Source organism: Salvelinus fontinalis, chromosome 36, assembly GCF_029448725.1.
Source record: "Salvelinus fontinalis isolate EN_2023a chromosome 36, ASM2944872v1, whole genome shotgun sequence".
Classification (NCBI taxonomy): Eukaryota; Metazoa; Chordata; class Actinopteri; order Salmoniformes; family Salmonidae; genus Salvelinus; species Salvelinus fontinalis.
The window spans coordinates 18967040-19111218 of NC_074700.1; the positions used below are offsets into that span (position 1 = coordinate 18967040).

The 144179-nt window shown below is 43.3% G+C and overlaps 3 protein-coding genes and 2 pseudogenes across 16 annotated transcripts in view; 3 read left to right on the plus strand and 2 right to left on the minus strand.

Moving 5' to 3' along the window:
- Positions 1–20140: 20140 nt before the first annotated feature.
- On the plus strand, positions 20141–20341 carry LOC129835827 (small nucleolar RNA U3; annotated as a pseudogene).
- Positions 20342–27488: 7147 nt separating this feature from the next.
- intu (inturned planar cell polarity protein) lies at positions 27489–79115 on the plus strand. 4 transcript variants are annotated; one of them, XM_055900965.1, is made up of 17 exons: positions 27489–27670; positions 33122–33705; positions 36234–36319; positions 54207–54425; positions 60358–60476; positions 60911–61000; positions 61358–61435; positions 61667–61850; positions 62505–62558; positions 62845–62907; positions 63506–63745; positions 64038–64252; positions 67571–67880; positions 72193–72287; positions 72516–72705; positions 75406–75548; positions 77978–79115. In XM_055900965.1, exons 1-17 carry the CDS (start codon positions 27576–27578, stop codon positions 78087–78089), a joined length of 2877 nt encoding a protein of 958 aa, XP_055756940.1. In that variant the 5' UTR covers positions 27489–27575; the 3' UTR covers positions 78090–79115. The 4 variants fall into 4 exon arrangements, with proteins under 4 accessions (XP_055756940.1, XP_055756942.1, XP_055756938.1 ...); XM_055900967.1 differs by having other exon boundaries at positions 75409–75548; XM_055900963.1 differs by lacking the exon at positions 27489–27670 and adding an exon at positions 28308–28596.
- LOC129835352 (INO80 complex subunit B-like) lies at positions 79108–84662 on the minus strand. Of its 2 annotated transcripts, none has more exons than XM_055900969.1 (5): positions 84105–84662; positions 82559–82832; positions 82137–82279; positions 80361–80539; positions 79108–80146 (listed from the first exon to the last, which is right to left on the minus strand). In XM_055900969.1, the coding sequence occupies exons 1-5, from the start codon at positions 84145–84147 to the stop codon at positions 79679–79681; spliced, it is 1107 nt and encodes a 368-aa protein (XP_055756944.1). In that variant the 5' UTR covers positions 84148–84662; the 3' UTR covers positions 79108–79678. The 2 variants fall into 2 exon arrangements, with proteins under 2 accessions (XP_055756944.1, XP_055756943.1); XM_055900968.1 differs by having other exon boundaries at positions 82125–82279.
- A 21218-nt stretch (positions 84663–105880) lies between these two features.
- On the plus strand, positions 105881–116346 carry LOC129835353 (microfibrillar-associated protein 3-like; annotated as a pseudogene).
- Positions 116347–119224: 2878 nt separating this feature from the next.
- The window catches only part of LOC129835354 (H(+)/Cl(-) exchange transporter 3-like), a 65688-nt gene continuing 40733 nt past the window's right edge, over positions 119225–144179 (minus strand). For 6 of the 10 annotated variants that reach the window (XM_055900970.1, XM_055900972.1, XM_055900971.1 and 3 more), the window contains 9 exons: positions 143541–143747; positions 143100–143180; positions 142250–142798; positions 141495–141681; positions 140973–141190; positions 140439–140619; positions 129954–130170; positions 123422–123497; positions 119225–121010 (listed from right to left, as the gene is read on the minus strand). In XM_055900970.1, the coding sequence (XP_055756945.1) occupies positions 120831–121010; positions 123422–123497; positions 129954–130170; positions 140439–140619; positions 140973–141190; positions 141495–141681; positions 142250–142798; positions 143100–143180; positions 143541–143747 (1896 nt within the window). In that variant the 3' untranslated portion in view covers positions 119225–120830. Of the gene's footprint in view, positions 121011–121363; positions 121475–122335; positions 122605–123421; positions 123498–129953; positions 130171–140438; positions 140620–140972; positions 141191–141494; positions 141682–142249; positions 142799–143099; positions 143181–143540; positions 143748–144179 lie in introns of those variants that run through there. The other 4 variants (XM_055900975.1, XM_055900978.1, XR_008756407.1 and 1 more) reach the window with 3 other exon arrangements.

The window sequence follows — 144179 nt, forward strand, 5'->3', positions numbered from 1 at the left end:
GGGGTGGAGGAGGATATGTTCATCGGGCTGGTGCTGGAGGGGGAGCGATGTGATGGCAAGGCTGGACAATGGTGGATGGATAACAGGGAACAAAGAGGGCCCAGACCCACAGACCACTCACAAACAAGTTGGTAGGTGTGTTCAATGTGAGATGCATCCGTGGCGGAAGTTCTCTGTACATACCTTGTGCCGTCTATGGATGGATTTCCTAGTGGGGAGGCAAACATGAACAGCCGTCTGAAGAAAGTCATTCTGTTCTGAGTGTATTGTCAAGATCATGGGTCATTGGAGAACTCCGTGTTTGATCATTCCATTGCAGAGGTGGATGAGGGCCTCTAGCGGGTTGTTTGTGTTGTGAGGGGGGACGAGGAGGGGGAGACGATTTCTTGGAAGGAATTGTGGGTTTTGGGAGTTGTAAGGTCAGGTGCAGTAAGGACCATGGGGTGACGGATCTGGGCCCGTAGGGGCTAGGCTGGGGTGATCAGAGGTGTTAAAAATAGGGGGTAATAGGGAGTGGTACGAGGAAAGGTTTTGGAGGGGATATGTTTCTTCTGAGGGAGTAGGGGAGTTCGGGGGGACTGCATGCTGGCTTTGCGGTTGTGATTCTGGGGTTGTTTTCTGGTGTGGTGTGTTTTGTCTTAATTTTCTGTTTGTTGTTTGTTGTCTGGATTTTGTTCTGGCCATTGTGGTTCTTCTTCTGCAGTGGAACTCATATACATTTAGGGAACTCATACACTTGTATAATGTCATGCTGCGAGGGTCCCCAGTCCGGGGCCGGTGGCGAGGGTCCCCGCTCCAGAGGCGCCACATAAGTGGGCCAAGCTTAAGGTGGAGCGGGGTCCACGTCCCGCACCAGAGCCGCCACCGCGGATAGATGCCCACCCAGATACTCCCCTATAGGTTTAGATTTTGGGGGGGGGGGGGGGGGGGGGGTACTGTCACGCCCTGACCTTAGAGATCCTTTTTATGTCTCTATTTTGGTTGGGGTGGGCATTCTATGTTTTTGTTCTATGTTTTCTATTTCTTTGTGTTTGGCCTGGTGTGGTTCTCAATCAGAGGCAGCTGTCTATCGTTGTCTCTGATTGAGAACCATACTTAGGTAGCCTTTTTCCACCTGTGTTTTGTGGGTGGTTATTTTCTGGTTTTGTGTCTGCACCAGACAGAACTGTTTCGCTTTCGTTCTCCTGTTTGTTGTTTTTGTTCAATTAGTTTTTTGGGATTAAATCATGAACACTTTAAACGTTGCACCTTGGTCCACTCTTCCTTCAGCCTACGAGAAGCGTTACATATAAGCATCAATGCAGCTACAAAAATGTCAACGTTAAACCACAACATGTGATAACTATGCAATAGAATGGCACCAGAATGGATGGCTGATGTTTTACATGCTCCTAACCAACTGTCCTATGTTGTTAGGTTTTTGGTGTTGTTTGTAACTTATTTTTTTACTCATTTTGTACATATTGTTGCTGCTACCGTTTCTTATTTACGAAAATAACTAATGGACATTAGAACAGCAATTACTCAACTCGAACTGGAAAAATAATTTTTCATTAACAAGTCCGACGCGAAGGATATACTGCTTTCTCAGGAACGGGCCCAAATCCCCGTCATTTGCGTGAAGAAAATATGGGGAAAAAGGGGGCGGAAGTCAGGCTGGCTTCTGAGAATTCATAGGTGAGTGAGTAAACTCCCACTGCCATCCGTTCTATTGGCCAATGTGCAATCATTGGAAAACAAAATGGATGACCTACAATCAAGATTATGCTTCCAACAGGAGAAAAAATAATAATCTTATGTTTCACCAAGTCGTGGCTGAATGACGACAAGGATAATATAGAGCTTGAGGGATTTTCCATGCCCAGCAGGACAGAGAAGCTACGTCTTACCAGGTGCGGGGGGTGGTCTATTTGTCAATAACAGCTGGTGCGCGATATCTAATATTAAAGAAGTCTCAAGGTATTGCTCGCCTGAGGTAGAGTACCTTATGATAAACTGTAGACCACACTATCTACCAAGAGAGTTCTCATCTACATTATTCGTAGCCTTCTATTTCCACACTCAACCAGCTGTATAAGACCATAAGACAACAAGAAAATGCTCATCCAGAAGCAACACTCCTAGTGGCCGGGGACTTTAATGCAGGGAAACTTAAATCCGTTTTACCTCATTTCTACCAGCATGTCACATGTGCAACCAGAGGAAAATAAACTCTAGTCCACCTTTACTCCACACACAGAGATGCATAGAAAGCTCTCCCCCGCCTTCCATTTGGCAAATCTGACCATAATTCTATCCTCCAGATTCCTGCTTACAAGCAAAAACTAAAGCAGGAAGTACCAGTGGCTCGCTCAATACGGAAGTGGTCAGATGACGCGGATGCTACGCTACAGGACTGTTTTGCTACCACAGACTGGAATATGTTACGGGATTCATCAAATGGCATTGAGGAATATATCACCTCAGTCATCAGCTTCATCAATAAGTGCATTGACGACGTCGTCCCCACAGTGACCATTCGTACATATCCCAACCAGAAGCCATGGATTACAGGCAACATCCGCATCGAGCAAAAGGCTAGAGCTGCCGCTTTCAAGGAGCGGGACACTAATCCGGACTCTTATAAGAAATCCCTCTATACCCTCAGACGAACCATCAAACAAGCAAAGCGCCAATACAGGATTAAGATTGCATCCTTCTACGCTGGCTCAGGCGCTTGTCGGATGTGGCAAGGCTTGAAAACTACAAAGTTTTCAGACTACAAAGGGAAACCCAGCCGTGAGCTGCCCAGTGGTGAACTAAATGCCTTTTATGCTTGCATGCATGAGAGCACCAGCTGTTCTGGACTGTGTGATAATGCTCTCGCAAGGCGATGTGAGCAAGACCTTTAAACAGGTCAACATTCACAAAGCCCTGGGGTCAGATGGAGTACCAGGATGTGTACTCAAAGCATGCGCAGGCCAACTGGCAAGTGTCTTCACTGACATTTTCAACCTCTCCCTGACTGAATCTGTAATACCTACATGTTTCAAGCAGACCACCATAGTCCAAGTGCCCAAGGAAGTGAAAGTAACCTGCCTAAATGATTACCGTCCCGTAGCACTCACGTTGGTAGCCATGAAGTGCTTTGAAAGGCTGGTCATGGCTCACATCAACAGCATCCTCCCTGATACCCTAGATCCAATCCAATTCGCATACCGCCCCAACAGATCCACAGATCTCAATCGCACTCCACACTGCCCTTTCCCACCTGGACAAAAGGAACACCTATGTGAGAATGCTGTTCATTGACTACAGCTCAGCGTTCAACACCATAACGCCCACAAAGCTCATCACTAAGCTAAGGACCCTGGGACTAAACACCTCCCTCTGCAACTGGATCCTGGACTTCATGATGGGCCGCGACCAGGTGTTAAGGGTAGGCAACAACACGTCTGCTACGCTGATCCTGAACACTGGGGCCCCTCAGGGGTGTGTGCTTAGTCCCCTCCTGTACTCCCTGTTCACCCACAACTGCGTAAGCAAACACAACTCCAACACCATCATTAAGTTTCCCGACGGCACAACAGGGGTAGGCCTAATCAGCGACAATGATGAGACAGCCTATCGGGAGGTCAGAGACCTGGATGTAGGGTGCCAGGACAACAACCCCTCCCTCAATGTGAGCAAGACAAAGGAGCTGATCGTAGACTACAGGAAAAGGCGGGCCGAACATGCCCCCATTATCATCGACGGGGCTGTAGTGCACCGGGTCGAGAGTTTCAAGTTCCTTGGTGTCCACATCACCAACAAACTATCATGGTCCAAACACACCAAGTCAGTCGTGAAGTGGGCACAACAACACCTCTTCCCCCTCAGGAGACTGAAAATATTTGGCATGGGTCCTAAGACCCTCAAAAGGTTCTACAGCTGCACCATCAAGAGCATCCTGACTGGTTGCATCACTGCCTGGTATGGCAACTGCTCGGCCTCTGACCGCAAGGCACTACAGAAGGTAGTCCAAACGGCCCCGTACATCACTGGGGCCAAGCTTCCTGCCATCCAGGACCTCTATACCAGGCGGTGTCAGAGGAAGGCCCAAAAGATTGTGCAAGACTCCAGCCACCCTAGTCATAGATTTTTCTCTCTGCTACCGCACGACAAGCGGTACCGGAGTGCCAAGTCTAGGATCAAGAGGCTTCTAAACAGCCTCTACCTCCAAGCCATAAGACTCCTGAACATCTAATTATTTGTATTTTGCTCCTTTCATCTTTCCCTCGATCCTGACTAGTCTCACAGTCCCTCCCGCTGAAAAACATTACCACAGCATGATGCTGCTAGCCCCACCATGCTTCACCAAAGGGATGGTGACAGGTTTCCTCCAGACGTGATGCTTGGCATTCAGGCCAAAGAGTTCAATCTTGGTTTCATCAGACCAGAGAATCTTGTTTCTCATGGTCAGAGAGTCCTTTAGGCAAACTCTTTTGGCAAACTCCAAGTGGGCTGCCATGTACCTTTTACTGAGGAGTGGCTTCTGTCTGGCCACTCCACCATAAAGGGCTGATTGGTGGAGTACTGCATAGATGGTTGTCCTCCAGGAAGGTTCTCCCATCTCCACAGCGGTACTCTGGAGCTTTCTGTCAGAGTGACCATCAGATTCTTGGTCACCTCCCTGACCAAGGTCCTTCTCCCCCAATTGCTCCGTTTGGCCGTGCTGCCAGCTCTAGGCAGAGTCTTGGTGGTTCCAAACCTCTTCCATTTAAGAATGATGGAGGCCACTATGTTCTTGGGGACCTTTAATGCTGCAGACATTTTGTTACCCTTACCCAGATTTTTTGCCGTGACACAATCCTGTATCAGAGGTTTATGGACAATTCCTTCAACCTCATGGCTTGGTCTTTGCTCTGAGATGCACTGTCAACTGTGGGACCTTATATAGAAAGGTGTGTGTCTTTCCAAATAATTTCCAATCAGTTGAATTTACCACAGGTGGACTCCAATCAAGTTGTAGAAACATCTCAAGGATGATCAATGGAAACTGGATATACCTGAGCTCAATTTCACAAGTGTGGTTTGGCGAGTAATGCTTCGGAGGACTTTCGCCTCTCCCGAGCCTGTTGGGGACTTGCAGAGATGAGACAAGATCGTAATTGAATAGCACAAATTTGGGGAGAAAAATGGGATATAAAAATAAACTGTTTTCGGTTTGTCATTATGGAGTATTATTTGTAGATTTGAAAAATGAGTATTCAATAGATTTTAGAACAAGGCTTTAATGTAACAAAATGTGGAAAAAGTTAAGCGATCTGAATACTTTCCAAATACGCCGTCTATTACTTTGTTTTTTTCTTTTGGAAAAGTTTTATGATTGCATTTCCTTTAACAGTAGCTGTCACGACTGTCTTCTTTATAGAGAGTGGACCAAGGCGCAGCGTGTGCAAAATACATCTTCTCTTTATTTTGAAGATGAACACGAAACGAAACACTTATACAAACTATACAAAACAACAAACAACCGTGAAGCTACAAACGAAAGTGCACACACAAGCTACTTACGTTCAACATAGACAATCTCCCACAATCACCTAAAGCCTATGGCTGCCTTAAATATGGCTCCCAATCAGAGACAATGAATGACATCTGTCTCTGATTGAGAACCAAACCAGGCAACCATAGACTTTCCTAGAACTCTCTCCTGAACACAACCCCATACACTATACAACACCCCCTAAACAATACACACACCCTAAACTAGACAAAACACACAAACTTCCCATGTCACACCCTGACCTAACTAAAATAATAAAGAAAACAAAGAATACTAAGGCCAGGGCGTGACAGTAGCTCATATTTTTGTACACAAAAACAGCATAAAAGCCTAAAAACAGCATTTGAATTACATTTCAATTTGTTAAAACAATAGAAACAACCATAAATAAAAGTACTTTTCCTTGTCCAAACATAAAATCTGTAAAAGCCATTTAAAATGTGTACAAATGATTGAACAAAATTAAATCATTTTTAAGACATGAAAACATGTTTTTTTTAAAACACTTTGTTATATAAAGCTGTCTTCGGTCCTTTGTACAGGAGCGGGGTGAGTCCTTATCAAACTCGCCTCCTCCTGCTCTTCCGAATCGTTCACCATCCTGTCTTTCGGGGCCCAGAGGAGATCCATCCCCTAAACGCATCGCACCAGGTACCGCAGCGCTGTCAGGCTGTGGCCGCCAGGACCTTAGGTGTTGTGGGGGACCCTACACCTGGGGTCGAGGCCCCCTTTCTTCTGTACTACCCCAGGGCTTCCGGGTGGCGCAGTGGTCTAGCTGCGCCACCAGAGTCTCTGGGTTCGCGCCCAGGCTCTGTCGCAGCCGGCCGCAACCGGGAGGTCCGTGGGGCGACGCACAATTGGCATAGCGTCGTCCGGGTTAGGGAGGGTTTGGCCGGTAGGGATATCCTTGTCTCAGTATGTAAAATGTAATGAAATGTAAAAAAATGTAATAAAATGTATGCACTCTACTGTAAGTCGCTCTGGGTAAGAGCGTCTGCTAAATGACTAAAATGTAAATGTAAATGTAAAATGCTACCATGGCCACTGTCTGGGGGGGTGGTCTCTACTCGTTTCACTACCAGCAGGTTGCGGGAGGACCACAGTGCTTCCTTCAGACACGTGAGGGTGGGCCAGAGCTTGGTGAAGGCCTTCGGCCCACCCCATACAGCACGAGCTGGGGCGTTAGGTCCTCCCCTGGTGGCAGACACGGGGCGATCAGGGGGCCTGCTTCCTTCCATAGGTCCCTGGTGGCTCTGCACTCCAAGAGCAGGTGCCTCATCGAACTCATTTTGGCCGCAGCGTGGTCGGGGTCACGCGGATGTCCTCGCCATGCCTCGGGAGTGCATACTGGCCCTGACCGGGAGGATCTCATTGGCGACCATCCAGGACAGGTCCCGGTGTCGGTTCAGCAGAGCAGGATAGGCCATGTTGCGCCAAACCGTTGTGGGCTCGCCTGTAGCAAGCCCGCGCACTGAACACACTGGTTCCTACTCCTGCACAAGAGAGAGAAGAGAGCAATGTTTAGTTAAAACCGTGACTGCCTCTTTTTCAAGTTTAAAATGTATTAAAAACTTTTGGAGCTGGACGTAGTGTGTGGGGAGCAGGAAAGAGACTGGGGCTCGCAGGTCGACCGGGATCAGCCTCAGGGTCCTGAGGTAAGATCCCAGCCAGAACTGTGTGAGGGACTGGGTCTTGTTGTTAACCGGGGAGATGACAAGAGTGAGATGTAACGCTGTGTAGCAGCTGCCCAGGAACAAGTAGAGGTCAGGCAAGCCTTTCTCCCCCTTGGACCTGGGTCTCTTGACAACCTCCCTCTTCAGCCTCTCCCACTTGCTTCCCCACAGGAAGTAAAACAGCATCCGTTCCAGAGCTAAAAGAGTTGTTCGTGGGGGGATAAAAACAGAACTGATTAATAACAGCACCGGTAAAATCACAGCTTTAATGATTAAAACATTGCCCTCACAAGTCAGCTGTCAAAGTCCCCAAAAACCCAGTCTCTGTCGTACAGTCCCCAGGATCCCACTCCAGTTGCCGCTTCCTCCTCCCTCCCTGTCAAACTTTACCCCCAGTACCCTTATGTCGGTCATTTTAACTGTCAGTAGTAGTCTGGTCAAGTATGGGTCTGCCCATGGCCCGAAAAATTGGGCTTCTGTCTTGTCTCTGTTCAGTCTCGCCCCAGAGGCTCATCCATACCAGTCAGTCCTGTCCAGGGTCCTGTCGACAGATAAAAGGTCAGTGCATAAAATCACAGCACAGATTGATGGGTACACTTCCAGCTTTTACTTACTACTTTACTCCTATGGGTGCACTCACAATGGCCGGAAGTCCACCCATTATGCCATCATTGTCTTGAATGGATACAACCATTCAATTCAATGAGGGGATTCGATTACTCTGGCCTGGGCGCAGGGGTAGGTGTGTCTCATCCAACAAGTGCTCTGCATATATGGGAACTCCTTCAAGACTGTTGGAAAAGCATTCCTCATGAAGCTGCTTGAGAGAATACCAAGAGTGTGCAAAGCTGTCATCAAGGCAAAGGGTGGCTATTTGAAGAATCTCAAATATAAAATATATTTTGATTTGTTTAACACTTCTTGGGTAACTACATGATTCCATATATGTTATTTCATAGTTTTGATGTCTTCACTATTATTCTACAATGTAGAAAATAGTAAAAAATAAATAAAAACCCTTGAATGAGTAGGTGTGTCAAAAGTTTAGACCCACCTACTCACTGTATACTGCTTATGAAACAAACAGTCCGCCTCCTGCTCATATCAACACAATGATGCTGATAAAGCGATGGTGATAGAGCACCATAAAGCGTGACACATTATAGACTATCTCTTGTTTGTCTCAGAATATGTATCAATGAAATTTATGCACTTGGATTTTGACCCATCTTTCCACTTTATTACATCCAGTGGAACTTGCAGGTTGCAATGACTCAAATGTCAATATTTTTCCTTTATCTTTCAAGAAAGAGTCAAATAATAGTAGGAGCCAGATCAGTATTTATTGACTTGGTCATTGCCGTGACTTCCAAGTGAGGCTTTCAAATTCTGAAGAATACCATTTTTATTAAAGGCAGTTCATTGTCTTTAACAGTTGATGTGTAACATGAGACTAGTGGGAAACTGGAAAGGGGGTTGTGTAATTTCTTAAGAACTGACATACTTCCAGGATTTTGACAACTCTGTGCAGTGGTGGAAATGGGGTGGAAATGGGGAGTACATGTGGGAACTGTGTTCTGGGAGCGAAATCCAAGACAGAACTTGTATAATTTTGACTTGGAAAAACGTGCACCTAACATTTTACAAGAAGTGAACGGTAAAAACATTCAATGATTTTACATTGGAGTGATCCCGGAGTCATATTTTTGGTAATTTTCCTCCAATGAATGTGTGATAAAGAATCTCAGCAGTGAGGTTCACTTTTAGAGTGAAAACAGTATGAACATCCAAAATGTTATGCAAAAAGATTATTTTCTGGTTATAACTACAGTGTTAACCAGTAATGTTATTATTAACCAGGTATTACCACTGGTTACAGTTAAGTACTATCCAATAGTAGTAGGCCTGATAACCAACAATGACAAGACAGCCTACAGGGAGAAGGTGAGGGCCCTGGCAGAGTGGTGCCAGAAAATTAAGGAGCTAATCGTGGACTTCAGGAGACAGCAGAGGTAGCACGCCCCTATCCACATCGACTGGACCGCAGTGGAGAAGGTGAAGTTCCTTGGTGTGCACATCACTGACAATCTGAAATGGTCCACCCACAAAGACAATGTGGTGAAGAAGGCGCAACAGCGCCTCTTCAACCTCAGGAGGCTGAAGAAATTTGACTTGGCCCCTAAGACCCTCATAAACTTTTAAAGATGCACAATTGAGGTCATCCTTTCGGGCTTTATCACCGCCTTGTACGGCAACTGCACCGCCCGCAACCGCAGCGCTCTTCAGAGGGTGGTGCTGTCTGCCCAACTCATCACCGGGGTCACACTGCCTGCCCTCCAGGACCTACCGTACCCGATGTCACAGGAAGGCCAAAAAGATCATCATGGACATCAACCACCCGTGCCACGGCCTTTTCTCCCTGCTATCATCCAAAAGGCGAGTTCAGTACAGGTATATCAAAGCTGGAACCGAGAGTCTGAAAAACAGCTTAAATCAAGGGCAATCAGACTGTTAAATAGCCATCACTAGCCGGCTACCACCCGATTACTCAACCATGCACCTTAGAGGCTGTTGTCCTATGTACATAGACATGGAATCACTGGTCACTTTAACAATGTAACACTAGTCACTTTAATAATGTTTACATACTGTGTTACTAATTTCATATGTGTATATACTCTATTCTACTGTATTTTGGTCAATGCCACTGACAATGCTCATCCTAATATTTAGATATTTCTTAATTCCATTTTTTTACATTTAGATCTATGTTTATTGTTGTGAATTGTTAGATACTACTGCACTGTTGGAGCGAGGAACACAAGCATTTCACTACACCTGCAATAACATCTGTTAAATATGTTTTTGTGACAAATAAAATATGATTTGATTTGAATATTCTGATAGTTACAACAGACCAAGAAGTTTGTACAACATGTCGATGAAATGGTCCTATTTCTTTGGAATGTTCATGCAAATCAGAGGTAAGTGAGGAGGGAAAGGGAGCAGCAGAGGGAGTGCTTGTTTTTGCGGTAAGTAACACATACACAGAATGTAAGGTTTCCTGGGGGAGGGAGGAACACGGGTCGCGCAGCCACTTCGTACAGGAAAATGGTTATAAGTTATAGGAGGGATCATCAACTAGATTCAGCCGCAGGACGTTTTTTTCTTGAGCGGATGGTCAGAGGGCAGGAACATAATTACTAGTAATTTATAGACTGCAAATTGACTGCGAGAAGCCCAAACTTATAATATCTGACTAAAGCAATCATTTCAAACCTTTCTTACATTTGTATACGATCACGTGACTCTATTATGTGTGGGAATACTTGGGAGCAGATTTCCAAAATTAAAATAACTTTAAAATAACAGCTGATTTCCTGGTGTTTTTACAGTCTTTTATGTCCACCAATGAAAATTATATATATAAAAAGGATATATACAGTGCCTTCAGAAAGTATTCATACCACTTTACCTATTCCACATTTTGTTGTGTTACAGTCTAAAATCAAAATGGATTAAACATTTGAGCAACATTTGCCCATTATTCTTTTCAAAATTCTTCAAGCTCTGTAACATTGGTTGTTGATTATTGCTGGACAACCATTTTCAGGTCTTGCCATAGATTTTCAAGTAGATTAAGTCAAAACTGTAAATTGACTACTGAGGAGTATTCACTGTCATCTTGGTATGCAACTCCAGTGTAGATTTGGCCTTGTGTTTTAGGTTACTGGTAGAAAGCAGACTGAACCAGGTTTCCCTCTAGGATTTTGCCTGTGCTTAGCTCCATTCCATTTATTTTTTATCCTGAAAAACTCTCCAGTCCTTAACGATTACAAGCATACCCATGACATGTTGCAGCCACCAGTTTTTTTGAAAATATGGAGAGTTGTACTCAGTAATATGTTGTACTGGATTTGCCCCAAACATAACACTTTGTATTCAGGACAAAAAGTTGATTTGCCACATTTTTGCAGTATTACTTTAGTGCCTTGTTGCAAACAGAATGCATGTTTGGACAGGCTTCCTTCTTTTCACTGTCAATTAGGTTAGTATTGTGTAACTATGTTGTTGAACCATCCTCAGTGTTCTCCTACTACAGCAATTAAACTCTGTAACTGTTTTAAAGTCACCATTGACCTCATGGTGAAATCCTTGAGTGGGTTCCTTCCTCTCCGCCTGTATTTTTGTATTGACTGGGTGTATTGATACCCCATCCAAAGTGTAATTAATAACATCACCATGCTCAAAGGGATATTCAATGTCTGTTTGTTTTTTTACCTATGTACCAATAGGTGCACTTCTTTCCAAGGCATTGAAAACCTACTTCGTCTTTATGGTTGAATCTGTGGTTGAATCTGTGTTTGAAATTCACTGCTCAACTGAGAGACCTTACAGATAATTGTATGTTTGGGGTACAGAGATAAGGTAGTCATTCAAAAATCATGTTAATCACTTTTAATGCACACAGAGTGAGTCCATGCAACTTATTATGTGACTTGTTAAGGACAATTTAACTCTTGAACTTATGTAAGCTTGTCATAATAAAGGGGTTGAATACTTATTGACATTTCAAATTTTATTTTTTATTCATTTGTAAAAATGTCAAAAAACATAATTCAACTTTGTGTGTAGGCCAGTGACCAACTATCTCAATTTATTCCATTTTAAATTCAGGCAGTAACACAACAAACATTTAGAAAACATAAACTTTCTGAAGGCACTGTATATTTTTGGGGGGCTCACCCGTGGGCCGCCAGTTGGGTAAACCTGAGTTATAGGTTTATCTTACCAGTCTCTTCAGACTATACAGGTTTGATTAATGCTGAAAGGAAGTAATAATAATACATTTTTAAATGACTGACTAGTAACAGGAACGAAGACTCCACTCATGCAACTAGACTACAGGATGATAAGTTCATGTGCAATCTAGCTGCATAAATACATGATATAATTTTTTTAAATATATATTTTTTTTAAACATTAGACACTTTCCAATGTCAAGGCTCGTATATAAAAGCACTAAGAGACTTGAAGGAATCTTAGATACTCACAAGTGTATTGCTTCAAGTATTTCACAAGGTTAACAACAAGTAAACAAAACAAGATTGACTGGGATAACAAAATAAACATAAAACTGCGTTCATCCGGCAAACCCTCTTCATTTATTTATTGAACCAAAACTTCCACTAAATAGGTCATAGTGGCTATTTAAGTAACACCACATGCTTACAGAAGAAGGCCCTGCATGTTAACCACTGATACAGGAACAGAAATACACTGAGAGTACAAAACATTAGGAACACCCCCTTTTGCCCTCAGAACAGCCTCAGTTCATTGGGGCATGGACACTACAAGGTGTCAAAAGTGTTCTGCAGGAATGCTAGCCCATGTTGACTCCAATATTTCCCACAGTTGTGTCAAGTTGTCTGAGTGTCTTTTGGGTAGGGACCAATCTTGATACACACAGAAAACTGTTGAGTGTGAATGAAACAGTTCTTGAAAGTTCTTGAAACACTCAAACCGGTGCACCTGGCACCTACAACCATACCCCGTTCAAAGGTATTTAAATATTTTGTCTTGCCTATTTACCCTCTGAATGGCACACATACACAAGCCATGTCTCAATTGTCTCTTAGGGGTATAATTTGATCCTAGACCTGTGGTTATTGGAAACTAACTCCTATACCTCAAGCATGGGACCTACTGTACTACTTACGTAAGATCACACAAATTTACTTATTTACAATGGCAGCCTAGGAACAGTGGGTTAACTGCCTTGTTCGGGTGCAGAACAATAGATTTTCACCTTGTCAGCTCAGGGATTCAATCCAGCAACCTTTCAGTTACTGGCCCAATGCTCTAACCACTAGGCTACCTGCCACCCCTAAATCCCAGAGGTTTGTTTGAGTTATCTCTCTGGGTGCATCCCCATTGGCACCCTATTCCCAATACAGTTTGTTTGGTCAAAAGTAGTGCACTATATAGGGAACAAGGTGACATTTGGGATGCAAGCTCTGTATTTCTGCATGAGGTCCTCTGCCTGTCCAGCAGGTAAACAAAAATGGACACTTCTGCCACCTTGTGAACGATTTGTGCAATGTTCCCATTAAGTACGATACCAACAACTGTCCTTCCCAATCCTACTGGTTCAGAAACCCTCTTTAGAACGGAGGTTATTGGATTGATTGTATATATTTACAGAAATAATACAAATACAAATAATCTGTTGCCTGTTTGAGTGTTTGTTTAATAGCCTACTGATTCCGTGAGCTCGAAGCCTCACACAACCACATGTTAGATAAATAATTTCCCAAATGTGGCTGTTTTTAATCTTTGTTATACTGCAATAAAGGCTTTACACATTTATTTTCGTTAGAACAGCCTCTCTGGTATTACTTATGATATATTTATTGTTGTTTACACTTTTACAAATAGTCCAAAAAATAATATTCATAATAACAATAATAATAATAACCCTCCATTTTCTTGATCTCCTTCTTATTGTTATTATTATTATTATCATCATCATTATAATGAGAAGTAATGTCATTATCATTAGTAGGCTTAGTATGGCAGCCTTGTAAAGCCACCAACGAGATGTAGGTCTAAGAGCACATCCTGTTGAGTCTTAATACCGTAACTTACTTAGGCCTTTATTTCAAAACTTTTATAGGCTACTGTATCAATCAATCATTCATTCGTCCGTGTCATCATGTTTTAGTTTTTGCTGTAATAAAGGTTTTACAAAAAAAAAAAAAATTACAACAGGTAGCCATATCATTTATTTAGTATTGTGTCTAAACGGTCAGACAAATGATATTGTAATATAACAGCGCCTGTTTAGCTCGTTACCCTCTGTTTCTTGATCTCCAGTGTTTCCTACAACTAGTCAAATGTATTACATTCACACGTTTAGATTTTATTTGTCACGTCCTCTGCATCCGTTTTGCTGTCACATGTGTTACGGTGTTCGGAGTTTGTTATAACCAATTTATTAATGTGATTATGATATGCTAGAGGTCAGGCCCTATTGGTGACGTGCATGCAATGCATATATTATGCCAGAAAAAGAGTTGAGGGAATAGGGAATGTTTTTCCTAAACAAATTAGGGATTTTGGTAAAATAACTTTTCAGTCAGAAATGGCTGTAATTATGTTGCAGCTTCAGCAACACGGTTGGTTGCTGCAGCAAGGAGGAGACCGAGACAATGGGTGCTAGTCACACAGTCACTTGCTGAGCCCGGCATGGCACAATCAAATCCATTGTGGTCGGACACTCTAATCATTTATGTGTCTTAATTATTTCATCAAACAGTGCGCTTAAAGCATCAGACAAGCTTAATGCAAATAGTTTGATTAGAACACATAGAATGTGTCTATATATGAAAAATACAAGTCTTAACATTTCGACCAATTGGTCGAAAGAACAGTCACCAACATATTTTTGGGGTCAACAATATTTTTGGGGGGTCGGGACAGCCCTATAGTGTTTTCAGTATAGTTAATGAATTTGTTTTTGCCATGTAACAGTGTAGCTAATTATTGGAACTACACAACTTTTTTTACAAATATTTGCAAATGTATTGCAAATAAAATACAGAAATATATCATTTACATAAGTTTTTACACCCCTGAGTAAATACTTTGTAGAATTAGCTTTGGCAGTGATTACAGCTGTGATTCTTTCAGTGTAAGTCTCTAAGAGCTTTCCACACCTGGATTGTGCAACATTTGGCCATTATTATTTTTTTTTATTCTTCAAGCTCTCACAAATTGGTTGTTGATCATTGCTAGACAACCATTTTCAGATCTTGTCATATATTTGCAAGTAGATTTAAGTCAACATTGTAACTCGGCCACTCATGAACATTCACTGTCATCTTGGTAAGCAACTCCAGTGTAGATTTGGCCTTGTGTTTAGGTTATTGTCCTGCTGAAAGGTGAATTCATCTCCCAGTGTCTGGTGGAAAGCAGACTGAACTAGGGATCCCTCTAGGATTTTGCCTGTGCTTAGCTCCATTACTTTTATTTTCTATCCCGAAGAACTCCCCGGTCTTTAATGATTACAAGCATACCCATAACATGATGCAGTCACCACTATGCTTGAAAATATGGAGAGTGGCACTCAGTAATGTGTTGTATTGGATTTGCTCCAAACATAGCACTTTGTATTCAGGACAAAAGTTGAATTACTTTGTCACATTTTTTTGCAGTATTACTTTATTGCCTTGTTGCAAACAGGATGTATGTTTTGGAATATTTGTATTCTGTACAAGCTTCCTTCTTTTCACTCTGGAGATGGATCAACAACATTGTAATTACTGCACAATACTAACCTAACTGACAGTTTTCTCCTATCACAGACAATAAACTTTGTAACTGTTTTATAGTCACCATTATCCTCATGGTGAAATCCCTAAGTGGTTTCCTTCCTCTCCGGCAACTGAATTAGGAAGGACACATGTACAGTTAAAGTCGAAAGTTTACATACACGTTTAATACATTTAAACTCAGTTTTTCCAAATTCCTGACATTTAATCCTAGTATAAATTATAGTCTTAGGTCAGTTAGGATCACCACTTTATTTTAAGAATATGAAATGTCAGAAAAATAGTAGAGAGAATGATTTATTTCAGCTTATACTTCTTCATCACGTTCCCAGTGGGTCAGAAGTTTACATACACTCAATTAGTATTTGCTAGCATTGCTTTTAAATTGTTTAACTTGGGTCAAACGTTTCGGGTAGCCTTCCACAAGCTTCCCACACCCACAGTTGGGTGAATTCCTCCTGACAGAGCTGGTGTAACTGAGTCAGGTTTGTAGTTCCTCCTTGACCATCCTCCAAACATAACGATGGTCATTATGGCCAAACAGTTCTATTTTTGTTTCATCAGACCAGAGGACATTTCTCCAAAAAGTACGATCTTTGTCCCCATGTGCAGTTGTAAACAGTAGTCTGGCTTTTTTCTGGCGGTTTCGGAGCAGTTGCTGAGCGGCCTTTCAGGTTAAGTTGATATAGGACTTGTTTTACTGTGGATATAGATACTTTTGTACCGGTTTCCTCCAGCATCTTCACAAGGTCCTTTGATGTTGTTCTGGGACTAATATGCACTTTTCGCACCAAAGTACGTTCATCTCTAGAAGACAGACTGCGTATGACGGCTGCGTGGTCCCATGGTGTTCATACTTGCGTACTATTAATTGTACAGATGAACGTGGTACCTTCAGGCGTTTGGAAATTGCTCCCAAGGATGAACCAGATTGTGGAGGTCTACAATTGTTTTTCTGAGGTCTTGGCTGATTTCTTTTGATTTTCCCATGATGTCAAGCAAAGAGGCACTGAGTTTGAAGGTAGGCCTTGAAATACATCCACAGGTACACCTCCAATTGATTCAAATTATGTCAATTAGCCTATCAGTAGCTTCTAAAGCCATGACATAATTTTCTGGAATTTTCCAAGCTGTTTAAAGGCACAGTCAACTTAGTGTATGTAAACTTCTGACCCACTGGAATTGTGATACAGTAAATTATACGTGAAATATTATACGTGAAATAATCTGTCTGTAAATAATTGTTGGAAAAATTACTTGTGTCATGCACAAAGTAGATGTCCTAACCAACTTGCCTAAACTATAGTTTGTTAACAAGAAATTTGTGGAATGGTTGAAAACCAAGTTTTAATGACACCAACCTAAGTGTATGTAAACTTTCGACTTCAACTGTATCTTTGTAGTGACTGGGTGTATTGATATACCATCCAAAGTGTAATTAATAACTTCACCATGCTCAAAGGGATATTCAATATGTGCTCTTTATATTTTTACCCATCTACCAACAGATGCCCTTCTTTGCGAGGCATTGGAAAACTTCCCTGTTGTTTGTGGTTGAATCTGTGTTTGGAACTCACTGCTCGACTGAGGGACCTTACAGATAATTGTATGTGTGGGGTACAGAGATGAGGTAGTCATTAAAAAAAAAAAAAAAAAGTCATTCAAAAATAATGTTATACACTATCCATGCAACTTAGTTGTTGCATAGTTGCTTATCAAAGGGGATGAATTGACTCAAGACATTTCAGATTTTCCTTTGAAATTAATTTGTAAACATTTCTAAAAACATAATTCCACTTTGACATTATGGGGTATTGTGTGTAGGGCATGGGTATTGGGGTATTGTTGCCCTCCTACGGCCTCCTCCACGTCTCCTGATGTACTGGCCTGTCTCCTGGTAGCGCCTCCATGCTCTGGACACTACGCTGACAGACACAGCAAACCTTTTTGCCACAGCTCGCATTGATGTGCCATCCCGGATGAACTGCACTACCTGAGCCACTTGTGTGGGTTGTAGACTCCGTCTCATGCTACCACTAGAGTGAAAGCACCGCCAGCATTCAAAAGTGACCAAAACATCAGCCAGGAAGCATAGGAACTGAGAAGTGGTCTGTGGTCACCACCTGCAGAACCATTCCTTTATTGGGGGTGTCTTGCTAATTGCCTATAATTTCCACCTTTTGTCTATTCCATTTGCACAACAGCATGTGAAATTTATTGTCAATCAGTGTTGCTTCCTAAGTGGACAGTTTGATTTCACAGAAGTGTGATTGACTTGGAGTTACATTGTGTTGTTTAAGTGTTCCCTTTATTTTTTTTAGCAGTGTATATAGCTAATTTTGTGACGTTTTGTTGCAGTCTGACAATTTTGACAGGAACTATCTAAAATATCACAAAATGTTGGGGACAGATTTCAATTATTTGTTTTGGTGTATATAACATTTACCAGAGAGAATGAAGAAATGGACAACTAATTCAGTCGTTTTGTTTTCATTTGAATAATAACATATTACATCTTTCACTGTAAATACAAGGGTCTTATTAATTAAATAAGAAATGTAATTACTTAACTCGCTCCAAAATAACTTCACAGAGTCACACATAAAAAATTAGTAATAAGAAGAATTTCCCTTCTTTATCACAGAAAAGGCATGTCATCCAAGACAACAAGTTATTGCAAGAGTATATTTTGTGCAAGTTAAAGTTAAAGTTCATTTATTTTATTTTATTTGATATACCAAATTTGTGAAGGAGAAACCAAGCTTTGTTCCATTCAATTTCGGTATATATGCATTCCAAGAATAATTTCCCTCTAGGAGAGATCTTGTTCTTGGAGTTAAAAATGTATCTTAAGAGTGTATTATTACATTTCTTATCCAGCAGGGAGCAACCTTCTAACATAAGTTGTGCATCTATCTTGACATGTTCTCCAAACACAAATGAGATTTTATTAATTGAGTAAATCCTGAAGGTATTGCTTTGCATGCTTAGTATTACATTCTTTCTAATGCATTGTGAAGTTCTATGTTTTTAAGAACTTTCTATAAGATAGTATTGTCCCTTCTTTATCAAATAAATCAAGCACAAATATAATATTTCTTTCATACCACTTAGAGAACAACAAAGACTTGTTTTCAACATAAATGTATTTGTTGTTCCACAGAAGGGCTTTGTGTAGGGAGAAGTTGTGGACATTACATAGTTTCCAGGCTAAAAGGGCTGTTCATTAAATTTGGACCGTTTGATTGGTAATTTTTCTGGAGAAAAGTTGCACTTCCACAAAAATTGAAGACAACACAATTTCATGGAAATGTGACAGGAAATTAAGTACCATATAGATTCAGAGCTTAAGCGTACATCTTGTTATCCAATTTCCTTTAATGGTATTGTTGATATCATTTAAATCTAGTACTTCAAACCCACCGTCAGTCTTTAGTTTGATATTACATACTTCTTAAGTTTGTGTTGTTTATTTTTCCATATAAAGTCTAGGAAAATGTTGTTGATATCTCTGAGAGAAATTGAGATGTTGACGGAGAGTATTATTTTTCGCCATTGCTGACTAGCTAATCTCGGGGATAACGTTAGTCTCGCGCTGAACTGCGCATGTGCAGGCGTCAAATCATGCGTCAAATTTCGATATAAAATAGTACTTGACAAAAATTAAAACGTATCAGTTTCTCACTTTCCCCGAGATTGGAGTAAAAATGTGTTCAACTACTTATGACATTGGCTCCAATCTAAGTTGTGACTTTAGATTTCGAAAAAAAATAACAACTAAGGAAGAATTTTTCACTTCTCTCATTGACTTCTCAAACTCTAAACCCCGGCCATTTCAGTTTGGTCAGTTCGCAAGCATTTACCAGAAGTCTTGCGATGTTGCGCCTCTGGGTTTAGAAACTCTGTGGTAACGTGATCGCCCACACACTCCCGCAAAGTACCTGGCGGCATGCACAAACAAACAAAGAAGAAAATTCTAGCCGGACACGTTTAATATAGTGTAACCACTCTGGGTTTATAAGCGCAGAAATCGACTCTTCCGCACGAGCATGATTTTGCGGTACAGTCGATAGCGCGCCGGACTTCGGGCTAGAAGATCGAGGGTTCGAGACCTGCTGTCTGTTTCATTACAATACGTACACCCGTTTCAGCTTTCTTATTTTAACTCGGCAACTATACCTCAGTGTGAGCTCATGCTTTTCGCTTACAAACTTCAAATGTAATTTCCCCATCTCTTTATGAAAAAGTACTCTGGATAAGGATATTCATTTTGAAGTATGCCGCCATCTTATGACTGAGCCATCCGAGGCACATTTTGCTTCACGCACACAAGGACCTAACTACCATGCTGACCACCAGCATTGTCAACCGTGCTCAGTAACCATTGAAAGTATTGCGCGTGTTACCAGATAGCGTTGTGGGTATTTGAAAATGTTTACTTTTATCATTAATGTAGTGAGTAATTTTGATGTTTTTTCAGAGGAAAAATAACAAAAGCGTTTTGTCAGTGTCTTACTCTATGTGTACTGCTCAGATTTGGTGTTGTCACCATGATTGAAAAGAGTATGCTCGTGGTACAAGAGCTGGTGCGAATGGTTTTTTACAGCAATACTATATTCTTAGGGAATATTTCAATAGTTTTGTTCTTGGAAATTGTGTTTCTAAAGTGATTGGTCTCGCAATCCACGATGACGAGATTTGATACTCTCTTCTGTGCGCGAAGCGGGCAGAGGTTGAAGAGTTAATTCCTCTGATCACTGCATTTGATGACCGTTCAATAACCGAAGTAAAGACAGTTTAAAGTTGGAGATTCGACGGATATTCGCGCTTTCAAACCTCAATAGCTTTCAAACCACTTGAGCCACAGACTACAAATAAGTGTCATGATGTTGGAAAAAATGCGCAAAACATTGCAGTGGTCTTATTTTCACGATTTGGACATTAATTCGATTTCCAAAGCTAATAAACATGTGGAAATGTGAGCAACATTTTGTATTCCAAATTGAATTAGTTAGGGAGCGTAAACAATGTACAAACGTTTTAAACATTCAAATTTCAATAGCTCCTTGGTCATGTGACCTACTGACTTCAAACAAGGCTCAGAATGTCCACTCAGTGGGCCTACACATTGCACACCCTTTAGTTTGTCCATTTTCATCTCACATGGTTTTACATGAATTTTTACAAATGTATAATTTCAATAGCTCCTTGGTCATGTGACCTAATGTCCACTGACTACCCTTCTATATTGCTCACTCTTGTTTGTGTACTGTAAAATCACGTGGTGTAACGTACATTTTTCATAGTTTCAAATTTGCAATAGCTCCCAGGTCATGTCAATTACACACCTAAGAAGCGTGCAGTGTATATACACCCATATTGCATAACCTCTAGTCATGTATCTTCTATATTGTTGTACATTAATATTAGTTTGACAATTAGGGGGTTCAGTCCAATGTTGTGTTTACCCTTTTCTTTAATATTTATCTACAATAATTGGTAGTTTTAAGTACTTATTTTCACTGTTTTTCACTGTTCACAATAGGAGAGAGACAGATAATATCTCCTTTCGTCGTTAATACCAACCATAAAGGAAAAGGGCAAAGTACGAGAGTCATGCTATTAATTGTCCAAAGCAGGGATGGAGAGTGAGCTAGTGAGGAAGGCTGCAGTGGGTTTGCTGGTCAATACATATACTGAACATGTAACCACAGTAATGTTGGCCAGTAAATCAATGAATAAAAATGTAATATTGACGAATTAAACAGACATTGTAGACCTTTAATCTTTTCCAACATGTCAACAGACAGTTAACTTAAATTAATTATGAAACATTTCACAGTGTTAACTTTCTCTTTATCCCTGGTTGATGTACATTTCAGAGCATATTCAGTGTGGATGGGGTATAGCATACATTTTCAACAACAAAGACTGTACTTACAGTTTGTGTTCTTTACTCTGTTGAACTCTTTTGTCTTCATTCCTAGGCACAGCACATGGAACCACCGTTGGCATGCAAAACATTCAATCAAAACAAAGCTTAACACGTTATAAATAATATCAAATATCAATGCAGTATGACGAATGACGAATTAGCCATCATTGTGTTATATCATAAATTGTCTTATATGTCGTCACTGTTGTCAAAAGATTATAAATATGTTAAATAAAGTTACTAACCCAGTCAGTCTTTGGGCCACATCCAGGTTCTTTATCAGTGGCACACATGAAGCAGTTGTTGGTTTTGTTGAACTCTGAAATCATAGGCATGAACTGAACATATGGCTGTCCCACACAACTACATAAAACGAAAGAATTTACATTTACTTTGAATTAAATGTAATTACATACCAGACATTTTTAGTATATCCTCAGCCATTTCTTTCCGCAGTTGCTCCATGTGTTTTTGAAAAATCCATATCAATTTGGGAGGGGATGTTGGGGAAGTTCTGTGCAACTTCCTTGGCCATGTCACGTTCCTGACCTGTTTTCCATTGTTTTTGTATGCGTTTAGTTGGTCAGGGCGTGAGTTGGGGTGGGCATTCCAAGTGTTGTGTTTCTATGTTGGGTTTAATGTGTTGCCTGATATGGTTCTCAATTAGAGGCAGGTGTTTGACGTTTCCTCTGATTGAGAACCATATTAAGGTACGCTGTTCTCACTGTTTGTTTGTGGGTGAATGTCTTCCGTGTCTGTGTATGTCGCACCACACGGGACTGTTTCGTTGTCGTTCGTGTATGTAGTCTGTTCCTGTTCGTGCGTTCTTCGTGTTATTATGTAAGTTCCATGTTCAAGTCTGTCTACGTCGTTTTGTTGTTTTGTAGTTATTCAAGTGTATTTCGTGTCAGTGTTCATCTTGTTTAATAAATTCATTTATGTCTTCATACAACGCTGCGTTTTGGTCCGACCCTTACTCCTTCTCCTCATCCGAGGAGGAGGAGGTAGACAGCCGTTACAGGCCATCTACACCAAACAATTAAATTGAGTTTTTGACCTAATTGTCACATAACAGCTAACCATTCATTATTGAAAATATAACTATCAAACCTGCATTAAAAAGACCCCACAGCTGAAGGTGTCCTGCTGCATAGTGTGAGTTATTTCCCCTCCTTTCCACTTTATGTCCGCCCAGTCGTCTTTTCCATGGCAGGATCTTCTCATTTTGAAGTATTCTCTTTTTTATGTAAAAATCATGGAATTATGCTTAGTTATAGGCATAGGCAAATGAATACACAAGCCAAATTTGTATGCTGTTTTCCTTATCACTATAATCTAGTAGTAATTTATTAGTAGAGGTAATTTCCTTTATGCCCAGCCTACACACAGCCTAAATTATAGGCACTGAACCATTTACAGGACAATAATAACAGTAGCATATAGGATCCAACCCTATCACAGAGTGAATAAATGTAGAGCGTTTGTAGACTTTAAGAAAAAAATATTAAATGACAGTTTCATCAGTACGTGCTTAAAGAAAGTCATATCACAAAGATCACAGATGACAGTGCCCACCAAATCTATGACAATTGTCGTAGCTGAATCAGAATTAGTTAGGTAACATAGATAAATAAGATGTTTTATTTACTTTATACTTGTCATTAGAATGTCTTCTTTTGGACTATACTGTTGGCAGTTGCATTTTCCTTTCTTCTCTAGGGCAGAGAGGGGAGAGGTCAGGCTTGTCTTTTACATGTCTGGTAATATGCAGAATATCAGAAAGGGAGAAGTCAGGTTTGAACATTGTCTTCATAATGAATATATCTGTGAAACCATGTGAAGGGCTCCACTATGTCTGTACTCCAGTCATTCCCTCCTTTTCCCATTGGGGGTAGGAGTATGGCAGTGTCTGGAACCATTGTATTACCCCTCTGATGTTGCACTTATCTTTCATAGTATATGACCTAGAAGCTCACTCCCCTCCGTGAGCTTGTCCAGGAGGGGGTGTATTTGAGATGGAAGTATCTAGAATTGACAATTGATATATGCCATTGGATGAGGTAATGTTTTGGTACTAGGAAGTACCAAGAACGAGAAGTAGAACCTCGTCTAAGAGACCAAACTGAACGATAATTTATAGCTAATGCTATCTGGCTATGGGATACTACTCTTTCAAGTAAAAGGCCCTTTGCGAAGTTTCTAAGATCTGTGGTTCGTCATGTGAGTTGAGAGGGGTGTATCTTGGCTATAAAAGATACTAAGTATTCTTTTGTAAGCACTCTCAGAGAATTCATTTATAGACACTGAATTGATCTGAGAGTCAAAGGGCTATGGTGAAGCTCATATAATTAAAGATGGAGTTTAAAATATAACTCTGACGTGTGTGGTTTGTAAACTCTCCTCATTTAGTAATACAGGAAATTACCATGACACAATAGAGAATGAATACCTCATCCCCATACTGTATTTTTTTATCTTGCTCCTTTGCACCCCTGTATTCTCTACTTGCACATTCATCTTTTGCACATCAATCACTCTAGTGTACAATTGGTATATTGTAATTACTTCGCCACCATGGCCTATTTATTGCCTTACCTCCCTTATCCTACCTCATTTGCACACACTGTATATATACTTTTTCTATTGTATTATTGATTGTATGTTTGTTTATTCCATGTGTAACTCTGTGTTGTTGTTTGTGTCGCACTGCTTTGTTTTATCTTGGCCAGGTCACAGTTGTAAATGAGAAGAATGTTCTCAACTAGCCTACCTGGTTAAATAAAGGTGAAATAAAAAAATAAAAAATGTGTACAAAGCTCTCTCTCGCCCTCCGTTTGGCAAATCTGACCATAATTCTATATTCCTGATTCCTGCTTACAAGCAAAAAGTTAAGCAGGAAGCACCAGTGACTCGATCAATAAAAAAGTGGTCAGATGAAGAAGATGCTAAGCTACAGGACTGTTTTGCTAGCACAGACTGGAATATGTTCTGGGATTCTTCCGATGACATTGAGGAATACACCACATCAGTCACTGGCTTTATCAATAAGTGCATTGAGGACGTCGTCCTCACAGTGACTGTACGTACATACCCCAACCAGAAGCCATGGATTACAGGCAACATTCGCACTGAGCTAAAGGGTAGAGCTGCCACTTTCAAGGTGCGGGACTCTAACCCGGAAGCTTACAAGAAATTCGAAACAGGCAATGTGTCAATACAGGACTAAGATTAAATTGTACTACACCAGCTCCGACACTCATCGGATGTGGCAGAGCTTGCAAACCATTACATACTACAAAGGGAAGCACAGCCGAGAGCTGCCCAGTGACACAAGCCTACTAGACAAGCTAAACTACTTCATGCTCGCTTCGAGGCAAATAACACTGAAACATGCATGAGAGGACCAGCTGTTCCGGACAACTGTGTGATCGCGCTCTTCGCAGCCGATGTGAGTAAGACCTTTAAACAGGTCAACATTCACAAGGCCGCAGGGCCAGATGGATTACCAACTGGAAAGTGTCTTCACTGACATGTTCAACCTCTCCCTGTCCGAGTCTGTAATATCAACATGTTTTAAGTAGACCATCATAGTCCCTGTGCCCAAGGACAGTAAGGTAACCTGCCTAAATGACTACCGACCCGTAGTACTCACATCTGTAGCCCTGAAGTGCTTTGAAAGGCTGGTCATGGCTCACATCAACACCATTATCCCATAAACCCTAGACGCTCTCCAATTTGCATACCACTCTAGCAAATCCACAGATGACCCAATCTCTATTGCACTCCACACTGCTCTTTCCCACCTGGACAAAAGGAACACCTATGTGAGAATGCTATTCATTGACTACAGCTCAGCGTTCAACACCATAGTACAATCAAAGCTCATCAATAAGCTAAGGACCCTGGGATTAAACACCTCCGTCTGCAACTGGATCCTGGACTTCCTGACTGGCTCCCCCCAGGTGGTAAGGGTAGGTAACAACACGTCCGCCACGCTGATCCTCAACACATGGGTGAGTGCTCAGTTCCCTCCTGTACTCCCTGTTCAATCATGACTGCACGGCCAGGCACAAATCCAACAACATCATTAAGTTTGCCGATGACATGCATTTGGTGGTTGATCTACTTCTATTCTGTGGGTGGCACTGTGTGCTCTTTTCAACGGATGGATCCCGGACTCTCCGGGGCTATGGGATCCGGGGGGTCGGGGGTGGTCTGCCGGGCATTGGGATGACAACCCAACTCGGGATGAGGAGGGCTTTTAGCGGGTGGAATAGTGGTGACCAATTGGAGGTTTACTTAGTAGCAATGCAAATATCATGGTACAGCTATATAGACACTCAATCATCATGTTACTTTTTGATGGAACGTTTACAAACATATATTTTGATAAATAGAGTTGAAACTTGTATCTCATTATGGTAAGTGGTGAAATAAGTATAGCCAGTTATAATTGTAATGGCTTAGCAGATAATAAGAAAAGACGATCAGTATTTACCTGGCTAAAAGAGACGGAATATAATATCTATTGTTTACAGGAAACTCATTCAACAACTTTAGATGAAGTTTTGTGGAAAAAGGACTGGGGGGGCAAAATATATTTCTCACATGGGCAAAGAAATTCAAAAGGGGAGATGATATTAATTAACAGTAATTTTGATCCAAATGTGCAAATTGTCCAAACAGATCATCAAGGTAGATGGATTATTTTAAATATGTTATTTGACAATAAACAGATATGGCTTATTAACCTATACGGTCCAAATAATGATGATCCAAGCTTTTTTGAAAATATATATAAGAATTTATCAACTCTACAAGCAACACTAGACTCTATTATTATGGTGGGAGATTTTAATACGGTCTTAAATACCTTTATTGGACCGGAAAGGAAATAACACTACAAACTGTAGGCACTTAATGAAATCATGAATGTCATGGATATATTGGAATTAGTAGATATATGGAGGCTTAAATACCCTAACCTAGTTAAATATACATGGCAGAGGCTTAATCATGCTAGTCGTCTTGATTACTTTCTTATGTCATTCTCTCTGGCACCAAAAATGAAAAAGAGGTTGATAGGGGACAGAATGCGGTCAAATCATCACATAATTGGTATATATATTTCTCTTAAAGAATTTCCACGTGGGCGAGGATATTGGAAATTTAATCAAAGCCTACGTGATGACAACTTGTTTATAACTAGGACAGAAGAATTTATAACAGAATTTTCCCGACATTACATAGGTACAGTAAATCCCCTTATTGTATGGGACACACTAAATGTGCCTTTAGAGGCCATGCAGTTCAGTACCCTTCTATAAAACAAAAGCAATTTAGATCAAAATAGTCCATATTAACAAAGGAAATTAATAACACTACCTACATGTACTGATTACCTCAATTACTTCCACTAACCTTCATTGACTCTGTACCGGTACCAACTGTTTGTAGTCTCGCTATTGTTATATTACTGCTGCTCTTTAATTACTTGTTCCTTTCATTTCTTATTATAATTCGTATTTTTTAAACTGCCTTGTTGGTTAGGGGCTTGTAAGTAAGCATTTCACTGTAAGGTTCTATTCGACGCATGTGACTAATACAATTGTATTTGATCTATTGAGCAAAAGAGGCAGCATTTTACGCCACCTGCCATGTACACCCGTTAGACCAGAAGCGGTTCAACTCGTGCATGTGCTGCCCTGCGCTCGCTTACCGACTGGAGTCTGGGGAAGTATTCAGGACTGCTTTCTTTTCGTTTTCAAAAGCATCGGGAGGGAACTGCGTGTCCTTGAGTCCGTGATTGACGTGAGAAATCGTGAGGATAAGTTTATAATTTTTGTTAGGATCGACAGCAGCATTTGGCTTTTCATTCAGACTAGGGCAAGGATTCTACATTCACCACCGGACCACGACAGAGGATTTAAACATGTAAAATGCATTTAAAAATGTAGAAAACGCCTGCTGGCAGACGACTGGTCCAAAACGGCACTATTCATCCCAAGCCGTGAGTCAGGACTTTTTGTCCGGAATGGAAATGTTTTATCGGAAAGCCTTGATGATCTGTGCTGAACTCACCCTATCCGTTAAAACATGAAACATAAATGATGTTTAATATTGCTACAGATAGGGGAACGTCCAGGTCATTCTCTAATAATTTAGAGGATTTTGATTCCATACGCAGGGTGCTTCTATACAGGTCAGTATATTGATACATGCTATGCTATGGCAACGACCAAGGGAGTTGATATGAACATGTTTAGGTAAACTATTTGCACTTTCTTTGTCTTTCTTCTCGCATTCATTGCACTTTTGTTTGACTGTTGTTGCTTTGTCCAAAGCACCCTTAATGCCATATGGGATTTTAAAGGGGATTTAAAGACCTCGTGCAGTTCGTGAGGATGGGGAGGGGGCGAACTAAACATAATTGGTGCTCCTGCCCATCTATTCAGAGTGAGATAGCGTGTTAAAATGTCGCAATGTTTTTGATTTAGCTGCGTTTGTGATTTTATTAGATACTTTGCACATTTGAGATACATTTGTATCTCATATTTCCAGAGCGTTTCAGACAAATGTTTCGCTTAGTTTAGGCATAGTCAATAAGAGGTACCTAACACTAGTTTAGATTTTTGTTACTATTAACGTTGTTACACTGAAACATTTATTCAATCAACCTCTTTTTATTGCACGCGTATTAGTGGCTAGACGGGGCACGGGGGATTCTGTGTCCCTACTCCCTTGTCTGTTTTCTACCCTGCTAACGGAAAGCTTCCATGTTGTCAAGGAAACATGAACATCAGCCAACCACACTGAGACAATTTGCGTCACGTGGCGTAGTTGAAGAGCCCGTATGCAGACAACATGGCGATAGACTGCCAATGCTCACAAAGTAGAAAGTAGCTCAAACGTATTAGCTTAATGTTTAGAGTTATGACCTGTATCATCTTGTCGAACACATTTAACGAATGGAATTATGACTACTAAAGATTATAGCGGGAGGCTCGAGCCCCATGCAGCTGCGCGTAAGCAACCGAGACGGGAGGGCGACGACAGGGAGGAACTGCATGACAACGGGAATGATAGTGAATCAACATCATCAAGTTACTGTCAGTCCGACTACTCGGAGTAAGATAACCCTGTACATTATTGCTTGTTGCTTCCAAAGAGAAACCCTATATTTGAGAGGGCTATGGTATTGAAGGGCTGCCTGACTGTTTGCAAAATACAAATCATATCAAATTGTATTGGTCACATACGCATGGTTAGCAGATGTTAATGCAAGTGTAGCGAAATGCTTGTGCTTCTAGTTCCGACAGTGCAGTAATATCTAACAAGTAATCTAACAATTCCCCAACAACTACCTAATACACACAAATCTAAAGGGTTGAATGAGAATATGTACATATAAATATATGGATGAGCGATGGCCGAGCAGCGTAGGCAAGGTGCAATTGATGATATAAAATACAGTAATACATATGATATGGGTAATGTAAGATATGTAAACATTATTAAAGTGGCATTGTTTAAAGTGACTAGTGATCCATTTATTCAAGTGGCCAGTGAGTGGGTCTCAATGTAGGCAGCAGCCTCTAAGAGTTGGTGATTGCTGTTTAGCAGTCTGATGGCCTTGAGATAGAAGCTGTTTTTCAATGTCAAGGTTCCAGCTTTGATGCACCTGTACTGACCTCGCCTTCTGGGTGGTAGCGGTGTGAACAGTGGCTCGGGTGGTTGTTGTCCTTGATGATCTTTTTGGCCTTCCTGTGACATCGGGTGCTGTAGATGTCATTGTGGGTAGGTAGTTTGCCCCCGGTGATGTGTTGTGGAGACCGCATCACTCTCTGGAGAGCCTTGCGGTTGAGGATGGTGCAGTTGCCGTACCAGGTTGTGATACAGCCCGACAGGATGCTCTCGATTGTGCATCTGTAAAAGTTTGTCAGGGTTTTGGGTGACAAGCCAAATTTCTTCAGCCTCCACCACACTGTCTGTGTGGGTGGACCATTTCAGTTTGTCTGTAATGTGTACGCCGAGGAACATAATTTTCCACCTTCTCCACTGCTGTACCTTCGATGTAGATAGGGGGTGCTCCCTCTGCTGTTTCCTGAAGTCGTCAATCCTCTCCTTTGTTTTGTTGACATTGAGTGAGGTGTTTTCCTGACACCACACTCCGAGTGCCCCCACCACCTCCCTGTAGGCTGTCTCGTCGTTGTTGGTAATCAAGCCCACTACTGTTGTGTTGTCTGCAAATGTAACCGATGTGAAATGGCTATCTAGTTAACAGTGGTGCATGCTAATAGCGTTTTAATCGGTGACGTCACTCGCTTTGAGACCTTGAAGTAGTGGTTCCCCTTCCTCTGCAAGGGCCGCGGCTTTTGTGGAGCGATGGGTAACGATGCTTCGTGGGTGACTGTTGTTGATGTGTGCAGAGGGTCACTGGTTCGCGCCCGGGTCGTGGTTGAGGGAACGGACTAAAGTTAAACTGTTACATTGATGCTGTTGACCCGGATCACTGGTTGCTGCGGAAAAGGAGGAGGTCGAAAGGGGGGTGAGTGTAACCGATGTGAAATGGCTATCTAGTTAGCGGTGGTGCGCGCTAATAGCCTTTCAATCGGTGACGTCACTTGCTCTGAGACCTTGAAGTAGTGGTTCCCCTTGCTCTGCAAGGGCCGCGGCTTTTGTGGAGCGATGGGTAACGATGCTTCGTGGGTGACTGTTGTTGATGTGTGCAGAGGGTCCCTGGTTTGCGCCCGGGTCGGGGCGAGGGGACGGACTAAAGTTAAACTGTTACACAAACTTGATGATTGAGTTGGAGGCGTGCAGGGAGTACAGTAGGGGGCTGAGCACGCACCCTTGTGTGGCCCCAGTGTTGAGGGACAGCGAAGTGGAGATGTTGTTTCCTACGTTCACCACCTGGGGGGCGGCCCGTCAGAATGTCCAGGACCCAATTGCACAGGGCGGGGTTGAGACCCAGGGCCTCCAGCTTGATGATGAGCTTGGAGGGTAATATGGTGTTGAATGCTGAGCTGTAGTCAATGAACAGCATTCTTACATAGGTATTCCTCTTGTCCAGATGGGATAGGGAAGGGTGCAGTGTGATGGCGATTGCATTGTCTGTGGACCTGTTGGGGCGGTATGCAAACTGAAGTGCTTCTAGTGTGGTTGGTAAGGTGGAGGTGATATGATCCTTGACTAGTCTCTCAAAGCACTTCATGATGACAGAAGTGAGTGCTATGGGGCGGTAGTCATTTAGTTCAGTTATCTTTGCCTTCTTGGGAACAGGAACAATGGTGGCCATCTCGAAGCATGTGGGGACTGCAGACTGGGATAGGGAATATGAATATGTCCGTAAACACACCAGCCAGCTGGTCTGCGCATGCTCTTAGGACACGGCTAGGAATGCCGTATGGGCCAGCAGCCCTGTGAGGGTTAACACGTTTAAATATTTTACTCATGTCGGCCACAGAGAAGGGGGGGCAGTCCTTGTTTGCAACCTCAGCTGTCTAGCTGTCTAGTCATCTTTATCAGTTGCCACCTCAATTTTATAACTTGACAACCGAGGCAGCTCACTGGAAGCGACTTGACAGGTGAAGCAGGATGCACACTGACTGTAAAGTGGTCTAGAGGTGGCTTACTGGCTACTGTTATTCTTCACCAATGTGTGGACAGTGATTGATGCATGGCTTTGCAGTATCAACATCTGTTTCATTAAGCTCATGGCATACATTCTTATTATAAAGGCAAGGTAGGCCTTTGCTATGTTCACCTAACAAAGTCTGTGTAGTGTATGGATTCTATGAGATTAGTTTAAAAGTTTATAATTATAATTTATTACATTTCTATAGCGCTTTCACAGAATCTCAATGTGCTTCAAGAGCAAAAAACAAACAAGCAATATATCATGACAGATCAACCAATAGAGGCCAAGTCTTTGAAAGCTGCATGGATGATGATGGTGATGGAGTCTGCTGTTGATCTTATAGCCACTGGACTTCTCTTCCACTCTGTGTAGCAGACACTTGATGCTTCATCAGGTCTGGGCACCAGAAAGATCACCACTCACAGTTCAGAATAGTAGCCAGTCGTCCTCACTACGTGCCCTCTGCCTCAGCACTGCTGTAGTCCTCTATCTTACGCATCAAGCGACTCTTGCAAACAAAAAGCTAGCCAAGCCAAAAAGTGCTAATTTGTCAGTCAATATGGAAATCCGGGGCTCAAAAACAGCAGATACTGTATATATACAATTAAAACTCTTATGTTATCAAAAACAAAAGAGCTGATTTTAAAATTCTATAATTAAAAACGCCTAAAAAATAACTAAATATGTAGCTACACATTTACCGGAGCTCTGTGCTGAGGCTGCTACTAGGGCTCCATGGCACCTATATGTTATTATTTGTATGTTTTTATTGTTGTCTGGCCGTCTCATTGACTTGGCCATTGTTTGCCTCTAGTCTACCAATTCCAAGCAATCCAAATACCATCAGTTTAAATGTTGAGTTCACCGTATCCAAAGAGCCTCTCAGAGTATGAGTACTGATGTAGGATCAATTTAGCCTTTTAGGTCATCATGAATAACATTATATGGACTGGTTGGGACCTGATCCTAGATTAGTACTCCTACTCTGAGATGTTTTGAGGATAATGGACCAGAGCTCTATCTGCACTGCAGCACTGGTATGGACAGATCATCAGTGTAGTTGCACTATTCTGGGCCTAGTATACTACTCTCCTCCTCTTTTCTATCAAAGTTTGGGGAAATGTATTTTTCCAGTTTGGAAACTTAACCTTCATAAATAATTATATGCTATTTACCATCCTTAGTGAATTTATGGATGTGTTTTCCAAGAGTCTACCAGAGGCAGCACAGCTTCATTTAGAGGGAGACCGACTGACAGAAAAAAATTCCTGGCAGAATTTTTTTGGTTTTCTTTTTGCTGAGTTAGGGCATTTTCTCCCTCGGGGCGGTGATGTGGGTTTCCCTTTTTCTCGTCTCTGCCTGTCTCAAAAAATGCAATTTCTAGTCTTTCTCCAGGCGTGTTGTTTTCTTTCCCCCCAAATGCCACACGATAAATTAGAACAGAAATGCACTCCACTGGGAATGAGTAAGAGAGAAGATTAGGGGATAATAAAACATCTTGTAAATGTAGTTGTTTTGAAGTATTATTAAATTAAAACAACAATGTATGTCATACAACTTTACACCTGTAGCCTACATGGTGGTTGTCCTCTTACAAATGTACCTTTCAGTCATTGCTCTCTCCTTGACTGGAGTTATTCACTGACCCAGAACACAATACAAGATGGGCTATCAGACTTTCTGTCTGTTTGACGGAGTTTCACTTGTTACACAGTAGTATAATTGTGTTACTAACCCGTTTGAATAGCATCATACAAGACTCATGTTTAGATGGGGATTGAAGTCGACAAGGGTTAATCTGACATACTGTGATGAAAGCCAATGTGCTCTAAATTGATTAGAATATATGCACTTTTAATCCTCAAGCGAGCCTTACGCCTCTACACTGTAGTTCTTGCCAAATTAACCTGACAATCCCTATCAGATGGGATCACTGGGCAGGCAAACCATCACTTTTGACTCTGCTCTCAAACAGTTTCACTCAGTCTATGCTTTTTGTCTGTTCATTCCCAGCGACCTAGAGCCAGAATGGCTGGACGATGTCCAGAAGAACGGCGAGCTCTTCTACCTGGAGCTGAGCGAGGGCGAGGAGGAGGCGGCATTAGCTCAGGCTGCCGCCAATAACGGCCTCTCCACCAATCACGTGCACTTCAGCGAGAAGGAGGTGGAGATCATCAGTGAGGAGTGCAGGAAGTGTCCTGATGGCACTCCAACCAAAGGAGAGCCCAAGCTGAAAAGACTGGCCAGGATACTACGGAGGAAGAGGCGGCCATCCCAGCGGAGTGGGCCCGACGGAGGAGCCAAAGACTCGTCATCGCTTCCGACGTCCATCTTGAAAAACCAGGCGGGGCAGAGGGCGGGGCTGGTGGTCCAGCAGCAGCAGCTGAAGGAGGTGTGTGTCTACCTGAACCCCAAACGGCTGGGCAGCTGCTCCCCTCCTCCCCCGGAGAGAGGGGGTCTACTGGAGGCTCTGCTGGGGGTGGTGCATCGCCCGTCCTGGGGCCAAGGAGACCCTGCAGGGGGGAGGGGGGAGAGGATCACTGTCCACGGCCTGGTGCCCAACAGCCCCGCCATCAAGTGTGCACAGATACTGATCGGTGAGTGTTCAAAACCTCACTGTGGGGATGTCCGAAATGGTACCCTATTCCCTTTATAGCCAACTGATTTTGACCATAATCGCCCTGGTCAAAAGTAGTGCTCTTTAAAGGGAATAAGGGTGCCATTTCAGACTCACCTAATGTGTCTGTCATATACACATTGCCAGACCTTTGGATGGGCACTGGCAGAAATCCCAGAAAGACATTTTTTATTGACATAATTGACATGATATTAAGTACTTATAAAATTGTGTTTTACAGCAAATCGTTTCTTTTGTGGAGACTGACGTCGACACAGTTGCTTTGGGCAGACCAAGGAATGCAAAGAAACTCCACATGAGTTAGTGTTTAAAGCCATGCCTTTCATGTAGCCTACCACTCCATGCTAAAACAATTAGCCTAGACTCGTTAAATCCTTGATATAATTGAGGTAAAGTCTTTGTTAGGGAGATATGAATGGATAGAGGTCTGCACAGGGGCAGGTGAAACTCCTTGATATACAAAAAGAAACAACAGCACGTTTGGCTATTTCTATATCCGTGGACTGTATCTCCAGACTGTGCTCTACTAAAACCGTACTATTTGGAAAACAGATGACACAATACTTTTTCGCCGTACCAACCAAAGTAGTTAGGAATTCGACTTAGTGCAGCTCATTTAAAACAGGGCCGAAAAGATACACGCATACATGCAGTTGAAGTGGGAAGTTTACATACACCTTAGCCAAATACATTTAAACTCAGATTTTCACAATTCTTGACATTTAATCCGAGTAAAAATTCCCTGTCTTTGGTCAGTTAGGATCACCACTTTATTTTAACAATGTGAAATGTCATAATAATAGAACAGAGAATGATTTATTTCAGCTTTTATTTTTTCCATTACATTCCCAGTTGGTCAGAAGTTTACATACACTCAATTAGTATTTGGTAGCATTGCGTTTACATTGTTTAACTTGGGTCAAACGTTTCGGGTAGCCTTCCACAAGCTTCCCACAATAAGTTGGGTGAATTTTGGCCCATTCCTCCTGACAGAGCTGATGTAACTTGAGTCAGGTTTGTAGGCCTCCTTGCTCGCTCACGCTTTTTCAGTTCTGCCCACAAATTTTCTATAGGATTGAGGTCAGGGCTTTGTGATGGCCACTCCAATACCTCGACTTTGTTGTCCTTAAGCCATTTTGCCACAACTTTGGAAGTATGCTTGGGGTCATTGTCCATTTGGAAGACACATTTGTGACCAAGCTTTAACGTCCTGACTGATGTCTTGAGATGTTGCTTCAATATGGGGCGGCAGCGTAGCCTATTGGTTAGAGCATTGGGCTAGTAACTGGAAAGGTTGCAAGTTCAAATCCCAGAGCTGACAAGGTACAAATCTGTCATTCTGCCCCTGAACAAGGCAGTTAACCCACTGTTCCTAGGCCGTCATTGAAAATAAGAATTTGTTCTTAACTGACTTGCCTAGTTGAATAAAAAGATATATAAAAAAATCCACAATTTTCCTCCCTCATGATGCTATCTATTTTGTGAAGTGCACCAGTCCCTCCTGCAGCAAAGCACCCCCACAACATGATGCTGCCACCCCAGTGCATCACAGATGGGATGGTGTTGGTCATAATGGCCAAATTGTTCTATTTTTGATTCATCAGACCAGAGGACATTTCTCCAAAAAATACGATCTTTGTCCCCATGTGCAGTTGCAAACTGGCTTTTTTTATGGTAGTTTTGGAGCAGTGGCTTCTTCCTTGCTGAGCGGCCTTTCAGGTTATGTCGATATAGGACTCGTTTTACTGTGGATATACATACTTTTGGACCTGTTTCCTCCAGAATCTTCACAAGGTCCTTTGCTGTTGTTTTGGGATTGATTTGGACTTTTCGCACCAAAGTACGTTCATCTCTAGGAGACAGAACGCGTCTCCTTTCTGAGCGGTATGACGGCTGCGTGGTCCCATGGTGTTTATACTTGCGTACTATTGTTTGTACAGATGAACGTGGTACCTTCAGGCGTTTCATAACAGAACATGGCCAAGATGTTCAAATGTTCATAAATGACCAGCATGGTCAAATAATAATAATCACAGTAGTTGTCGAGGGTGCAACAGGTCAGCACCTCAGGAGTAAATGTCAGTTGGCTTTTCATAGCCGATCATTGTGAGTATCTCTATCGCTACTGCTGTATGTGAACTTCTGACCCACTGGAATTGTGATACAGTGAATTATAAGTGAAATAATCTGTCTGTAAACAATTGTTGGAAAAATTACTTGTGTCAAGCATAAAGTAGATGTCCTAACCGACTTGCCAGAACTATAGTTTGTTAAAACAAGAAATGTGTGGAGTGGTTTGAAAACGAGTTTTAATGACTCCAACGTAAGTGTATTTAAACTTCCGACTTCAACTGTACATTCATTTGTATAGCCTACAGTACGGACTTGATAGAGTACGTTTGCAGAAATATCACTATTGACGCTTATTTTTGCTATCTATGTCAACATGCTGCTGTTATGCATTGACTTCCTCCTCCTCTTCCTCAGGTGATGACCTAGTAGCAGTGGACGATGTGGATGTTACCACAGAGAACATTGAGAGGGTTCTCTCCTGCATTCCTGGGCCTACACAGGTGTGTATGTGTGTGTGTGTGTGTTTCCAAGACCACCCACCGCACTCATTACTGCCGTATTAAAAGAACAGTAGTTAGAGGGAAGTATGCACTGTTGTGTTTGAGGTAAATTTATTATTAGCTGTAATGCTGCTTTCACAATGCAAAAATATACCAAAGACCTTCAACAGATTAGATGTTTGTTGAGCTCTATTCACATGAATTGACCCTAGTGATCATGTATCTTTCTCAGCTCTTGGTTTTCTTCATGAATACACCACATAAAACCTACACGTCTCTGTGTCCCAAATGGCACCCGGTGCCGATCAAAAGTATTGCCCTATGTAGGGATTAGGGTGCAATTTTAGGCGTAGCCTCTGCAACAGCCACCAAAGAAAGGGAAGTCCTCCACATGAACTCAATTAAAAACAAACACATTTTTTCAAACCACCACGTCTGCTCGAAAGTGTTAGAAGCTGGTTTCTACACACAAGGCAGAAACACACACACTAAGACGCAAGGTAGACACACATACAGACACGCAAGGCAGACCAAGAATGTGTGTCAGGATCATTCCACTGCCCCACACGTTAAGTGAGGGCTAGGATGTCACTGCAACATGTTGGCATAAACCCAATGGATGCTATACTGTAGCTCTGATCAAAGTCACACATTCATAAGGCTAGAATGCCTTGAGTTGGCCGAATTCAGAGCTGAGATAAGAGAGCTACATCATTAATTGACCTCAATGAGAGACGTGCTTGAAATTTCAAGATAAAGTGTGTGGATCTGAAGTACGAATACCAGATACTTATCTTGCTTTGCACAATAAATAAATGAACCAAACCCAGCTAAGTGTACAGTGCCGTCAGAAAGTATTCACACCCTTTGACTTTCTCCACATTTTGTTGTTACAGCCTGAGTTTAAAATATTGTGGTAAACCGAGGGGTGTTGGGTTGAGCGTGCAGAGATTGACACAGAGACGGGGAGGTTTTAGTCCGCAAAAACAACTTTAATAAGACAGAAAATAAACATAACAAAGAAAATCACTTAGGTTTGGCTCGGTCCTTCTCTACTGTGACTTGGTGTCGGTCTCTCCCTGGTCTCTCTCGTGGTTTGCCACCGTGCTCCTTTTATTTGGCCTCCACGGCTGGTTGGCACTTTCCTCTAATTACCTCCACTTAGAGCTGTCCGTGTCACGGTGCCCAGCTCCCGTATTCCCAGCAGAGGGAGCCAACGTCGCCTCACCAACCTCCCCTCTTACCATCCCCCGGGGTAGACCTCCTGGGATAGTCGGGCCTTTGTTAAGTCTGTGGGGAGAAGCTATTGTGGCAAAGTTAGGTACAAATCTACTGTAGTACCCTGCTAACCCCAGGAATGACTTCACCTGCCTCTTGGTTTGGGGGACCGGCTATCCCCTAATGGCAGCAATCTTTCTTTCTTTCTTAGGGTTTCACATTTTCGCTCCCGATCTGATAGCCCAGGTACTCCACCTCGATGTAGCCCAGCTTGCACTTGTGGGGGTTCGCGGTCAGACCTGCATCCCTTAGCGCATCCAGCACGGCCTGTAACCTACAAAGATGTTACTCCCAACTGTCACTGTGCACAATTATGTCTTCCAGATAAGCAGCGGCGTACTCACTGTGTGGCTGCAGGACGCGGTCCATGAGTCGCAGGAAAGTTCGCTGGTGCCCCGTGGAGCCCGGAAGGCAGAACTCGGTAGTGGTATAGCCCCCCCGGGATGAAGGCAGTCTTCTCCCGGGAGACCGCTGCCAGTGGCACCTGCCAGTACCCCTTCGTCAGGTCCAAGGTGCTGACGTATCTCGCTATCCCCAAGCGGTCGATCAGTTCGTCCATCCGGGGCATGGGGTAGGCATCAAACTTACTGACCTCGTTCAGGCTGCGGAAGTCATTACAGAAGCGGGCGGTTCCGTCCGGTTTCGGAACCAGCACTATGGGGCTAGACCACTCACTGTGTGACTCCTCCAGTACCCCCATTTCTAGCATTGTCGCCACTTCCCGCTGGACCGACACCCTCTGGGCTTCTGGTATCTGGAATGGCCGTTTACACACATTTTCTCCTGGATGGGTGTGAATATGATGTTCCACGAGATCCGTGCGCCCCGGCACCTCGGAGAACACGGCTGTATTCCGCTGGAACAACTCTCTGATCTCTTGTCGTTGGGTTGGGCTGAGGTCTTCCCCCATTGCAACTTCGACCGAGGGCGGGCCCTGCTGTGGCCGGGTCCATGTTACGCACAGCGCCTCGCGTCCGTGCCATTTCTTCAGTAAATTCAGCTGGAGGGGTTTTCTCCACCCCGGTTGGCGGAACTTATAGTTGACGTCACCTACCCGCTCAACAATGTCGTAGGGCTCATGCCACGTAGCCAGGAATTTACTCTCTGTTGTAGGGATCATCACCAAGACCTTCTCACCTGGTTGGAACTCTCGTGGTTGGGCCCCCCGGTTGTAGACACGCTCCTGGGTACGTTGCGCCTGGGCCATGTGCTCTCTCACCACTGGCCAAATCACCATCATCCTCTCTCTCATCTCCTCCACATGTTCTACTACACTGCGAAGGTGGGGTCGGCGGCTATTCCCAGATCTCCTTGGCTAGGTCCAGCAGCCTGCGGGGCAGACGGACATACAGGAGCTCAAAGGGGGAGAACCCCGTGGATGCTTGGGGTACCTCGTGCACTGAAAACATCAGGTGTGGCAGCAGCTGGTCCCAGTTCCTCCCGTCTCTCTCGGTGACCTTCAGCATCTGTTTTGGGGTCTTGTTGAAGCGTTCCACCAGCCTGGCCGTTTGTGGATGGTACACACTGGTCCTCACCTGTTTTATTCGTAACAGATTGCAGACATCTTTCATCACCCGAGACATGAACGCGGTGCCCTGGTCCATCAGGATTTCCCGCGGAATACCCACCCGACTAAATAAATGGAAGGGCTCCCGTGCGATACCTTTTGCTGCTGCCGTGCATAGCGGGATTGCCTCAGGATACCGGGTGGCGTAATCCACGATGACCAGGATGTATTGATGTCCCCTCGCGGTCTTCACTAACAGACCCACCAGATCCATTTCCACCCGCTCGAATGGCACTCCTATAATGGGCAAGGGAACCAAAGGGTTTCGATAATGCACCTTTGGAGCTGTGATCTGGCACTCCAGGCAACTATGGCAGTAGTCCTCCATGGCACGCTTGACTTCGGGCCAGTGGAACCGGTTCCCGATCCGCTCCCTGGTTTTCTCCATCCCCAGGTGTGCCCCAAGCAGGTGGGTGTAGGCAAGCTGCAACACAGTCCTAACATACTGGCTGGGTATGAGTAACAAGTCTTTTGTCTCCCCATTATGCTTTACTACCTGATACAATAAATGATGCTTGATTGCGAAGTGGGGGTAGCGCCAATCACTTACCCCAGGTAGTATGCCATCCACCGCAATCACCTGGCCCCTAGCGTTCTGGAGATTGGGGTCTTCTAACTGGGCCATCCCGAACTGACCCGTGAGGATTCCAGTGTCAGGAGGTCTATCTAGGGCCTCCACCTCCATAAAGGGAAGCCTGAGGTCTTCCTCGCATGGTGGCTCGCTTGCCGAAGCGGGGTCATCTCCCTCCTCCAGGTCCGACTCAGGCCCAGTGGACACATCTCGTGGTGGGGGTTGGGTTGCACAGTCTTTTCTTCCCACCTCCCGTGCTCGCCTCCCCTGGTCCCTCCTCCACAGGGCCTGGAAGAGAGGGCAGTCTCGACCGAGGAGAATGGACACGGGTAGGTTAGGGACAGCTCCCACGCACATCTGGCACTCCCCCGTTGTGGTGGTTATCCTCACTGGCACCGTTGGGTACCTCTGTCACCTCCTCGTCCACCGGTTCCTCCTTCCCCTCTCGTGTGAGCCACAGCGGGTGGGCCAGGGTCACCATGCTGCCGGAGTCCAGCAGAGCGCTGGTGTCGATGCCATTGATTCGTACAGGAACCATCGGAGGGGCCGTCTCGGTGTGCGCCCAACAGGAGGTGACGTAACTTGCCATCCGGGTTACCCCAGAGCTGGAGGATGCGGAGGGCATGGCCTCCTCCCGGCCGGGACAGTGCCACGCGAGGTGCCCCGGCTCAGCGCACTTATAGCAGCGTCTCTGATCTGGGTCCAGCAGCAGCAGCCGCCGCCGTCGGTTTGGGTCACCCTCCCGCTTCACAGCCTCTGCTGGTTCCGTCCGGGCCCCCTTCAGCCCCTCGCCTCTCTCTGTGTTGTTCGTCCCCCTCGCCGCATCTCCTCTCTGCTCGGGCCCCTCTCAGCAGGTCCTGGGTGTTCTGGTGAATTTCCACCGCAGTCAGCAATTCCTTCAGGCTCTGGGGGTTCTGCATGCTCACCGTCTTTTTCATCTTGTATGGCAGGGCCCAAAGTTATTTATCCAGGACGAGCTTGTCGAGCATTGGGAAGGATCGGTATTTCCGTCAGTAGCCAGCCCTTGGTCAGGTGCACCAGGTTGCTCATCTGAGCATGGGTGGAAAGGGTGGGGTCAAAGGCACAGTTGTGGACCAGTTGTGCACGGCATGGAAGATTGAACCCGTAACGGCTCAGTATCTCCCGTTTGAGTCCCTCATAATTTGAGGCCTGGTCAGTGTTCGAATCAAAGTAGGCCTTCTGGGCCTTCCCAGAGAGGTAGGGTGCCAACAGGCTAGCCCACTTGGGCTTGGGCCATCCTTCCCTCTGGGCCGTCCTCTCGAAGGTGCACAAATACGACTCCACGTCATCTTCCTCCCTTATCGGCTACCAGTCTGCGGTTTTGTTGGGGCTGCTCCTCCAGTGCTTGCTCCTGGAGAGCCTGTTGCTTCTGCTGGCTGAGGATGAACTGAGCCACCAGCTCCTCCATGGTAATCTCCGTACGCTCGACCCCACGGCACCCAAAGCTACTGAGATACCCGCATTCTCCACCATATGTGGTAAACCGTGCAGTGTTGGGTTGAGCGTGCAGAGATTGACAGAGAGACAGGGAGGTTTTAGTCGGCAAAAGCAACTTTACTAAGACAGAAAATAAACATAAAGAAAATCACTTAGGTTTGGCTCAGTCCTTCTCTACTGTGGCTTGGTGTCGGTCTCTTCCTGTTCTCTCTCGCGGTTTGCCACCGTGCTCCTTTTATTTGGCCTCCACGGCTGGTTGGCACTTTCCTCTAATTACCTCCACTTAGAGCTGTCCGTGTCACGGTGCCCAGCTCCCGTATTCCCAGCAGAGGGAGCCAACGTCGCCTCACGTACCTCCCCTCTATTACCATCTCCCGGGGTAGACCTCCTGGGATAACACAATATATTAAAACAAGATTTTGTGTCACTGGTCTACACACAATACCCAATAATGTCAAAGTGGAATTATATTTTTTGAAATGTTAACAAATTATTTAAAAATTAAAAGCTGAAATGTCTTCAGTCAATAATTATTCAACCCCTTTGTTATGGCAAGCCTAAATAAGTTCAGGAGTAAAAATGTGCTTAACAAGTCACATAATAAGTGGCATGGACTCATTCTCTGTGCAATAATAGTGTTTAACATGATTTTTGAATGACAAAAAAAGCAGACATTGAATATCCCTTTGAGCATGGTGAAGTTATTAATTCCACTTTGGATGATGTATCAATACACCTAGTCACTACAAAGATAAAGGCGTCCTTCCTAACTCAGTTGCCGGAGAGGAAGGAAACTGTTCAGGGATTTGACCATGAGGCCAATGGTGACTTTAAAACAGTTAGAGTTTAATGGGTGTGATAGGAGAATACAGAGGATGGATCAACAACATTGTAGTCAGTCCACAATATTAACTTAAATGACAGCGTGAAAAGGAAGCATGTAGAGAATATTTTTTTTTACAAAACATGAATCTTGTTTGCAATAAGGCACTAAAGTAAAACTGCAAAATATGTGTCAAAGAAATTTACTTTATGTCCTGAATACAAAGTGTTATGTCTGGGGCAAATACAACACAACACTGAGTACCACTATTCATATTTTCAAGCATGGTGGTGGCTGCATCAAGTTATGGGTATGCTTGTCATCGGCAAGGACTAGCGAGTTTTTTGGTATGAAAATAAATGGAATACAGCTAAGAACACGCAAAATCTCAGAGGAAAACCTGGTTCAGTCTGCTTTCCAACAGACACTGGGAGACAAATTCACCTTTCAGCAGGACATTAACCTGAAACACAAGGCCAAATATACACTAGAGTTGCTTACCAAGACGTCATTGAATGTACCTGGGTAGCCTAGTTACAGTTTTGACTTAAATCGGCTTGAGAATCTATGGCAAGGCTTGAAAATGGCTGTCTATTAATGGTCAACAACCAGCTTGACAGAGCTTGAAGAATACATTTATTTTTTTAGGTGAAAATATTGTACAATCCAGGTCTGCAAAGCTCTTAGAGACCTTCCCAGAAAGACTCACAGCTGTAATCGCTGCCAAAGGTGATTCTAGCATGTATTGACTCAGGTGGTTGAATACTTATCTAATCAAGCTATGTTAGTGTTTTATTTTTCATAAATTATAACATTTGTAAAGAAAATTATCTTCCACTTTGTCATTACAGAGTATTTTGTGTAGATTGTTGACAAAAAAAGGACAATTAAATCAATTTTAATCCCACCTTGTTACACAACAAAATGTGGTTAAAGTCTAGTTGTGAATACTTTCTGAAGGCGTTGTATCTACAATCTCTGTGTGTGACTGTTTTAGGAATTTTATGTTTGTCCATATTTAATTGGCTCCCTTGATCAAGAAAGATGTCTTTGTCTCTGTAAATCCATTGTAGGAGGAATGGTTGAGTAGAATGGCGCTCACCACATAGGAACGGTGGGTTAACTGCCTCGTTCAGGGGCAGAACGACAGATTTTTACCTTGTCAGCTCGGGGGATTCAATCTTGCAACCTTATAGTTAACTAGTCCAACGCTCTAACCACCTGATTACATTGCACTCCACGAGGAGCCTGCCTGTTACGCGAATGCAGTAGAAGCCAAGGTAAGTTGCTAGCTAGCATTAAACTTATCTTATAAAAAACAATCAATCGATCAATCATAATCACTAGTTAACTACACATGGTTGATGATATTACTAGTTTATCTAGCATGTCCTGCGTTGCTCGTTGCTCCAATGTGTACCTAACCATAAACATCAATGCCTTTCTTAAAATCAATACACAGAAGTATATATTTTTAAACCTGCATATTTAGCTAAAGGAAATCCAGGTTAGCAGGCAATATTAACCAGGTGAAATTGTGTCACTTCTCTTGCGTTCATTGCACGCAGAGTCAGTGTACATGCAACACTTTGGGCCGCCTAATTTGCCAGAATTTTACGTAATTATGACATAACATTGATGGTTGTGCAATGTAACAGGAATATTTAGACTCATGGATGCCACCCGTTAGATAAAATACGGAACTGTTCCGTATTTCACTGAAAGAATAAATGTCTTGTTTTCGAGATGATAGTTTCCGGATTCGACCATATTAATGACCTAAGGCTCGTATTTCTGTGTGTTATTATGTTATAACTAAGTCTATGATTTGATAGAGCAGTCTGACTGAGCGGTGGTAGGCAGCAGCAGGCTCGGAGGCATTCATTCAAACAGCACTTTCCTGCGTTTTGCCAGAGGCTCTTCGCTGTGCTTTAAGCCTATCAACTCCTGAGATTAGGCTGGTGTAACCGATGTGAAATGGCTAGCTAGTTAGTGGGGTGCGCGCTAATAGCGTTTCAAACTTCACTCGCTCTGAGACTTGGAGTAGTTATTCCCCTTGCTCTGCATGGGTAACGCTGCTTCGAGGGTGGCTGTTGTCGTTGTGTTCCTGGTTCGAGCCCAGGTAGGAGCGAGGAGAGGGATGGAAGCTATACTGTTACACTGGCAATACTAAAGTGCCTATAAGAACATCCAATAGTCAAAGGTTTATGAAATACAAATGGTATAGAGAGAAATATTCCTATAATAACTACAACCTAAAACTTCTTACCTGGGAATATTGAAGACTCATGTTAAGGAACCACCAGCTTTCATATGTTCTCATGTTCTGAGCAAGGAACTTAAACGTTAGGTTTCTTACATGATACATATTGCACTTTTACTTTCTTCTCCAACACTTTGTTTTTGCATAATTTAAACCAAATTGAGCATGTTTCATTAATTATTTGAGGCAAAATTTATTTTATTGATGTATTATATTAAATTAAAATAAGTGTTCATTCAGTATTGTTGTAATTGTCATTATTACGAATAATGACAATTATTCGAACGAATTGCAAAAATCTCTGAAGTTGGAGACTTTTATCTCCCTCAACAACTTTAAACATCTGCTATCTGAGCAGCTAACCGATCGCTGCAGCTGTACATAGTCCATCGGTATATAGCCCACCCAATTTACCTACCTCATCCCCATACTGTTTTTATTTATTTACTTTTCTGCTCTTTTGCACACCAGTATCTCTACTTGCACATGATCATCTGATGATTTATCACCCCAGTGTTAATCTGCTAAATTGTAATTATTCGTTCCTATGGCCTATTTATTGCCTACCTCCTCATGCCTTTTGCACACATTGTATATTTATTCTATTTTTCCCCCCTACTATGTTATTGACTTGTTTATTGTTTACTCCATGTGTAACTTTGTGTTGTTGTCTGTTCACACTGCTATGCTTTATCTTGGCCAGGTCGCAGTTGCAAATGAGAACTTGTTCTCAACTAGCCTACCTGGTTAAATAAAGGTGAAATAAAAAAATAAAATTACAAATACTTTTTTTTTTTAAATCGTCCGATTAATCGGTATCGACTTTTTTTGGTCATCCAATAATCGTTATCGGCATTGAAAAATCATAATCGGTCGACCTCTAATATAGTAGGTAACAATCTCCACTTTTTTTACATGAGGAAAACTGTCCAATTCTGAGAAATGGTGCTTTGATCGCCATTCAGGAAACCGCTCAAGCTTTTTGCTCATTCGTCTCCTCACACAGTCAAAACAGGGCCTCCAAGAAGTAGGAATTTGTAAATGACAGAGTGTCTGGGGAGTGATGGCGTTTGCAAAGAGAGAGGGAGACAGAGGTAGAGAGAGCGAGAGAAGCCAGACTGCGGCGGGGGTTGTTTTGGATAACCACAGGAAAACGACCATTACGCTGTGGCCACTGAGAGAACAGCTGATTAGAAGACTCGGCCAGATAGAAAATTATACTGTAGAGAAGAGAGGAAGAGAATAGATGAGAGGAGAAGAGAGGAGAAAAAACAACAAGGCCTCTCGTCGGTCCGTCGTGGCTTAGGACGGAGCTACTGTAGAACTGGCATACTCCGAGGAAACTTCAACTTTGGTGGTGGTTCTCTCTGTGTGTGTTTTGTCTGTGTGTGTGGCTACATGCGCGGCTGGCCAGCTGTATGTATGTTGGCACTTTTGCATGTGTGAACGTCTGCCCTCCCAGGTAGAGCATGGTAGACAGTAGCTATTACATGGGCGTAGCAGCAGTTTGTATAAAGGTTTGGACCACCATGCCCTCTGCCTACCCTCATAGAATAGTATAGTATCATCAGTGATACTTTACTGTCTCTCTCTATCAATTACATTCAAAGGGCTTTATTGGCATGGGAAACATACGTTTACATTGCCACAGCAAGTGAAATAGACAATAAATAAAAGGGAATTATACAATCAGAAATGAATAGTAAACATTACTCACAAAAGTTTCAAAAGAATAGAGACATTTCAAATGTTATATTATTGGCTATGTACAGTGTTGTAACAATGTGCAAATACAGTGCCTTCGGAAAGTATTCATACCCCATGACTTTTCCACATTTTGTTACGTTAGACTTATTCTAAAATTTAATAAATAAATAAAATCCTCATCAATCTACACACAATACCCCATAATGGCAAAGCAAAAACAGGTTTTTAGATTTTTTTTGCAAATGTATTAAAACTAAAAAACAGAAATACCTTATTTACATAAGTATTCAGACCCCTTGCTATAAGACTCAAATTGGAGCTCAGGAGCGTCCTGTTTCCATTGATCATCCAGATCTGGGGAAGGGTGCTCAAAAAAAACTGCAGCGTTGAAGGTTCCCAAGAACACAGTGGCCTCCATAGTTCTTAAATGGAAGAAGTTTGGAACACCAAGATTCTTCCTGGAGCTGGCCGCCCTGGCCAAACTGAGCAATCAGAAGAGCTTTGGTCAGGGAGGTGACGAAGAATCCGATGGTCACTCTTAACAGAGCTCTAGAGTTCCTCTTTGGAAATGGGAGAACCTTCCAGAAGGTCAACCATCTCTGCAGCACTCCACCAGTCAGGCCTTTATGTTAGTGGCCAGACGGAAGCCACTCCTCTGTAAAAGGCACATGACAGCCTGCTTGGAGAAATTGCCAAAAGGCACCTAAAGACTCTCAAACCATGAGAAACAAGATTCTCTGGTCTTATGAAACCAAGATTGAACTCTTTGTCCTGAATGTCATGCGTCACATCTTTTAGGAAACCTGGCACCATCCCTACGGTGAAGCATGGTGTTGGCAGCATCATGCTGTGGGGATGTTTTTCAGGGGCAGGGACTGGGGGACTAGTCAGGATCGAGGCAAAGATGAATGGAGCATAGTACAGAGATCCTTGATGAAAACCTGCTCCAGAGCGCTCGGGACCTCAGACTGAGGCAAAGGTTCACCTTTCTACAGGACAATAACCTTAAGCACACAGCCAAGACGATGCAGGAGTGGCTTCGGGACAAGTCTCTGAATGTCCTTCAGTGGCCCAGCCAGAGCCCGGACTTGAACTTGATCGAACATATCTGGAGAGACCTGGAAATAGTTGTGCAGCAATGTTCCCCAGCGAACCTGACAAAGCTTGAGAGGATCTGCAGAGAAGAATGGGAGAAACTCCCCAAATACAGGTGTGACAAGCTTGTAGCATCATACCCAAGAAGACTCAATGCTGTAATCACTGCCAAAGGTGCTTCAACAAAGTACTGAGTAAAGGGTCTGAATACTTGTGAATTGATTTTTCCGTTTTTTGTTTTAAATATTTTAGCAAAACATTTTAAAACCTGTTTTTGCTTTGTCATTAGGGGGTATTGTGTGTACAGTCATGGCCAAAAGTTTTGAGAATGACACAAATATTAATTTTCACAAAGTTTGCTGCTTCAGTGTCTTTAGATATTTTTGTCAGATGTTACTATGGAATACTGAGGCATAATTACAAGCATTTCATAAGTGTCAAAGGCTTTTATTGACAATTACATGAAATTGATGCAAAGAGTCAATATTTGCAGTGTTGACCCTTCTTTTTCAAAACCTCTGCAATCTACCCTGGCATGCTGTCAATTAACTTCTGGGCCACATCCTGACTGATGGCAGCCCATTCTTGCATAATCAATGCTTGGAGTTTGTCAGAATTTGTGTGTTTTTGTTTGTCCACCCGCCTCTTAAGGATTGACCACAAGTTCTCAATGGGATTAAGGTCTGGGGAGTTTCCTGGCCATGGACCCAAAATATTGATGTTTTGTTCCCCGAGCCACTTAGTTATCACTTTTGCCTTATGGCAAGGTGCTCCATCATGCTGGAAAATACATTGTACGTCACCAAACTGTGTTGGTACCATTCTTTATTCATGAATGTTTTCTTAGGCAAAATTTTGAGTGATCCCACTCCCTTGGCTGAGAAGCAACCCCACACATGAATGGTCTCAGAATGCTTTACTGTTGGCATGACACAGGACTGATGGTAGCGCTCACCTTGTCTTCTCCTGACAAGCTTTTTTCCGGATACACCAAACAATCAGAAAGGGGATTCATCAAAGAAAATGACTTTACCCCAGTCCTCAGCAGTCCAATCCCTGTACCTTTTGCAGAATATCAGTCTGTCCCTGATGTTTTTCCTGGAGAGAAGTGGCTTCTTTGCTGCCCTTCTTGACACCAGGCAATCCTCCAAAAGTCTTCACCTCACTGTGCGTGCAGATGCACTCACACCTGCCTGCTCTCATTTTTGAGAAAGCTCTGTACTGGTGGTGCCCCGATCCCTCAGCTGAATCAACTTTAGGAGATGCCCTGGCGCTTGCTGGACTTTCTTGGGCACCCTGAAGCCTTCTTCACAACAATTGAACCACTCTCCTTGAAGTTCTTGATGATCCAATAAATGGTTGATTTAGGTGCAATCTTACTGGCAGCAATATCCTTGCCTGTGAAGCCATTTTTGTGCAAAGCAATGATGACAGCACGTGTTTCCTTGCAGGTAACCATGGTTGACAGAGGAAGAACAAAGATTCCAAGCACCACCCTCATTTTGAAGCTTCCAGTCTAGTATTCAAACTCAATCAGCATGACCAAGTGATCTCCAGCCCTTTCCTCGTCAACACTCACACCTGTGTTAACGAGAGAATCCCTGACATGATGTCAGCTGGTCCTTTTGTGGCAGGGCTGAAATGCAGTGGAAATGTTTTTTGGGGATTCAGATCATTTGCATGGCAAAGAGGGACTTTGCAATTCATCTGATCACTCTTCATAACATTCTGGAGTATATGCAAATTGCCATCATACATACTGAGGCAGCAGACTTTGAAAATGTATATTTGTGTCATTCTCAAAACTTTTGGCCACGACTATAGATTGATGAGGGGAAAAAACTATTTAATACATTTTTCGAATAAGGCTATATCATAACAAAATGTGGAAAAAATCAAGGTGTCTGAATACTTTCTGAAGGCACTGGAGTTGAAGTATGAAAGAGAATAAATAGACAGATAAATGTAGGTTGTATTTACAATGGTGTTTGTGCTCCACTGGTTTCTTGTGGCACAGGTCACAAATCTTGCTGCTGAGGTGGCACACTGATAGTTCACCTTATAGATATGGGAGTTGATCAACATGTGATTCTTTGTGAGTGTGTGTAATCTGAGGGAAATATGTGTGTCTATTATGGTCATACATTTGGCAGGTGGTTGGAAAGTGCGGTTCGGTTTCCACCTTGTTTTGTGGGCAGTGGCCATATAGCCTGTCTTCCCTTGAAAGCCAGATCTGCCTATGGCAGCCTCTTTCAATAGCAAGGCCATGCTCACTGAGTCTGTACTAGAGGTCGACCGATTATGATTTTTCAACGTCGATACCGATTATTGGAGGACAAAAAAAGCCGATACCGATTTAATGGGCCGATTTAAAAAAATATATATATATCATACACCCACACACATTTTTGTAATAATGACAATTGCAACAATACTGAATGAACAATGAACACTTTTATTTTAACTTAATATAATACATAAATAAAGTACATTTAGTCTCAAATAACATGAGAACATATGTTAAAATGAACCACCAGCTTTCATGGGTCTTCAATATTCCCAGTTAAGAAGTTTTAGGTTGTAGTGCAGAAAGCAGAGCTTGTCTGCATGGCCCCTGTCAGTCTGCTCCTCCGCGAAACACAGACCTTATTTGAAGTAGATCAAGACATTCTCTATGGAAGACATGAACGGTAAAATAACGAAGGAACCCCTTTCAAGTGCAGCCGCAAGTTATTACAGGAATTATAACGCGTCGACTATTTCTCTCTAAACCATATACCTTTGACTAATCCGGAAACTATCACCTCGAAAACAAAACGTTTATTCCGTTCCGTATTTTATCTAACGGGTGGCATCCATGAGTCTAAATATTCCTGTTACATTGCACAACCTTCTATGTGATGTCATAATTACGTAAAATTCTGGCAAATTAGTTCGCAAAGAGCCAGGCGGCCCAAACTGTTGCATATACCCTGACTCTGCGTGCAATGAACGCCAGAGAAATGACACAATTTCACCTGGTTAATATTTCCTGCTAACCTGGATTTCTTTTAGGTAAATATGCAGTTTTAAAAATATATACTTGTGTATTGATTTTAAGAAAGGCATTGATGAAAGCTTAAATTCTTGTTAATTTAACTGCACTGTCCGATTTACAGTAGCCATTACAGCGAAAGCATGCCATGCGATTGTTTGAGGACGGCGCCCCATATCAAAATATTTTTCCACCAACACAGGTTTCATAAATTTACAAATAGCGATTAAATATTCATTTACTTTTTGAAAATCTTCCTCTGATTTTCATCCAAATGGTCCCAGCTATAACATGTAGTGTCGTTTCGTTAGATAAAATCCTTCTTTATATCCCAAAAAGTCTGTTTAGTTGGCGCCATCGATTTGAGTAATCCACTCGTTCAACATGGAGAGAAAGGAATCAGAAAATCTACCAGTAAACTTTGTTTCAACAAGTCAAACTACGTTTCTATTAACTCCTCAGATACCCTAAAATGTAATCAAACTATAATATTTCTTACGGAAAGAAGTATGTTCAATAGGAAACCGATTTTAGCAGGTGCGTCTTGTCTTCATCGCTCGTCCAAACACAAATTTCCAAGACTGTGTCTGTGTACTAAAACTCATATTTCTTTATCAATTTGGAAGTTACAAGCCTGAAACCTCGAACATAGACTGCTGACAGCCTGTGGAAGCCATAGGAATTGCATCATGGGAGCTAGAATTCATAATGTGTCATGACTTCCACCGAAGGTGGCTCCTCTTCCTGTTCGGGCGGCACTCGGCGGTCGTCGTCACCTGCCTACTAGCTGCCACCGATTCCCTTTTCTTTTTCTGTTGGTTATGTCTGTATTGGTTTCACCTGTTTCTTGTTTGGGGGTTGTTTCAGGGCTATTTAAGCCTTCTATGCCCGCCTGCTTTGTGCGGGCATGTTCTCTGTTCTGTTTGTGGATGGTTGTGTTTTTGTTCTTTTTCGAACTGTTTGGTGTCCTGTTTGGGTCGGACTTTATTGCACCTGTTGTTTTTGGCGTGACCATTACTTACCGGAATAAATACGGTTTTCCCTATACCTCTGCTCTCTGCGCCTGACTCCGCACCCACCACTCCTAGCTACGTGACAGTATGCCCCTATACTTTCCATTGTTAAGAGCATGGGCTCTCAAAATAAAAATTCTGGTTGGTTTTTCTTTGGATTTTCTCCTAGCATATCTATTGTGTTATAGTCTCCTACATTATTTGAACCTTTCTACAAACTTCAAAGTGTTTTCTTTCCAATGGTACCAATTATATGCATATCCTGGCTTCAGGGCGTGAGCAACAGGCAGTTTACTTTGGGCACGTCAGTCAGGCGGAAATTTAGGGAAAAAAGGGGCCTAGCCCTTGTTCTTAACTGACTTTCCAAGTTAAATAAAGGTTAAATAAAAAAATAGATATCCCTGTTTTTGAGAGAAATGCCTGACTTTGACAGGTGTTGCCTACGGTTTGAGCAAGAAAACAATAACTGATTCGATAAATTGAACGAAGTTGTGCATAGTGCTATCGGAAAGTATTCAGACCCCTTGACTGACTTTGACATTTTTGCAAATGTATTAAAAATAAAAAACAAATACCTTATTTAAATACAGTACCAGTCAAAAGTTTGGACACAGCTACTTATTCAAGGGTTTTTCTTGATTTTGTAGTATTTTCTATATTGTAGAATAATAGTGAAGACAACAAAACTATGAAATAACACATATGGAATCATCTAGTAACCCAACTTTTTTTTTTAACATTATTTTATATTTGAGATTCTTCATAGTAGCCCCCCTTTGCCTTGATGACAGCGTTGCACACGTGTGGCATTCTCTCAACTAGCCTCACAAGGTAGTCACCTGGAATGCATTTCAATAAACAGGTGTGTATTGTTAAAAGTTAATTTGTGGAATTTCTTTCCATCTTAATGCGTTTGAGACAATCAGTTGTGTTGTGACAAGGTAGAGTGGTACACAGAAGACAGCCCTATTTGGTAAAAGACCAAGTCCAAATTATGGCAAAAACAGCTCAAATAAGCAAAGAGAAACGACAGTCCATCATTACTTGAAGACATGGTCATTCAGTCCGGAAGATTTCAAGAACTTTGAAAGATTATTCAAGTGCAGTCACAAAAACCATCAAGCGCTATGATGAAACTGGCTCTCATGAGGACCGCCTCAGGAAAGGAAGACCCAGAGTTACCTGTACCAGCTGAGACACAGGGGTGACCTACTATGCTATACTATACTATACAATACTATGCATGCCTGTCTCTCTTGGCTAAGAGTCGAGGAAAGACTGACCGCATCGCTTCTTGTTTTCATAAGAAACATTCATGTTAGAAATTCCAAATTGTTTGCATAGTCAACTTACACACAGCACTGACACACACACACACACCCTACCAGACAGGCCACCGGGGGTCGTTTCACAGTCCCCAGGTCCAAAGCAAATTCAAGGAAACGTACAGTATTACACCGAGCCATGATTGCATGGAACTCCCTTCCATCTCATAGAGCACAAGCAAACAGCAAACCTGGTTTCAAAAAACAAATAAAGGAACACATCGCGGCACAATGCCTTTCCCCCCAATGTGGCCTACTTTTTGTGTGTACGTCCTGACATGCACGTGTAACTGCTAGATGCACGCACACACACTACATGTTCATGTTTTTAAATGTATGTAAATTGTAAAGTATTTTGTCTGTGATGTATTTTCCCATTATGTGTCGGACCCCAATAAGACTAGCTGTTGCCATTGGCGTCTGCTAAGGGGGATCCTAACAAAATGAAAAACTACGCAAATCAACAGCGTTGGATTGGTGTAAGAATGGACTTTCTACCATATTTCTGACACCAGTCCATTCATTTGTAATCCATTAGGGCAGTGAACAATTATTGTAGAGATAGACAGACCGTTGCCAGTGTCACAGTGTTGAAGACGCATCCACAAGCACACACACACACACACACACACACACACACACACACACACACACACACACACACACACACACACACACACACACACACACACACACACACACACACACACACACACACACACACACACACACACACACACACACACACACACACACACACACACACATCTGGTCTCTGGTCCTGATTTCTCTTGATTAAAGTCAACCAGAAATCCATAGCAGACCTCTCAAGTGGTGACAGGCTACTTCCCAGAGCCAGCCCGGTGCGTATGTGCATCTCGTGTGTGTGTGTGTGTGTCTACACAATTCTTTTCGGAATTTGTACAGTGTGTTTGAGTTTGAAGCTGCGCGTGTATAGGCCATAGTATTTAGGGTCTGTTTTGAAATGTGAGGATGACCGACATTAATATTCATCTATAAATTTGTCAAGCATGAATCTCTCCACCATACTGTTTCTGTATGTGTTTCCATTTGTGTGCCTGTCTGCCTGGGTTGGTTTGTAAAGTGTGTGTGTTTGTATGTGTGGAATGAGCTCTGAGAATGACAGAGGGTTGTGCAGCTCTATGTTCTTCTGTCACTATTCTGGGGCGTGCCTTGTGGTGGAATCTGTTTCTGATTCACACACACACCCATGTCGCTTCACTTTCAGTGATCAGGAGGAATATAATCTCTCTCTGACAATCAACATTTTTCTGTTTACGCTCTCCTTCCTCTTTTCCTAAGTAAATCACATCACTGATGGCTCTGTATACGTGGTTTAACTGAACCCTTTCCTGTAGTGCCAGGCCAAATCATGAAATGGGGAGCACATGAGTTAAGCTGCAGCCCTAATGGACGGGATAAAATGCTGTTTATGACCATATTATGATCACAGTGTAGTTCCCATGCTGATTCTTGCCAACAGTGATTCTTCAGACTCGTACAAACTCACTGCTGGCTTATGTTCTGTGGCCAAACCGACAAACGGGTCTTTTTTAAAGTGTTCAGAAAGGAAAAACTATGTAGAATGTGGTGGAAAGATGATGATCTCTTTGGATAGCTAACTTGCTTTGTCTCTCTCTCCCTTCCCTCTCTTTCTTTCTCCCTCTTTCTTTCTTTTCCTATTCCCCCCACCCTCTCTCTCTCTCTCTTCTCCCCCCTCCCGCCCGCCCAGGTGAAACTGACTCTGGTGACAGCCAGTCCAGGAGGACCAGGGGAGGGGGGTGTGGACGTGTCCTCTGCCCCCAGGCTCAGGCCCTCTCCCCCGGTCAGCCAGCTGGTGCGTCTGCTGTGGGGCGAGGACACGGTGGAGCTCCAGATGTCTATAGGACACATCCCTCACATCGTCATGTACCTGTCACTCAAACTGGACTCAGACTCCCCCCTGGAAGAGGTCAGTTCAGTTGGTCTCAGAAATGGCACCCTATTCCCTATATAGTGCACTGCTTTTGATCAGATCCCATAAGTAAAGTGTAGGACTGGGCGTTACGGTAATCTGATCAACGTTCTAAGGTAACCTCTACCGTGATCTTTCTTTACATTCACTAACACAAATCTACATTTACAGATGCAATTTGTACATTTTGTCACCCAATCTGCAAGTCGAGATAGTAGAGATAGTACATTCGACCAAGAAGCAAAACCTGAAATGAAATAAAACGTATTGTGCCTCTAACTCAGTACTGCTCTAACTGCAGTTCAATGTTAGCTAAGTGCTTCCTTCAGACCCAGTGAAAAGCACCTTATGGATGCAGTTAATTTTTATACAGTCAATGAATGAGTACTTGACTGCATTAAGAGTCATTAAATGTAAAAAAAAATACCCATGTAGGAAATTCCTTGGCGCAACACTTAAAAAGCTTGTTGGCACACAATGTTTTCTGACACAAAGCAGAAGCTTTAGAGAACAGAACTACCGCTCTGGTAGGCTTTCAGATCCAGGGCCTCTGGCTCTTTATAACAACATCCAAAATGTGACACACACACACACACAGTGGAAAAATAGAAACAGGAGAAAGGTGTGAAGAATAAAGTTAGTTCCTCTTGATAATATCTCCCCTGACGATACAAAACCATTACATCAGTAATGGGATAAATAAATGCCAATAATTGCACAAGGATTGAAGTGATTAACGTTAGTTTCACTGACTTCAATACAACAAATTAATTGGATTAAATGACGCTTTTCCAAGTGCTCAAAGTGTTTAACATTGTAAGGGGTGAACTCACACCTCATAGATACATATTAAGTATTTTATACTTTTTGGGCCAGTTTTCCCGCACACAGAACAAGACTTCTCAAGACATAAAAAGCATGCTCAATTGACAAAGTCTAGCACTAAGCCTAAACCTAAACTGTGTCCGGGAAACTACCCTTTAGCTTTGCGGAAGGCAGCCATGCTGGAGCAGACTCAGCAGAGGTCAGAGGACCTGTAGTGAAGGGCTATGTTTTCTTGCTCTGTGGGAAAGTAAAGTACACTGAACAAAAATATAAACGCAGCATGTCAAGTGTTGGTCCTATGTTTCATGAGCTGAAATAAAAGATCCCAGAAATGTTCCATATGCACAGAAAGTTTATTTCCCTCAAATGTTGTGCACAAATGTGCTTGCATCCCTGTTAGTGAGCCATTTCTCTTTTGCCAAGATAATCCACCCGCCTGACTGGTGTGGCATATCAAGAAGCTGATTAAACAGCATGGTCATTACACAGGTGCACCTTGTGCTGGGGACAATAAAAGGCCACTCTCAAATGTGCAGTTTTGTTACACAACACAATGCCACAGATGTCTCAAGTTTTCAGGGAATGTGCAATTGGCATGCTGACTGCAGGAATGTCCACCAGAGCTGTTGCCAAATAACTGAATGTTAAGCCGACTCAACGTTGTTTTCAAGAATTTGGCAGTACGTCCAACTGGCCTCACATCCACAGACAACGTGTATGGTGTTTTGTGGGCGAGCGGTTTGCAGATGTCAAGGTTGTGAACAGAGTGCCCCATGGTGGCGGTGGGGTTATGGTATGGGCAGGCATAAGCTACGGACAACTAACACGTGTATTTTATCGATGGCAATTTGAATGCACAGAAATACTGTGATGAGATCCTGAGGCCCAACATTATTTCTTTTTATAAGGTATCTGTGAGCAACAGATGCATATCTGTATCCCCAGTCATATCATTTATTTATTTAAATTGACTGATTTCCTCATACAGTGGCTTGTGAAAGTTTTCACCCCCCTTGGCATTTTTCCTATTTTGTTTGCTTAAAACCTGGAATTAAAATATATTTTTTGGGGGTTTGTATCATTTGATTTACACAACATGCCTACCACTTTGAAGATGCAAACAATTTTTTTATTGTGAAGCTAACAAGAAATAAGACAAAAAAACACAACTTGAGCGTGCATAACTATTCACCCCCAAGTCAATACTTTGTAGAGCCACCTTTTGCAGCAATTACAGCTGCAAGTCTCCTGGGGTATGTCTCTATAAGCTTGGTACATCTAACCACTGGGATTTTTGCCCATTCTTCAAGGCAAAACTGCTCCAGCTCCTTCAAGTTGGATGGGTTCCGCTGGTGAACAGCAATCTTTAAGTCATACCACCGATTCTCAATTGGATTGAGGTCTGGGCTTTGACAAGGCCATTCCAAGACATTTAAATGTTTCCCCTTAAACCGCTCGAGTGTTGCTTTAGCAGTATGTGTATGGTCATTGTCCTGTTGGAAGGTGAACTGCCGTCCCAGTCTCAAATCTCAGGAAGACAAACAGGTTTCCCTCAAGAATTTACCTGTATTTAGCGCCATCCATTATTCCTTTAATTCCAGTTTCCCAGTCCCTGCCGATGAAAAACATCCCACAGCATGATGCTGCCACCACCATGCTTCACTGTGGGATAGTGTTCTCGGGGTGATGAGAGGTGTTGGGTTTGTGCCAGACATAGCGTTTTCCTTGATGGCCAAAAAGCTCAATTTTAGTCTCATCTGACCAGAGTACGTTCTTCCATATGTTTGGGGAGTCTCCCATATGCCTTTTGGCGAACACCATATATGTTTGCTTATTTTTTCCTTGACGCAATGGTTTTTTTCTGGCCACTCTTCCGTAAAGCCCAGCTCTGTGGAGTTTACGGCTTAAATAGTGGTCCTTTGGACAGATACTCCAATCTCCGCTGTGGAGCATTGCAGCTCCATCAGGGTTATCTTTGGTCTCTTGGTTGCGCCTCTGATTAATGCCCTCCTTGCCTGGTCTGTGAGTTTTGGTGGGCGTCCCTCTCTTGGCAAGTTTGTTGTGGTGCCAAATTCTTTCCATTTTTTAATAATGGATTTAATGATGCTGCGTGGGATATTCAAAGTTTCTGATATTTTTGTATAACCCAACCTTGATTGTATTTCTCCCCAACTTTGTCCCTGACGTGTTTGGAGAGCTTCTTGGTCTTCATGGTGCCCCTTGCTTAGTGGTGTTGCAGACACTGGGGCCTTTCAGAACAGGTGTATATATACTGAGATCATGTGACAGATCATGTGACACTTACATTGCACACAGGTGTACTTTATTTAACTAATTATGTGACTTCTGAAGGTAATTGATTGCACTAGATCAGGGGTGTCAAACTCATTCCACGGAGGGCCTAGTGTCTGCAGGTTTTTGGTTTTTCCTTTCAATAAAGCCCTAGACAACCAGGTGTGGGGAGTTCCTAACTAATTAGTGATGTTAATTCATCAATCAAGTACAAGGGAGGAGCGAAAACCCGCAGACACTCGGCCCCCCGTGGAATGAGTTTGACACCTGTGCACTAGATCTTATTTAGGGACTTCATAGCAAAGGGGTGAATACATATGCACGCAACACTTTTCCGTTTTTTTATTTTTTTTATTTTTTTAAACAAGTAATTTTTTTCATTTCCCTTCACCAATTTTGACTATTTTGTGTATGTTCATTACATGAAATCCAAATAAACATCAATTTAAATTACAGGTTGTAATCCAACAAAATAGGAAAACCGCCAAGGGGGATGAATAGTTTTGCAAGGCACTGTATGAATTGTAACTCAATAATTGCATTTATATTTTTGTTCAGTATAGTAGCTGCGCTTAATTTCAGACACTTTCTCTTTTCTCTCTCTCTCTTAAAATTCTAATTCAAATTCAGATTACTGCTTTGGCAATACCTAAAAATTGCAAATAAAGCAGAGTGGTACAACATTTCAGTAATTACAGACCACTGCAATGAGGATCATGAAATTCAGTTCATTTCAGTAGTAGTAATAATAGTACAGTTGAAGTTGGAAGTTGGAAGTTTACATACACCTTAGCCAAATACATTTAAACTCAGTTTTTCACAATTCCTGACATTTATCCAGAGTAAAAAGGTCAGGTCTTAGGTCAGTTAGGATCACCACTTTATTTTAAGAATGTGAATATCAGAATAATAGTAGAGAGAATGATTTATTTCAGCTTTTATTTCTTTCATCACATTCCCAGTGGGTCAGAAGTTTACATACAAGCAATTAGTATTTGGTAGCATTGCCTTTAAATTGGGATAACTTGGGTCAAATGTTTTGGGTAGCCTTCCACAAGATTCCCACAGTTGGGTGAATTTTGGCCCATTCCTCCTGACAGAGCTGGTGTAACTGAGTCAGGTTTGTAAGCCCCCTTGCTCGCACACGCTTTATCAGTTCTGCCCACACATTTTCTATAGGATTGAGGTCAGGGCTTTGTGATGACCACCCCAATACCTTGACTTTGTTGTCCTTAAGCCATTTTGCCACAACTTTGGAAGTATGCTTGGGATCATTGTCCATTTGGAAGACCCATTTGTGACCAAGCTTTAACTTCCTAACTAATGTCTTGAGATGTTGCTTCTATATATCCACATAATTTTCCTCCCTCATGATGCCATCTATTTCGTGAAGTGCACCAGTCCCTCTTGCAGCAAAGCACCCACACAACATGATGCTGCCATCCCCATGCTGGGTTGGGATGGTGTTCTTCGGCTTGCAAGCGTCCCCATTTTCCTCCAAACATAGGAGGGTCATTATAGCCAAACAGTTCTATTTTTGTTTCATCAGACCAGAGGACATTTCTCCAAAAAGTACGATCTTTGTCCCCATGTGCAGTTGCAAACCGTAGTCTGGCTTTTTTATGGCGGTTTTGGATCAGCGGCTTCTTCCTTGCTGAGCGGCCTTTCAGGTTATGTCGATATAGGACCCGTTTTGCTGATTTCTTTTGATTGTCCCATAATGTCAAGCATAGAGGCACTGAGTTTGAAGGTAGGCCTTGAAATACATCCAGAGGTACACCTCAAATTGACTCAAATGATGTCAATTAGCCTATCAGAAGCTTCTAAAGCCATGACATCATTTTCTGGAATTTTCCAAGCTGTTTAAAGGCACAGTCAACTTAGTGTATGTGAACTTCTGACTCACTGGAATTGTGATACAGTGAGGTAAAAGTGAAATAATCTGTCTGTAAACAATTGTTGGAAAAATGACTTGTGTCATGCACAAAGTGGATGTCCTAACAGACTTGCCAAAACTATAGTTTTTTATCAAGAAATTTGTGGAGTGGTTGAAAAACGTGTTTTAATAACTCCAACCTAAGTGTATGTAAACTTCCGACTTCAACTGTACATACTGTGTAATCATATATACAGGTACAACACTACTGTTGTTGTATGGTGGAATCTTCGGTGGATACATTTAATTAAAAAATAATAATAATTTAAAGGCTAGTAAATCAACAACAATGAAACATTTTGAAATCTGTGTTTTTGTGGGTACACACACAGTGTGAGTGTTTCTAGATTTATTTTCATGGAAAAGGAGGACTTGACAGACTTGACAGGTGAAAGTGATATGGCGGAAGCTGATTGTTAGGTCAGAACATTAAGATGCATCTTGAAGACTGTGCTGGACAGAAATGTTTATTACTAGGAAACCAATCATAGTTTCAGTGCCTGAAGTGTATACTACAAAGCAGGATCAAGGAGTTAGCCAGCTAACTTGCCTGAATATAACTTTGTCTGTGGTACGAGTGTTGGTGTTGTTGACCGAGAGGTGAATGTATGGCATTTTAAGGATTCTCCCAGCTTTTGTCCTTGTTTCCAGGGCTATGAGGCCCTACTCCTCATTCACCCCCCCCCCCTCCCCTCAGCCCCTGTCCAAAGTGGTCAGCCCAAACTCACCCCGGCCCTCTCCTGAAGAGGTCGGCTCCACACCCTTCATAACAGACAGCATGTTGTGGAGAATACTAATATAACAGACAATACAGGGAACCTGCCCTGTGCTCTGTCTTCTCTAACAGACTGTCTGTCTGTCTGTGTACCTTCTCAGCAAGAGATCCTGTACCAGTACCCTGTTTCTGAGGCATCCAGCCAGCTGAAGGGAGTCAGAGGGATCTTCCTCACGCTGTGTGACATGCTGGAGAATGTCACCGGGGGACAGATAGTCAGGTAAACAAAGTCTGTACAATCATATACATATTGTGGGAGCTCAGTAAGTTTTCCAAGGAAATAAGAAAATGTCCACTTCCTGTTTGCCGTGGCCTCCAGAAGTAGTGAAGAAGTTTATTGGGAACAGCAAATAGAGGGTTAGGTTAGTCATGTAAGACTGCCACGGAGGTAGTGAATATACAAAGCCCCAATTAAATATAAAAACTACTAAAAATGGAAATTCCTGCCATGGTTATATTTCTTCACTATCTTTTCTCCTGCACCGGTTCTTCCTCCCGCTTTCCTCTCCTCCTCTCCCCCTCTTTTTTTCTGTGCTCTAACCTTCTGCCTTCTCCCCCTCCTCTCCTCTTCTGTCTTATTCCCCCTCTTTTTTTGTCTGCACTCTACCCGTCTTCTCTTCTTCTTTCTCCTCACCTCCATCCCCCTCTCATCAGCTCGTCTCTCCTGCTCGGTAAACAGCTGGTCCATGTGGGCTACTGGAAGGAGAGCAACAACCTGCTGGTGATCGGCCTGCCTGCTGAGAGGTACCGACCAGTGGAGGCTGCAGAGGGGAGGACGGCTCATAATAATGTCTGGAATGGAGTAAATGGAATGGCATCAAACACATGGAAACCATGTTGTATTTGATACCATTCCACTTATTCAGCTCCAGCCATTACCAAGAGCCCGTTCTCCCCAATTAAGGTGCCGCCAACCTCCTGTGGTACCAACACATCCAATGTCAATCATAGCATCAAATACATACTTCAATATTCAATACACTGTCTCACTCAATCACATGTTAGCTAAATGTTATAGCTTTTCTTGACCATGTACTCTAATCATTTGTTTGATGTCCTCCTCCTCGTTGACTGTGTGTTATGTTCTCTTGTTTCCTTCAGGGTTCCTCTGCTCTCTCTGCAGACGGTAGTGGGAGGTGTGGTCAGGACTCTCAACGTGATGTATGGCTCTCTGGGCAGGTCTGTTGACAGTCTCCAGTCCTAGTCATGGACTAGGGATGCATCCTAAATTTGACCAAAAGTAGTGCACTATGTTAGGAATAGGGTGCCATTTTGGACGCTGGTTTGATTTCCTGGTTCAAGCGGTTCCAGTCTTTATATAATATTACATCAAACCTAAATAGGCTTCTTTCCCTCCACCTCTTCCCTTCCTCCATCTCTCCCTCCATCCCTTCTTCCTCTCCTCCTCAGTGCGTTCTGCCAGGTGGACCACGCCCCCAGACTGGACCATTTCTTCTGCCTGTTCTTCCAGCAGCTGATCCACCCCTCCAGGTTGAGTGACAGCTCTGTGGCCACGCCCCCTGACATCTCGGAGACTCTCTTCCTGGACGGACTGCCGGCGGTCCGGTGGCTCACCCTGCCTCCTGAGATAAAGGTCTGCATGGGTCACAGCTTCAGGCCATGGATGTGATGAAGCACTTTTAGGAACTCCAGTTCATTTGTGTCTTCACCATTTGGTGTTTGTGCTTTCTCATGCTTTAACTACCTTTCTTGTCCTATGAAAAGTGTTTTAGACTCAGGTCAGTGATACATTTAGGAATTTGCTCTTGCTATAATATGAATGGTTTTTTTTAAATCTTGATCAGGGATTGGCAACTCCAGTCCTCTGGGGCTGGAGTGGTGTCACTCTTTCCCCCCATCCCTAGCAAAACACAGCTGATTTAAACTATTTGCATTCTAAACTGAAGATAATGATTAGTTGATTATTGGAGTCAGGTGTGTTAGCTGGGACTGGGGCAAAAGTGTGACACCAATCAGGCCCTGAGGACTGAAGTTGCCCATCCATGATCTTGGATGTCTTTATTGATTTATGTCTCGTCTTTGCTGCCCTCTGCTGTCTGGCGGTAAAAATGACAAGTGATCCTGCCAACCAGTATACTGCTCAGACTGTTCCATGTCGAGATGCTCCAGACCATGGTTGACTCTGCAGCCATTGTTAGTGCAGAAATAAGTACTACGTCTGTGATGTAGAATTACAATTGTATGTCAGAATTCTACTGATCGTCTCTGATCATCTGTCTATCCACAGATGGAGGTTGACACTGTTCTCTCAGACTTTGAATCATCAGATTTTGGAGAAATGGTAAGTCAAATCGTTACATAGGACTCTGGTCAAATCAGTGCACTTTATAGGGAGTAGGGTGCCATTTCAGACGCACAGAAGGTCCAGTCCCCATCCCCATTAAACAGAGCCACCAGCTGTCTCCTTCCCTCTGTTGGGCCTTGTAGTGAGGAGAAGGTGAGTCTATTTCTGGACCTGCCTGTGGATATTTAATGAGCCAGTGAGTGAGTGAGAGAGCAGCAGGCTACTGAATCTTTCATGTCTGACCTTCTGAAACTGATAATGAAGATAGTCTTCTCTCTCTCAGTCAGAGGACTTCTATGGCATGAGGCGTCTCTACGTGACGCTGGGCTCCTGTCTGTTCTACAAGGTGGGTGTCACACACACACCTGTCTGCTGGAGTGCTGTCCTTTCTACACACACTTGACACCTGGGCTCACGGTGAAGCCCAACACCTCACAGACACCCTTGGATGGATAGGAAGAAAGAGCCAGTTAAATGTGATTATATAGATAGTGATTATATAGATAGTGATTATATAGATAGTGATTATATAGATAGTGATTATATAGATAGTGATTATATAGATAGTGATTATATAGATAGTGATTATATAGATAGCATATCATCACCCAGGATAACACGCTGTACTTCTTCATTCCCTGGATGTCACACCATCAGCCTAACAACTAATGCTGACATATGAATGATGTGTAGAAGTAGGTCGTTCAGTAGACTCCAGTCTCCATCCCCATCACCTTAAGTGTAGAGAATGTGTGGCTCTTTAATAAGATCAGGCAACCTGTGTTACTAAAAATATGAACACTATTTTATATTTATTGGGTTATCTGTGTGTGTGCGCGTGTGTGCGTTCTTTCGTTCCTGTGTGTGTGTGTTCTCTGTTTGACTACGTGTGTGTGTGTGTGTGTGTTTGTTTCTATGGGTGTGTGTTCTCTGTGTCTCTACAGGGCTACCTGATAGCCAACCACCTCCCCAAGGAGGACCTGCTGGATGTTTGTCTGTACTGCCAGCACTACTGTCTCCTCCCCCTGGCAGCAGAGCAGCGCGTGGGCCAGCTGGTCATCTGGAGAGAGGTGTTCCCACGACATCGCACCCAGAACCCACAGACACAGACCAATAACAACCACTGTACCAGGCCAGGCTACTGCCAGCCACAGGGACGCTACTTCCTGCTCATAGTGGGACTGGTAAGATCGTAGTATTAAATAGAACACTACGAATGGACATTGGTATCCCGGCAACACTATTAAAAGGACAGCCATCTTGGTCTGGAAAGCTTTCATTCTAGAAACACATTATTTTCTTCTGCATTACTAAAAATAAGAAATGCATCTTAATCCAGTTAGACTTGACCCCTGACCAAAATGGCTGCCATTATACACTTAGACTCCTATCAATCTTTTCCATCTGTGAGTGAGTTGACCCTTTTCCTCCCAGACACTTCTGTGAACCCACACATTCTTTCTCCTTCTCCCCCAGAGGCACTTCATGCAGTGCGTCCTCCTGGAGGCGGGGGGCTGTGCGTCCCCTGCCCTGGGGGCCCCGGGACCAGACTGTGTGTACGTGGACCAGGTCAAGGCCACCCTCCTGCAGCTGGAGGGGCTGGAAGTAGGGATGGAGGAGCGCCTGGCCGCCCCGCCCACACCCTGCCTGTCTTGTGCTGACTGGTTCCTCCCCTCCTCTGCCCGTGACAGGTTAGTTTTAGTTTAATAGTTAAGTTTAGTTTGTTTAATACTTTACAACAAATTAAACTTAGTTTAGTAGTAAAACACACATACACATTTAGGATCTTAATTTGAGCCAGTTTGCTACACCTGGAAAATAAGTTTGCAGCAACAGGAAATGTGAATTATAATTAATTGACATTTTTGTAGGGTTGATACCTTTTTGTAAGGGAAAATCAAGTCTGAAATTTCAAAGTGGAAATTACAAACTTCAGAAGCCTTTTTTAACCTCAAATACAGTGCTTTCGGAAAGTATTCAGACCCCTTCACTTTTTCTACTTAGTTACATTAGAGCCTTATTCTAAAATTGATTAAATACTTTTTTTCCCTCATCAATCTACACACAATACCCCATAATGACAAAGTGAAAACTTGTTTTTAGACATTTTTGCAAATGTATTAAACTTTAAAAAAACAGAATTAACATAGCTATTCAGACCCTTTGCTATGAGACTCAAAATGTGAGCACAGGTGCATCCTGTTTCCATTGATCATCCATGAGATGTTTCTCCAACTTGATTGGAGTCCACCTGTGGTAAACCCACAGTTGACAGTGCATGTCAGAGCAAAACCAAGCCATGAGGTCGAAATAGATCTGGGGAAGGGTACCAGAAAACACAGTGGCCTCCATCATTCTTAAATGGTAGAAGTTTGGAACCACCAAGAAACTGAGCCATCGGGGGAGAATGGCCTTGGTCAGGGAGGTGACCAAGAACCCGATGGTCACTCTGACAGCTCCAGAGTTCCTCTGAGGAGATGGGAGAATCTTCTAGAAGGACAACCATCTCTGCAGTACTCCACCAATCAGGCCTTAAAACCTCTTATGGCTGAGACGGGCTAAGATCCCGTTAACGGGATCGATTTGACAGCAAGCCAGTGAAAGTGCAGGGTACCAAATTCAAACAACAGGAATCTCATAATTAAAATTCCTCAAACATACAAGTATTTCACACCATTTTAAAGATAAACTTGTTGTTAATCCCACCACAATGTCCGATTTCAAAAAGGCTTTACGACGAAAGCACACCAAACGATTATGTTAGGTCAGTACATAGTCACAGAAAAACACAGCCATTTTTCCAGCCAAAGAGAGGAGTCACAAAAAGCAGAAATAGAGATAAAATTAATCACTAACTGTTTGTGATCTTCATCAGATGACACTCATAGGACTTCATGTTACACAATACATGTATGTTTTGTTCCATAAAGTTCATATTTATATCCAAAAATCTCTGTTTACATTGGCGCGTTATGTTCAGTAGTTCCAAAACATCCGGTGATTTTGCAGAGAGCCACATCAATTTACAGAAATACTCATAATAAACAAAAATAAAAGATACAACTGTAATGCATGGAATTTTAGATCCACTTCTCCTTAATGCAACTGCTGTGTCAGATTTTAAAAAAACCTTACGGAAAAAGCACACCATGCAATAATCTGAGTACAGCGCTCAGAAAACAAAACAAGCCATACAGATATCCGCCATGTTGTGGAGTCAACAGAAGTCAGAAACAGCATTATAAATATTCACTTACCTCTGATGATCTTCATCAGAATGCACTCCCAGGAATCCCAGTTCCCCAATAATTGTTTGATTTGTTCGATAAAGTCCATCATTTATGTCCAAATACCTCCTTTTTGTTTGCGCGTTTAGTACACAATCCAAACTCACGACGCGCGGGCAAGTCCAGGTGAAAGTTCAGACGAGAAGTCATATTACAGTTTGTAAAAACATGTCAAACGAAGTATAGAATCAATCTTTAGGATGTTTTTATCATAAATCTTCAATAATGTTTCAACAGGAGAATTCCTTTGTCTGTAGGAATACAATGGAACAGAGCTAACTCTCACGTGAGCGCGCGTGATCAGCTCATGCCACTCTGGCAGACCCATGACTCATTCAGCTCTCATTCCCCCCTCCTTCACAGTAGAAGCGTCAAACAAGGTTCTAAAGACTGTTGACATCTAGTGGACGCCTTAGGAAGTGCAATATGACCCCATAGACACTGTATATTGGAAAGGCAAACCTACAAACCTCAGATTTCCCACTTCCTGGTTGGATTTTTTCTCAGGTTTTTTGCCTGCCATATGAGTTCTGTTATACTCACAGACATCATTCAAACAGTTTTAGAAACTTCAGAGTGTTTTCTATCCAGCTCTACTAATAATATGCATATATTAGCAACTGGGTCTGAGTAGCAGGCAGTCTACTCTGGGCACCTTATTCATCCAAGCTACTCAATACTGCCCCCAGACATAAGAAGTTAATGGTAGAGTGGCCAGACAGTAGCCACTCTGCAGTGAAAGGTACATGACAGCCTGCTTGGAGTTTGCCAGAAGGCACCTAAAGGACTCTGATCATGAGAAAAAATATTATCTGGTTGATGAAACCACGATTGAACTCTTTGGCCTGAATTCCAAGTGTCATGTCTGGAAGAAAACCGGTACCACTCATCACCTGGCCAATACCACCCCTATGGTGAAACATTGTGGTGGCAGCATCATACTGTGGGAATGTTTTTCAGCATCAGGGACTGGGAGACTAGTCAGGAATGAGGGAAAGATGAATGTAGCAAATTACAGAGAGATCCTTGAATAAACCCTGCTCCAAAGCGCTCAGGACCTCAGACTGGGGCGGAGGTTCACCTTCCAACAGGACAACGACCCTAAGCACACAGCCAAGCCAACGCAGGAGTGGCTTCGGGACAAAGCTGAATGTCCTTGAGTGGCCCAGCCAGAGCTTGGACTTAAACCCGATCGAACATCTCTGGAGAGACCTGAAAATAGCTGTGCAGCGACGCTCCCCATCCAACCTGACAGAGCTTGAGAGGATCTGCAGAGAGGAATGGGAGAAACTCCCCAAATACAGGTGTGCCAAGCTTGTAGCATCATACCCAAGAAGATTCGAGGCTGTAATCGCTGCCATAGGTGCTTCAACAAAGTACTGAGTAAAGGGTCTGAATACTTATGTAAATGTGATATTTCAGTTTTTTTTGCAAAACAAAATCAAAAAAACTTTTTTTTGATTTGTCATTATCGAGTATTGTTTTTAGGAAAAAAAAACTATTTAATACATTTTAGAATAAGGCTGTAACGTAACAAAATGTGAAAAAAGTGAATGGGTCCGAATACTTTCCAAATGCACTGTACACTACAAGTTTTACATTTCCTGCATTGTAAGGAAGTTATCCTGCGAAAGGGTGATCAAATTAAGATCCGACATTGGTATAAAATCCTCCAGGATGAGACAAAAAGGTCAGAATACTTACTTCCATTGTGGTCCTCAGGTTGGACACCATGGCTGCATCGTCCCCTGTCCTCAGTAAGCTGGCTGGGGCTGTGAAGCCACCGTCCTCCACCCAAGGAGGGGGGAAGGGAGTGGGCAGGAGCCTCTTCGGAGGGGGTGCCCGGAGACCTAGCCCCCAGAGGAGTCAGTCGGACAGTGGGAGCGAGGGACAGACGGAGGGGGGTGTAGGAGGGCAGACAGGGCTCAGTCCACACTCCACCCCGGACTCAGCCCGGAAGCTGGACGGGCGGAGAGACTCGCTGGGTTCTGGTGGATCTGATGGGAGTGGAGCCAGTGGAGGTATATTCAAGGTATCGTCATAACCTTCCCCCTTGCTAAGGTTCCATCAGCTGTATTTACATTTACATTTAAGTCATTTAGCAGACGCTCTTATCCAGAGCGACTTACAAATTGGTGCATTCACCTAATGACATCCAGTGGAGCAGCCACTTTACAATAGTGCATCTAAATCTTTTAAGGGGGGGGGGGGGGGGGCAGAAGGATTGCTTTATCCTATCCTAGGTATTCCTTGAAGAGGTGGGGTTTCAGGTGTCTCCGGAAGGTGGTGATTGACTCCGCTGTCCTGGCGTCGTGAGGGAGTTTGTTCCACCATTGGGGTGCCAGAGCAGCGAACAGTTTTGACTGGGCTGAGCGGGAACTGTACTTCCTCAGTGGTAGGGAGGCGAGCAGGCCAGAGGTGGATGAACGCAGTGCCCTTGTTTGGGTGTAGGGCCTGATCAGAGCCTGAAGGTACTGAGGTGCCGTTCCCCTCACAGCTCCGTAGGCAAGCACCATGGTCTTGTAGCGGATGCGAGCTTCAACTGGAAGCCAGTGGAGAGAGCGGAGGAGCGGGGTGACGTGAGAGAACTTGGGAAGGTTGAACACCAGACGGGCTGCGGCGTTCTGGATGAGTTGTAGGGGTTTGATGGCACAGGCAGGGAGCCCAGCCAACAGCGAGTTGCAGTAATCCAGACGGGAGATGACAAGTGCCTGGATTAGGACCTGCGCCGCTTCCTGTGTGAGGCAGGGTCGTACTCTGCGGATGTTGTAGAGCATGAACCTACAGGAACGGGCCACCGCCTTGATGTTAGTTGAGAACGACAGGGTGTTGTCCAGGATCACGCCAAGGTTCTTAGCGCTCTGGGAGGAGGACACAATGGAGTTGTCAACCGTGATGGCGAGATCATGGAACGGGCAGTCCTTCCCCGGGAGGAAGAGCAGCTCCGTCTTGCCGAGGTTCAGCTTGAGGTGGTGATCCGTCATCCACACTGATATGTCTGCCAGACATGCAGAGATGCGATTCGCCACCTGGTCATCAGAAGGGGGAAAGGAGAAGATTAGTTGTGTGTCGTCTGCATAGCAATGATAGGAGAGACCATGTGAGGTTATGACAGAGCCAAGTGACTTGGTGTATAGCGAGAATAGGAGAGGGCCTAGAACAGAGCCCTGGGGGACACCAGTGGTGAGAGCGCGTGGTGAGGAGACAGATTCTCGCCACGCCACCTGGTAGGAGCGACCTGTCAGGTAGGACGCAATCCAAGCGTGGGCCGCGCCGGAGATGCCCAACTCGGAGAGGGTGGAGAGGAGGATCTGATGGTTCACAGTATCGAAGGCAGCCGATAGGTCTAGAAGGATGAGAGCAGAGGAAAGAGAGTTAGCTTTAGCAGTGCGGAGCGCCTCCGTGATACAGAGAAGAGCAGTCTCAGTTGAGTGACTAGTCTTGAAACCTGACTGATTTGGATCAAGAAGGTCATTCTGAGAGAGATAGCAGGAGAGCTGGCCAAGGACGGCACGTTCAAGAGTTTTGGAGAGAAAAGAAAGAAGGGATACTGGTCTGTAGTTGTTGACATCGGAGGGATCGAGTGTAGGTTTTTTCAGAAGGGGTGCAACTCTCGCTCTCTTGAAGACGGAAGGGACGTAGCCAGCGGTCAGGGATGAGTTGATGAGCGAGGTGAGGTAAGGGAGAAGGTCTCCGGAAATGGTCTGGAGAAGAGAGGAGGGGATAGGGTCAAGCGGGCAGGTTGTTGGGCGGCCGGCCGTCACAAGACGCGAGATTTCATCTGGAGAGAGAGGAGAGAAAGAGGTCAAAGCACAGGGTAGGGCAGTGTGAGCAGAACCAGCGGTGTCGTTTGACTTAGCAAACGAGGATCGGATGTCGTCGACCTTCTTTTCAAAATGGTTGACGAAGTCGTCTGCAGAGAGGGAGGAGGGGGGGGGAGGGGGAGGAGGATTCAGGAGGGAGGAGAAGGTGGCAAAGAGCTTCCTAGGGTTAGAGGCAGATGCTTGGAATTTAGAGTGGTAGAAAGTGGCTTTAGCAGCAGAGACAGAAGAGGAAAATGTAGAGAGGAGGGAGTGAAAGGATGCCAGGTCCGCAGGGAGGCGAGTTTTCCTCCATTTCCGCTCGGCTGCCCGGAGCCCTGTTCTGTGAGCTCGCAATGAGTCGTCGAGCCACGGAGCGGGAGGGGAGGACCGAGCCGGCCTGGAGGATAGGGGACATAGAGAGTCAAAGGATGCAGAAAGGGAGGAGAGGAGGGTTGAGGAGGCAGAATCAGGAGATAGGTTGGAGAAGGTTTGGGCAGAGGGAAGAGATGATAGGATGGAAGAGGAGAGAGTAGCGGGGGAGAGAGAGCGAAGGTTGGGACGGCGCGATACCATCCGAGTAGGGGCAGTGTGGGAAGTGTTGGATGAGAGCGAGAGGGAAAAGGATACAAGGTAGTGGTCGGAGACTTGGAGGGGAGTTACAATGAGGTTAGTGGAAGAACAGCATCTAGTAAAGATGAGGTCAAGCGTATTGCCTGCCTTGTGAGTAGGGGGGGAAGGTGAGAGGGTGAGGTCAAAAGAGGAGAGGAGTGGAAAGAAGGAGGCGGAGAGGAATGAGTCAAAGGTAGACATGGGGAGGTTAAAGTCACCCAGAACTGTGAGAGGTGAGCCGTCCTCAGGAAAGGAGCTTATCAAGGCATCAAGCTCATTGATGAACTCTCCAAGGGAACCTGGAGGGCGATAAATGATAAGGATGTTAAGCTTGAAAGGGCTGGTAACTGTGACAGCATGGAATTCAAAGGAGGCGATAGACAGATGGGTAAGGGGAGAAAGAGAGAATGACCACTTGGGAGAGATGAGGATCCCGGTGCCACCACCCCGCTGACCAGAAGCTCTCGGGGTGTGCGAGAACACGTGGGCAGACGAAGAGAGAGCAGTAGGAGTAGCAGTGTTATCTGTGGTGAGCCATGTTTCCGTCAGTGCCAAGAAGTCGAGGGACTGGAGGGACGCATAGGCTGAGATGAGCTCTGCCTTGTTGGCCGCGGATCGGCAGTTCCAGAGGCTACCGGAGACCTGGAACTCCACGTGGGTCGTGCGGGCTGGGACCACCAGGTTAGGGTGGGCGCGGCCACGCGGTGTGAGGCGTTTGTATGGTCTGTGCAGAGAGGAGAGAACAGGGATAGACAGACACATATTTGACAGGCTACAGAAGAGGCTACGCTAAAGCAAAGGGGATTAGAATGACAAGTGGGCTACACGTCTCGAATGTTCAGAAAGTTAAGCTTACGTAGCAAAAAATCAATAAAATTAAAAATCTTATTGACTAAAATGATATAGTACTGCTGGCTGGTGAAGTAGCCTGGCTAGCAGTAGCTGCGTTGTTGAAAGTGAAGCTGGCTAGGTGACCTCGACAGTTTCTCTAAGTTTCTCTAAACTACACAATTATCATGGATACAAGGACAGCAAAGACAACTAGCTAACACTACGCTAATCAAGTCGTTCCGTTGTAATGTAAGTTTCTACAGTGCTGCTATTCGGTAGAAGTTGGCTAGCTAGCAGTGTTAGCTAGCAGTGTTGGCTAGGTAGGAGGACGGCAGCGCGGCAGGCGAAACTAGCTGGCTAGCTAACCGATAATTACTCAGAGTTACACAATTATCTTAGATACAAAGCTAGCAAAGAAAACTATGTAGTTAGCTAACACTACACAAAACAAGTCGTTCCGTTGTATTGTAATCGTTTCTACAATGCTCTTCGGTGGCAAGCTGGCTAGCTAGCAGTGTTGGCTACGTTGCGTTAATTTCGAACGAAAATAGCTCGCTAGCGAACCTCAATAACGACGCAATTATGTTTGATAAAAGACGGCTATGTAGCTAGCTAAGATCAAACAAATCAAACCGTTGTACTGTAATGAAAATGAAAATCAGACCGTTGTACTATAATGAAATGTAATGAAAAGTTATACTACTATTCGGTAGACGGTGGACGTTTGCTAGCTGCTGGGCAGATAGCAGTGGACAACGAGACGACGAAATACGATAATTACGCAGTTATCTTTGATACACAGACGGCTATGTAGCTAGTTAAGAAGAAATTGCTAAGGTTGGACAAATTAAATCGTTGTACTATAATGAAATGTAATGAAAAGTTATAAAAGTTATACTACCTGCAGAGCGAATGCAGAGCGAATGCAAATGCGACCGCTCGCCCCAAACCGGATGTATGTATGACTTTGATACATTACATTGGGTAGACACGCATACACAACTAGGAGAAAGGATAGTTTTTAGTGAGCACAGTATGCGTGGGAATCTATGGCTTTTGTCATTTACCAATGGATTTTTTGTTGTATATTTGTCCCCCTAGATTCCCAAGATGAAGCACCCTAACCCATTCTACCTGGGCACCCTGAAGAAGAGTCTGACAGAGAGAGAGACAGAGGAGATGTACCACACCATTAAGTGAGTGAAACAGGCCAACAATGTTATAAGTTAGTTTATCCTTATTGTAATAATGGTCTAACGTCCCATTCCATCTCATTCCATCATTTTTTTATTACATTCCATCCATTCTCTATCATTCCATTCCATTATTTTCTATTCCATCCATTCTATTCCATCCGTTTCTATTCCATCCATTCTCTACTATTCTATCCCATTCCACACTCTCTCTCTGTGCTGTGTTCCCAGGTTGACATCTGGGGCAGAGAACACTCTGTTCCACTATGTGCTGATGGAGACAGTACAGGGTATCTTCATAGCTCCGACACACAGGGAGCTGGCCAAGCTCAGCGGCTCCATCCACCCTCAGCTCATACGTAACTTCCACCACTGCTGCCTCTCCATACGGGCCACCTTCCAGCAGAGTCTACCGTCCAGGGTGAGATACAAAACACACACACGGGTGTGTATATGCACATGCACGCACATACCCAGACACACTCGTGCGCATGCTCTCTCACACACACACACACACACACACACACACACACACACACACACACACACACACACACACATACACACACTCTTTCTCTCTCACACACACACACACACACACACACACACAACACATCCTCATATGTAACAATGTGTCTGAGTTGTAATAGCCTCGTCGCGAACGAGGCATCCCTAAAATGGGAAGCCTGGGGAAGTTCCATGACAGAAATCATCTAGAGAGGGGTCGGAACCGTTGTAAATCAGTGACGCCTCGCAACACATCAAACCAATCAAATTAGTGACGTAGGGACAACATTTCTCTGTTATTTCGAGATGAGCTAAAGCTGCTGCAAGAGGGGAGAAATGGCCTACAATGCTGACCATATCAATATTTTAAATGTTGATGTATTTGGCTGGAAAGCATGAGGGACAATAAATAGCTAGCCACAATGCGGTTCGTGTTAATAAGTCAGCTAACCATGTAAGCTACCTAGGTATAACTAACTAGCTAGTTACATTTCTCTCACGATTATAAAGCCTACACATTTTTTATAAAAACAGCATATTATTGACCTAAAAGGTTAGCTGTGTTAGCCCAGTCGCTAGCCTATACAGGGTCAGTGATACATAGAGCTACCATGTGCTGTCTATCTATGGGAACAACTGCAATCATTTTGCATGTAACATTGCTAAAATGAATGAATGACCACAGTGCTGAGGCGCCACTACAGCCTGGTGTTTGATCCCAGGCTGTTTCACAACCGGCTGTGACCAGGAGCCCCATAGGATGGCCCAGCGCAGTCCGGGGCAGGGGAGGGTTTCGCCGGTGGGGCTTTTCTTGGCACATCGTGCTCTAGCGACTCCTTGTGACTGGGCCGGGCGCCTGCAAGCTGACCCCAGACGTCAGTCGAACGGTGTTTCCTCCGACACATTGTTGCGGCTGTAGGCTAACTCAACTGAGCTGCTATCTAGTTAACTTTTCACACTGTTAAACTATATTCATTCAATGTCATCAGCTAGCTAACTTTCTATTAGATCGCTGCGGGTTAACCGAGCAGTGTGATAAGAAGTAGCGGAACACACCTGTTCAGGGCCTGATTAGTACTGGGATGGGAGACCGCCTGGGAATACCAGGTGCCGTAAGCTAAAAATATATATTCAAATGTTTTAAATACAATGTTACCTGTAATGCTCATCCCCTATACCAGCGGTGGCCAATCTTGCTCCACTGATCCCTGATCTATTGGGTGAGCAGACTTCTATTCGAACCCAGCAATAGCACACTTGATTATCAACTCATTAGATTTGATATGTAGAATCAGGTGTGTTATTGCTGGGCTGAAACAGAACCCTGCACACCCAGAGACCTCTAGCAGGATTGGCCTGCTCCAATTCTAATAGGTTTATACATTGTGTGTGTTTTCTTACTGTATTTTTGTATACAACATTTGCTAACATATAGGATATACCCTTAGTCTCTTGGGATATTCATTGGAACTCTATTCATCTGCAAACATGCTTTCACAGCTTTCCATATCTGTGGACAGAAAACATCACAAAGAAACAGGCTTCAGAATACTCATATTAGACAATACTGAATATTATGTTGCTATTATCTCTCTCTCCTCAAAGTTGTCCTCTCTAGGGACTGGAACAGGATAATATTTTCCTGCCACAAAATTACCTGCCCTATCCAGTAGCCTTTACTGACAGCTGGAGCTGCAATTTCACCCTCTCCCATGGCTGTTATCTACAAATGCATTTGGAGACTGTTTTTAATTTACAATGATTACATCAAGATAGCGATCTAATAGGAATTTAGCTAGCTGATGACATTTAATTAACTTAGCTAAACAGTGTGAAAGTTAGCTAGATAGCAGCTCAGTCGAGTTAGCCTGCAAAGTGGCCTACTGTAGCCAGCTAGCTAGCTAATAATACATTGTTTTTAACATTTAAAAAATGTATTTACTTACTTGAATAGGTTCTCCCATTGCATCTGTTTTTTTGGTCCTTACAAAAACAAAATAATGGACAATCTTTACAATATATTTGGTGGTAGCACGCTGCGGTCTAAGCCACTGCATCTCAGTGCTAGAGGCGTCACTACAGACCCTGGTTCGATCCCGGTTTAGAACGTGCTAGGACGTTTGACTTTACCAGCGTAATCCACTCTCAATTTCAATATATATAAATCACAGACTGTCGGCCACACTTGATAACTTAAAAAATAGCACTTGAAACTAGCATAGGGAACAACTACCCAGACGGGAAACAGTGACACACAGAACACACCCTTCTATGGGTGTGTGGGGGAGGGTTCTTGAAATCTAACATCCTATCAAAATCTTGCAGTTGAGGAATAACGGGGCATTGTCTGTGTCATATTTTGATGATTGTTAAATTGTAAAAAAAAAAAGAAATGCCAATAAATATATTCTACCAAAAAAATATTATCTTGCAGTTGGGAGCCAGCAAACAATTCAAACTGTTTTTGCAATACAAAATTCTCCTTGGAGGTATGATAACGATGATTTTTGGGATGTATGGCAATGCGAGACTAGAGTTGTAATAACAAAGGTAGTGTTTATGTATAAAATCATAGACTTCTCTCTCTATATAAATGTGTGTTTATCTCTGTTAGCAGGGTAGGCGGGGTAATGACAGACCCCAGAGGACCCATGGGCTGGGCCCAGTGAAGGAACACGGGGTTCTGTTCCAGTGTAAACCTGAGAACTGGACCGACCAGAGGAAGCCTGCTCCCACCATGACCTACTGGGTGATAGGGTATATGACAGTAAAAAATACTAAATGGTACCCTGTTCCCTATGTAGTGCACTATTTAAAATGTGTGAGGAGTCAATACTGCCATCTCAAATGGCTTCCTATTCTATATAGTGCACACTAGGGCGCTCCGCTCATATGTAGTGTACAGTAAATGGTGAATAGTGTACGTGAGAGAACAAAGTGTTTCTAGTCAGATCTTAAATGGCACCCTATTCCCTATGTAGTGCACAATTTAGAGATCTAGCCAATATACTATATGAGGAAACACTTTATCTTCTCACGTACACTATTCTCCATATGCTGTAGACTAGATTTGACCAGAGCAGCTCAGTGTACTGAGGAATAGGGTGCCAATTAAGACAAAGCCAACTGTGTCTGTGCTTACATAGTGTGACAGCCCACCCAACGCCACTGTATATGATTGAGTCTCCCATTATGATATTTATTTAGCCTCTGTTGCTATACAGGGTCAGTGTTATGGATTTGTGTGTGTTGGCAGCATTATGAGTGATGTCTTTATGAATGAATGTAGGGTTTGTAGTGTAGGGATGGTGGTCTGTCCTTGTAGAAATGACTGATAGCACTTTGGTTCTGTCTCGGGCTGTTGATTTTGGACGTGCTGTTGATTTTGGACGTGCTCCTGGGTTTGGGAGGGCTGTGTGTGTGTGTGTGTGTGTGTGTGTGTGTGTGTGTGTGTGTGTGTGTGTGTGTGTGTGTGTGTGTGTGTGTGAGAGAGAGACTACAGGTGGCCCTCAGGGAGAGAGGTCTATCTGAGTGGTAAAGAAGGGAAGTAAAACTGTCTGGGTGGTAGAGTAAAGAAGGGAAGTAAAACTGTCTGGGTGGTAGAGTAAAGAAGGGAAGTAAAACTGTCTGGGTGGTAGAGTAAAGAAGGGAAGTAAAACTGTCTGGGTGGTAGAGTAAAGAAGGGAAGTAAAACTGTCTGGGTGGTAGAGTAAAGAAGGGAAGTAAAACTGTCTGGGTGGTAGAGTAAAGAAGGGAAGTAAAACTGTCTGGGTGGTAGAGTAAAGAAGGGAAGTAAAACTGTCTGGGTGGTAGAGTAAAGAAGGGAAGTAAAACTGTCTGGGTGGTAGAGTAAAGAAGGGAAGTAAAACTGTCTGGGTGGTAGAGTAAAGAAGGGAAGTAAAACTGTCTGGGTGGTAGAGTAAAAAAGGGAAGTAAAACTGTCTGGGTGGTAGAGTAAAGAAGGGAAGTAAAACTGTCTGGGTGGTAGAGTAAAGAAGGGAAGTAAAACTGTCTGGGTGGTAGAGTAAAGAAGGGAAGTAAAACTGTCTGGGTGGTAGAGTAAAAAAGGGAAGTAAAACTGTCTGGGTGGTAGAGTAAAGAAGGGAAGTAAAACTGTCTGGGTGGTAGAGTAAAGAAGGGAAGTAAAACTGTCTGGGTGGTAGAGTAAAGAAGGGAGGTAAAACTGTCTGGGTGGTGGAGTAAAGAAGGGAAGTAAAACTGTCTGGGTGGTAGAGTAAAGAAGGGAAGTAAAACTGTCTGGGTGGTGGAGTAAAGAAGGGAAGTAAAACTGTCTGGGTGGTAGAGTAAAGAAGGGAAGTAAAACTGTCTGGGTGGTGGAGTAAAGAAGGGAAGTAAAACTGTCTGGGTGGTAGAGTAAAGAAGGGAAGTAAAACTGTCTGGGTGGTAGAGTAAAGAAGGGAAGTAAAACTGTCTGGGTGGTAGAGTAAAGAAGGGAAGTAAAACTGTCTGGGTGGTAGAGTAAAGAAGGGAGGTAAAACTGTCTGGGTGGTAGAGTAAAGAAGGGAAGTAAAACTGTCTGGGTGGTAGAGTAAAGAAGGGAAGTAAAACTGTCTGGGTGGTAGAGTAAAGAAGGGAAGTAAAACTGTCTGGGTGGTAGAGTAAAGAAGGGAGGTAAAACTGTCTGGGTGGTAGAGTAAAGAAGGGAAGTAAAACTGTCTGGGTGGTAGAGTAAAGAAGGGAAGTAAAACACTGGAGTTAACTTTGAGTGAGAGGCTTGGAGTAGCAGATCACCATGTAACAGCTGGGTTCTAGGTTTCAGTGGCAGTTAGACACATACTGGGCAGAGAGATCTTCATTTATCAAGATGGTCCTGTATTGCCTACTCTCCTGACCTCTAGAGCTGTTAGATTTTTTTTAATCACTTAACAATTAAATGTCCTGCCTACCTATGCTCCTCTACCTTGGGTGCGGCTCAATAATATCTCCTTCCTCTTGAAGTGTGCACTCGTTCACTATTCCCCACAAAATGAAAAGCATTGGATTGGTGGAGGCATGGGCTAGAGGGTGTTTCCATATACCAGTCAATTCCTTTAAAATCCATGAAGGGAAGTGAACAGGTGCACACTTCAGGAGAATGTAGATATTATTAGGATGCCCCAGAAACCCACTCTGCCATTTTCCTCCTCTTTCTCACTTTAAAGCTCTGTTTTCTCTCTGTGTTCCAGCCGGATGCTTCTAGAACCCGTCCCTCAGGAATTCTATGTGTGTTTTCATGACTCCGTGGCAGAGGTTCCCGTTGAGATGGCCTTCCGCCTATCTTTCGGCCTGGCCTTGTGACGAGCCGTCTGCCAACAGTCTCTTAATGAACTCTGATAACACTACTACCTACAGACAGCGGTGCACAACCCTGGGTTCTTTTCATTAGGCATCAAATGGGAGAAAACTGATAGAAACAGGGAGGGGCTACCTGAACTCCAATAAGAACCGCTTGTTTGTTTCCCGTCACAAAATATTTTACAACAGTACACCCTAATGAACACGACCCTGGTATTCAACATTTCATAGTCGACCTCAACGCCTGCTTACTGTCTGTCTGAGATATTGCGGGAACTAAGACTTGTCTTGTTCCAAACAGACATTGATCACCTGACAGCAGATAAAAGGAAAGACCAAGGTTGTTCTCTGTTAGACTTGGACCAGCTCCAGTGGAACAGCAGGGCTGCATTCAGCAGGGCACAACGCTGTGGAACATTCAGATAGAAATATATTAAATAGAAAAAACACACCTCTGATATGTAGAATATAATTGTAAGGAATCACGTCAGCTCTATTCATGGCATTTCTATCTGTAACGTCCCACTACACTTGCCTACTGAACGAAGCCCTGGGTTTACTGGATGCAACAATTTTCTGTCCGAAATGGCACCCTACTCCGTATTGAGTGCACAGCTTTTGAATCTGGTCAAAAGTAGTGCACTTTGTAGGGAATAGTGTGCCATGAGAGTGTGGAAGGTAGGACAAGCCACTAAACTCAATAATACCTCAGAAAACAGGCTGATGTGACTGCAGCGAAAGCATTTTGCTTCTGCTCTGACCGTAGAAATAGAATCTCATTCTAGTTTAGTGATTCTGACATTGCTGTTCACTTAAAGTATGCCTGACCAAATAATGTGACTGTTCTTGCCTGCTAGCCTCTCCACGTTGGCATGGCAACAGCCTTAAGTGGAGTTAAATTCCTATATGTTGTTGATTGTGGGGAGGGTATTGTATTTAAGATGTACAGTATTTTGTATAGAAGTCAAATCATTTGTGATACAAATGCACCTTTGAGTCTGTTAATTAAAATAAAAACCTGTTTTGGTTTCCTGGTGTAATTTTCTCCATTTATCAAACAGTGTGTAACATGTTAACATGACACTATACAGTGCTTTACAGCTTCCTAAATGAATACAAAACCATTAACGATATATTTACACAAATGAAAGTCCTTCATGATCAACAGGCAAAAGAGCACTTTGTAATTTTAGGAAAAAGCTGGTTTACTTCAGCTGATTCATTTCACAGAACAAGGTTACCTTGTTAAATTCTTATACAATCTACATCACGTGGACTACCACAAACAGGATCTAGAAATGAAATACAAACTGGCTAATGGGGCTGTAGCCTCCATTATAATGATGCGTGTTATCAGGGCTACATTTGACTGATGCATTGATTTGAACAACATTCATCTCTTTTGTAAGTACACATAATTATGTCATTAGTTTGCCACCAGAAATGCAGAGGAAATGACCAATTACTGGACATGTCAACAACAAAAAAATGCATTTTTATAATCTGCTAAATAAAAAATATCCACCTTGTCCTTTGATTTATCCCTAGAGTCTGTACGGCCAGCAAGCCGAAACCTTCCAAAGAGGTCAAGTTCAAATGGCGCTCTCCACAACAAGGACCAGATTCTTCTTGTAGCACTCCAGACTACAGAGAGGGATCCCTGTCTTGGAGCACGAGTACCTCTTCAGATTACTGCACCCGTTTACTCCGCACCCTACCGGTGCCGGTGGAGGGGGGCACATGGGAGCAGGAGTGGGGGCTAGCACCCCCTTGGGAAAGGAAATCCCCATTCCCTGGGCCGAGTCGCAGTAGCGGACCATGGGACACTGGGCCTGCTTGGACTTGCGTTCCCTCATGCTCTTGATCTTGGCCTTCGAGGTTTTGGTGAGCCTCTCAATGGTCTGGTTCTTGTTCTCCTCTGCCTTCTTGGCAGCCTGCAGGCGCCTCTTGCGGGCGCGCTCCTCCCTCTTCTGCATCATCTCAGCGGTCATCTCCTTCTCCTTGTAGCCCATGGGCAGCTCCAGGAGAGGCTGGTTCTGTTGCTTGTGCAGGAGGGCTTTCTGTAAGGCAGAAGCACACACACACAAATGCACAGTCAGGTACAGTAGGATGTAGACCTAAATCTATAGGGTTAGATAATTTCTGTAACCTTCCAACTTTTTAACCACTAGCAATTTCGCAGGTCATATCGTAACCTTAAATCACATGGTGGAGGAAAAACTCAGAACTCTACATGTTAGACTAGCCTAGGCCTGTCCGGACGGACCCTGTTACCTGTCTGGCTGTGAGGAGTGACTCATCGACCTCCTTCTTCAGCTCTCCGTTGTCGTCGAGCTCTCCTTTCTCCAGGGCGTCCAGCCACTTCTCCTCCTCGTCCACCGGCCCCCCCAGTCCTCCCAGGGAGTCAGAGTCCATGTCTGGCAGAGGAGACGGGTCCAGGTTACTGTCCTCATCTAGAGACAAGAAACAGAAAGAAAAGTGCATGGTCAAGATATTAGAATGACATGACTGCGATCCAAATGTTTACACAAATAAAGCTGAAATGTCTTCAGTCAATAAGTATTCAACTCCTTTGTTAAAGCAAGCCTAAATAAGTTCAGAAGTAAAAATGTGCTTAAAAAGTATCACAATAAGTTGCATGGACTCATCACTCTGTGTGCAATAACAGTGTTTAACATGATTTTTGAATGACTACCTCATCTCTGTACCCCACACATATAATTATCTGTAAGGTCCCTCAGTCCAGCAGAGAATTTCAAACAGATTCAACGACAAAGACCAGGGAGGTTTTACAATGCCTCGCTTAGAAGGGCACCCATTGGTAGATGGGTAAAAAAATAAATAATCTAAGCAGACATTGAATATCCCTTTGAGCATAGCGAAGTTATTAATTATACTTTGGATGGTGTATCAATACACCCAGTCAATACAAATATACAGGTGTCCTTCCTAACTGAGTTGCCAGAAAGGAAGGAAACCACTCAGGGATTTCACCTTGAGGCCAATGGTTAATTTAAAACAGTTACAGAGTTTAATGGCTGTGATAGGATAAAACTGAGGCTGGATCAACAACGTTGTAATTACTCCACAATACTAACCTAATTGACAGAATGAAAAGAAGGAAGCCTGTACAGAATAAAGAATATTCCAAAACATGCATCTTGTTTGCAAAAAAGTAATACTGAAAAAAATGTGGCAAAGCAAGTAACTTTTTGTCCTGAATGCAATATTATGTTTTTGGGCAAATCCAATACAACAAATTACTGAGTACCACTCTCCATATTTACATTTACATTTAAGTCATTTAGCAGACGCTCTTATCCAGAGCGACTTATGTTATGGATATGCTAGTAATCTCTAAGTAAGGGGGAGTTTTACAGGATAAAAAAAGAAATGGAATGGAGCTAAGCACAGGCAAAATCCTAGAGGAAAACCTGGTTCAGTTTGCTTTCCATCAGACACTGGGAGATGAATTCACCTTTCAGCAGGACAATCTACACTGGAGTGCTTACCAAGTAGACAGTGAATGTTCCTGAGTGGTCGAGTTACAGTTTTGACTTAAATCTGCTGGAAAATCTATGGCAAGACCTGAAAATGGTTGTCTAGCAATGATCAACAACCAATTTGAGCTTGAAGAATTCAGAAAATAATAAATTGGCAAATGTTGCACAATCCAGGTGTAGAAAGCTCTTAGACACTTACCCAGAAAGACTCACAGCTGTAATCACTGCCAAATGTGTTTCTAATATGTATTGACTCAGGGGTGTGAATACTTATGTAAATACGATATTTCTGTATTTAATTTTCAATAAATTTGCAAACATTTCTAAAAACATGTTTTCACTTCGTCATTATTGGGTAGATGGGTGAGATTTTTTTAAATTTAATACATTTTGAATTCAGGCTGTAACACAACAAAATGTGGAATAAGTCAAGGGGTATGAATACTTTCTAACGGCACTGTGTATAGTAAATCAATCAGTTTAAACAGGAAATTACATTTATATTGATTGGACATGATGAGAGTAAGAGACAGACCTTGGCACTCACCAAGCCAGGCCCGGTACTGCTCGAGTGGGACGCCCTCAGAGGGCTCCTCATCGTCATCATCATCTGAGTCGTCATCATCGTCCACGATCATCAGAGGAGACGGGGAGCGGGCTACACCGGGGACCACACTGAATGTTGGCACACTGGTTCATTAAAAAAAAAGGAGAGATAATGAGAATGGGGTTAGAATTTCAGGTCACGTGAACGCTGGACCTATATTTTGTATCAGAAGTCAATAAGAACTGATTAGGCCCAGGGTGAGTTTCTCCAAAATATAAAGATTATCTTTAGCACTAAGACCATGTTAAAACCATTGGTAGGCAATGGGCAAACCATGATCTTTATGTTTTCTGAGAAACTCACCCTTGTTAAGCTCAGTGGTCTCTGTGTCACTCTTAAAGTAGAAGCCAGCGAGGTCTCACCTTTTGGTCCCCAGCGTTTGGCCTCCCAGTTTGATCTTGAGTCGGAGCTGCGTGGGGGGCTTGAGTCGAAGCTGCGTGGGGGGCTTGAGTCGGAGCTGCGTGGGGGGCTTGAGTCGGAGCTGTGTGGGGGGCTTGACCAGGATGCCAGAAGATGACTCCAGGGCCTCGGAGTAGGAGCTGTGCCCGTCGTCACGGTGATGCTTCTTCTTGTGCTTCTTATGCTTCTTGTGTTTCCTCCTATGTAGGCTGTGTAACCCCAGGTGGTCTCCATCACCTGTAGTCACAGATAACCAATAAAGATGTAGACAAAATAGATAGAAAGACAATCAAGCCTATTTAGAATTGTTGTTGACAGGTTGGTGGCATCTTAATTGGGGAGGACGGGCTCGAGGTAATGGCTCGAGCAGAAAAGGTGGAATGGTTTCACTCCGTTCCAGCCATTATTATGAGCCGCCCTCCCCTCAGCAGCCTCCACTGGTGTTATGGGCTAGGTTGGTGGAGCATGGCGCTTGCAACACCAAGGATCGTGGGTTTGATTTCTGCTGGGGACACCCATCAGAAAAATGTATGCATGGTTGTCCACGACTAAAAAAGAAAAGAAAAGAGTGCTCTGTTCTTTAGACCAAACTGGTCATAATTTTAAAACATGTATTTTTTTCATATATAGACACACACCATGTGTATGAATAAATCAACTATATGCACTGAGCTTGTCTGATGCTTTAAGCGCAGTGTATGATGAAATAACTAAGACACACAAATGACTCAAGGGGTAGCCCAATGGCAAAAAATACCTAATTTGTTTAGGAACATCATTCCCTATTCCCTCAACCCCTTCTCTCTTTATGTGAAACATGTATGCATTGCATGCACTTGACTAATAGGGTCTGACCTATCTAATAGGACCTATCATAATCACATCAATAAATTGGTTATAACCAACTCCAAACACGTAACACACCACGGGTACCAAACAGGTGCTTTTAGATCACAATATGATGCAGAGCTGTTGTGAAGGAAGTGAGTTTGTGTTGATACCTCCCCGCAATTGCGTCACACCATCAATATGGCGCCTCCGACCACATTTTCGGATCAAGCATACATTTTCTCTTAGAGTGATGGACTGTGCCATCCCCATGACCTCCGCAATGGATTAGTCCACTGAGACAGGCGCTAATCAGACAGGTGTTTTGTGCACCATGGATTTTTTTGCGACTGCTTGACTAAGGAAATATCGGGCGACCAACAGCCTATTGACCAGTCGACTAAACAGTGTCTGCTAAATGGCATATAATATTATTATAATGCCATGTATGACTCAAAATAATGACTAGTGGCTTCTGGACAGTTCCTAATGGCTTCTTATGGCAAGTGAATATGATGGTGTCAAATCTTCAATTCACAAACAACCAACCAGGCATTTGTATCCAGATGATTACAGGTTAGATCAGTAACAGGGAGAGGGGGTGGGGACTAAAAGAAAAGCAGCCATGCTTGCGTCATGGGAGCATAACATCAACAGTAAAAAAAAAAAAAAAAAACTTACCTAAAAGAAACCTTGGGTGGATCATGTCTTTCCTTTTCCCCATTAAAACGACTATATGTAAATCAAAACAAGCAAAGGCGTTTTGCAAGTTTACATCACAGCAAGGTCGTTGGCCTTGATCTAGCTATATGCGGAAAAGTCGTGTTATCAAACGCGATAGCTTCTCGACACACGAGCAACCTACTCGAGATTTTTCACACGATTTGATAGCCTGGTAAATTGCAAATATTCTACTTTGCTAGCTAACGCAGTTGCAAGCACATTTGATGTGACAAATAACAACTGACTAGCTAGCTGGAATGATTAGCTATCTACTGTAGCTAACATTAGCCTTTAGATAAATTAGTTGCTCACAAATCAATGATTCATGGTGCGGATGCAGCTGCTTTCCTTCGGTTAAGTTGCTAGTTATTTGTACAAACGGGACAGTAATGACTGAGTTATTATTTGAAAATACACAAGCCCGAGAAATCAAAACAAATAGCTAGCTAGCTACGTGCTAGCAGCAAGGGAATATTTCCCTCGCGGGTTTCAATACGATTATTTACGTGTATTCGGGTACGCTGCCGCCACCCACCGGTGCGGCGGTGGAAGTACTGTCTAGCCTTGACTGTTACGTTCAGTATTAAATTATCGGAGATCATTTGTTACGATTTTATTATCAGGGATTCTTTTAATTTTTTTCCCATCATGCAGTTAGTTGATTTACGTATAATTACTTGTACAGTAATCTCAAAATTATATTATTATTTTGACCCCTGGGTAATGTAGGGCTTGTAAGTAAGCATTTCACTGTAAGATCTACACCTGTTGTATTCGGGGCATGTGACAAATAACATTTGATTTGGGTTGATTTGTAGTCCAAACACTCCAGTGGACTATTGCAGTGAAAATTACATTATCCAGTGGCCACTGTACGTTTAAGTGTAAAACGATTAAGGTCAGTCATAAAACAAACGTGGTTGTATACATAAATCGGTTGTTCGTTTGCTCAAATGTATTTATATGATACGATTTTTGTGCACTGTATTTCAGGTTTAATCCGTGCATTATGTTCTTTATTTTAATTTTATTTATATATTTTTTTGTTTGTTGGGGGGGTAGTTCAGCTTTAATATTGCAGATAGATTGTGGCTTCAATCAATTTAATGGTCTGCATAATTTCCAATCCCCCATATATATTTTTTGTAAATATACAGCATATATATTTATTTATTTATATATATTTCCTTTATTATTTCCCCTAACCCTACCATCCCTCCCCTAATTGGAGTAAACTGTGAGCAACTCTTAGGCTTCTACTTCCAGTTTATACATACTATATACATTTTACGGACACAATATATTTTAAATAGATATCTTCTGTTTGTTTTTAGTCCCATCCTTCAGCTCCACTCAACCCCTTCTATCTATCTCTGAACAATATCCAGTTTATATTTCTATTTGCCATATATTTTTCAACTGTCCTGTGATGTTTCACAAAAGTGCTGAACCTTTCTATTCTCATAGTTTCTACAGATTGTAAATTAAATATACATTTTTTTAAGAGTTGTCTTATATTATTGATCGATTGACTATGACTTTTCAAAACACCCAGCAGTGCTATTTGCAGAGTTAGCTCCAAATAAATGTCGCAATTCTTCCGCCATTCCCGAACTTGTGACCAAAAACAAGCTACATATGGACAGTACCAAAACAAATTATCTAATGATTCTTTCTCTTCGCAGCAAAATCTGCAGAGCTGGGATGGTTGTATCCCCATATATATAACATTATATATATATATATATATATATATATATATAAATATATATAACATTCCTAAAACCCGGAAATAAGTTACATCTGGTTCGTTCAGCCATTCCTATGTCAAAAATGAATAGGAAAGGAAAAGGGTTTTGGGATAAATGCTGAAAATAAAGTCTGAGGTTAACACAGATTTAGGAGAATTTATATGTTTTCTTCTATGAGATAATATCAGTCAGTTAACATGACCTTTATGAATTATGAAGTCTTTGTGCTTTCTGTGTCTTTTTATTATTACATAAATTCTAGTGTTGTTTGCTGATGAAGATGATCTCATCAGTGAAGGCTCCTCAGAGGAGGAAGGGGAGGACCATCCTCCTCAGTGAATTTCATAAAAATTGAAATTGTCAAACATTTTAAAGTTATCCTTTTTTGATACAACTATACTAAATATATTCACGTCTCCAAATAACTGATTGAAACACACTATTTTGCAAAGACGGTCTACAGTAGCGTCAACAGCACTCTGTAGGGTAGCACCATGGTGTAGCCAGAGGACAGCTAGCTTCCATCCTCCTCTGGGTACATTGACTTCAATACAAAACCTAGAAGGCTCATGATTCTCACCCCCTTCCATAGACTTACATAGTAATTATGACAACTTCCAGAGGACGTCCTCCAGCCTGTCAGAGCTCTTGCAGCACGAACTGACATGTTGCCCACCCAATCAAGGGATCAGATAATTAATCTAGTACAGAAAGCATAAACTACAGCTAGCTAACACGGCGGTGTATAAAATGTGGTGAGTAGTTGACTCAAAGAGAGAGAAAGACAATTGTTCAACAGTTTTGAGCAAATTAATTTCTTCCAAAATGAAGGACAAGCAAGAGAGAAATAGATTTCGTATTTTTTTCTTCACTTTCAGTTTCACTTACTTAGCTAGCAAATGCAGCTAGCTAGTTTAGCCTGCTGAAACACCCTACTCAAACACAGGGATGGTATGTTAGCTAGCTGGCTATGACTTACCAACACAACACTGGAACTCTTCCAAGTCAAGGTAAGCTTTTGGTATTACTAATTTATTGCCACCGGGGCCAGCCGGTGTACCTGCTTATTGACAGTACACTAACATTACTGCATGATTGTAGGGGTTTACCAACGCGTTAGTTATATTAGCTATGCTGACTATGAGGTTACTTGAGCTAATATGGTGACAACATGTAAGCTGTTTGTAGAGGTTTGGCTTGGAAAGGTTCTCGCCTGGTCACTTGCAGCTGATTTGTTGTGCATTGAAGTCCACAAGCAGCATAAGATGAGGGACAGACAAACCAGCCTGCATATGTCCTCTATTATTATTGTTCAGCGTTTGGTTATTTTGACCCTTGATTATTGTTCTTACTGTTGTCCCGTTGACAACATAGATTTTTATAATGTTTATAATATTAATATTGCAAATCTCCAAAGTAAGCTTTGGCAATATGTACATTGTTACGTCATGCCAATAAAGCGAATTGAATTGAATTGAATACAACGTTGCTGTTATGAGAGTGAACTCTGTTTACCCGCGATCGGGTGTATTCATTTAGCAGATTCTGTTGAAAAACGTTTCTTAAACGGAAGCAAATGGAACAAAACGGGGATAAACATGCCTGTTTGCAACTGTTGGACTAATGATTACACCCTATATCAGCTAGATGCAGGCAAGAGTGCCTTACAGTTGTCTCTCGGCCTGTGTGCGCCTACATTGTAAACTTTCATTCATAGGCTAGGTTGCAGCAACCTCATGGTGGATATAGGGAAAATTCGAGTATCATGTAGTAGCCTAAACCTATCGCTGTTACATTGAACTGGGTGAATGGAATATGAATGAGAGTCATCCGATGTGCTGCAATATAAATAAAACCAGGCTCACGAAAAGAAAATGGTCCTCTAACTGTATCTCACAGAACAAAACGTATAAACTCTCCTAAGCCTGTGTCTGCCACAGACCTTATTTCTGGCGTTTATCAAAAACCCCTACAAAAACGCCATTCAATTTCCCATAGGCTTTGCCCAACAAACCATGGCAGAGTTAGTGCCTACAAAAGACTCCATTACTATTGAGCTCTATTCGCGCTTGCTTTATTGAGAGATAATCCACTCCAGTGTTGCTGTTTGCAGGAGCAGGACAACATAGTAACCTTACTATTTAGGAGTTTAGTTCGCAGCCTACTACTGTACTTGTCTTGCCAGTAACATAGAAGGTACTTTATCAACGTGCCAAGGATATCACACTCAAACTAAACATAGTATAATACATCTCATCATTATACCATGATCAAGTTTTTCTGAAGATGATTCACATGGGATGGGTGAACAGTATTTACATGTCTTGTTGTAACTTGACCCAACAATCAACATTAGTAGACAGAATGTAAATACCCTATCTGTCCATATGTCCCTACCTCTTCAAACAGTATCTTAGATAATTATCCTCCTCACGTCGACATGCCCCCCCCAGCTACGTTAATAAGGAAAATGTACTGTAATGACCCGGCTGGGTCATAAAGGGAAAAGAGACGGACTCTAGGTGTGCAGGTCAGAACACAGGTTTATTCATAAACTGGGCTATTGTTCCGGCCACAACCCACGCCGCTAAATGCCGAACGTACACAATGTTACCCTGTCGGGTCAAGAGTCACTCTCATAGGAACAGATCAAGGCACGAACAGAAGAGAGAGAACAATGAGACAGTAATCCCTATTTATGCATTTCCAAATCCCGCGGTATTACCCATCATACCCCCCCAACCTTTCCATCTGTCCTGACATATTCAACCCCTGCTAGTAGCCATGAGAACCATAACACACCCACAAACACAGAACACAATACCGGGTCGTTACATAGCCCCCCCCTTTCTAAACCCTAGCCCCTAGGGTTACTCAACAAAATCCTTAAAACGACCCGGAGGTCGCATCAGTCTCTTGGGCCTCCCCGTGACTCTCAGCGGTGGCCCCCCAGAACGCTCCTCTGCCCCAATGTCATTTCCAGCGCCCTCCGAAGAAGCAGCCCCCTCCCCAGGCTCAGGTTGTGCTAGAGTCTCCTCGTTAGACTGTTCCCGTGGGCTCACATCAGAGCCCTCACTCCCATTCCCTACCGTTTTCCTCCCTCTGTAGGGTGCCAATCGATCCCGGTGGACCACCACCTTCCTGCTCCGTGGGGGAACCTCCACCCGGTACGTCACCTCCCCCACTCTCTCTATCACCAGACACGGCCCCACCCATGCACTGTCCAGCTTTGGGCACCGCCCCTTCTTGCGCGTGGGGTTGTGAAGCCACACACATTCTCCCGCTCCAAAGTGCCTCCCCCTAGCGCGCGAGTCGTAGTGGCGCTTTTGGCGCACCCCTGCGTTTTCGAGTTGCTCTCTTGCGAAGGTGTGAGCCGCTTCTAACCGGTTCTGCAGACGACACACATAGTTCGGGCCAGGCAAAACCCCGTCGTCATTATCAGGAGGGTGGCCAAACGTCAGTTCGGCTGGGGTGCGCAACTCACGACCTAACATTAGTAGTGCTGGGGAGCACGCAGTCGATTCTTGAACAGCCGACCTACACGCCATAAGAATAAACGGTAAGTGGGTGTCCCAATCTCTCTGGTGTTTTGAGGTAACGATGGCCAGCTGCTGTGCTAATGTTCTGTTAAATCTTTCCACCAGCCCATCGCTCTGCGGGTGAAGCGGAGTAGTGCGCGTCTTCTCCGCGCCTAACCGTCTACACAACTCTGAGAACACCCGTGACTCGAAGTTTCTTCCCTGGTCGCTGTGAATAGACTGTGGCACCCCAAACCGACTGATTATTCCCCCCACCAACGCATCAGCTATTGTCCCCGCCTCCTGGTCTGGGAGAGCGTAAGCCTCCGGCCACTTGGTGAAGTAGTCCATGGCGGTTAGAATCCACCTGTTACCGCTGTCTGTGGTTGGAAACGGCCCTACTATGTCTACCCCCAGTCTCTCCATGGGCTCCCCTACTGGGAATTGTTGTAGGAGGGCGTGTGACTGACCTGGAGGTCCTTTTTTAGCAGCACACTCGTCGCACTGCCTACAAAAGTCCTCAACATCCCTCCTGTGCCTTGCCCAATAGAAGCCTTTACGCATGCGCTTTAACGTTTTGGAGACCCCAAAATGCCCTGCGCCTACTCCCCCATGAAGCTGCTGTAACACGCTCCCCTGCAGCCTTTTGGGCACCACTACCTGCCACGTAATTTCTCCAGTCGCTGGCTTTTTCCACCCCCTCTGGAGCACTCCCTCAGCCACTCTAAGGACTGTGAATTTAGCCCACAGTCCTTTGGTGACTGGTGATAGAGGGGCTACTTCCCCCCACGGCGGTCGTCTTCTCTCTTCCACCCACCGCAGCACAGGACGCAGCTCTGCGTCCTCCTCCTGGCGACGCCTCCACTCCCCAACGTCCACAGCCTCAAGCTCCCGGCACTCTGTCACACTCAGCTGACTCACCGTGGCGGTGACTCCCTCCTCCCTGCACAGTTCTCTCTCTCGCTCCACCCGTTTGGCGCAGTACCCACAGCCATCCTCAGCACACGGGCGGCGGGACAAGGCGTCTGCATTGCTGTGGCGAAGGCCGGCTCTGTGCTCCACCTGGAAGTCGTAGGGTTGTAGCTCCTCCAGCCAGCGGGCAATCTGACCCTCTGGCTCCTTGAAGGAGAGAAGCCACTGCAGGGCGGAGTGATCCGTCCGGACCACAAACGGCAGGCCCCCCAGGTAGTACTTGAAATGGCGTACTGCTGCCACGACAGCCAAAAGCTCTCTCCTTGTCACGCAGTAGCGTTTTTCAGCCTTATCAAAAGTCCTGCTGTAATAAGCTACTACGTGTTCCCCATCAGGACCCCGCTGAGCCAGCACAGCCCCCAACCCCTCATTGCTTGCGTCGGTGTCCAGGATGAACGGACGGTTCGGGTCTGGTGAGGCCAGGACAGGGGCCTCCATCAGGGCCCGTTTGAGGGCCTCAAACGCCCGCTGGTGCTCTTCGGTCCACTGAAAAACAGTGTCCTCCTTGAGTAGCTGGTTCAAAGGAGCCGCTACCCCCGCAAACCCCTTCACAAACCTACGATAGTAGGATGCCAGTCCCAGGAAGCTCTTAACCTCTTTTTTTCCCCCTGGAACTGGCCACCCCCTCACAGCCTCTACTTTGTCTGGCATCGTGCTGATGCCCTCACCACCCAGCTGATGCCCCAGGAACGCCACCTCCCTTTGCATGAAATGGCACTTTCCCGGATGTAATTTTAGCCCCGCCCCCGAGATTCTCTCCAACACTCGCCTAATTGCCCCCAGTGCCCCCTCAAACGATGTGCCGTGCACCAATATGTCGTCTAGGTACACAACACACTCGTCTCTCGGAACCCCCGCCAGCACTCTGTCCATGAGCCTCTCAAAGGTGGCAGGAGCATTACAGAGCCCGAAGCACAGCACCTTGAACTGCCAATGGCCCCTATCTGTGGAGAAGGCCGTTTTTTCACGTGCCCCTGGCGAGAGGGGCACCTGCCAGTAGCCACTGCGCAGATCAAGGGAGGAGAACCACGAGGACCCTCTCACGTGGTCTAGCGACTCATCAATCCTCGGTAGGGGATAAGAGTCTTTAGTGGTGACAGAATTTAGGCCCCTGTAGTCAACACAAAACCTAAGTTTACCCCCTTTCTTAGGCACCATGACGACCGGCGCGGACCATGGGCTATCTGATGGCTCAATGAAATCAGCCCGCAACATGTCAACAATAGCTGTGTCTGCTGCTTCCCTCCTGGCAAGGGGAATACGACGGGGCCGAATTTTAATGGGTCGGGCGTCCCCAGTGTCTATTTCGTGCTGAACTAGGTGCGTTTGTCCTACCTCATCTTCCCCCCAAGCGAAGCTATCTTTAAAGTCCAACAGCAGCTGCTTTAACTGTCTCTGTTGTCCCTCATCCAGACCCTGACAGTTCTTCAGCCACACAGCCTCGACGGCGTCGATAGCTTCCTCCTTCCCCCCGTCGGGCTGATGGGTTGAAGGGGCCAGTGTGTTTTGGGCTACTGGGCTGCCTGTGCTTGCACCATGATGGGGAGTGAAGGCCGTCGCCGCCGGAGACAGCTGCTGGGATGGCACAACGACCAAGGGAGCAGCCGAGATGACCGGTGGAGTTTCTGCAAGCTTGGAGGAAGACGGAGGAACAGCCCTGCCCCCTGCTGGCCCTCCCGAAGGCGACATTCCCACTGTGGGCCCCCCCGACAGCCTCAAAGTACCTGACGCTAAGTCCAACTGAGCCCCACAGTTTTTCAAAAAGTCCATTCCCAGTATACAGGGGTCCTGCACCGCTGCTACCCACACCGGACACCCCACAGTTCTCCCCCCCACAGTCACAGATAGCTGACACTTCCCTAACATGGGGGCTAGCTCCCCCGTGACAGTCCGTAGCTGGACATGGGTCGGCTCCACCCGCACCCCAACAGGTAGTATGTCTGGTCTCACCAGGGTTACTGTAGAGCCCGTGTCGACCAGGGCCAAACATTCCACCCCCTCTACCTTGACGACGACATTGCAGAAGTCCCCAACGGTGGTACGTCCCACCACAACTACCGGACTAGGAAACACGGCGGCAGCTACACCCTGGGGGAGCAGGACCCCACCCTCTTGTCTGCGCTGCTGGGTACCTCCTTTGCTTACAGTGGGTTCGGGGGCGGGGGGGTGGGCCCGCGCTGCCCCCTGCGCGAGAACCCGTTGTCGTTTCCCTGGTGACGGGGGAATCTGCCACACTCCCGCTGAATGTGGCCAGGTTGGCCACAACCCCAGCAGACAATAGGAGTTGAGCTGACACTGCGACGTTGCCTGGAGCCCCTCTCCATGACAAGCGAAGCAGTCTTGACCAGCCCGCCCAACTCGTCAACCCACTCTGGCTTTGTGACCCCTGGCACCCCAGCCACCGCTGCTCTCACCTCTGGTTGACTGGTGACTTCCACTCTCACTCCCTCACCCCAGATCAGCTCCCTCTTCCTGGCTATCTCCACTGCAGCCTGCAGAGATGGTGGGTCCGCCATCTGAACATGCTTACCCAGTTCGGTGGAAGAGAGCGCTCTAATAAAACTGTCCCGTGCCAGCTCGTCTTGCACCCCAATCGGCATAGTTGCATAAGCCCGCCTGGTCAGGCTCAGAATACCACTTGCCAACGCCTTTAATGATTCCCCCTGAAGTCTCTTTTTGTTACACAGTTCAATACGCAGCATGTTGGGCTGCGCGTCGCTGCCGAAACGGCCCCCCAATGCCTCCACTAGCGCACCGTAGTCGCCCCTATCGCCCGGGGCTAGCGTTAGCAGGCATTCCGACGCCTCCTCCGCCAGGCTCAGGGCAAGCTGTAACGCTTTCGTCTCGTCAGACCACCTCCCGGCTCTAGCCAACAACTCGAATTGAGTGAAAAAAACTTCCCATTTACCTTGTCCATTGAACTTTGGTAGTTTAGCCGCTACCGTGGCTAATGGCAATAGGTCGCCGCCATCTCTGTTTACCTTAGCAGGCCCAGCCATTTCCGCACCCGGTGACGTCGATATCCCCGTCGCCGTGACGTCAGCTCTCGAGCGATGCGAAGGAAAACCCGCCAGTTCTGCCATCTTGCTGACTGACAATTTAACTCCTGCCATGTGGCTCTCCAGCTTCCCTACGGCAGTCGCCGCCTGACCCTCCCGACCGGGTACCCCCGAGCCCACAACGGACACTTTGTCCGACTCTTCCTTAATTTTCCGCCTCGCCCCAAGCGACATGACCGTAGATGCGAGTCACGCTAAAGCCAACCCGGCCTATACTGAACAGCTAACTCGCCTAGTCACGATCCCGTAGTTCGAAAGCACTTCTGACACCAATGTAATGACCCGGCTGGGTCATAAAGGGAAAAGAGACGGACTCTAGGTGTGCAGGTCAGAACACAGGTTTATTCATAAACTGGGCTATTGTTCCGGCCACAACCCACGCCGCTAAATGCCGAACGTACACAATGTTACCCTGTCGGGTCAAGAGTCACTCTCATAGGAACAGATCAAGGCACGAACAGAAGAGAGAGAACAATGAGACAGTAATCCCTATTTATGCATTTCCAAATCCCGCGGTATTACCCATCATACCCCCCCAACCTTTCCATCTGTCCTGACATATTCAACCCCTGCTAGTAGCCATGAGAACCATAACACACCCACAAACACAGAACACAATACCGGGTCGTTACAGTACTTTATTTGCCTGTGATATGTGGTTGTCCCAGCTAGCTATCTTAAGATGAATGCACTAACTGTAAGTCGCTCTAGATAAGAGCGTCTGCTAAATTACTAAAATCTAAATGAAGTAAAATGTGTCATCATGCAGCATGATGTCATGTGTTGCTGTTAACAATCGTACACTGTCACATTGTATATCTCTATTCCTCAGGAGTATTGACATACCACAGGAAAGCCTGCTCTGTCAGTGTCAATTGTTAGAAACCTACCTGTGTTGATTTTACAGGAGCCATGAACTACACTCGGTTTTTGACAGCTGTAAGTGCAGCTCGGAAGCCCTCCTTCATCCTAATGTTGAGTAAGTCATGGTTCTTTGTCAGTTTTCAGGTTTGATCCATAGTTCAATTTATTTAATTTTATTCAGTTCCTAAAGTGTTGGGGTAAAATAATTTGGTTCAGTGTAAGCCACATTACAATTTCATTATATGAGACTTGAGAAACCAACCTGTCTTTCCCTCTTCCACCCCTAAGCTGAGCTCCAGCAGAGGTCTCTCCCTCCATGATCTCCCTGGCCGGAGGGGCTCCCAACACCTTCCCCTTCCAGTCCTGCTCCATCCAGGTGAAGAATGGGGACAGAATGGGGACACGATCACTTTCGACGAGACCATGAGGAAGAGGGCTCTACAGTACTCTGCCTCCAGCGGGTGGGAAACACTGGGTGTGTACGAAATAACACTCAATTCCCTATATGCTGCACTACTTTTGACCAGGATATTGTTTTTTATGATTTATAAACTGGGTGGTTCGAGCCTTGAATGCTGATTGGCTGAAAGCCGTGGTATATTAGACCATATACCACGGGTATGACGAAACATTTATTTTTGATGCTCTGATTACGGTGACCAGTTTATAATAGCAATAAGGCATCTCGGGGGTTTATACCTAAGAACAGCCCTTAGCCGTGGTATATTGGCCATATACCACACCCCCCTTAAGTATTTTAGCCCACGCAAGGGCTAGTCTTCTAAAAGTTCCTGGAAGCTTCTTCAGAGCATGATATTGTAACGACCTTAACCCAACACCTAGTGACCTCGTCAAGAGGTTCGGATCTCTTGGCGTAACGGCTAAGGTGTTGGGTTGACAGTTACTGGTTCGTGTCCTGGTCAGGGCTACCCTCGTATTGCTAAAATATAGGAGAGTCAACAAGATCATAGCTTCCAAAATCTCCCCTTGCCACAAACAGAGTAATATACAGTACATGGCTAGCTCTAACACACAATTCATATGGTCAGGAATTGGCTAAGTTTACAATGTAAAATCATTGGCCTGTTTAAACTTTTGACCTGTCACAGTGCTGTTCAACATTGAAAAGGTTAGGACAACATGACACCTATACTAGTCAATGGCAGTGTTAGAAGGGAGGTTATCTCTCTAATGGCTCCTTATCTAGCTTTACAACTATCTGTGTAAATAGTGTCTCATATTGGTCTATAGCTCTCTCAACCTGTGTGTGTGTGTGTGTGTGTGTGTGTGTGTGTGTGTGTGTGTGTGTGTGTGTGTGTGTGTGTGTGTGTGGTCTGCATTGGTTCAATCACAGCTGATAAGAGATGCCGGGACAATAAAGCCAAGGCTGCGTCTCAAATGGCATCCTATTACGCACCACAGTATCCAATACACACATCAAATACTGAATATGTTATTAATACTTACCATGGCTGCTATTCAAATGTAATTATTAATGATTAGGCCAATTTCTTGTTTTAAAAAAAAGATAAGAGAATTGGGTGAGGTTGGGTGAGGAACTGTAGGTTATTCTGTATGGGGCGAATCCTAACCTCCAATTTCACGTCTTTTACTTCGCCTCTCATTGACTTAAATTAAAATTCAACTAAACTTAGGATTCTCCCCTATGAATGGAAAGGTTAAAGTAACTGTCCAGTGAAAATCTGACTTTTGAAAGTTTATATTCTGTTAACTCATACCCAAGTAATGTTGTTGACTCGTCTTATACTCGCATTTGTGGCTAAAGCATAAATTGGAGAAAAAACACTTCAGACTGTTCAAAAAATGCTTGCTATTTCCTCATATGGGATGATGTCATTATCCTAATATTTTTCATGACAGATGCCCACACCATTCTTATGTTGGGGTACGTCCACACCATTCTTATGTTGGGGTACGTCCACACCATTCCAACACAGAAAAGCTGCTTTCTAACAAACTTAATTACACATTTTTTTGTAAGGAAAACTATTTCACTCATATTGCAATTAATTATTGGTCATATTTCATAGAAATCTGGAGAAACACTGGACAGTTACTTTTATCGTCTTTCTCCCATGTATAGAATCCCAGAGCTGTTGACTTGAATGAAGAACCTGCAGAAGAACCTTCACAACCCTCCTACAGCCAACTACAGTCCAGAGAAGGGTCAAATGGATATGTGTGTTATTACAGGCAGCCAGGTGGGCCTCTGCAAGGTGGGACTATCTCTAATGATCTCATGATACTGTCCTATTCTCACCCTCTCCTCTACTATATGGAACAATTTCAATGTTTTTACTGAGTTACAGTTCATATAAGGAAATCAGTCAATTGAAATAAATTCATTAGGCCCTCATCTATGGATTTCATATGACTGGGCAGGGCACAGCCATGAGTGGGCCTAGGAGGGCATAGGCCTACCCACTGGGGAGCCAGGCCCAGCCAATCAGAATTAGTTTCCCCCCACACAAGTTTAATCAGCTGTCCAGGTGGATGGTCTCAGATGATCGCAGGTGAAGAAGCCGGATCTGGAGGTCCTGGGCTGGTGTTCTTACACGTGATCTGGGGTTGTGAGGCCGGTTGGACATACTGCCAAATTCTCTAAAATGACGTTGGAAGCGGCTTATGATAGAGAAATTAACATTCAGTTTTCTGACAACGGCTCTGGTGGACATTCCTGCAGTCAGTATGCCAATTGCACGCTCCTTCAAGCCTTGAAACATTTGTGGCATTGTGTTCTGTGACAAAACAAAACATTTTAGTGGCCTTTTATTGTCCCCAGCACAAGGTGCACCTGTTTAATGATCATGCTGTTTAATCAGCTTCTTGATATGCCACACCTGTCAGATGGATGGATTATCTTGGCAAATGAGAAATGCTTACTAACAGGGATGTAAATCAATTTGTGCACAAAATTTGAACGAAATAAGCTTTTTGTGTGTATGGAACATTTCTGGGATATTTTATTTCAGCTCAGGAAACATGGGACCAACTGTCACGATCGTGTGGAGGATTGACGGACCAAAACGCAGCTTTAGGAAAATAAGCCATCTCCTTTTATTGGTGAAGAAGGCAAACGAAACAAAAACACTAAACAAAACGATCGTGAAGCTAAACAACGATGTGCACACACTGGCTACAAACGTATCACATAGACAACTACTCACAACAAATGAAAGCCTATGGCTACCCTAAATAAGGCTCCCAATCAGAGACAACCGAAATCAGCTGTCTCTAATTGGGAACTCATTCAGGTAACCATAGACTCTCCTAGACAACTAAACATACATAGACAACGCTAGACACATGTACTCAACACAAACCCATATACTATACCCAACAACCCCTTTACCATAGAAACACCCAAAACCAACAAAACACAAACATTCCCCATGTCACACCCTGACCTAACTAAAATAATAAAGAAAACAAAGAATACTAAGGCCAGGGCGTGACACCAACACTTTACATGCTGCTTTTATATTTGTGTTCAGTATACTTTTGTCTATGTTGAAGGGAATGTTTTGATTCTGGGTACGGGATAATTTTTTCCCTTCTTTTGGTAGGTTTTTGAAATGCTTGTCAATCCTGGAGACGTTTTACTCCACGCATCTACCTACTCTGGAACTCTCGCTGCAGTAAGAAGCACTTCTCTTTCTCTCACACACACTCTCTTTCTCTCTCTCTCTCTCTCTCTCTCTCTCTCTCCCTCTCTTTCACCATCCCTTCCTCCCTCCGGTGACCAGCACGGTATGATCCTGGGAGGCCTGAAGGAGGTGCTGTCCCGCTGTGACCTGGCAGACGTCCACAAGCCACACAGCACCATACCCAGGGTTCTCTACACCATCCCCAATGGAGGAAACCCCACTGAGAGGGAGGTACAAGGTACAGTCCAGTCTGCAGACCCATACCCTCTCAGAAAAATAGATGTAACACCATTTGTCCCTGTATTTAACCTTTATTTAGTTAAGCAAGTCAGTTAGGAACAAATTCTTATTTACAATGACGGCCTACACCGGCCAAACCCGGACGACGCTGGGCCAATTGTGCTCCGCCCTATGGGACTCCCAATCACTGCCGGTTGTGATACAGCCTTGATTCGAACCAGGGTGTCTGTATTGACGCCTCTAGCACTGAGATGCAGTGCCTTAGACCGCTGCGCCACTCGGGAGCCCTGTAGGTGAACCCCCTGAAAATAGGCTCCCCTTTTCAGGTCAGAGAGAACCCTTTTATGTTCTAAATAGAACCTGGGTTTCAAATAGAACCTGTTAAAGAGTGCTATTTGGAACCAGAAAGAGTTCTCTCTGATCTTAAATGGTTTTATCTGGAGCTTTTTTTCAGAGGGTTCCCCTATGAGGACAAGTGGTGCCAGACATCACTCTTTTTCTGAGAATATAGGCCTTGTTCAAATACTTGAAAATGCATCCTTCCTTTCTACCTTCCTTCCTTGAAGTCATCACAGATTTGAATTGGTTGAATTGGTTAAAGTAAGAGGTTGGTAACCTTGCTTTCACCTATTGAATCAGTTATAGATCAGTGCTTACCTCAAGGAAACAAGGAAGGAAGGATTTATAAAATATTTAAACAGAGCTATGCATTAGCCAAGGAAAGAGAGGAAACCAATCTGAATCCATTGTTCTAGTTCTCATTAATGATTTCCCTAACAGTTGATTCATGTTGACCAGCCTATGACTAGGACCTGGAGTTTGACACGGTCCTGGTCAGGTCACAGGGCCAGTAAAAACTACTGACCCTAAAACAATGACTTATGCAAATGGCAGCGAAATGATTGTGCTTGTTCTTTTCTGACCTGAGTGGAAAATTGATTTCCCTAAAGGTCTACTTCACCAGAACTAATCAGCTTTTGTTCTCGTTTTGACAGCTTGTCAGACAGAATGACCTCCTTATTATCGAGGATGACCCCTATTACTTCCTACAGTGAAAAGGTACAAATGGTGTCATTTTTTCATGTATTTTGACTTTGTGTGTTTTATTGGGACACAGCACTGGCATCACCCCTACTGTATATCATAAACGGGCTGCTCATGGGTTTCTGTCTCTCGCTCTCTGTCTGTCTGTCGCTCGCCCTGAGCTCCCACGTGTCTCTCCATGGACGTTGACGGGCGGATCATCAGGACAGACTCCTTCTCAAAGATCCTGTCATCATGGTGAGGCACACTGTCAGATCGCCAAAGCAACCATGTGGTGTTAGAGGTCAGGGAGGAAGTAGGAAGTAAACTGTTTTAATTTAACCTTTATTAATGCAGGTTAATCTCATTGAGATAATAATCTATTTGGCAAGAGAGACCTGTTCAGTAGTCTGGGGTGGTCTAGCGGTCTATGCTGCTGCCTCTGGAGCAGAGGTCGGTTGTACCACTGCCAGAATGGATTCAAATCCGTCCCACTGCTCTTTCAGCACTCTCTCTCCTACCTTTCACCTCTATCCAATAAACATACAAAGACTTCAAAATATCGTTAAAAAAAGATAACTGTTTAGTTTCAGTTGTTACACTATTACTAGTTATATCAGTGTAATGTTGTAGTAGTCTCTCTCCCTCTGTCACGTTCCTGACCTATTTATGTTAGTTTGTTATGTGTGTTAGTTGGTCAGGACGTGAGGTTGGGTGGGCATTCTATGTTTTCTGTTTCTGTGTTGGTTTTGGGTTGCCTGGTATGGCTCTTAATTAGAGGCAGGTGTTTGGCGTTCCTCTAATTAAGAGTCATATTTAGGTAGGCGTTGTCACAGTGTTCGTTGTGGGTGATTGTCTTCCGTGTCTGTGTAATTGTTTGCACCATACGGGACTGTTACGGTTTGTTCGGTTTGTGTAGTCTAATTGTCCTATTCATGCGTTCTACTTGTTTTATGTAAGTTCGTCGTTTAGGTCTGTCTTCACCGTTTGTTGTTTTGTTAGTTTAATCAAGTTCGTGTTTTCGTTTAAATAAATATGTGTTCAAACTTCGCTGCGCCTTGGTTCCCTCAATACTCCTCCTCTTCCGAAGATGAAGAGGAGGAGGAATACCGTTACACCCTCTGAGTACAGAGTGTTCAATGAGACACGTTGGCAACGTGGTTGTCTATTTACACGTCTGAACTTGTTTACAGAGAGATTAAGTCAGAATGTGTGTAAACAGCTGGTTAGTGGCACCTTGATATTCCAGTTCATGTTGGACAATTTAATTACACACACACACACACACAACACACACAGGATGCATATGCAGAGAGTATTCCCTTCATTATTAGTCAATATGGACCACAGGGACTCTTGGGGGGTGACTGTGTGTGTTTTGTTTGTTTGTTTGTTTGTAGGCTGAGAATAGGCTTTGTGGGCACAAGCCGCTGGTGGACAGAGTGGTACTACACATCCAGGCTTCTACGATGCACACCAGCACCTTCACACAGGTGAATGAACCTCTACTTCTAACCCCAACACCCCCTTTAAAATGCATCATACTCCCCTTTAAAATACATGTCATAATAAATTACCCCACTTCCCCTTTAAAAGTAGGCCTAGTAGTAAACTACCCCACCATCCCCTTTAAAATAAATGTAGAAATAAACAAGTAACTACTATTATGTACATGTAGCATGCATGTCTTAGTAAACTTTCATACCACCCCCCTTTAAAATGCATGTAGGTAGTAATAAAAACTTCAGCCATCTTTCATTTCATGTGATTGTATTTTCTACTTTGTGTCTAGTCTCTAGTCACTTTTTAAATCCCATAAGAGGCTTCTTTCCTGTGGCTGTAATAAGAGCAAAACTGGAAAGCTCCTGGGTGATATTCATTAGTGCACACCGTCGCAACATGTTTCGCAAAAGAAAACGAGAACAAGCGTTTCTTATTGGACAAGTTTAGGTAGTCCCTCACCATTTTGGTCTGTTTGCTTCCCTTTGCTTCCTAGTGAATAGCACCATGATTAAAAAACCTTTTAAAGTGCTTTTCCCAGAAGAGACAGTTGGGCTGGGTTTTATAATGAGACAAATGCAATCATCGAGAGAGAGAGATTTAAAAAGTGTTCTATTTAACTGTGTGAATGTACTGTAACATTCTCAGTATAGATTAGTGATATAATTGTCTAATTACCTCCCAAATGGCACTCTACTCCCTATATAGTGTACTACTTTTGACCAGGGTGGTCAAAAGTAGTGCACTGTGTAGGGAATAGGGTGCCAATAGGGGGACACCCCCATGTTTCCCTGTAGATGAGAGTAGACAGAAAGTGTTGGTAGTTTAATCAGTGGCATCACCGAGATTAACACAATGCTAATTCATCTTTCATGAGCTGGCTGCAAGAGCCAGTCCCACTCAGTCATTGCCTGCTCTTTGTAGACCAACGTCATGTCATCGTGACACCTGTGGGTTATTCTGTCACACGCAGGAGGAAGTTAGGGAATAGATAAATGAGGATGTGTGATTAAAGAACAAGCACACTGTCTAGCGCCCTAGAATAGATGGAATTACATCGGTCAGTCTGATCGTCACTTCAGTTTCTCCTCAGTAAATGTAGATGATAGAGAAGTATGGAATGTTATAGACAATATGGAATATAGAAAGAGTTCATTCCATTTGTTTACAATGTGAGAGAAGAAAATACAAAAAAAATATTCCTTTTCCATAGTCAAGTTCTCAAAGGTTGGTAGTACCTTACATTATTGCTCAGTGGGGGCTGGTGAGAAGTCTCGCATGACTACCAAAACATTAAAATGTAGCTGGCCAGCGTGCGCCAACGAGATTTGGTTATCGGTGTCGAGATTGTGGTGACTTCTACCTTTGACTACTATACCCTGGCCTGGTTCTCAGTCTCCTCTCTCGATCTCTCCCTTTCTCTCCCTCCATCTCTCCCTCTCCCTTTCTCTCTCTCCATCTCTCCCTCTCCCTCTCTCTCTCTCTCTCTCCATCTCTCTCCATCTCCCCCTCTCCAGCTCATTGTGTCCCAACTGCTGCATGGCTGAGGTCAGGAAGGTGTCCTCAACAACATAGATGGGTAGGTCAAAGGTCGTACCAATGTCACCTGAATAAACAACACACCTACAGATGTAGGGTCTTAATTTGATCACCCTGTTGTTGCAGAAAATTCAAACAAGCATTGATATTTAACCCTTTCTTCTATGCTGAGTCTCCTCCTACACATCTGAACAGACAATACATCTCTGTTGCTAGACAGAACCTTAGTGATATCTGTTCTTCCTCACTTCATCTGACTTGACCTCTGCCCCAAAGTGCTCACTCCTCCCCAACTCACGGCTGTCATGGTGACTGGTACCAGGCTGTGTCTCTTCTCCTCCCAGAGGATCCCTCCTATAGGATCCCTGACGGCTAACAACAACATATCCCGACGTAATGTAAACGTTATACATTACCCTTTCTCCCTCAGTGACATGAAGAAGTATATTTCATTTTCTCAGAACCCAACATTGCTAAACATTGTATCTGTATTGCTAGGCAGGAAACTAAGTGATATGGGCCATAAACTTTTCTTTCTCCTTTAACGTGACCTGACCTGAACTCGACCCCCTTCATCATTAATCCATGGCTCTCTCCCCAAATCAATGTCTGCCACGTGATCGCTTTTCCTACTCTCAGGACCTTCCCCCTACAGATAACCCTCCACCTCTGGTGTATGGCACCCCTCAGGTCTCTATTACAACTAATGATTAATAACATTTAAAGTTCAGAAGTCCAAACCCATCAAAGCCTAACATTATTATAAAGCCATCACATAACACAGTGCTGGGAGCTTGTTAAAAGGTTATAACAAAAAAAGTCTATAGTGGAATTAGCATTTTGCTAAAGGCATAATACAAGTAACAATCCCTGCACCAAACAATACCCAGACCCAACCATTCTGTTTCTCTTTCCTGTGTGTGTGTGTGTGTGTGTGTGTGTGTGTGTGTGTGTGTGTGTGTGTGTGTGTGTGTGTGTGTGTGTGTGTGTGTAGATGTGACAGAGTGGCGTGATCCAGCTGCAGGCATGTTCCTGTGGATCAAGCTGAAGGACATCGCAGACACCCAGCAGCTGATCATGGAGAAAGCTCTGGAGGAGAAGGTACACACACACACAAACAAACACGCACACACACCTTACCTCGGGCTCACCACAGCTGACACATACACTGACTAAACTAATACAGCCTGTTTGACTGAATGAGATTATGTTTGGGGTTCTAAAATAGTCCACTTATACTGAAGTCATGCATCTTTTAGAGATTCCTGTCATTAAAATTATCTATATTTGGGATATTAAGGACAGGTTGACTACAGGTAACCCTACTGTGTGTCTTGTGTTATTTGGTTGTCTAGGTTTCTAGTCCTACTCATGCATCATGATCAGCAGCAGGAGGTTTGCAGGGCGGGGCTAGTGTCGTCAGGAATAGGATGTGGGATAGGATGGAAAACAGCCAGTATTCACCAAGGCAAACGGATTTAAAAACCCACCATATCCCCTCCCACACGAGAACACTCCAAATCCACGCTGATTGGTCTGTTTCTATGTGAAAATAGCAGGGAACACTTTCAGATTTTATTTTATAATCTAACATGGGGGATTTTCCCTCACAGCACTAAACAATTGAAGCCTTTTGCAGTAGATTATTAGGCTTGTTATGTGCAGAGTGGGACTGGAAGAGGAAGAAACAAAGAGCAACTCTAATATCAGCACACAGAATCTCTAAGCAGCAGTTTTATGACACATAATTCTGAGCTTCAAGATAAGAGTGTTTGTGTGTTTGTGTGTGTGCGTGTGCGTGAGAGAGAGCAAATGGAGTCACCGGGCTATGACGTAAGTTTATAACCACACCACACCACCACCACAGTTTTGGCTCTGTCATGAGATTTGGTATGTAGGTCCTGGTTTGTTGAATATTGTCTGTTGTCCTAGGTGCTGCTTGTCCCTAGAGGTGTATTCATGATCAACAGCTTAGACCCTTGTCCTTATGTCAGAGCGGCCTTCTCCCTCTCCACACCGCAACAGATCGATGAGGTGAAGAAACAGACACACAAACACACACACTTAAAGTCAATTAATGAGTAATAAATATACCTTCTCTCTCTTTTTACACTGGCTTTCAAGAGGCTCTGCACTCATCAAGGAAGCTTTGTAAGTAGTAATTCAGATAACAAAAATATTAACTATTTTCATTGACAGAGATATATATATATTTCAAATACTATACACTAATTCACACTTGAATCACAGAGATGCTAACTTACCCCGGACAAGATACGCATTTTGCCTTGGAGATAACTGTAAATGTAACCACCATGTGGCAGTCATCGGCCTAGTTTAGTAGCTAGCACTGTGTAACTCTGTTAACATCTTTACAACTAAATCAGCATTACTTGAGCCAAGCATTTCTGAACAAAAAAATATTCATTGTTTTTAACTGTTTTTGTAACTTGAGAGGCACCTAGGCAGCCGGCCACGTGTCTGTGTTTCATCTGAAGCAACCCCTATGTCTCACTCCTGCTTAGAATTGAATTTGCAGTTCATTGAAACTCTGCTGTTGTATATATTTATTGGTAAATAACACTCTTTCCACAATATCAACACTTGCTAATGCGAGATAGCTAGGGTTATGGATTAATGAATTGAGTCTTTTAATAGCACGTGTCCATTTCAGAGATTGATTCATGCTTTTAAAGCACCGACAAGGTTGTCAATAATCCACTCCGGAAGGCAGATATGACCTACTTGAGTTGAGCCAAACAGTTTGTTCTTTTTACCTGAACTTTATACACTCTTTTGACTACAACAGTTTGTGTGTGAGTGTGTGGAGAGAGAATGTGTGAAGAGAATGTGTGAAGAGAGTGTGCCTGCAATGTATACAGTAAGCTACTGATAGCATTGATTTAATTTGTTTGTATCCTAGTTATTTTGCCTATTCAAATTAGTCGTGTTCTGAATACAACTCATCTCATTGGTCATTTATATATACAAAGGGAAGTCCGAGGATTAAATAGAACCACAACATTAACTGCCCTGGCATTTGGCCTCTTCATCAGTCTTCAGTACTGTAGTTACATCCATCAGATTGAACAATGCAGTGGTTGATGATGGCAAACTGCCTGGACCTCAGAGAGAGTGAGACAGTGGCCTCTGTTTACTGTCTGGAGAACTGTATGTTAATGTGTAGACTTCATAGAAAGAAAAATGGCAGACACAAAGCAGTAAGCCCTAAATGTAGCCTACAGTTTAGTTCATAAATGCACTTCATTCATTCATGAAAAAACGACATGTTTTAGTTGCTATGTGTTTTAGTTTTTGGAAGAAGCTTGGGCTCCCGAGTGGCGCAACAGTCTAAAGCACTGCATCTCAGTGCTAGAGGTGTCACTACAGACCCTGGTTCGATTCCAGGCTGTAGGCGGTGCACAATTGGCACAGTGTCCAGGTTTGGCTGGGGAATTTGTTCTTAACGGGCTTGCCTAGTTAAATAAAATACAAAGAAGTGATGATGTTCTTTTCAATTATTGCAAAAAAAAATGAAAACATTTAATATCGTATTTTTCTAGCTACATTTAAATCCACTAATTACACATTCATGATTGCCATGTGCACGTGTGGACCCCTTCAGGTCGGATCAAATAAAGTTGGTGCGTGGCCAATGACCGACCTAGTTTTCTTGCTGCTTGCTTGTAATTTGACTAGGGTAGGGAAGCTGGACGCTGCAGCGAACGAATGTTGTGTCAAGCCGCCAGCTGAGCAAAAGACAAGCGATTTGAGGATGTGGAATAAATAGCGCAACGCAGCGGTGTCCGAAAGACAGACGGCGATCTCCTTCTTAACCGCATAACGATATAACATTTTTAGTAGCTAGCTAAGCAAACATAACAGTGGACGACTATCGTGTAAGTATGCAATCAGATGTTGGAAAACGTTATTAATCGAGATAGCGTTATCGCTAGCTATGATGATGGTTAGCTACTAACGTTAGCAGTCATCATTCCCTGTACCTAGTAACGTTACTAACTACAGTAACCGTTGATTATGTTTCTGTTAGTTAGCTAACGTTACTACATTAAACATTACATTTAACTAACGAACTATATTATGTGAGCTACTTGGCCGTTTATATAACTATAAGTTATAGCTAAGTTAGCTATATCAAAGAAGCTAGCTAGTTAGCCAACCCGTTGTGTCCTTTCCAGGCTGGCTAGCGACGTTAACGTTAGTTTGCTAGCAAGCCTCCGCTATTTTGCATCCAGACCAATATTAGCTTGCTACTGCAAATAGCCCAGAATAGCTAGCTAGGTTAGCTACTTTTTGCATTCAAATTGTCGGTCAAATAAATATATTGATTTATACTACTAACTAGTTAACAATATTTATTGTTATTAAGTAACTGATTTTAGACAATAAGTTAGGCCTAACGATAACTAATAAAAATAGACCGAAAATAAATATTATGTAGGCGTCAATATTATATCATGTCTGTAACATTGCAGCTCTATGTTGTAACAATGCATTAACAGATACTGTTGCTGTAACAACAATATTACATTCATTGTTGGCTATACAGTAAAAAACTGTTATTGCATTTGGTGTTTCTTTGTTGTTGTCTGAGTCAAAGACTATTGGGTCGGGGAGTCATTTATCAACCAAAGGTCCCTGCCCTTATCTTATGCCTCAGCAGAGAAATCATTACTATCTAAACAAACGAACTGTTCAGAATGTTTATGAGTGTTTTTCTTTAATTAATTGTTTTCCTCTTCCAGTGGAATGCTTCAAGATTTGGAGCAGAATACCAAATTGCCTTTCATTACCGCAATCAGGAGATAGCCAGTATGTGTTGAACATGAAGACGTGAGTGGCATGACAAACTATCCTCGGGGGAAAGCGACGGTCAGGAAGAAGGGGAAAAAATGAGTCGGTCAAGTGGCTACGCTTTTAGCCTCTTGCTACTGTCCACTATCAGCCTCTACACCGCCGGGGTTCTATCGGCGGTTTCAGATAGAAACTGCACAGAAAACGGAACGGTGGCAGATGGTGGATTTGTCCCCCTGGTGTTCTCGAAAGTAAGCCAGATCATCGCTCGCGAAGGTAACTGCGCACTGATTGATTGCAACGTCACTGGAGAGCCTGTGCCGAATATACAGTGGTTCAACTCACATGGAGACCTGCTGGACACGGAGACAAGTAAGTCAAGCTAATTTAATGTACAGTTATCAATAATATCCTTGATGTTGCATTAGCCACAGAATCAGCTACTCTCAACACCAATTTGAACTGCCTGTGTCCGGCTTAAGGCAATACCAATTCAAGTTCTATTTCAATAATAAGGCGTTATGAAATAAATCGTGTGACTATGCAGACCATCTGATGCAGAGGATGACAGGCATTAACACAAACTGTCATGAAAAAAGCTAGAATTATGATTTATAGTTAAAATAGCCCCAATCCCTGAAAACCACTGACTAAATCCCTCTGTATTTTAAGTTTTTGTATGGCCAAAGGGCAGCATTTGTAGACTACAGTCAAAAATATTTGTGTGCTGTGGACAACAGAGGGAGGGAGAACAGAGGGGTGGGGGGGATTTCATAGGAAGGTCACATAGGAAGGTCACATTGAGTAGTTGCATTATGACAGACTATGATGATGATATATATATATATGGGGGATTATTTGCTGCGATTATGCAATGCCAACCCAGCAGATAAGCATAATCATACACCAAAGCCATGATGATGATGATTACAAACCAAACAAGCTGGCCTGTTCCCTCTTTTGCCAAAGCATCAAGAGTTAAAAAGTTACGGCCACTACTTAACTTCAGATACTTGATAAAGTACATAGTATTTCTGGCATTGATAGGATACTATTTTTATTGTTCTCTCTTTCAGTTGTAATCTATCTACTGTAGCCTATATGGAGGCAGATTGGTGGTCACTGCCACTACCTAACTATTAGTATCCTGTTAGTCTCCTGCCTGTCAGAATCATGTTAGCCTCCTGCCTGTTAGTTTCCTGTTAGTCTCCTGCCTGTCAGAATCATGTTAGTCTCCTGCCTGTCAGAATCATGTTAGTCTCCTGCCTGTCAGAATCATGTTAGTCTCCTGCCTGTCAGAATCATGTTAGTCTCCTGCCTGTCAGAATCATGTTAGTCTCCTGCCTGTTAGTCTCCTGCCTGTTAGTCTCCTGCCTGTTAGTCTCCTGCCTGTTAGTCTCCTGCCTGTTAGTCTCCTGCCTGTTAGTATCCTACTACTATCCTGCCTGTTAGTATCCTGTTAGTCTCCTGCCTGTTAGTATCCTGTTAGTCTCCTGCCTGTTTGTTTCCTGTTAGTCTCCTGCCTGTTAGTATCCTGTTAGTCTCCTGCCTGTTAGTATCCTGTTAGTCTCCTGCCTGTTAGTATCCTGTTAGTCTCCTGCCTGTTAGTATCCTGTTAGTCTCCTGCCTGTTAGTATCCTGTTAGTCTCCTGCCTGTTAGTATCCTATCCGATGCCATTCATATTTACTAGGAGGATACTAACAGGTAGGGGGTAATAGGATACTAACAGGGAGGGGGTAATAGGATACTAACAGGTGGGAGGGGGTAATAGGATACTAACAGGTGGGAGGGGGTAATAGGATACTAACAGGTGGGAGGGGGTAATAGGATACTAACAGGTGGGAGGGGGTAATAGGATACTAACAGGTGGGAGGGGGTAATAGGATACTAACAGGTGGGAGGGGGTAATAGGATACTAACAGGTGGGAGGGGGTAATAGGATACTAACAGGTGGGAGGGGGTAATAGGATACTAACAGGTGGGAGGGGGTAATAGGATACTAACAGGTGGGAGGGGGTAAAGGGATACTAACAGGTGGGAGGGGGTAAAGGGATACTAACAGGTGGGAGGGGGTAAAGGGATACTAACAGGTGGGAGGGGGTAATAGGATACTAACAGGTGGGAAGATCCTAATAGCATACTATAACAGGTAGGATCCTAGCAGGTAGAATGCTAACAGGTAGGAGGTAATAGGATACTCACGGGTAGGAGATAATAGGATACTAACATGTAAGATACTAATAGGATACTAACAGCTGAGATTCTAACAGGTAGGAGGTAATAGGATACTAACAGGTAGGAGGTAATAGGATACTAACAGGTAGGTAGGATACTAGCGGGTAGAATGCTAACATATAGGATACTTGCAGTTAGGATACTAACGGGTAAGATATTAATAGGATACTAACAGGTAGGATACTCGTATACTATCAGGTAGGATACAAACGGGTAGGACACTAATAGCATATCATCAGGTAGGATACTATCAGGTAGGATACAAATGGGTAGGATACTACTATGATACTAACGGGTAGGATACTAATAGGATCATTTCTTTCATTCAGTCCTAATCTATCTGCAACATGTGGAGGCAGATTGGAAAGAGAAAGGAGGAGATTGGGGTGGGGGGGAGAAGAGGAGATGTGGAAAAGAAAAAGGAGTTGAGAAAAGATGTAGAGAGAATATTGTCTATGTAGAGAAAATACTGTCTATGTAGAAAAGATGTAGAGAGAATACTGTCTATGTAGAAAAGATGTAGAGAGAATACTGTCTGTGTAGAAAATATGTAGAGAATACTGTCTATGTAGAAAAGATGTAGAGAGAATACTGTCTATGTAGAGAGAATACTGTCTATGTAGAGAGAATACTGTCTATGTAGAGAGAATACTGTCTATGTAGAGAGAATACTGTCTATGTAGAGAGAATACTGTCTATGTAGAGAGAATACTGTCTATGTAGAAAAGATGTAGAGAGAATACTGTATGTAGAAAAGATGTAGAGAGAATACTGTCTATGTAGAGAGAATACTGCCTATGTAGAAAAGATGTAGAGAATACTGTCTATGTAGAGAGAATACTGTCTATGTAGAAAAGATGTAGAGAGAATACTGTCTATGTAGAGAGAATACTGTCTATGTAGAAAAGGTGTAGAGAGAATACTGTCTATGTAGAGAGAATACTGTCTATGTAGAGAGAATACTGTCTATGTAGAAAAGGTGTAGAGAGAATACTGTCTATGTAGAGAGAATACTGTCTATGTAGAAAAGATGTAGAGAGAATACTGTCTATGTAGAAAAGATGTTCCGGATAAATAGTCGGCTACAATAATGAAGAATCTAAGCTTTTAACCGTGTGAGTCACCTGCTATAAAACAGGAATGCTAAATGAGCATTGTGTGTTCCACTTTGAACAGACCTGTTGGAACTTGCTCTGGTGCAACAATCATTATTGAACCACTAGGGCCTGTTACCTGTAGCATGCAAACAACATTTAATACATTTGTCAATGTTTAGATTGATGTTTGTTGTGGTCATAGCTGGGGCTATTTTACTCATGGATGACGGTGAGCCAGTCAGTAGAAGACCTTATGCTCCACAAGGATCTGTCACAGACCTGTTATGACATGCACAACAGTTGTTTCTTCCCTGTTGCTCATTACTTTTCTTTTATAGCTGTTGACACTTGTTTTTTAGAGAGCTTTTGCTTTCCACACGCTCACGTACTTTCGAAGGAAGCCTTGAAACACTTCACACGGGGGCAGGGGTGTATACGCTTAGAAGTCTCTAGTCTCATAGAAATAAATTGATGTCCAGGTTCCCCGGTACATTTCCTTTACGCATTCAGTTTTTTTAGAGACACGACAGACAGGCTGGAGGCTTCATGGATTTAAGTGTGTGTGGGAAGCGAAGGTGTGTGTGTACTAGTCTATTCATGCTCTGTCTTAAGCCTAACACTACTCGCCTACAGAATTGGTTTCATGCTCTCTCTCATTCTGTGATCGACTCTGTTTCTGAGTCACCCACCCACTCAGGATGAGCTGTCAGAATCTGGAGAGAGAGAGAGAGAGACGCGAAGTCATCCATCCATCCACTCTCACCACATGCCTACGTACGTTGATGTTCTAACGCAATGGCAGATGATGCCACTTCATGCAGCGATAGGAGAATAGTGATCAATGTAGACCATGGTGAAATATAGCCTGGATGACATTTTATACTGAACAAAAATATAACCACAACATTAAAGTGCTGGTTCCATGTTTCATGAGCTGAATAAAAAAAAAATCCCAGAAATGTTCCATACGCACAAAAATCGTATTTCTCTCAAATTATGTGTACAAATTAGTTTACATCCCTGTTAGTGAGCATTTCTCCTTTCCCAAGATAATCCATCCACCTGACAGGTGTGGCATATCAAGAAGCTGATTAAACAGCATGATCATTAAACAGGTGCACCTTGTGCTGGGGACAATAAAAGGACACTCTAAATTGTGCAGTTTTGTCACATAACACAATGCCACAGATGTCTCAAGTTGAGGGGGCGTGCAATTGCAATGCTGACTGCAGGGATGTCCAATAGAGCTGTTTCCAGATAATTTAATGTTAATTTCTCTACCATAAGCCGCCTCAACGTTGTTTTAGAGAATTTGACATTACGTCCAACCGGCCTCAGAACCGCAGACCAGGTGTAACCACGCCAGCCCAGGACCTCCACATCTGGCTTTTCACCGGCAGGATCGCCTGAGACCTGCAACCGGACAGCTGATGAAACTGAGGAGTATTCATTTCTGTAATGAAGCCCCTTTGTGGGGAAAAATGTATTCTGATTGGCTGGGCCTGGCTCCCCAGTGGGTGGGCCTCTACCCAGTCATGTGAAATCTGTAGATTAGGGCCTAATTTACTTAAATTGACTGATTTCCTTATATGAATTGTAACTCAGTAAAAATGTTGCATGTTGCGTTAATATTTTTGTTTAGGATATTTTGCCTTGATAGGTATAACAAAATAGCTTCTTAATAAATTGGATATTATACCAAGATTAGTTGTAGCCTAGTAGTAGAAGAAGACGAACCAATTTCGACAGTTGACAGATGTTTGTAACATGCTTTAATGTTTGGCTGGCTACTTCCTTGGTTCTACATTTACATGATAGCTTGTATGTTTGTGTTCCGCTCCAGGCGTTTGTCTCCCTGTTCACCAGCAATCACCACATGGTATTTTCCCAGACAGATTGTAGCTTCCCTCAGCCCCACTCTCTATTTAAATATTGACCACAGGCTACATCCCAAATGGCACCCTATTTTCTATTCACCTTGTCATCCCCAGGTCAAAGCTTCGGAAACAGGGCCTTCTCCACGTTTGCTCCTAGGCTCTGGAACTCCCTCCCTCTAGCCAACCGTGACTCGGCGTTCATCGCTATCTTTCAGTCCCTCCTATAGCCCCACCTCTTTGAAAAGGCCTACCTTTTCCCTTATTTGAGCCCAACCCTCTTTTTATTCATGTTTTGTTTTGACTCCTGCTTTCTTTTTAATTTCTATACATTTTAAAGCGACATTGGGTCCTTGAAAAGCGCTATAGAAGGCCCATTTATTATTAAGTCGCACTACTTTGAACCAGAGTTCTATGGTCCCTGATCAAAAGTAGTGCACTAAATAGGAAATAGGGTGCCGTTTGGAATGGAGAAATGTAAATAAACAAGGAACAAAACGCATCGTACTGTGACACTTTCTGTGTTTTGAAAGTTCTATATCTAGAAAACTTGATTGTTGACATGCAACATGTTTTTGGACCTCATCAACAGTGGACTAATGAAACAAAGATCGTTTCTCAGTAACTAATAAAAAGAAGACTGGTCCGCTTCGGGGGGGGGGGGGTCGAGGATTCCAATCCAAAGTATGTTTAAAAATAGCTGGTTGCTGGATTGCAGGCTCAAGGACAGTCCTGCAGTTGGCATAATATCACTCAATGTCAATTATGTAACCTACTTGCTGTTTGTTGCAATAAATTCATTACAGGAGTCCTTTATAGGCCTAGATTATGGGAGATAATGAATGAATCGAGCTCTGTGCCAAAAACATGCATTTCATTAGTGGCATAGCCTGATTCCAAAGGTAACGTGATGAGGGAGAGCTGTAAAGTGGCTTCCGGACCCAAGAAGTGCAGTGGAAGCATAATAATAGAATAATTTTAGAATTTGGGGGGGTTGAATGGGAATTTCTATTCATTCTCTTTCTATTTAGTGCAAACCCAAAGGCCTTCTCAGAAAGCCTGGCCATGGCAGCTAGCTATAAATAGCTGTTGCACGTGACTGTCTTGGAAAAACTAGTAGATACCTTCCCCCCTGGCCTAGCATAGTCGGGCCTGGCTGCTGTCTTTGCAACCAGGAAATGCATATTGCACTGACCTTGAATCACAAGAGGTTGGTGGCACCTTAATTGGGGAGAACGGGCTCGTGTTAATGGCATCAAACACATGGTTTCCAGGTGCTTGATGCCATTCCATTTGCTCCGATACAGCCATTATTATGAGCCGTCCCCTCTGCAGCCTCTTGTGACTTGATTGATCCATAGAAATAGAATTCATAGAAAGGATAGCCCATTCCTTGAAGGAAAATCGACCCTGTTTCTATGGTATGATATTTCTTTCTGTAGCAATGTATCATGAGCTGTTCTAGTTAAGTCTGTCCTTTACCATTGTTGATGTGAAAAACCTACAGTTGGTTTGGGTGAATTTTGGGTTTAATTGGTGGGGGCTGATTTTTGAAGCTGCAGTCTTCTAAATGACTGTCTCCGTCTGTCTCTTTCTCCTCCGAAGGTGACAAGTGGTTGCTGACGGACGATGGCATCCTCAACATCACAGAGATCACGTTCGCCGACCGTGGCAAGTACACGTGCATGGCGTCTAACGTGCACGGCAGCGCCAACTGCACGGTCACCATGCGTGTGGTCCTGCACAGCGGGGACCTGGGGGCCTACTATGTGGTCGTGTGCCTCGTCACCTTCACCATCATCATGATCCTCAACATCACGCGCCTCTGCATGATGAGCAGCCACCTGAAGAAAACTGAGAAGGCCATCAACGACTTCTTCCGCACTGAGGGCGCCGAGAAGGTTTGTCGCATTTTGCTATACTTGTGAGGACCGTACAAAGATATAGCTAGTAACTTTGTGTGTGTGTAACTGTTTTGAATGTACATAGGTGATGTTTTTAATAAAACATTTAAAAAATCAAAACATTTCCATCCATGATAACTTTATTGGACATTTTAATTAACTTCCAATCTATTCCCTTCTATTTTAAAGCTTCAGAAGGCGTTTGAAATCGCCAAGCGTATCCCCATCATCACGTCAGCCAAGACCCTGGAGCTGGCCAAGGTGACCCAGTTCAAGACCATGGAGTTTGCCCGCTACATCGAGGAGCTGGCCCGCAGCATCCCGCTGCCCCCGCTCATCATGAACTGCCGCACCTTCATGGAGGAGATCCTGGAAGTGGTGGGGGTTGAGGAGATGAGGCACACGTTCCTCCGCCAGGCTCCAGAGGGGCACCACCTGGGCGGGGCATTGGGATGCCGGGCGGCCCTGGTGCAGGGGGCCCTGGTCGGGGTGGGGCCCGGCGACGTCTTCACCATCCTCCGGGAGAGAGATAGAGAGCGAGAGAGGGAGAGGGAGCGTTCCGGATCCCCAGCAGCGGATTCTGACGACGCATCGTTGCATGAGCAGCCTCAGCACATCGCCATCCAGGTGTCCATCCACCCCCCACTGCCCATGGAGGCCCCGGCTCTGGGCGAGGCCACGCCCTCATCTCCTCCACCATTGGCTCCCCTGCACCTGGAGGAGGAGGAGGAGCAAGAGGAGCAGGGTTCGGAGCCGGAGCAGGAGACAGTGGAGGAGGCGGCGTTGGGGGTGGTGCTGGAGGCGGAGCCAGATCCAGAGGTTACTACTAAGCTACAGCCTGGTCAGGTGATTTACGAAAGCTATGTGTAAACAACAACAGGAGGAGAAAAAAATAACGGGATGAACGATCCTGTCCTATGCATTTCCCTCCCCCACTTTCAAAAACAATATGTCAAAAGGTCATTTTATTTCACTTCTCAACAGAACTAGCTTAAAACTGGAGCCTAGATACTACGTATGTAGGTCCATCTGGATTATATTCTAATAATCTAGTCTGGATTCCAATAAATCAACTTGATAAGACATTGAGTATAATCATCATCCTTCATGCTTATGGATCTTCATGTTGAATATATTGTGGCTGGAGAGGATAACCAATAAGCGATATGCGTAAGTATAAAGCATTGTAAAGGCCATTTTAATTAGTATTAGTGAGCAGACGAAAGAGCTGTTTGTTTTTTGATTCAAGCATTTCCTAAATCGATTTCAGGAAGAAAAAAAACTATCGACTTGTTGACGGTTATGCTTTTATCTCTTTGCAGTATTATTCCGTTTTATGATAAATTCATAAATTAGCTCTTCAAGCTGCCGTTGTGCAATCACTGTTACTAAGCAGACCACAAAGGCTTCTTTTGTTTCAGCTTGAAAAGACTGCACATTCTCCTACCACTGTTACAACCAACCGACCTGAAGTTTCAGTATCATGTTATAGTACGTCAAATGCATGCTGGACTCTGAGAAAAAATATGAATTTGAAAGTGTGGTCTATAGTCAAATTTAGTCAGTTAAACTCTGTACAAGTGTTTTTATATAGACTGATATAACTTCTGTAACATCTGAATTATTGGATCATGAATAAAATTTCAGGGGATGATTGAAGACCTAGATGTTTCAGGCCTTCTGGTCTGTGATGCACGTAATTAACAATTGCATAGCCACTATAGGCCTTCTAGTGTGGTTCATTGAAACATTTTGAGAAATGACATTTCTTATTCTGATGCCCACTGTGGCGTTTTGACTTCCTAGATGTTAGACGTTATACAATTTTGCCGCCTTTATACGGTCTGTGTTTCCAATATTTCCATCTTATTTTCTCCCATTTCTTTTTGTAATATGTTAAGTTTCTTATCTCGTTTTAAATGGGTCTCAAACCCCAGCCTCCCTCCACCTCTGTACGTGTTTTAATTAAAGAGGCTTCATTGACAGTCTGATGCATGTGAAATGAGTGCGACGTATTGGGATTAGTCTTTTAACAGGACTAAAATACTTTATCTGCTTAATAGTCCGGGTGGGGGTTGATGTTGCTCTGCTTTAAACTATACTCTTTTTTTGTAGTGAAAATAAAGTCTGTGTTACCATGGTTTCCTCCAGCTTGGTTTTAATTGTGCAGTAACAAAACATGATGGGCCGTCCTAGGCCTCTCCCTCCCTCTCTCTTTCTCTGAGGACCAAGGACACCTAATCGTCACCTGATTCATTCCCCCAATCAGCCTCGCCGGCTCCCACTACACCAGAACAAAAGGCACCCATCTTGTTCTTGTAACCATAGTTTTGGTGGTCATTATAGATGGGTCGTGAGCTAGCAAGAAAACATTTGTTTTAGCTCACTGCTCATCTTGGCAGGAAGGAATGTTCAAAGGAAGCAAAGTATTAACCTAAGCATGCGTAATGTGAAGCATACCGACGGCTGTGTGCACAGCATAGAACTAGCCCAGTGCATGTTAAAAGGACAGGCACAAAGGCTTGTCGAGCAGATAAGAATTGGAATGGAAAACCAGTCCTAGGCCAGTGACTGACAGAGCGTGAACGATCCCTGTAATATGAGACGCGTGTGTGAGAGAGAGAGAGGTGACAGTGTAAACTGACTGGCTTTGTCTTTGTACTGCTTCCAACTCTCACAGGAAAGGAAGCCTTCAAAGACTGCTTTGTGTTGGAGGTCTGGGTGGCATAGTCCCCCTCTGTTCTTTAACCAAGTGTTTATTTTCTCTCTATCAACCAAGTGGAATAGAGAAACAGAAACAATATATACAGTAAATATTACACCCACAAAAGTTCCTGAAGAATGAAGACATTTCAAATGTCATATGTGCAAAGAGTTAAAGTACAAAAAGGAAAATAAACATATGGGTTGTATTTACAATGGTGTTTGTTCTTCAGTGGTTGCTCTTGTGGCAACAGGTCACATATTGCTGCTGTGATGTGGGTCTGTAATCTGAGGGAAATGTGTCTCTAATATAGTCATATTTGGCAGGAGGTTAGGAAGTGCAGCTGTTTCCACATGTTGTGGGTAGTGTGCACATAGGCTGACCAAGACAGGCTTTCTCAATAGCAAGGCTATGCTCACTGAGTCTGTATATAGTCATTGCTTTTCTTAAATTTGGGTCAGTCACAGCGGTCAGGTATTCTGCCACTACTCTGTTTAGGGCCAAATAACATTCTAGTTTGCTCTTTTTTTGGTAAATTCTTTCCAATGTGTCAAGTAATTATCTTTTTGTTTTCTCATGATTTGGTTGGGTCTAAATGTGTTACTGTCCTGGGGGCTCTGTGGGGTCTTTTTTTGTGAACAGAGCCCCTGGACCAGCTTGCTTTGGGGGCTCTTCTCCAGGTTCATCTCTCTGTAGGTGATGGCTTTGTTATGGAAGGTTTGGGAATCGCTTCCTTTTTGGTGGTTGTAGAATTTAACTATTTTCTGGATTTTGATAATTAGTGGGTATCGGCCTAATTCTGTGTTCATTATTTGGTGTTTTTAAGTTGTACACTTTTTTGTAGAATTCTGCATGCAGTCTCAATTTGGTGTTTGACCCATTTAGTGAATTCTTGGTGAGCGGACCTCTGACCTCCACAACCATAAAGGGCAATGGATTCTAACTGATTCAAGTATTTTTTAGCCAGATCCTAATTGGTATGTTGAATTTTATGTTCCTTTTGGTGGCATAGATGGCCCTTCTTGACTTGTCTCTCAGATCGTTCACAGCTTTGTGGAAGTTACCTGTGGTGCTGATGTTTAGGCCGAGGTATAATTTTGTGTGCTCTAGGACAACAGTGTCTAGATGGAATTTGTATTTGTGGTCCTGGTAACTGGACCTTTTTTGGAACACCATTATTTTTTGCCTAGCTGACATTTACTGTCAGGGCCCAGGCCTGACAGAATTTGTGCAGAATATCTAGGTGCTGCTGCAGGGCCTCCTTGGGTTGGTGACACAACCCAACCTCTCTCTCTCTCTCTACACCAGTGTTCCCTCCCCACCAGTGTTCCCTCTCTGTCTCTTCTACACCAGTGACAAGATAGGTGGTGGTTAGTGTACTGCTGGGAACAGAGATTATCTGGATCTTTGTTCCTAGGTGTACTGTACCGTCAAATTAATAAGTCACTGGAAAAGCTTCTGGCACATTTTAGTTGTATAGCAGAAAACCGGCCTGACAGTAACTGAGGTGTGTTCAGCCTTTTACCCCAGTACATGCTTGTTAAATGTTTAAAACATTTAAGAACCCAGTCACTTTTTTTGCAATTCACATTTAATTAAACAATGTTTAATCTTTACATATAGTTTTAAAATGTACAATCAATCCATCAATGTAATCATACATACAATTCTGCCTAATGTTCCAACTACCATAAAGGAAAAACATTGATCAGTAGGAAGACAACCACCACAGGGGACGATGCGCTCTTCAACCGACAGCAGGTCTTATCCATTAGGGCAAGCAATGGAAAACGTTTAAAAATGTTTGGCAATGTAAAATGGGTCCAACTAGTCCCTCTTTTTTTTTTTTTCGTTTGGTCCCAAATGAATATGACCTAGGACAGTCACTGCAATAGTAAGAAACTAGAGCGAAAATCATTGTCAGCAGTAGTCATGACCTGCCCTTCCCCCGTTAGAATGTGTCCCAAATGACACCCTCTTCCCTATGAAGTATACTTCTTTTGACCAGTCCTTTGGGCCCTGGTCAAAAGTAGTGCGCTATATAGGGAAAAGGGTGGCATTGACACAACCCTTAGCCTTCACTCAGCAGGTAAGATGCTACTCTACGCATCGTGTCATGGAAACAAAGCAAGAGGGAAAGAGGACTCCTTTGGCTGGTGCACGCATTGTGAGGTCACTGCTTCCTGTGTTGGGCCACACATTGAAGGGTGAATCAGACATAAGATTCTATTTACAGTTTTTCATGAGTCTAGGTTTACATGTGGCTGGTTCAAAATGATTGCCTTTGGTGTGCTGTACGTTTCAACAACTCAAATATACACGTTTACTTTATTGAAGTTTAAAGGAGTTGGTGGTACACTGCATTGTTGTACCTTCAATTCATGCTTTTAAGAATTAAATATGGGGTTGTGTCCCAAACGATGCCCTATTCCCTGTATAGGTTAAAGAAGGATTTAAGCATGCCTTTCAGAGGGTTAACACCTTGTAGAGTCCACGCCTGACCAATTGAGGCTGTTCTGAGGGCAAAAGGGAGAGCAACTCAATATTAAGATGTTCCTAATGTGTTGTACACAGTCTATAATGCACTACTTTAGACCAGATCCCTATGGGCCATGTTCAAGAGTAGTGCACTATATAGGGAATAGGGTGCCATTTGTGACGCAACCATGGAATGCTGGAAGTAGATTTAAAATGGTTTATATTGGTTTAAACTGACATGCAAAAAGAAACATGTATGTTGAATTGTTGACGACTGGGCAGAGGAGCCTTGCAAGATACATTTCCCACACCATGAAACAGCTTAATTAAGCAAAGTAAAATCGTCAAGACACGGTTACTGAGCAGTATTACCATCGACATCATTTATTGTGTTCACTTGGAAAGAAAAGTGCAGTTTTCCAGTCTTGACTTTGTCTCGTTACTTGATTATGTAGATATCAATACTAAAAGTAGTAGCAATAGTAAAAAAAAAAAAAATTATCTCCAGTTAGAGCAACAGAAAAACTCAACCTTTTTTAATATTTTCTTTTACAAACTCTGCCTACCTTCACTGTCAGAGTTGCTAGGTCTCCATCCTCATGGAACATGCTCACACAGTTCTTTAGTTCAACAGGGAGTATGTAAATGATGCGTATCACACTCTTCTGTACAACACTGCATCTGTTTTCACGTACTGAACTACAACACACATCCATACACTCCGACATGAACCAACTACTACAGTACATCCTGCTTGTATCCTTGACAACCCTCTAGCTCTCACACATTAAAGCAAATCTCCCTTGGATCGAGGCCCAGTCTAATATCAAGACAGCGGTTGTCTTTAGGGGGGTTACTATAACAACCTGAATGGAATGTTGAGGTGCTCGTGACACACATAGCACTCGATTGCTCTCACACACAGTTCACAGGTAAACAATTATTTTAAGGATGGATGGGGTGTGAGGGAGGGACACAGTGGGGTCAGAGCCTGGCAGGGCGTCTGGCAGACAGCCAATCAGCGTGTCTGAACGTCCCTCCTTGGGTCCTACAGGATCATTCTGACCTCTCACCCTGGCAGCCAGGCATCAGGCTTACAGCCATGTCTGCTAGTATAAACCAATAGGACAAGGGTGGAGGAGCTTGAAGGGTGTGTGTAGGAGGTCCAATTGGTCAAGTGTGTGCTCTTGTGTGGCATCTGTGTTTGTGTGAGCGTGTGTGTGTGTTAAAAGTGCGTTCCTTGGGTATATATATATATATATATATGTCCCAGTACGTAGTAGCTGCGACTTTGTGGCTGTAACATCCTTCAAAACAGCCATTTAATGTCCCTTTAGTCTGTCTGTCTCTTCCTTCCTGTGGCCACTAGGGCTCTGTGGGGCTCAGTCAGTATGGTTAGGGACAGGGTTCCATGGGGTGGGAGGGTCGGGGGGGTCTGTGTGTCATAGAGAGGAGACTTGACCCTCCAGTAGGTGCACCACCTCCTCCTCGCTCTCCTCCTCATCGTCGTGACGACCTGGGAAGGAGGTGACTAGTTGAACATTATGTTGTCGGGGTCTTGGTTGGTCAACTGGGCCATATGACGAAGGATATCTTTTTTTGTGATAATACCAAGGAGACGCCTGCAGGGGGAGAGAGATTGATAGAGGAGAAAGAAAAGAGTTATTCACGGAGGAGCTGGCAGGGAGCACAGTCTGGTTGGTGTAGGAGAGAATTACACGTTTTTGTTGGCTCGTGCGGTCGGTCAGTCAGTGGTGGTTTTGGCCGGGGATACAATATAGTGGAATCAATCAACACAGAATGATAACATACCAATAACCTAAATAATGGGCTCTGTTAACCAACTGACAAAATTATGGACATTTGTTTAATGTCAGAGGAAACTAATTATTTTGGGGTCTGAAGCTTAATGATCAGATGTCATAAATAAAAATGACAAAATAGTGATACATTTTAGTCAAGAGAAGTAACGTACCATTACTACCAAACTGTATCTGTATTTTAGCCCAAGGTGATACAGGGAACTTAGTAACCACTCAGCCGACTGTGACCATCAATGCAGCCAGGCCAACAAAAACAAGTCCCACTGGTGCCGAGGAAGGACAGAAGGAGGAGAGGAGGGGGTGAGTAACCAGGGGAGAATGGTGAGTGAGTGATTCTCGTTGGAAGCCTGAGGAGGAGATTTACTGAACACCTACAGGAAGAGCAGGTGAGATAAACACTAGAGGAAGAGCAAGGCAGAACACTTCTGCCTTACCAACCAACCCTTCACCCTGTCAGAGATACACACACTGGAACGCTCACTCAACATTTCTGGTTAATTCAAGAGCACTTGTATCTAAAATACAATGTGGGTCATCACTACAGGCGCCCTTACAGGTTCCTCCTTCTTCCCAGAGCCAGGTCACAATTGGTTGAAATGTAAATGAGTTCTAACACAGAAAGTGTCAATTACGACGTTGTAAGAGTGTGCAGCTGGATAACAACTAGATGTCAACAGCACAAAATGTATTCCTAGAATTGACTGTTTTTTATGACTTGTGCTCTTGAATTCAGCTATGACGAAAGCTTGAGATTTAGTGAGACATCTGGAGACATTGGAGAGAGAGAGACGTGAGGGCAGAGTTGAGCTGAGAGAGACAGACAGTGAGGGCAGAGTTGAGCTGAGAGAGACAGACAGTGAGGGCAGAGTTGAGCTGAGAGAGACAGACGGTGAAGGCAGAGTTGAGCTGAGAGAGACAGACGGTGAGAGAGAGAGCGGTGAGGGCAGAGTCCAGGGTAGAGCTATAGATTCAGTACTGTAGGAAGTGGTGGGAGGTGTTAGTGCTGCAGAAACAGGAGGCATGAAACACCACACAGACTAGGAATGGGGGGGGGGTTGAGATCAGGTTAGAAGGGGGTGAAGGAGGGGTGGGTGGGTATGGTTTAGGATCAGGTTGGACGTTGTAAGGGGGGGGGATGGGTGTGGCTTGGCTTAGTTAGTTACCGCTGCTGGAGGTATTAACTACCAACACACTACTACCACCACCATCGCTCTACCACCATAGACGGAGTTTGCGCTCTCACTACAGGAGGGTGGTTCTATTAGGTCTACGGCAGGGCAGGAGGGACACTAGATGCTAAATCTCCCCTTCCAGAAAAAAACATCAACCAACGTTCTGCTCGGTAAAGGCGACGCCGGAAGTGCTACACGTTGTCGGGTCAGATGTCGTCGATCTGTTGGTCCGTCGTGGGGCAAGAGGGAGAGGGAGGGGTTTTAAAAAAAATTGTATACATAAAGAAGCAGTAATTCATTGAAGTAAAGCTGTGCATGCGTCCAATATAGCACCCTATTCCCTTTATAGCGTACTACTTTTGAAGTAGTAGTACACTATATAGGGAGCCATTTGGGATGCACACTGTTTGAGCTTTTAGAGGGAAATGATGTAATAGTGTGTATGTGAAAGTTTTCTAAGTGTCGAGTGAAACAAACGCTCTAAAAACACAGGCATGGCTACATGACTGTATGCAATCAGTATATTCATGCTTATATATCTATATTCTAGAATGATTTCATATAGTGGATGAAACAGCCCATACTACTGACTAACAGCTAGTAGGATGTTGTTGAAAGGAATGGCTGTGGAGCAATAGTAAATGATGGATATCTAACTAATCAAGGTTCAAATGACAGTTCCCATCAAAGTCCAACATTACAGGACCCATAACACTCATATAGAGTAGATCTTTAAAAATAAATAGTAATCTTATTAACTCTTGTCAATGACTAGTAGTGAATGAATAGGGAGATCCGTGATAGTGTGGCACAGTAGGTAGGTATCCAGTGAGGAGAAAGTGGATGCACACATCCCAACCAAATCAAACCAAACAAACCCCCTCCTCAAAAAAAAGAGTGTATTCATGAGTGAGTTGAAAAGACACAGTAAGATGAGTGGGTTGCTATTGGAAACGGGAACTGTCAGTTACATGCGTCGCTCCTAGGAGGGCAGGCCTAAGGTGGGAATGGGAGGAGACAGGGGGCGGGGCTAGTCACCAGGGGCTCCGTGTGTTCCTTGAGCTCCTCCAGATGCGCTAATATATTCTTCTTAGTGATGATGCCCAATACAATCCTGTACAAACACACACCTGTTACTCAGAAGACTGCCCGTCACACACACACAAACACACAGAGAGACAGCAGCACAAAGCATAGTACACAAAAATAACAACTTATATAAACAACTTAATGACATATCATAAAGTGGCAAATCATAACAACCTACATATTCTAATAGTATTGCTAAAAAAAAAAGGCTCAATTAACAATATATTTTACTTTTCCATAAATATACCACTTGTACTGATGCTGAGTGTGTATAAGTGCGTGTCAGTTGGATGCCAACTAATGTTATCGTTGCATATCATTCATCCTTGTGTCAGTTTCAACAACTTCCTTATTGATTTGTAATGGTATCTAATCTTCAGAGTAGTAGATTCAGGTGTGGTAGGCAAATTACCAAGGATTCCATAAAATATGTCTGATGTTTTGGCTATTATATGTATTGATACACTGAATGATGATTTAGATGAGAACCAAACAATAGAAAAGGATAAAATGACAACAAAATGATCAAAACTGAAAGTATAAAAACAAAGGAATGCTGTTACCTGTAATCTCATTCACTCTCCTCTCCCGACGAGGTGTCTAAACACTCATCTATAAACATATACACACTGACTGCCGGGCAGTGGTGGGAAAAGTACTCAATTGTCATACTTGAGTAAAAGTAAATGCTATACATCGAATTCCTTACATTAATATTAATATGCATGATTTAAAAAAATAATAAACATTTTGCGGCCTGCCAGAGGCACACTCCAACTCATCATTTACAAAAGTAATATGTGGTTAGTGAATCCGCCAGATCAGAGGCATTAGGAATGACAACTCGTTATATTGAAGGTGCGAGAAATGGACCATATTGCTGTCCTGCTTTAGCATTCGAAATGTAATGAGTATTTTTGGGTGTCAGGGAAAATGTATGGGAGTAAAAAGTTACAATTTTCTCTTTACAGGGTTCAAACACATTTTGACAGATGGAATTTCATGACTTCTCCATGACTTTTAACCAAATTTCCATGACCAATCGTTGGCGGTGTCTCCATGTATGTAGAAAAAGAATGTATGCGTAATGTGGTATTGACACTGGGAGGCAGCTCTCTGATCCCATGTACAAGTGCAAGGCACAAAGTAGAATATCTGTTAGGCAACGGTATAAAACACACGTGGTCAACCCTTAGTCTGGAGAGCTACTGGGTGTGCAGGCTTTTCATCAAGCCCTGCTCAAACACATCAGAGACAGCTTATCAAGCCCTGCTCAAACACGTCAGAGACAGCTTATCAAGCCCTGCTCAAACACGTCAGAGACAGCTTATCAAGCCCTGCTCAAACACGTCAGAGACAGCTTATCAAGCCCTGCTCAAACACGTCAGAGACAGCTTATCAAGCCCTGCTCAAACACGTCAGAGACAGCTTATCAAGCCCTGCTCAAACACGTCAGAGACAGCTTATCAAGCCCTGCTCAAACACGTCAGAGACAGCTTATCAAGCCCTGCTCAAACACGTCAGAGACAGCTTATCAAGCCCTGCTCAAACACGTCAGAGACAGCTTATCAAGCCCTGCTCAAACACGTCAGAGACAGCTTATCAAGCCCTGCTCAAACACGTCAGAGACAGCTTATCAAGCCCTGCTCAAACACGTCAGAGACAGCTTATCAAGCCCTGCTCAAACACGTCAGAGACAGCTTATCAAGCCCTGCTCAAACACGTCAGAGACAGCTTATCAAGCCCTGCTCAAACACGTCAGAGACAGCTTATCAAGCCCTGCTCAAACACGTCAGAGACAGCTTATCAAGCCCTGCTCAAACACGTCAGAGACAGCTTATCAAGCCCTGCTCAAACACGTCAGAGACAGCTTATCAAGCCCTGCTCAAACACGTCAGAGACAGCTTATCAAGCCCTGCTCAAACACGTCAGAGACAGCTTATCAAGCCCTGCTCAAACACGTCAGAGACAGCTTATCAAGCCCTGCTCAAACACGTCAGAGACAGCTTATCAAGCCCTGCTCAAACACGTCAGAGACAGCTTATCAAGCCCTGCTCAAACACGTCAGAGACAGCTTATCAAGCCCTGCTCAAACACGTCAGAGACAGCTTATCAAGCCCTGCTCAAACACGTCAGAGACAGCTTATCAATCCCTGCTCAAACACGTCAGAGGCAGCTTATCAAGCCCCGCTCAAACACGTCAGGCAGCTTATCAAGCCCCGCTCAAACACGTCAGAGGCAGCTTATCAAGCCCCGCTCAAACACGTCAGAGGCAGCTTATCAAGCCCCGCTCAAACACATCAGAGGCAGCTTATCAAGCCCCGCTCAAACACATCAGAGACAGCTTATCAAGCCCCGCTCAAACACATCAGAGACAGCTTATCAAGCCCTGCTCAAACACATCAGAGACAGCTTATCAAGCCCTGCTCAAACACATCAGAGACAGCTTATCAAGCCCTGCTCAAACACGTCAGAGACAGCTTATCAAGCCCTGCTCAAACACGTCAGAGACAGCTTATCAAGCCCTGCTCAAACACGTCAGAGACAGCTTATCAAGCCCTGCTCAAACACGTCAGAGACAGCTTATCAAGCCCTGCTCAAACACGTCAGAGACAGCTTATCAAGCCCTGCTCAAACACGTCAGAGACAGCTTATCAAGCCCTGCTCAAACACGTCAGAGACAGCTTATCAAGCCCTGCTCAAACACGTCAGAGACAGCTTATCAAGCCCTGCTCAAACACGTCAGAGACAGCTTATCAAGCCCTGCTCAAACACGTCAGAGACAGCTTATCAAGCCCTGCTCAAACACGTCAGAGACAGCTTATCAAGCCCTGCTCAAACACGTCAGAGACAGCTTATCAAGCCCTGCTCAAACACGTCAGAGACAGCTTATCAAGCCCTGCTCAAACACGTCAGAGACAGCTTATCAAGCCCTGCTCAAACACGTCAGAGACAGCTTATCAAGCCCTGCTCAAACACGTCAGAGACAGCTTATCAAGCCCTGCTCAAACACGTCAGAGACAGCTTATCAAGCCCTGCTCAAACACGTCAGAGACAGCTTATCAAGCCCTGCTCAAACACGTCAGAGACAGCTTATCAAGCCCTGCTCAAACACGTCAGAGACAGCTTATCAAGCCCTGCTCAAACACGTCAGAGACAGCTTATCAAGCCCTGCTCAAACACGTCAGAGACAGCTTATCAAGCCCTGCTCAAACACGTCAGAGACAGCTTATCAAGCCCTGCTCAAACACGTCAGAGACAGCTTATCAAGCCCTGCTCAAACACGTCAGAGACAGCTTATCAAGCCCTGCTCAAACACGTCAGAGACAGCTTATCAAGCCCTGCTCAAACACGTCAGAGACAGCTTATCAAGCCCTGCTCAAACACGTCAGAGACAGCTTATCAAGCCCTGCTCAAACACGTCAGAGACAGCTTATCAAGCCCTGCTCAAACACGTCAGAGACAGCTTATCAAGCCCTGCTCAAACACGTCAGAGACAGCTTATCAAGCCCTGCTCAAACACGTCAGAGACAGCTTATCAAGCCCTGCTCAAACACGTCAGAGACAGCTTATCAATCCCTGCTCAAACACGTCAGAGACAGCTTATCAAGCCCCGCTCAAACACGTCAGAGACAGCTTATCAAGCCCCGCTCAAACACGTCAGAGACAGCTTATCAAGCCCCGCTCAAACACATCAGAGACAGCTTATCAAGCCCCGCTCAAACACATCAGAGACAGCTTATCAAGCCCCGCTCAAACACATCAGAGACAGCTTATCAAGCCCCGCTCAAACACATCAGAGGCAGCTTATCAAGCCCCGCTCAAACACATCAGAGGCAGCTTATCAAGCCCCGCTCAAACACATCAGAGGCAGCTTATCAAGCCCCGCTCAAACACATCAGAGACAGCTTATCAAGCCCCGCTCAAACACATCAGAGACAGCTTATCAAGCCCCGCTCAAACACATCAGAGACAGCTTATCAAGCCCCGCTCAAACACATCAGAGCCAGTTTATCAAGCCCCGCTCAAACACATCAGAGACAGCTTATCAAGCCCCGCTCAAACACATCAGAGACAGCTTATCAATCCCTGCTCAAACACATCAGAGACAGTTTATCAAGCCCCGCTCAAACACATCAGAGACAGCTTATCAAGCCCTGCTCAAACACATCAGAGACAGCTTATCAAGCCCTGCTCAAACACATCAGAGACAGCTTTTCAAGCCCAGCTCAAACACATCAGAGACAGCTTTTCAAGCCCAGCTCAAACACATCAGAGACAGCTTTTCAAGCCCAGCTCAAACACATCAGAGACAGCTTATCAAGCCCAGCTCAAACACATCAGAGACAGCTTATCAAGCCCTGCTCAAACACATCAGAGACAGCTTATCAAGCCCTGCTCAAACACATCAGAGACAGCTTATCAAGCCCTGCTCAAACACATCAGAGACAGCTTATCAAGCCCTGCTCAAACACATCAGAGACAGCTTATCAATCCCTGCTCAAACACATCAGAGACAGCTTATCAATCCCTGCTCAAACACATCAGAGACAGCTTATCAAGCCCTGCTCAAACACATCAGAGACAGCTTATCAAGCCCTGCTCAAACACATCAGAGACAGCTTATCAAGCCCTGCTCAAACACATCAGAGACAGCTTATCAAGGTCCGGTTGAGCAGCTCATTTCTAAAATGTGGTTTGTTAGAGGGGCACTGGAATAAAATCCTGCCCACCTATTAGCTCTCCTGGAGGATGGTTGACCACCCTTGATGTAAAACATTGCAACCAAATACATTTCATGCCTTCTGAAATAATTCACTCATTTAACATATCAAAGATCAAATGGCTATGGTAGGCTACAAATCCTTTTATTCAGCTGAGCCAAGCCCACAGATTTCCTTCAGGAAATGTACCTTTTAATTTAGTCATTTATCTTAGAAGTGTTAACTTTGCATGCTGACTGGCATGTATTGAGTTGCAATGTCCCATACATTGGATGCCCAAATCAACTGGAAGTATCTACAAAACAAGTGTTGAAGCCAAATAATCCAAAAGAAAGGCTACATCTAACCTTTTTTCCTAAAATTACTGTTCGCGATTCACAAATTATTATTTTGATTCACCTTCAATTCATTGCATTGAACCGAATCACAGCTAATACAATAGCGAAGGGAATCGTTTGTTTTTTGTATGTGCCGTTTAAATGAATCAACTTTGTATGGCCTTACTCGCAAGCAGTAGCGGTGCGCAGTTAAATCACTGTTGATTTTTATTTGATTGATAAAATATTTAAAAACTGTGCCTAAATATATGACATCAACAGAATTTATTAAATACATTTCCATCATTTTCCAAAAGTTTAAGGCCTCGAAAACACTATTTTAAAATTCCATAACTTTTCCAGTATTTTCATGACGTACGAACCCTCTTTTGGAATTGAGTGTAGTAAAAGTTATCCTAAATATAAAATAGTATAAAGTACAGATACCCCAAAAAACGACTTCAGTATTTTTACTTTGTTAAAACACACAGAGCAAGGTTTTATCCAATGATCCTTGAATTCCTATTTTAACCACCAGGTGTCTCTGAAGTGTCATATACAACCAGTGAGCTCATCCACAGTAATTGACGATGACCACCAACTTCTAAACACATCACAAGTCTCTCAAATATTTTTTACAGAGGAAACTGGATAAAACGATCCAATTATTTGTTAAGCGGTATCACAGTTGTGTTATATTGGTTAGCATAGCACAGCTAGCATTTAGCTGAGAAACCATGCAGCGTACAGATTACAATACAGTTTATAATCCCAGGGTTTCCAGTCCCAGTGTCCATGCATCACTCAATCCCTTACAGAAAAAAGATTGCAGTTTTGAAACTAGAGTAAAAGTGAAGTAACTGCAGTCGACTGTGGTATTTTGGACAGAGTAATTGTAGAATAACTGTAACTGCAGTCACACTGCAAAATTATTGCAGTAAAAAAGAAAAACATGATTTCAGACGCAGTATTTGCAACACAAAACGCAATACTTCACTCTAACTGCAATCTTTTTCCGAAAGGATGTGAGGGGATGCTACTATATCCCAATATCCACACTAGCATACCACTTAGAATAGATGACATCCAATACACTGCTTCATTCTAAGTAGTAGTGTGTACATTGGAACAGAACTTGAGAGTGCGTGCTGGGTTTGTACTGGGGGAACTCTGTCTGTTGCCTGTTGAGATGTTTGTTAGTTCAAGTTGAGGTTAGGAGGACTGAGGAAGACTCTTTCCCTCCAGTGTTCCTTCCTTCTCTTCCTCCTCTTCTTTCACCTCCACCCTACCAAAACACATTCCCCTATTTTGAGGCTGTGATTCCCTCCCCATTGTTCTCATCCAAGATCACTTTTAAAATCGCCTCTTCCCCTCCCCCTGCCCTCTTCACATGCCACCCTACCCCTTTCCCTCCTCTCCCCCAAGCCCCTTTCCTCTCACCCGTTGTGTGTCACCAGACACTGGCGGAGGCCCAGCTTGCGGAAGATGTCCACCACTATCTCCATAGGCGTGTGGTCAGTGACGGTGAAGGGGCTCATGTCCAAGATGGAGCGCAGCTTGAGGGGCCGCGGGCTGTCGGCGGGCAGGGTGGGGGCGTGCTGCGTGAAGTAGACCCGCGAGGTCAGCAGGATACCCTCCTGCTTTCGCTGTGCGTTTTCTGTGAAAAGGAGGAGAGAAAGATTAGCGTCTAAGGAGTGCCAGACAGGCGAGGTTGGCACTTTTGAGATGATTCCATTGGTTCCATCGCGCTAGCCAGGCAAGCTAAGTCAAGTGCAGCTAAAGTATAAAAAAGAAACACTATTTGAAGTTTTGAACCCAGGTCTGAGCACCACCCACAACCTTTTAATTTATTCAATATTCGAAACATACAATATACTTGCAGTGAAGCCGCTGAACAAGTACATCATACCAGTCATCCAACAGATTCCCATTCAGAGCGACACACAGAAGCATCCAGGGTCAATGACCTGCTCAAGGGCACGTTGACAGTTCTCCCACCAGGCCAAAAAACATGAACCCAAACCCTCCAAGATCCCCCCACAGTTCCCCAATAGATGTCTCTGAACCATTCGAGACCCCTCCCACAGTCCCCCCAGGAAGAACAATTAATTCCATTCCCCACGAACCCCCCAAATGCTCCAACAACCAAGAGAATGAACTAAAGAGAAAAAAGGAAAAGACAGAAGAAAACAGCAAACAACAATGCAAAAAAATATATTTTTTTTAATAAGAAATTTAAAAGAAAGGACATCAAGGACAACTAAAATCATAACAGCAATCCCAACTATATATTTTTGTGTGCATGTCTGGCACTATTACATGTACAGTGGGGAGAACAAGTATTTTATACACTGCCGATTTTGCAGGTTTTCCTACTTACAAAGCATGTAGAGGTCTGTAATTTTTATCATAGGTACACTTCAACTGTGAGAGACGGAATCTAAAAAAACCTTCCTCATGATCATTGATGCCCCACGAGGTGAGATCTTGCATGGAGCCCCAGACCGAGAGTGATTGACTGTCATCTTGAACTTCATCCATTAATAATCTAATAATTGCGCCAACAGTTGTTGCCTTCTCACCAAGCTGCTTGCCTATTGTCCTGTAGCCCATCCCAGCCTTGTGCAGGTCTACAATTTTATCCCTGATGTCCTTACACAGCTCTCTTGTCTTGGCCATTGTGGAGAGGTTGGAGTCTGTTTGATTGAGTGTGTGGACAGGTGTCTTTTATACAGGTAACAAGTTCAAACAGGTGCAGTTAATACAGGTAATGAGTGGAGAACAGGAGGGCTTCTTAAAGAAAAACTAACAGGTCTGTGAGAGCCGGAATTCTTACTGGTTGGTAGGTGATCAAATACTTATGTCATGCAATAAAATGCAAATGAATTACTTAAAAATCACACAATGTGATTTTCTGGATTTTTGTTTTAGATTCCGTCTCTCACAGTTGAAGTGTACCTATGATAAAAAATTACAGACCTCTACATGCATTGTAAGTAGGAAAACCTGCAAAATCGGCACTGTATAAAATACTTGTTCTCCCCACTGTATGTGTGTGTTCTTGTATGTGTTAATTTGAATGAGAGTGTGTGTATATGCATGTGTACAAACACCTACACGGCATCAGCCTCAGGGAAACCAGCATTATTTGTAAAAACACTCCCACTTAGTGTCATTCAAATGTACTTTTATTATGTTTCATTTTGACTTTTACCAACATTCTATCTCCCACACAGCAACTCCACTCCCACTTGTCTCCAATTCCACGTACCAACCCTCAGCTTCCCTCAGCCCATCCCATCTATCTCTGCTGGCCACCCAATTCAGGTTTCTACACAACACATATCTGTGCTTTGATGTTTAACGTACAATTTCAATCCATCTAATCGAATAGAATCCACAGATTGCGAGTTGAAGATAAATACTTTTACTAAGATAATTAGTAATTGACTGACCCGGTCTCTCCAGATCTCCTAACAGTACTATTTCTAGGTTCAATTTTAGATCAATGGTATGCATTTCAGGCCATTCCTGAACCTGAGACCAGAAACAGGCTACCTGAGGGCAATACCAAAATAAATGGTCTATTGATTCTGTATCCTCACAACAAAATCTGCAGAGCTTCGATGATTTTATGTCCCAAATATTCAAAAATAATTTGGTGGCAAGAATTCTATATAATAATTTTAGCTGAAAATCATGATGTCTTGAATCTTGCGTTGTTTTATATATCAACTCATACACCCTGTACCATGGAATCGGTACATCAAAAATCTCTTCCCAACTATTTTGCAATCTGTATGGCACAGTTGTCAACATCCTGGTCCTCAAATGAAACTGGTATACTTTCCTATTTATGCTATTTTTATTCCTCTGCCAGTTTTGATCCTTTATATTGGGCAGACAGACCAGTTCCCTACCTCCTCCCGCTGCCACCTGACTCCTCCATTTTTTGGGTAATGCTGTAATCAATTGGTTGTACCCTTGGATTGAGCAGACCTTTCCATACAATTCTGATAACTCCATGAAATCGGCAGTAAATCGGCAGACATAACTCTACCATTCCAATATAATTTAAGAACAAAATACCCTTTTCAAACATCTTTCCCATAAATACAGGTATTTTATCAACCAGCACATTTGAGTTTAGCCATAATATTTGTTATATCTTTTCAGGGGGATGAAATTGAAAATGTAGCCAGCTCTGCAATGCTTGTTTGAAAAAGAGAGATACTTTGAAAAAAGTATAATTTTCAATTAATCAAATATGAGACATGGCAATCTGCACAAAGGCAAAAAGGACATTTTTAAAAAATGGATGAGCTTTTCTTAGTAATCTACTTGAGAACCATTTAGGGTTCAAATAAAACTTTTGAATGAGTGAAGCTTTTAGAGAGAGGTGTAGTGCTCTTACCTGTAATAATCTCAACCCACGCAATTCATATTCACTATATAGAAAGGCACATTTAATTTAGTCTGGTTTAGCGAAATATTTTTGTCTAATATGATTTGAAAAATTAATCATCAGGAGTAGGCAGCGCCATAAGTAAGTGAGTAAACTGAGATATGACTACGGAGTTAATCAGGGCAATTCTTCCATAAATAGACAGGTATTTAACTCTCCATGGTTGCAGGATCTTGTCTATTTTTACAAGGTTTCTATTAAAATTCATTGTGGAGAGCTTATTTATATCTTTTGTGATTTGAATACCGAGTATGTCTACTTCGCCATCAGCCCATTTTATAGGTAAACTGCAGGGTAATGTAGAAGTTGTATTTTTTAAGGATCCTATACATAATATTGTACACTTATCATCATTAGGTTTTAGTCCAGAGAGTACAGAAAAGTTATCTAGATCTTCAATGAGACATTGCAGGGATCTAGCTTGCGGACTTAATATAAAACTTGAGTCGTCGGCATACATGGACACCTTTGTTTTTAAGCCTTGGATTTCTAATCCTCTAATGTTGTTATTGTATCTGATTTTAATAGCTAGCATTTCGATGGCCATAACGAATAGATATGGTGATAGCGGACACCCTTGTTTAACTCGTCTTGACAATTAAAAACTCTGAGAAGTAGCCGGTATTTACTATTTTACACCTGGGGTTGCTATATGTTATTTTTACCCATTTTATAAGAGAATTACCGAAATAAAACCTAGTCTTACTTTATCAGATGCCTTTTCAAAATCCGCTATAAATACCATTCCTGGCTTCTTATATGTTTCATTATGTTCTATTATTTCTAGTAGTTGTTGTATATTATCTCCAATGTATCATCCATGTAAAAAACCTGTCTGATCAGGATGAACAATAACTGGTAAAAACCCTTTTAATTGTGAGTGCTATGCATTATGCTAGTATTTTTGCATCACAACATTGAAGTGTAAGGGGCCTCCAGTATTTTAGATGTAAAGACCCAGTCTATTTTCAATCTGGGTCTTGTTTAAATAATAGAGAAATCAGACCTTCCTGCTGAGTACCTGACAGACTACCATTTCTATAGGAGTAGTTAAAAACAAATCTAACAATGGAGCTTTTAGTATAACAAAAAATACTTGATATACCTCTACCGGTATGCCATCAAGACCTGGGGTTTTTCCAGACAAAGGATTTAATAGCGTCAAAAAGTTCTTCCTCTGTAATTTGGCCCTCACACTGATCTTTCTGTACATTCATTTTCCATTTTTTTTTATATTATTTGGAAAGAATTCCTTACCATAATCTTCATTCAGTGGGAAAGGATGAGAGGGAAATGAGAACATCTGCCTAAAATATTTAGCTTCCTCTAAAAATATAATTTGGAGAATCATAGATGACTCCGTCTTCAGTAACAAGTTTCTGCAAATTCGTTTTGTTAGCGTTCCTGTATTGGAGATTCAGGAAGAATTTTGTGCATTTTTCTCCATATTCCATCCAGTTTGCTTTATTTTTGTAATAGATTACATTAGATCATTCTTGAATAAGTTCCTCAAGTTCTTTTTGTTTTTCCGCTAACTTATTTTGTATCTCTGTAGTATCGTTTCAATTGCTATCTACCTGTACTATTAGTTCATGGATTTCCCTTGTTAGTCTTCTCTTTAGCCAGAAACTGCTTTTTTATTATTGATGAATATTGAATTGAATGACCCCTGAAGGTACATTTAAAAGGTATCCCAAACAATAAGGGGATTTTCTGAACCTATATTATAATGAAAAAAATTCAGTTATAAATTATTTTGTCTTAGTTAAAAAATACAGTTGAAGTCGGAAGTTTACATACACTTAGGTTGGAGTCATTAAAACTCGTTTTCAACCACCCAAAATGTCTTATTAACCTTTCTGAACCACCCATCCCGGATCCGGGATAATTGTCATCAGCAACGCTGAATAGCATAGCGCCACAGGTAAATAATATTACTAGAAAATATTCATATTCATGAAATCACAAGTGCAATATTGCAAAACATAGCTTAGCCTTTTCGTAATCCACCTGTCGTCTCAGATGTTGAAATTATGCTTTACAGCGAAAGCAATACAAGCGTTTGTGTAAGTTTATCGATCGCTCGACAAAACAATAAGTACACTTAGCATCAGGTAACTTGGTCACGAAAATCAGAAAAGCAATCAAATTAATCGTTTACCTTTGATGATCTTCGGAAGTTTTCACTCATGAGACTCCCAGTTAGACAACAAATGTTCCTTTTGTTCCATAAAGATAATTTTTATATCCAAATACCTCCGTTAGTTTGGTGCGTTATGCCCAGGAATCCACCGGAAAGAGCGGTCACGACAACGCAGACAAAAATTCCAAATTATATCCATAATGTCCACAGAAACATGTCAAACGTTTTTTATAATTCATCCTCAGGGTGTTTTTCAAATATCTATTCGATAATATATCAACCGGGACAGTTGGCTTTTCACTAGGACCGGGAGTAACAATGGCTGCCTTTCTCTTTTGCACACAACTCACTCTGAGAGCCCCCACCTATCCACTTACGCAATGTGGTCGTTCACGCTCATTCTTCAAAATAAAAGCCTGAAACTATGTCTAAAGGCTGTTGACACCTTGGGGAAGCCATAGAAAAAGGAGTCTGGTTGATATCCCTTTAAATGGGCAATAGGGATGCATAGGAACAGAGAGGTTTCAAAAACAGGGGCACTTCCTGATTGGATTTTCCTCAGGTTTTAGCCTGCAATATCAGTTCTGTTTAACTCACAGACACACCTTTGACAGTTTTGGAAACTTCAGAGTGTTTTCTATCCTAATCTGACAATTATATGCATATTCTAGTTTCGGGGGCTGAGAAATAGGCAGTTTCAAATGGGTACGTTTTTAGCCAAAAACGAAAATACTGCCCCCTAGCCTTAAGAAGTTTTAACAAACTATAGATTTGGCACATCGGTTAGGACATCTACTTTTTGGATGACAAGTCATTTTTCCAACAATTGTTTACAGACAGATTATTTAACTTTTACCTCACTGTATCACAATTCCAGAGGGTCAGAGGTTTACATACACTAAGTTGACTGTGCCTCTAAACAGCTTGGAAAATTCCAGAAAATGATGTCATGGCTTTAGATGCTTCTGATAGGCTAATTGACATCATTTGAGTCAATTGGAGGTGTACCTATAGATGTATTTCAAGGCCTACCTTCAAACTCAGTGACTCTTTGCTTGACATCATGGGGCAATCAAAATAAATCAGCTAAGACCTCAGGAAAATAATTGTTGACCTCCACAAGTCTGGTTCATCCTTGGGAGCAATTTCCAAACGCCTGAAGGTACCACGTTCATCTTTACAAACAATAGTATGCAAGTATAAACACCATGGGACCACGCAGCCGTCATACTGCTCAGGAAGGTGACGTGTTCTGTCTCCTAGAGATAAATCTACTTTGGTGCGAAAAGTGCAAATCAATCCCAGAACAACAGCAAAGGACCTTGTGAAGATGCTGGAGGAAACAGGTATAAAAGTATCTACATCCACACTAAAACAAGTCCTATATCGACATAACCTGAAAGGCCGCTCAGCAAGGAAGAAGCCACTGCTCCAAAACCACCATAAAAAAGCCAGACTATGGTTTGCAACTGCACATGGGGACAAAGATCGTACTTGTTGGAGAAATGTCCTCTGGTCTGATGAAACAAAAATAGAACTGTTTGGCCATGATGACTATCCTTATGTTCGGAGCAAAAAGGGGGACGCTTGAAAGCCGAAGAACACCATCCCAACCGTGAAGCACAGGGGTGGCAGCATCATGTTGTGGGGGTGCTTTGCTGCAGGAGGGACTGGTGCACTTCACAAAATAGATGGCATCATGCGAGGAAAATTATGTGGATATATTGAAGCAACATCTCAAGACATCAGTCAGGAAGCTTGGTCGCAAATGGGTCTTCCAAATGGACAATGACCCCAAGCATACTTCCAGAGTTGTGGCAAAATGGCTTAAGGACAACAAAGTCAAGGTATTGGATTGTCCATCACAAAGCCCTGACCCTAATCCTATGGAAAATGTGTGATCAGAACTGAAAAAGTCTGTGCGAGCAAGGAGGCCTACAAATCCGACTCAGTTACACCAGCTCTGTCAGGAGGAATGGGTCAAAATTCACCCAACTTATTGTGGGAGGCTTGTGGAAGGCTACCCGCAACGTTTGACCAAAGATAAACAATTTAAAGGCAATGCTACCAAATACTAATTGAGTGTATGTAAACTTCTGACCCACTGGGAATGTGATGAAAGAAATACAAGCTGATATAAGTAATTCTCTCTACTATTATTCTGACATTTCACATTCTTAAAATAAAGTGGTGATCCTAACTGACCTAAGACAGGGAATTTTTACTAGGACTAAATGTCAGGAATTGTGAAAAACTGTGTTTAAATGTATTTGGCTAAGGTGTATGTAAACTTCCGACTTCAACTGTAAGTTGTTCTCCATTAAACTTTGATAAAATCTCCAATATCCCCCTCCACGTAGAAAATCTATAAGAGTTATGTGAATGCCAATTAGATGATGATCCGATCGCATTCTGTCTCCTATTAAAACTTTTTTAACCTTTGATGAAAGAGACAAGAAAGTAGTCAAGACTACTAGCTTGATTAAGTCTCCTCCATGTATATCTCACTAGGTCTGGGTTTTTTAGTCTCCAAATATCCACTATTTCTAATGTGTCCATAATATTTGTGATTTCCTTAAGGGCATGGTGATGATAGTTTGTAGAGTGATTACCTTTATGGTCCATTGAGGTACTTAACACTGTGTTATAGTCTCCTACCATAATGATTAGGTCATTTGTTGCCTGTAAGTTTAATAAATTGGTATAAATGTTTTCGAAGAAGTGTGGATCATCCTGATTTGGACCATATAGATTAATGAGCAAAATGTATTTTTAGTCCACTTTCATATTCAAAAGGATCCACCTTCCTTGCGAATCATTCCTGACTATTTGCACATTCAGATCGAAATTTTTGTTAATTAATATCATCACACCCTTTGAGTTCCTTTGTCCATGACAGAAAATTATTTCACCACCCCATTCCTTTTTCCATGCAACTTCACCTAAGGATGTAGAGTGAGCTTCCTGTAAACAGTGTATGTTATATTCCTTTTCTTTTAGGCATGTAAAGACTGATCTTCTTTTTTTATAATTTGCTAAACCGTTACAATTATAACTGGCTATACTTATTTCACCCTTTACCATAACTAGATACTATTCTCAGTCTAAATTGACCATAATTAGTGCTTGTAAAGTTACTGCCATCAGAGGTATTATGAAGGTCAAAACTAGAGCTTTCAAATGTCTGATATTTAGAATTCAAGAAATAGTTTCTAGCAATATTTGTTTTATTCCCTTGCCTGTTTGCCTGTGAGCCAATGCCACAGATGTTAGAAAATTGAGACAAGATATTATGTGTGTAGTAAATCTGAGTAGGTTGATGTGTATGACATTGGATGTGACAATGTCTGTATAATAGTAAGACTATAATGTGTGATGTCCAAATAAATAATAACTCTGCCAATTTGCATGGTTGAGTGTCTGTGTGTAACATGTAGTGTGTATAGCCTTAACTTCTCTAGGGTAGGGGGCAGCATTTTCACGTTTGGATGAAAAGCATACCCAAATTCAACTCCCAGGAGATAAGATATGTATAGTATTAGTATATTTGGATAGAAAACACTCAGAAGTTTCTAAAACTGTTTGAATCATGTCTGTGAGTATAACAGAACTTATTTAGCAGGCGAAACCCCGAGGACAAACCATTCAGAATTTTTTTTTTTTAGGTCACTGTCTTTTCAATGAGATTTCATTGGGAAACCAGATTTCTAAGCGAATTGCTTGCAGTTCCTACGGCTTCCACTAGATGTCAACAGTCCTGGGAAATAGGTTGAGGTTATTCCTTTGTGTAATGAAGAAATACGGCCATCTTGAAGTCGAGGCACTCCAGGTGTCCTGGACATGCGCTTCAATCAAACAGAAGGCATGCAACATTTTGTTTTAATCTTGTATTGAACACATATCATCCCGTCTTCAATTTTATCGATTATTAACGTTAAAAAAATACCTAAAGTTGTTTTACAAAAGTCGTTTTTTGGCAAAGTTTACAGGTAACCTTTGAGATATTTTGTCGTCACGTTTGAGCAAGTTGGAACCGGTGTTTTTCTGGATCAAACGCGCCAAATAAATGGACATTTTGGATATATATCGACGGAATTAATCGAACAAAAGGATCATTTGTGATGTTCACGGGACATATTGGAGTGCCAACAACAGAAGCTCGTCGAAGGTAAGGCATGAATTATATTTTTATTTCTGCGTTTTGTGTCATGCCTGCCGGGTTGAAATGTTTTCTCTCTTTTGTTTACTATGGTGCTATGCTCAGATAATAGCATCGTATGCTTTCGCTGAAAAGCCTATTTGAATTCTGACATGTTGGCTGGATTCACAACCAGTGTAGCTTTAATTTGGTATCTTTCATGTGAGATTTAATGAAAGTTTGATTTTATAGTAATTTTCATAGTAATTAATTTTAATTTGGCGCTCTGCATTTTCTCAGGCTTTTTGCCAAGTGATACAGTAGCGTCTTGCCTAAACTCAGATTTTTGGATATAAATATGAACTTTACCGAACAAAAAATACATGTATGAAGTCCTATGAGTGTCATCTGATGAAGATTATCAAAGGTTAGTGATTAATTTTATCTCTATTTCTGCTTTTTGTTACTGCTCTCTTTAGCTGGAAAAATGGCTGTCTTTTTCTGTTACTTGGCTCATACCTAACATAATCGTTTGGTGTGCTTTCGTCGTAAAACCTTATTGAAATCGGACACTTTGGCTGGATTTACAACAAGTGTAGCTTTAAAATGGTGTAAAATACTTGTATGCTTGAGGATTTTTTTAATTTTGCGCCCTGCAGTTTCACTGGCTGTTGACGAGGTGGGACGCTACCGTCCCACATACCCTAGAGAGGTTAATATTCATGATGATAATTGTAATCCATATCGTATCACCATCATAGTTGCATCATAATTACCTTTAACATCATTGAAAAACACATTCCAGCATTTCCATAGCAATTGACGTTTCACATGATCACGAACAAAACCTTGCATTACTCTAGAGACGGCTTCACTACAGTACAAATGTTTTCTGTACAATATATTATTATTCCGCAATACCCCTATTCTGACATCTTCCCCTTGCTTGTTGTAAACATATATAAACTTGTAGACAAATACATAAAAAAGATAGACAAACAAACACATTAAATTATGAAACAGTTCTCAACAATAGAGAGAGCGGGAGAGAAGAGATGAGAAAGAGAGTGAGAAGAGAGCGAGATCAGGTGTGTGTATGTATAAGTCCGTATGTGTAAGCAAGCATGTAATTGAGTACGTGTGTGCCCCCCACAACCTGCCGTCTCAGTTTCTCCTCACCTATAGCGATGGTGATGTCCCTGCGCAGGGCGAAGCCCACCAGTCTCTGAGACTCCTTGGAGACGATGACAGGGAAGCCATTGTAGCTGGTCTCGTTGATGATCACCTGGAGTTCCTCCACCGTCAGGTCGTCCTGCGTCAGCACCGCTAACGGCGGATCACTACGCTGCGGGCGCATCACCTGAAGTCACACAGAAAGTGGTTTAGGCTGAACCCTAACTGACGCCTTTAAGTCAACTTTTTACTTAATCATACATTGATGTCAATGGTACTGCATCTAACTGTTAATGATTCAGTGTGCCAATGTATTCATTTAATCTGTCCATAATAAATATTTGTTCCTTACACACACACACACACACACACACACACACACACACACACACACACACACACACACACACACACACACACACACACACACACACACACACACACAATATGTTGATGGAGCTTGCATGCAAGTATTTCACCGCACCTTTTATACATGCTGTAAACTGTGTACGTGACAAATAACATTTGATTTTGACACACCTCCCGCGCCAGCGTGGTATGTGTGAACTCTGACTTGGCGTCCAGGAAAGGATACCCGTTGAGGCGGATGTGTGACTCGTAGATGCCCTCACGCCCAAAGGCGTCGCCCACCCACTTGCTGGTCATGACGGCCGCCATGAGGGGCACAATGTATTCCAGACCGCCAGTCAGCTCAAACACAATAACCACGAGAGACACGGTCATCCTCGTCACACCACCTGAAAAAAAATTATATATATATATATTATTGACTTTTTATTTTACCAGGTAAGTTGACAGAAGTGAGAACCTATTATTTTTATACAGCAACGACCTACAGACAAAAGGAAAGGTTTGAATGGGAGAGGACCAAAGCCATCCAACAGGATAGATTACATTTTACACAGCTTCGTGTTTCTGTGATCCATTGACAAACACAGTCTATATAACAATGTATCACAAGAATGGGGAATGAACACTGAGTAGGACTATCAGACGTGACCATGTCATTACAGACACCCACATCCAGTCAGTGTAACTCACCCAGACATGCAGCAGCCCCCACCATGGCATAGAGTCCCGGGGTGATGCAGTCGGTGCCTACCTCACACCACTCCCTGAACACTAACCAGTCGTGGTGGTAGTATGCCAGTTGCTCCACGGCGATGCCAACAATCCGCCCGGCGATCGCCCCGATGGCCATACTGGGGATGAATAGGCCTGCCGGAACCTGGGGACAGGAACCACAAAAAAACTATCCGGAACTGAAATTCCAATTCTGATTTTGCTCAGTATTTCTCAACCCTAACCCTGAGCAGCATTACTTAAAGTCTAGACTGCAATCTAAGATTTTGATTAGACCACAATGAGAGACATGCATACCCAATACCATCACATTAAAAGGGGAAGTTCACCCAAAAACACTTCTGGGCTCTTTATAAAACTTTCCCGAAACGACATTCATAAGTTAAAAATGTACCTACTGAAATAAGTTAGCAGAAAAATTGTGCAGAGAAAGTCATTACAAGGACTATCTCGATCATGGGAGGCCAGAGCGGTGTGTTGAGGAGGTATTTAGGATGGACTTTTGACATTGCATGGGGTTTCTATGGGGAAGGCGGGGGTAGAATCAGCGTATTACCTACATCTAAATACTCAAGCAATAGACCTAAAAACTGTCTGGGGTACTGACAAACGACCAGGCAATAGTAGTTATAAAGGATGTTTTTGGCTGAACTTCCCCTTTAACTGCCGGGCTACATTAACTAGACGGTAGTACCCAACCTGCCCTGCCTCACCTTGAGTCCGAAGGTGAATATTGTCATGATGATCTTGAAGACGAGCGCCAGGCACAGCTGCCACATGGCTGTGTACACCCCGGGCCCCGCCGGCTTGTTAGGCGACGCATCGACAAACGCCTTACTCCCGTTCATCTGACTCCTGTAATGGCACAGCTGGGACGACTCCAGCGGGCCACAGTCAGTGAACAACTCCTTTATCAGCTCGCTGGTGTTCTGCCGTGTGTACGGGTTGGGGAACGCCACCACGGCGGTAATGGCCGCCACGAAGATGACCTCCAGGACGGGGTATTTCCCGAAGCGGGTGGACTTCCTCCTTCGGCACCAGGCGATGTTGGCCTTGATGAAGAAGGCCCCCCAGAGGCCTCCAAACACCCCCAGCAGGATGAAGGGGATAAGCTCAAACAGGTACCAGGGGGTGTGGTACTCCACATAGAACAGGACCAGACGGCTGTTGCCAAACGGGTTGATGGATCGGAGGACGAAGGCTGCCACTAGCGCAGCGAAGAAGGAGCGCCACAGAGTCTTCAGAGGGAAGTAGTAACTCACCTAGAGAGAGAGATGCAGAGAGACAGGTGAAATTATAGTGGGATGCATTAACTCATACAGAGACACAAGAGTGCATGAACAGATTTTACATAATCACTTGTCAAAGTGCTTACACAGAAACTCGTCTTAAAACGAGGCTATAGTGTGTGTGATGCGCTTACTTATACGGACACACTCATAGAAACACACACACACACACACACACACACACACACACACACACACACACACACACACACACACACACACACACACACACACACACACACACACACACACACACACACAATATAAAATGTACCTCCTCCAAGCTGAAGAGTACTCCGCCTATGGGAGCACCAAAAGCCACAGACACCCCAGCCGCTGATGCTGCAGATAAGACCTGCAGAGAAAACAAATAAAAAAGATTAGTACCAAAACACAGGCCGAGTCAGCTGAAACATTAACAGGAATTTACCCAAAACACAGGCCGAGTCAGCTGGAACACTGACAGGAATTTACCCAAAACACAGGCCGAGTCAGCTGAAACACTGACAGGAATTTACCCAAATCATAAATCATACAACAGAAAAGGTCACCAAAAGAATGTCTTATAACAAAACTCTAAACTTTGTAATGTAATACAATGGATACATACACCAAACCATACACCAAACCTCTCTTCTTGGCCTCATTCCTACTGTACTTGGACAAAGTTATATTGTATTTCTCCACACCTAATAGAACAGTAGATCATACATACCTCTCTCTTCTTGGCCTCGTTCTTTCTGTACTTGGGGAAGAGGTATGAGAAGATGTTTCCACAGCAGCAGGCCACATGGACCAGGGGTCCCTCTTTCCCCAGGCTCAGCCCAGACGCTACAGCCAGCACCAGGGTCACCGTCTTGATCAGCAGGGTCCACTTCCCCAGGTAACCCCGGATGATGAACCCACTCAGGATGGTCTTTATCTGGGAGACAGAGAGATGAGGGGAAATAAGGTAAATATACTACTGGAGAAATTATTTCTAGGTTTAATCTGGAGAAGCACCGATGGTAGAGGAGGTAGATGGTTAGGTCTGTTGAAGAAATAAGGCAAATGTCCAAACATATTCCAAACTGCTCCCGAAAAGCTACCCTGATATAAACGATATACCCTGACAAATCATTTCTCTCTATGGGCAAAATTTGTTGTCAGTCTTAGAACCAAATAATCATATTTATTGAGACCACCGAGCTTGCCAGATATGGTCAATGTCACGATCTAAGAATTTTGAAGAAATTAAAACTCCAACTGCTCCGCAGTGCTCATCCCCATCTCGCTTGCTCTCCTGTTGCCATGGCAACTAGAAAGTGAGATTTCGAGTGCTAGACTAGAGCAGACAAGCTCACCTCAACGTGAA

Coding starts and splice junctions, on each gene's coding strand:
- intu (XM_055900963.1), top strand. CDS start 28,445: ATGACTACTAAAGATTATAGCGGGAGGCTCGAGCCCCATGCAGCTGCG. Junction 33,706..36,233: donor GTGTGCACAGATACTGATCG/GTGAGTGTTCAA, acceptor CCTCTTCCTCAG/GTGATGACCTAGTAGCAGTG. Junction 67,881..72,192: donor CCAGTGGAGGTATATTCAAG/GTATCGTCATAA, acceptor TTGTCCCCCTAG/ATTCCCAAGATGAAGCACCC.
- LOC129835352 (XM_055900968.1), bottom strand. CDS start 84,147: ATGGGGAAAAGGAAAGACATGATCCACCCAAGGTTTCTTTTAG. Junction 80,540..82,124: donor CTGGCTTGGTGAGTGCCAAG/GTCTGTCTCTTA, acceptor TCTTGTCTCTAG/ATGAGGACAGTAACCTGGAC. Junction 80,147..80,360: donor CACTCCTCACAGCCAGACAG/GTAACAGGGTCC, acceptor TCTGCCTTACAG/AAAGCCCTCCTGCACAAGCA.